The 144,179-nt window shown below is 36.5% G+C and overlaps 2 protein-coding genes across 3 annotated transcripts in view; one reads left to right on the top strand and one right to left on the bottom strand.

The window, feature by feature from the left end:
* Positions 1-5,915: 5,915 nt before the first annotated feature.
* LOC149785346 (collagen alpha-6(VI) chain-like) lies at positions 5,916-104,317 on the bottom strand. 2 transcript variants are annotated; one of them, XM_089979236.1, is made up of 13 exons: positions 104,214-104,317; positions 97,363-97,447; positions 88,806-89,342; positions 81,816-82,433; positions 68,402-69,019; positions 53,347-53,910; positions 50,054-50,254; positions 47,487-47,678; positions 46,977-47,132; positions 42,260-42,603; positions 16,140-16,230; positions 8,790-8,869; positions 5,916-6,272 (listed from the first exon to the last, which is right to left on the bottom strand). In XM_089979236.1, the coding sequence occupies exons 2-13, from the start codon at positions 97,427-97,429 to the stop codon at positions 6,237-6,239; spliced, it is 3,504 nt and encodes a 1,167-aa protein (XP_089835362.1). In that variant the 5' UTR covers positions 97,430-97,447; positions 104,214-104,317; the 3' UTR covers positions 5,916-6,236. The 2 variants fall into 2 exon arrangements, with proteins under 2 accessions (XP_089835362.1, XP_089835363.1); XM_089979237.1 differs by lacking the exon at positions 68,402-69,019.
* Positions 104,318-134,294: 29,977 nt separating this feature from the next.
* LOC149785347 (uncharacterized) overlaps positions 134,295-144,179 on the top strand; it is a 22,818-nt gene continuing 12,933 nt past the window's right edge. The window contains exons 1-3 of the mRNA XM_089979239.1: positions 134,295-134,775; positions 137,303-137,912; positions 143,086-143,198. Of these exons, the coding sequence (XP_089835365.1) occupies positions 134,332-134,775; positions 137,303-137,912; positions 143,086-143,198 (1,167 nt within the window). The 5' untranslated portion in view covers positions 134,295-134,331. The remainder of the gene's footprint in view (positions 134,776-137,302; positions 137,913-143,085; positions 143,199-144,179) is intronic.

Genomic DNA, 144,179 nt, shown 5'->3' on the forward strand with positions numbered 1-144,179 from the left:
GACATACCTTTTTTATAAGATGAGCTAAATATGATTCACATTTGATACATTGCTTGACACTGATTGTTGACATACCTTTTTTCTAAGATGAGCTAAATATGATTCACATTTGATACATTGCTTGACACTGATTGTTGACATACCTTTTTATAAGATGAGCTAAATATGATTCACATTTGATACATTGCTTGACACTGATTGTTGACATACCTTTTTATAAGATGAGCTAAATATGATTCACATTTGATACATTGCTTGACACTGATTGTTGACATACCTTTTTTATAAGATGAGCTAAATATGATTCACATTTGATACATTGCTTGACACTGATTGTTGACATACCTTTTTATAAGATGAGCTAAATATGATTCACATTTGATACATTGCTTGACACTGATTGTTGACATACCTTTTTCTTAGATGAGCTAAATATGATTCACATTTAATACATTGCTTGACACTGATTGTTGACATACCCTTTTTATAAGATGAGCTAAATATGATTCACATTTGATACATTGCTTGACACTGATTGTTGACATACCTTTTTTATAAGATGAGCTAAATATGATTCACATTTGATACATTGCTTGACACTGATTGTTGACATACCTTTTTATAAGATGAGCTAAATATGATTCACATTTGATCAGCATTTACTTTTCCTGATGAAAATGCATGAAGGGGATAAGGTAAAATCAGAAATTTCAGTTTACCTGAAAAACAGCACTCGAACGGCTTCTAGACATTCTATAATTTCGGAAAATATATTTCTTCCGATGTCAATTTAAAGAGGTCATATCATTACAAAATATAGGAAATGCTTTTCTTTAGTAAAGAAATCTTCATTTTTAGCCAGCCACTGAACGTCGGTTGCTTTTTTTCTGTATAAAGCCTGTATCCCCTCCCCCATCACTCCCAACCCCGAAGTCAACTCTTTCCTAATTAAACAGTAGTATTAAACCGTTACAACTCTGTGGTCTTAAACTAAGTAGCAGAAAAAGTCAAATCAAGTCTTAAACTAAGCAGCAGAAAAAGTCAAATCAAGTCTTAAACTAAGCAGCAGAAAAAGTCAAATCAAGTCTTAAACAAAGCAGCAGAAAAATTCAAATCAAGTCTTAAACTAAGCAGCAGAAAAAGTCAAATCAAGTCTTAGACTAAGCAGCAGAAAAAGTCAAATCAAGTCTTAAACTAAGCAGCAGAAAAAGTCAAATCAAGTCTTAACTAAGCAGCAGAAAAAGTCAAATCAAGTCTTAAACTAAGCAGCAGAAAAAGTCAAATCAAGTCTTAAACTAAGCAGCAGAAAAAGTCAAATCAAGTCTTAAACTAAGCAACAGAAAAAGCCAAATCAAGTCTTAAACTAAGCAACAGAAAAAGTCAGATCAAGTCTTAAACAAAGCAGCAGAAAAAGTCAAAACAAGTCTTAAACTAAGCAAAAGAAAAAGTTAAATCAAGTCTTAAACTAAGGAACAGAAAAAGTCAGATCAAGTCTTAAACTAAGTAACATAAAAGAAAAACCAAGTTTAGTCAAATTCAACAAATAATTAATTTCTCTAGAATACAAAATGAAAATTTTAAAGGAACCTACATTATTGTGAATTAAATCCCAAATGATCCTAAAAGATCTATCACAAATCAAAACGAGTGTTCCGAATAAGTTCAAGTATTGAATGAGCTATGTGCCAACAATCTTGGATGATGTACCAACTGTCTTGATGTAATCCATAATGTTCTTGAATGAATTTAGAATAATCCCGAAATAGAGATTTAGTCCAAAATGACAGTGAGCACTTTGTAATTCCAATAAATAATTTTTAAAAATGGCTCTTCTCAAATTATATCTAAACACAACTGAACTTAGAGTGAGCACGAAATAACTTTGTTTACTTCAAACTTAAATAAAGACATAAGACCCAGTAAGATCACCAGGATGTGGGTCATTTTCACATCAAATTTGTAAACAAGTTCTTTTCTAAATCTAGAACTCAGATAACAGTAAACAGCCTATTTATAAGTTACGAACAAGACCAGAAAGCAGACACTCCTCTAGAACCTTCTATGGTGAAAAGGCCATGTCAACATGTTTGCATCTTAAAATCCATTCCACAATGATGAACAAAAGTAAAGAACACAATACTGATATAGACAAAAGTTAAGCACACAGTATAGCTATACATAACATAAACCTACATAGGTGCATCGGAAGGATTTTGCATTTTGGATTAGATTAGCGCTTGTGTGTCCATTTTAGTCTCTTTCCCAGGCTGTGGCGCAGAGAGTGGGCTAGAGCCTGGGGAGGAGACAAGTCCATTTTGCACCCTTCGTCACAACTAGATTTTTGTTTCCTGATAATATTTAAAATACCAGCGTGAGTAACTTATCTCTCTCTCTCTCTCTCTCTCTCTCTCTCTCTCTCTCACACACACACACACACACACACACACACACACATCCCCACACACAGGCTAGCGGATGTAGAATAGGCCCGATGTCTTCACGAACCTTCCTGCATGTCGCACAACACGAATAATTGAAGAAACTTCCTTGCTGTGATGATGGCTTCTGTGACGATGTTCTGACCGTGTAAGTGTTGGACGTTTTAAAAGTATACGGTTTAGATAAATACATTCTGAGTCTTCACTCTTACGGTTTTGTAATTTATTGGACTGTATCTTTATTTCTTTATTTTTTTCGCAACATCTTTACATTTAAACTGTAGTACAATACAGAATACATGTAACAATTTCCATAAATTCTGCTATATTACAATGAATATTTATTTATCTTGTGTCTAATTTAGACCGCTCCGGAGGCCTAGTGGTTGGAGCGTCCGCCTCGGAAGCGGGAGGTCGTGGGTTCGATTCCCGGCCGAGTCATACCAAAGACTTAGAAAAATGATACTAACAGCTTCCTCGCTTGGCGCTCAGCATTAAAAGGTTAGTGTTAGGACTGGTCGGCCTGGTGTCAGGATAATGTGACTGGGTGGGACATCATGCTACATGTCTGCGGCATGATGCCCCAGTGCTAGACATCACTATAAACTGGCACACTGCAGACATCGTAGCAATATGACTGAAAAATTGTTAAAGCTACGTTAAAAATCCTAATCACATACACAGATCTAATTTTGATAGGGACGTTTTTATTTTGCAGTATGTCAAATACAATTCATGCCACTCACTGTATGAAAGGATATGCCAGTTTTTTTTTAAATGACCGCTTCTGTTGAGTTTGTGTCAATATGTTTTTCTTAAAATGTCCGTTTCCGTTGAGTTTCGCTAAGTCAATTTGTTTTCTTTAAATGTCTCTTTCCGAAGAGTTTCACTATGTCAGTGCTTTCTTTAAATGCCCCATTCCGTTGAGTTTCGCTATGTCAATAAGTTTTCTTTAAAAGTCTCTTTCCGAAGAGTCTCACTATGTCAGTGCTTTCTTTAAATGCCCCATTCCGTTGAGTTTCGATATGTAAACATGTTTACCACAGCATCATCTGGATCTTGATTAGTTTGGTGCTGCATCATGACGACGTTGTTGCACCGCGCAGCGTCAACATTTGCAAAAGAATTATAATGGAACAAATGTGTGACCGCATTAATTTTGTAAAGGTATCAATGTAGTTTTCTGAAGATCCCGCAGTTGTCGTTTATTTTTGGAGTAAAGAATTTAAATCTTTGATTGCTCTTGGGGTAAGACAAAGCGTAAATATTAGTCCTTGCGTACGTTATTAGGTTGGTATATTCATGTTGATTTCCGCTGGGTTTGGTTAAATTTTAGCAAAGTTAATTTTGCTTTTTTAAAAGTAAAACAACGCGCTGTAAAAGAAATATTACTCTCTTTTGCAATTTACATTGGTTTAATGGTTTCCAGTACGACTTATTCGATGAGATGAGACTAACTTGGGTATATTCATAATTGTATATAACAAACCTGGGTGCTCGAGTTTGGATTTGTACAAATTAATCTTCTAAAACCTGGAAATGGGGGCCCCAAACTGTACATGTATATTCTACAAGTCTTCCCAAACAGTACAGGTACATTCTGCAAGGGGTTCCGAACTGTACAGGTATATTTTACGAGAGGTACCGAACTGTACATGTATATTCTACAAGTGGTCCCAAACAGTACAGGTGTATTCTGCAAGGGGTCCAGAGCTGTATTTATATTTTACGATGGGTCCAGAACTGTACATTTATATTCTACAAGTGGTCCCAAACAGTACAGGTATATTCTGCAAGGGGTCCAGAATTGTATGTATATTTTACGAGGGGCCCCGAACTGTACAGGTATATTTTACGAGGGGTGTACAGGTATATTCTACGAAATACTTGCATTTCGTGGACAGGATGATCTTAATAGGCTTCACATACCATTTGTTTTTGGTGCATTGTTCGTGAATGTGCAGGTTCCATTTCGGATCACCAGCAATCCTGACTCCTAAATACTTTATCTGATTGTGATTTCTTAAGGAACTATCTTCCAATGAATACCACGTTACTGATTTTTATGGGATTTCTTTCTTGTCGGTTGCGCTATATTAGATTATTTTTATGTTGAAATCGCATGCCAGATGTTCGTGCCCACTCTTCTAGTTTATTTATGTTTTTCAGTGATATCTTTGTATCCCGCTGGGTTTGGGATATATGCAAAAAGGATAATGTCTGTATCGGTTGCAATCAAAAACACTGGCGCAGGTTCTGTGCCTTGATGTACTCCGTAAGCTACTTTGGGCCGACCAGATTTGTTATCATTTATCACCACGCGTTATTTTCGAAAACATTAAATGATCTATCCAGGACAGAGCTTGCGAAATAATTTACTCCTTAGCAATTCGTGGGAGAGGATCATTGTCGAGAAATAGCCAAGTCCTTTATGATGTTAACAAAGATAATAGGCACAAGCATTTTACCGAGGCAACTACTGAATGAGACCGGATGGTAATTAATTATAATTAATAGTAATTAACGATAATTAATGGTAATTAATAGCTTTTGTGCAATCACCAACGGTGAGCATATATTTTGCCAGCCACCAATCCTTTGGGATTTTGCAAATGTCCAAAGATTGTTGAAAAATGTGTGTAAGCACTGGTACCAGCCCCGAGGACAGTTCCTTGAAAGTTTTGGGGGTATATCATCGTGACCACAAGGTTCTGAACACAAAGCAACGTTTGAACTTCCAAACATGTTGCTACTATATAATTCGTTTCTAAAACAAAATACGGAAATGTACGTGTTGAAGCAACGCCACATTTGAGAAGGCAAAACTACTGCAGAATTTGATGTTCTATATTATTGATATTACTGATCGTTACGTTAATAAACACGACATGCTCCGTTGTCACTATTATATGGTATGCATCGTCAAAAATTGGATAAAGTACTATTTCGGTGGTACCATTCATGCATGATAATATATGTGTGTGACTTGGATTTTTAACGTAGCATTAACAATTTTTCAGTCATATCGCTACGATGTCTGCAGTGTGGCAGTTTATAATGATGTCTAGCACTGAGGCATCATGCCGCAGACATGTAGCATGATGTCCCACCCAGTCACATTATCCTGACACCAGGCTGACCAGTCCTAACACTAACCTCTTAATGCTGAGAGCCAAGCGAGGCAACTGTTAGTACCATTTTTGCAAGTCTTTGATATGACTCGGCCAAGGTTCGAACCCGTGACCTCCCGCATCCGAGGCGGACGTTCTAACCACTAGGCCACCGGAGCGGTTCTTCAAAATATAATTTATTTGTTTATTGGATCTGGGTGAAGAAACAGAGAGTAGTTGGTTAATAAATAATGAAAGAAAAGACAAAAAATATCAAAAGAAAGGTTTGAACATAAATGTTAAAGTGCAATATGTAAAAACAAGCACTAATTAGTTTTTTTTACGTGATTAAGCAGATAATTGATAATAATGTATACATGATATCAATTCTTTTTATTTGCTGTAAACGCACGACGAACGCCATGAATCGTACTGTTCAACTGTTAGAATCGAAGGCACATCCACGCAAAGCATTGGAACTAGCACTGGTTGATCTGGTACGAGATACACGTGCCATAATTACAATGCATTGAATAATAAATTAACCGACGTCGTAATGGAACAGTCTATTTCTGTGCAAAATGTATAGTACTTTTCTTTTTCAACTCTCGATAACACTACCTGGTGTAATTGTGTACTTGAATGTTACGGATTTCATCAAGTTTCTTTGTGTCAATGGGTTGCTTTTCTAAATTCCATCCGGCCTGCATAAGTAGATAGACATCTGAAAAGAATTCCAAATTCATTCACAAATAATAAAATGACACAAAAGATGTAGATGAAGGTTACATAAAATTATAATTAAATTGTGGTCCAGGTCTGGATTTACAACAGTTTTGTAAAATTCAAAGCAGAAACTTAAGAATACGACTGGTTAATGTCTAACAAAGATTTCATTCGTTCATAATACTTGATTTGGAACCTGAGTTTGCTCTCTGACATTTGTTTTGCTGTCAGTTAAAAAATGTCAGCCATCACCTACTTGTACGCGGCTATCAGTTACTCCAAAAGCCCCATAGGTGCGACCCGTTATAGATACACAACATTCCAGCGAACCCATTTCAATCCGCGCTCTGTGATACACTACTTTACATAATATAGCTTGGTGTGCGACGATTTTCTGACAGTGAAACCGTATAGTTCACCGGTATTCTGATACCTCGGTGAATTTCATTGTGTAATATATACATATTGAAACTGATTTAACCGCATAATATTTAAATCCGGCGTTCGTGAAGTTGTTGTAAGGTACAATGGAAATTCATTATGAGCCAACAATTACATAGATGAAACTAAACGTTTCAATACAAAATCTTTAAACGTTTGGAAAATAAAGGCTACTGCGTGGGCCTAGTTTATTTTGGTACAATGACCTTTATTCCAGTCTTTGGCGACTCCCCAATTACAGAGAGGAAAATTCAGCCCAGAATCAAGTACAGATCCTTCCAAGATCAAATTTGACTTTTTAAGCTCACAGTCTTAACAGCTCATTGGTTAAGCGTTGACTTTGTGACCAGTAGGGTAAGGTTCGATTCCCACCATCTGATCAGCCTAGATCGGCTACTTAAGGCACTTAACTCTACTTGCATCGATACGATATAACCTTAGAAAGAGTTTCTGAGCCATAAATAAACACAAACCAAAACCAAACTTGAAAACATAACCAAATCGTACTAACACTTCAGTAAGTCTTGATGAGGTCAGTCTTCATTACAAAAATTAGGATGTAGTGACTGTAATGCGACATTTAATTCCATTTCAAGTTTATCACATGCCCACTGTGTTACAGAGACTAAAAAAGTCATTTTCTTTTTCCATATTACAAACCAGTATTGCGCGATCTCTGAAATAGTATCTTGCCGTAAAGAAAGCAACTGCGTAATGTCCATGGCATTTGCTTTAGTTTATAGTCTTTTCCTGCATTTTTTATGCGTCTTTATCGAATAAGTCAATATTTTTGGTCTTGTGATAGTAGAATCTTACATTTCTAATCACATTAATTGAAATTCATGAAAATCGTATATTTTCAGTCCTTTGATCGCAAGGGTTCGCAAACAATAAACAAATTCAACTAATTTAATCAATTTCGATTGAACTTAGCAGTCACTTAATTCTCTGTTTCTAGGGTAACTGAGAGACTTCACAGCTACATATTAACGAGAAGATAACCTTTTTTTACAGTAAAGAGAAATAATAATACTGATCCGACAATATTATTTTTAAAGTGAGAGCTGTTTCTTTTCAAAGATTAAAAAATGTAAAACAAATTAATAACCTACGGCTATTTTCCCTTCTAATAAACGAATTGATTATCTTCGCGTTTTAGAAATAAATATTGTCCCGCCACTCACCCAAGAAAAGAAAGACTATACAAGTTTTCGCTTCACAACATACGATTACAAAGTATGTCACAAAACCGAAACCTGGGCAATGATGTCATTTTTGTTGTAATCGGTACGCATACCTACAATCTGTACGTACACATTACACCTCAGTGTGTTTTATTTCGGTACAGTGTGCGCCTGATTTGTCCTAATTCCGTTAGTTTGTACGACTCTTGGTAGTTTCTTTTGTAACTGATCGTACTGACATTAATAACAATCTGTAGGAATTGTGATTCTTCTCATGAAGAATTAAAAAAATATATATATATATTTTAATTTTTTTATGGCACAGTCAGAAAAAGAGGATTCCGACCAAGACCTTCCCGAATTCAGTGCAGTTTAACAATATGGGGAATAAAGTCTCGCTTTGTCACTTCCCGCAACAGAATGTAATCAATACTACTTTCGGTCCGCAACAATGGGTTTCATAAAAACCAAGCAAACTGAAATGGGCGTAACGGCATGGGTTGATTTTTTTTTAGAGATAAGACGGTCTGGGTGGATAGCAAAAGTAAGACACTCATTTTTGTTTTGAGAGGGAACTAAACTTTAAAGCTCCAAGGAAAATCACCATAACGATGAAGATCTTTAAGTACTTTGCGGTTCTGTGCAAAGGAATCCTCGGTGTGAAAAATATATTTGCCAGCAGTTGTAAATCTCGAATCGTTGGCTTCGTTCAGGCTCTCGCGTGAGTCCGTCAGATCTATTTTAGTTTCGTGAGAGTCTGATTAAACGATATTATCCAATCGGCAGCATGGTTGCTGCGCGTACTTAAAGAAGAAATACATATATGGAATTTTATATAATCCAATCTAGAGGGATACATACAAACATTACCAAAACTTAAATAGGATTACCTCATCTATTTCCCCAATGAACATATCTAGTCCTTGGCTGTGCCCAATTTGTATTGCGCATTGGTGATTTTCGATTGCACCTAAAATATGAAGAAAAAAACTAATTAAACAATTCCAAGTATCAGAGAAATTATTATTATAGTAGAAAGTGTATGAAAAAAGGTGCCATAGTTACACGTGTATAGCGTACCCAGCTGCGAACATCATTGACCATCTTCACTAGCCAAGGTTTCGATTTGATAACCCTATTTACACATTGGCGGATCGAGCAGATATTTTAGTGCTTTGTCCCAGCTTTGTCCCAGCGACACCTATTGGATTTCATGAGTTGCCTCCCTTAGTATACAATGACAACTAACCAATAGCGTGTAACAGAGGTGCATTGTACACCGAAAGAAAATGGTGGAGGCAATCTACTTCAAAAGGTTACTTTGTAAGTTTAACATCGAAAGTATGACTACGTACCAGGGGGAAGCCATTACAGGTGTATTTGAGTGAAATTTATTCGTACAAACATGGACCGGCAGTGGAAAACTGCTTATTTATCAGTCCATTTAAGTTGTGTGTTCCGCATCCAATGAAATTCACAAACCCGAAGCATAAAAATGTCTGCTCGATACATCAGGGTGTAGAGAGGGTTATCATATCGGCACCTTGGTTAGCGAAGATGAGCATTGGCAAGTCCAGAAAAATTCGCCACTCAAGCATTGACCGGATCACCGCCATTAAGCTTGAAGTCATACATAGAACGACCAGTTTAACCCTGATCTGCTGGCGCATTATCCGACGGCAGATCTAGGTCAATGGCACATATGGATTTGCGTTATACACGCGTATATATAGTGCATTATAATAGAAGGAATCATACAAAAAGTCACCGTAATGACGGTGATGCAATTATAAATGGCAACATTTTAGTTTGTTGGAAACAAGATTGTTGCAGGTAGCCACATAGGTATAAAATGAATGGATAAATGTAACTGATAGTTACTTAATACTCCAGAGCAAGCAGAGAACACATTTCATTAAAATTTAATTAATATAGCAATAAAGGAATAACTAGGATAAGATAATAATAATAATAATAATAATAATAATAATAATAACAATAATAATTGGAACCATCAACAAGAAGACAACTACCAGCATCATCATCGTCTGAACCAGTGGACTTGTACAGGTTAAATAATAATAATAATAATAATAATAATAATAATAATAATAAAAATGAGGACTTTGTATAGCGTCTAATCTTTAGAAGCTCTAAGCGCTTTATAACATTAGACAACACCTATAAGATAAAAAACATATAATGATATGATTACATAAACAAACACCATGAAACTAGAAAACATTAAAAAAAAAAACATGCTGAGAATATTTAAGGTAGGAAACAGTATTAGGTCTTTAAGTTTGTTCTTGCATAAATAATATTTTCCGATATGGTCTTTCCTTTTATGGTCAATACTGTGCTGTAGAACTTATTCCTCACACGTGTTACTTTAACAAGCATTTTAAGTAGATTCCATACTACTGGTTCGTGACCAATTAGCAAATTATTTAATTAATAGTGTTAATTGCAACCATAATAGGAGCTTCGCCGCATTTTGTCGTAATTAAATATTAATGGCACGCTATAAAACCACACTAAATGAACCAACAATATACGCACCACTATAAAATAACGACCAGTTACAACTGAGTATCTCACAAATAATTTCTTGTTTACAAGACCACTATGTCCTAAGGAAGACAAAATCTTGATAATATCTGATTAAAATAAAGACAATTTGGTAATTTTCAGATGAATTTATTTATTCGTAAATGTGTATGAAAATACTGGAAGGGAGAGGCATCAGAGACATGTTAAGGATAATGGACACTTAACATGTAACTCAGGGCAAATACATCAAATACGTCAGAATAACTTAAAACAAGATAGAAAGTCCTGTTGACATGTTATTCATGTTTCCGTGTGGTGGTCCTCTTTACAATGACAGAAGGTACGACAAGGTTGGTATTATTTTTGTTCTCTCAATATTTGTATCACCACATGTAAAAGAGGCGTTGAATACAATTGGAAAACTCGTACATGAAGAATTAAGACTGAAAAGTAAACTGCAAGACATAGTGTTAAGAGACGAATATGAAACACATTTTAACTCAAAAAATACATGACACGTCTTTGAAATGGATACATTTAAATAAAAAGTTTGCTCGAAATCACTAACAGCCATATATCGAGGTCCTGTACGTAACGAACGCAGTTTGAATTACAGATATATAAAACACATGTCATTGTTCATTCTGAATTATAAATATTCAAAATACCACTGTTTATTCATAATTTGTCCGGTAATGACAGAATACACAAATTTGAGAACAAAAGCAACAAATTATTTTGAGAAAGACTTCTTCACTTTTATGAAAAACGCTGTTTCGAGAGTCAGACTTACACGAAAACATTTGCATATAAAACTATTTTTTTACACCGAAAAGATCCATTTGTGCAAGGATGGCGGTTATTAACGACTAATTGGGGTTAAAAAGAAAGTCAAATAAAAATTTCGAGTAGAACGTCAGTCGTAGAATTTTATAAATATACGCTTAAAGCAAATACTGCAAAAAACGAAACTATTAATAACTGATACTGATTCATTATGCATCCATGATGAGACAGAAAACTTGTACAATGACATCAAGTATATCATCACATTTAGTGATACTGTTGACTATAAAAAGAATACCATATTTGGTATCTCCAGAAGACTAAGAACGTTCCTGCCCTTTTAAGGATGAACTATCGTCTATTTCTATGCAAAAGTTGACCTCAGTAGGTTCATCGTGTTAATCGTGGTAAGTAGATATCAGTGGAAGCATCGGGATGCTTATGACGCTATGAATAGATGCATATACATTAAAATCATAATCCATGTTTAGTAGGTAATGCTCTTTGAGTTCCATAATCCGCTAATTTATGTTTTCACTGAACTCATGAATTTCTATCTGCAAATCTCCCATGACCATGTAATGTTTAATATTTCTTTATCAGCTCCATATGGGTCAAATAAATTGAACAGGTAGTTTCTTCAAGCTAAACCGTTAGCTATTGTTCCTCCAATACTATCTTATGCCGCCGCCATTTATTGTGCCTTGGAAAAGGCTATGATTTTACATAAGCCATTCTATTTAAAAGTGACACAGTTTGATGCTCTTCCTTGTTTTATTTTACATCTTATATGTTCAGCTCCTCTTTCGTCTTTACATCCAATTATAAAGGCAATGTTCTCTTCTTGATGTCACGTACGTGAGCCTTTCACACTGTAAAGATCGGTTTCGGAATTTGAACGTGGAAGCAACACCTCTGATCGAAGAAGGAACCAACGGGTTAACTAATACTAGAATAAGTACATTACATGAGGTATATTACAGACGACACTCTCCCTGATACAGAAATATATTTTAGCATTCCAATTGATAATATGCATGGCAAATATGCATTTAATTGCAATGAAAATATTGAACAAATTATTTATTCAAATTATAATGTGGCTGAGGACAACAAAATTAGGCATGATAAAGTTTGGAAGACTGGCAGAGGAAGACAAAAGGATTGAAGTATACCAGAGAAAACACTTGAATACTCGAATGATTGAGAGAAAGAGGATTTGTTAGGCACAACTTGAGTAAGTTGGCTGATACTTATGCTTTGAATTCTACTCATCCTGACACAACGTTACATCTACACAGGCTGAATTTCGTAATTTTGCCAGCTTGTAATGAGCCGGTAGAGCATGAGAATATGCACTTATTGTCCTTGTAATTGGTGTTAATGTTTATATTTGTTACAATTCTCTTTAAAGCTTCGCTAGGTTTTCTTGGCCAGGATGGCAACTTATCGTAAATACATAACTTATCGCAAATAAGAGTAGATATCATGGTAAACATACCAGACTGACACAACATTTCATTACACAGACTTCTAGTAGCATTAATCCTATAATAAAAGATCGTCAGTACCTGAGATGGTATCTAATGTCATTACTGTACCTGGATCATGTTTAATATAATTCGCTGTAGAGTTTCTTCTTTGTGTGATTCTCTTTATATCCAGTGATGTCTCAGTGTGTATATCTAGATCTGCATTACTTATTAAGCTCGTATCATGGGCTTTTTCCCGTGCACTGCATGCATGTGTTAGGTGTAGGTTTTAATTCTCTATACGGATATTCCAATCTTTTAATAAATATCGCACCAAATTAAAGTATCTTCATTCAGGCAGTGGTTTTGTTAGTCACCAAGAGATTTCAATTTTAAATCCTTATTCACACTTAAACGCTTAAAAAACTCGATCATCCAATAAATGTTAAAATACAAGTTGTAAGAAGCTATCATCTTTTTCTGTTATTATCAGCACATCCAATGTATGATATAGGCATGTATTCTAAGTCATATAAAAATCAAGCAAGATATATAGCTTCCAGAGTGGTAGCCAATAAGACAGCTTGTTTTTGTTGCTATGTTTGGCTTAACCCATTTTACAGCGCGTGGCGGCCAGTATATATGATGGAGGGAAAACCTGGAAAAGCCTGGGAAGAACCAACGACCCACGGGAAGCTCACTAAACCACGATGGTTGAGCCCGAGACTCGAACCCACGCGAATAGTGGTGAAATGTCAGTGATCTGAAAAGGTCGAAGCCACAGAAGATCGCGTAATTAATACGCATGGGTCTCGCTCATTATCGAATTTATCTGAGATCTTTATAGTATGAAATTAGAGTTTAAGTTTGATTACTGTCGGACCAGAAATGTAGTTTCCAGAATGGTAAAAAAAGACAGTTCATTCATTATCGAACTAGTCGAAGATTGGAAAGACGCTCAGCCAGTTAGTTTACCATATTATATCTGATCCCGCTCATTATCGAACTTGAGCAAGACCGTTATAGTAACATAAGTTCATATTCTAACTTGAATCAAAATCGGATCAGAAACATGGGTTCCATGCTGGTAACACTAAATTGTTGCCGGACGCATGAAGGACGACGGGTGACACTATGGTATACGACGCACGAGCGACAAAATGCAGGGCCATACCGTAGGATTTCTTTCCTTATGGGCTGGTGAGTAAGACTCAAATGTTAATTTAATCATTGTTATGTATATTTGATTTAATTTAGATTTGATTTAATTTAATTGTTTGTTTGTTAGTTTTAACTTATTTTAAAAAATTCCATTACATGCTATTGTAATGTAATTTTATTTACTGGGTTTAACATTTTCCAGAAATTCAGTTTAGTTTGACCTGACTGTTATTCGTAAACACTAATAATAGAAACTTTATATCTAAGGCTGACCAAGTTCCTGACCTTGATTCAGAATCAGTAAATGTTGATGTAAACAATATATTTTTTTTTATTTTTTAAAAATTCTTTCTCAAAGTAAGATTCATAAAGAGAAATCGAGGCCATACTTGGAATACGTGACAAATAGCATGTATCAATTAGGTTTTCCCAGTGGACTGGCCCACATCCGGGCATCTATTTTGTGTCTTACTAAGACTTAATATTGATATATTGAGAAATAATAGTTATTCTTGTCATAACACTTGAGAAGTTAAAGTGTTTATTTTGTGACCAGCATTTTTGGCTAATTTGTTTTCGCTTTCTTCAGATTATTTGGATTCCAAGAGATTACGTTTCCACGGAATTACTTGTGCTCAGATTTGTTCATGGACAAGGACAGTTATCGAAACTTACAAAGAATTCAAACACTGGTATATTATTTTCTAAGATTCAACAAAGAACTGTTGACACATCAATACGACCTAACCACATCACACGTCATCGCCTTCCATTTTGGATTTCATCGGGATTCGAACTCAGTTTCATTAAGACTTTTTATTACTAGGACTTCTATTTTTTTATTCTTGGATTATTCTTGGATAATTTTTGGATTTGATTCGTAAAACCGCAAGTTCTTTTCTTCATTTTGACCTTTTTTTTTCTAGGGAAATAAATTATTTGTTTAATTTTACAAAGCTTGGTGTCTTCACTCTTTTCTTTTTGCGTTTTGTAAAAGCCTAAACGTAACATCATCAATCGCGAAAAGGTACACGTGACAAAAGAATAGCACTTGAAAGGTCAGGTACGCATAATTCCTGCTTGTCGTCGTACCATCTCAAGTAGGAGTGAAGTTGATTGGTTATATATGTAACTATTGATTATTTGTTATGCCTCATATTCTGATCGAAAGCTTATCTATGCCGAATTTCTGAATTTCAAACATCATGATCCAATTGCCATCAGTCGTGTCTTTTCGACAGCAAAGATGCACATTTTATCTCGTATAAAAGCTATCTACTATCATGTGACAAAACACGAAGGGGTCCATGCAGTGCAAAGACGGAGAGCTTAATTCACAATTATTAGTCTTTCCAGCGAATCTACAGAATGCATATATTTAAATCCGCCATATACATAGGTATTCTAATTTTTTTAATAAATTGTAGAAAGTTGCAAGTTTGTATAATTAAAGTAGTAAAATTAATCCTCCATTATTACGTTCCTCTTGTGGGGGGGGGGTCATGTTGAATATGTTCGTCGATCTTATCTGCAGTCGCAAAATACTGGTTGTTTCGTTCCAAGTTCACGAATGAAATTATGTTTTAGTAGCTAATTAATGACTTCATGAAATCACGAAAAAGAACTTGTACGGCTCAGTATTAGGATCATCTAGGTCAAGTTAGATTTCACAACTAATTTGTTTCCTTTGGAAATATAAGTTAAGGCTTTTCTCTGACTAAGAAGCTGATCGTCACATTATTAATCTTCTTTGTGTTAGACAAGTTTTGAAAGACTGTACTGAATGGAATCCAACTAGACAGTGGTCTCACGGGGTGGGGTGGGGGTGATGCTGACCGAATCAGAGGGAGTTTCATCAAAATGACATTACATAGGATTCTGTATGGTCTGTTACGGAAAGAATGTCCATGGGGGTGACACCATGAGTTACAGCACTGGGTAACACTGACCCTAGTGACGCCACTGCAACCATATTCGGAATGGGTATCATCAGCATCAAGAAGATCCAAGGTAGGTAAATATTCACATTTGATTGAGTTATATTCCCTCTTTCAATTATATCATTGTACAGGTATTTTGAACCAAGATTCTTCAATAGTATAATATTGGCGCGAGAGCACCCATTTCTCGTTTCTAGTTTAAGATGCATTGCAAATCGTTCTCATGCAATTCATATTAGATTTCAAATATTTTTACACATGCTCTGTAATAATAATAATAATAATAATAATAATAGTAATAATAATAATAATAATAATGGAAACTTACCTTTAACGATTATCTCTCCCTTTTGGTCAGGTGAGCGCCCCTCGAGCTTGCCATTGTGGAAGATGTATGTGATATTTCTCCACTCTCTAACCTAAACAGAAAATATTAAAAACCATAAGGTGGGAGATTCAAACGTAAACAGGAATCTTTTTTTTATTACGTATGTATCAGTTTATATAGATAGTTAGTTTTGTGCATGAACCTAGCGAGAACTTAGACAAAATTCGGCTGAGAAAAAAAATGTCACCAGCTTTGCAAAAGTTACTAGAAGAGTGAATCAGACAGAAGGAAAGAAATCATATCGCAACAGTGATGAGATGGATGATGAGTATGAACCAACTTTTTTTCTATTAAGGAACTACTTTATTATAATAGTTTTGCCATTGACAATGTACAAGTATGCCAGAAAAAAAGCCGATAAATCAGTCCCACACCAATGATGATATTGACCAGTAGCTTAGGGGCTGATATCCCATATTTATTATAATTTGCAAAAATCTGCCGCGAATTTTGTCCGCACACATCGGTGTAAATATAATACACTTACTGGTATTTCTCGCAGCTGTTGAGCTACCGTCGGCTGAATGTTCTTATAGAGAGATGTACGTTATATTTCCAGAGCACGTCAAATCTTTCGCAGCTTGTAAATCCATGTAGAATAACCCTTTGTCCTAAGGCCATTTTGAATTTCGCGCTAGATATGGCAGTTAACAAATAACAGTGTCTCAAGCGTCTGCAGATGTGTTCCGGAAAGATTTGCAATAATTGCACATTTTAATGATCAGGTGACATCATACCCATATCTTCTATCAGAATCAACACATATTTGTGTGATTGATTTACCGGACAAGTATGCAATTAGAGAGGAAGTACAAGTATTCATCAGTTATTTTGATAATGTTTGTTCTACTTGGGTTCTTTTAAATTTAGTCTGGCTTGTAAATGAAAATATTAAATGTGTCTTATGCAAATGAGTGAAGAAAAACCCCACAAAACAAATGGAAAGTTTTTGAAGAAAAATACAGTCAATATCAGCACTGTGCCTACAAGCATACGATAAACTGAAATATCCAAGTTACTGACATATATAGTTATTCCAGCTGTAACTAAACTGATCAGCTTAAATAGCCACGGACACAATTGAATGATTACACATCATCAAAAGGTATGATATACTTTACTGGATTGTACCATCCACATTGAGATAACCTTCATCAGCACTGAATGCATGTTATGTATATTTGATTTAATTATAACTGATTTAATATATATTTATTTCAATTTAATTGTTTGTCAGTTGTAAAAAAAATGTATTACATGCTATTGTAATGTAAATGTATTCTCTAAAGATGATACTTTTTCAGAAAATAGTTTGACCTTGACCGTTTGTTTTATAAACACCAGTTGTTGATCTAAATCCTGTCCTTGTTTCAAAATTTGTGGTAACCGCGTAAACAAGTTATATCATTATTTTAAAATGATTGATTGTTGTCGAAGTCATTTCAGAGAGTAAAATGATTGGCTTTCGTCAGGGTCACACTGGGTGTACGTGACCTTTAACAAGTACTTATTTTCTATATGCTTCCAGAACATGATCACGTGACCCATTGCTTACGTTTAGAAGACATATAACCTATGTTTTAGAGAATTATTCTCAGTAGAAGCTGGGCTGTTAAACTGGAACTGATACGTTGAACTGTTTGGAGTTATTTCAGATTACTTGTTTTGGAGTTATTTCAAATTACTTGGATTCAGAAGGATTAATCCTGTTATTTTTCTGGAACATACGTGTGCTTATGAAAAATTGTTGAACAAGGACAGTTTTTTAATTATAAACGTTTATTCAGCTATCAGAAACCGGAGTGATAATTCTTGTTTCTACAAGGAACTGCAGAATTCAACACTACATATTTCACCATACGTCATCTTCTTCCATCTTGGATTCTTTGTCGGGATTCGAACTTGAAATCAGTAGAACATTTTTTTATAAGACTACAAAAATGTTATTCATGGATTATTCTTAGATTATTTTTGGATTTGATTCTATAAAAACCGTAAGTTCATATTTGTTCACTTTTACAGAATTTTTCCAAGGAAATAAATTATTGTATTTTTTCATTCAAAGCTTGTTGTTTTCACTCTTTCTTGTGTTAGTGTTTATTCGAGTCTAAACACGTGACATAAGCGCTGACTTCTTAATTATGATACCAAGAGAGAGAGAGAGACACAAAGTATAGAAAATAATTGTGCATTGGATAGAGAGACACAAAGTATAGAAAATAATTGTGCATTGGATACAATGTTCTCTTTGGCTAAAACTGCAAATGCTGTTTTTTACACGAACGCTTATCTATTACGTAACTAAGTCTTTTGGAGAAAGAAAAGAAGATACACCACAGACTTAAACACGTGATGCAGAATCTCATCAATGAAAACATTGGTCGATTTGAAAGCTTCAGCTTTTCTTTTGAGGTCTAATCTTTTCTCCAGTAGACATTGTATCATTTCTTGATATGTTTCTAATAGCTATCATATATCTTGCGTTTCACCGGTGAAAACATTTATATGCTTTGCAGGATCAATAACGTCAAATGAAAAACATGAAATACATGACCAGTATCTAAATATTCATCGCCTTTTTGCTTTAGAAATCTAGTCATCTTCGGTCGATGTCCATATACCGAAGATCAAATATTTTTAACGTTGTACCTGACGTCATATCCTGTTAAAATATATTGACACTTCTAACTCTTGTCATACCAGTAATTCTGATCTTTTTATCATTGTTGCATCTTTGTTACAAATATCAATTCATGGATTCATTCCAGTGTTCTGTCGCTTTTTTCTCCATTTTTAAAGTAATTCTTATTTTGTAATCTCCCATTTTTTGTGTAATCCTTCGTGAAAATTTTTGTAGTAACCATTACCTTTATTAAACTCAGGTTTCAGTTGGTCTGATTTTGACGCATCTTTGAAGACCTTGTACTACTCATGTATAATTTTGCTATTTCATTCGCAATTAACTCTGAACTGTTCAAACTGTACTACTGTAACAACAACATAATTGTAATCTGAAATTAAATGTAAAGAGAAGCTAAAATATGCTATACATTAGTTTGGAGGAAATAAAATCATATATGCGTTCAGGGGAAAATATAAAATAATATGGAAGGTGACAAAAATAAGAATCCAACATGTCTATTGTTAACATATTCCTACAGAAGGCAACTTCAGAAAGGAAGAAAGATTAGTAGTGAAGGGGGACACTTTACGTACAATGGGAATTAGCATTAAAAACACCCTTGGGACACTTTACGTACAATGGAAATTTAACATGGAGAAAAATCGTGGGACACTTTACGTACAAGGGGAATTAACATGGAGAAAAATCGTGGGACACTTTACGTACAAGGGAATTTAACATGGGAATAAATCGTGGGATACTATACGTACAAGGGGAATTTAACATGGGATTTTTTTTTTTTAAAAAAGTTTTTTTAAAATTTAAATTTAAATTTAAATTTAAAAAAGGGGTAGGCAATTCAAAGACTATCTCTTTTCGAGAAATATGGGGGCCCTGAAAAGGGCCTTTGGGTTTTCTTCTTCTTCTTCTGCTTCTAATTTCTTCTTTTCCTCCACCAACTTCTTATTTTATCTCCAACACTCTTTCTCTTCTTTTTTTTCTCCTTCTCTTCTTTCTTCTCTTCCTCCTCTTCTTCTTTCTTCCTCTTCTCATTTTCCTCTTCTTTTTCAATTTTTTCGTTCCATGTTCTTATTCTTATCTTTTCCTCTTCATCCTCCTTCTCCTCCTTGATCTCTTTCATTACACCACTAATCTTGTCCTTTGCTTTCCTTAAATTGTTAATTTCCATCTTTACACGATGGGGACTATAGGAATAATGGTCTTCAACCAGTCTTAATAGCATCTGTTCCATTATTCCTAAGTTGTCTAAAACGTCTTGCAAGGTTTGTAATTTGTCCATTTGGTTTGACGCCATCTTCTTTGTATTCTTTGCAGAATGGTTTGAACGACGAATACTGTGGGTTCTTATACGAAAAGCGCGAACGTGAAGGAAAACATCCCCTAAAACATAAAATGGATCTTACCTAGATGATGACCGAACATCGCGCGTACGTGAAGGAAAACATCCCACTTTTCTCATTTCATATAATATAACCCTAACTATACTCTCCACATTTGCTAAGAAACCCATAAACTACTATTCACACCAACATACCTGAGCTCTTACAAACACACAAACACATACACTTCCACTATTAATAAAGAGTTAGTGTTTATTTTCACACTACTCTACCTACATACATTGGCAAATTAATAGTTATTTCTTTTCTAGAGTATTGGGTAGCCCTGAAAAGGGCTGTTTTGTTTGGAACTTCATGGGCACCTGGTTAATGGTGGCACCTTCCAGGCCTGGCGCCACATACACATCTTATCCCCCAGTTACTTTTTACCTTTTGAGGGGAGAGAGCAGAGGCAGGATATGTTGCTTCAGAATCCCAATTTTCACTCTCTGGGATTTTGAAATTTCTTCTCTCCTTTTCCTCCTCCTCTTCTTTGTTTCTTCTTTCCTCTTTATATCTTCTTTCTTCTTCTTTGTTTCTTCTTTCCTCCTCTCTTATCCTTCCCTCCTCGACAATGGCTTCCGCGGCCAGTTCATTTAATATGCGCCTGGCATATTCCAGATGCACATGAAGCTCCAACAGTTTCTCAAGTCTCGTGTTCATTTTTGGCGTTGATCAATCAACAAGGGTAGCTCGACTGCCGAACGAGTTTCAATTTATAGTGAAAGCGCGTACGTGAAGGAAAACATCCCCCTAAAAACATAAAATTCATCTTACCTAGATCATGACCAAAAAAACAACAACGCGCGGACCTAAAAGAAACACTCGCTCACTTTTTTATGCTACCCATCACTTCAATAGACTATCCACATACGCAAAGCAATCCAATCTAACCCCAAATATACACCTCAAACAGCCCAAAAAACAAACATCATTTTAATCTACTATCCACACCAACCTACTTTATCACTTACAAACACAATCACACTAACACATACCCTCAAAAATTTTAAGTAAGAGTTAGTGTTTATTTTCACACTACTCACATTGGCAAATTAATAGTTATTTCTTTTCTAGAGTATTGGGTAGCCCTGAAAAGGGCTGTTTTTTTGTTTTGCTATGGCATTCTTTTTTAGTTTCTAAGAATGCGATGTCCTCTGAGGATAGACTTTCTGGCAATAGGTCTGCTTCTTCGGAAAGAGAAGAAGAATTCTTTGGTGTCGATACGACAATCGACAAAGCCTCTGTCAGCTTCAGGTTGCTGCTGTTGCTGCTGCTGTTGCTGTTGTTGCTGCTGTTGCTGCTGTCTCTGAAGTCTGTACTTCTCTGTCCATTCTTCTTTCTCCTTGTTCATTTCTTCTCTGAAGAGCTCTTCTATCAGGTCTTCAGTGATTTTTAACATTCTCACATTCTCTATTTCTTCTGGTTTCGGTATCAGACTGTGTCTGACCCTATGCAAATTCACGTAGGCTTCGTTGAGCTTAGCTAGTTTGGAGCACATCTTCTTAGGAGGATGAGTCGACAATGGATGGCTAGACTGGGAACAACCCGGTTCTTAAAGTGAAAGCGCGGACGTGAAGGAAAACATCCCCCACACGGTTTTCGAGCCGCAACGTTCATGAGAGGGATAGTAAGAAATGAAAGAGCATCAATCCAACATTCTTATAGCTAAACAAAAGACAAAGGCATTTTTTCTAAACACAACATTTTTTATTCAAAAATCACTTAACACTAACTAACAACAACTCTAACAATAATCCAACATTATAACATCAAACAATTTTTTTTTCAAATTACAAACATTTTTTTCTTCAAATACAATCTACTTTAAACAAGGCTGACAACGTTGTGAATGAAATTGTGATTTCCACTGTTGGAAATCATTAGGCCATTGATGGACACTACGTTTCCTAGCTTGAGACAAAAGATAAGCATAATGGTCACAAAACCATCGATCTACTTTCACATCGTTTCTAGCAGAAGAACGAGGATCGAAATGAGTCACTAAATGTTCTAAGGAATAGCCCAGGCTGCGATGATGCAGAAAATACACACAATATTGTCCACACACCAAGGAATCTGTGCCTTGTAATTTCACGTTATTGAATCGGGTGGTTTGAGCATTTCTTCTCATAAAGTCGATGATATCGTCTTCCAAAGGGGGCAATCCGTACGAATCGAAATATTCCACACAGCCTTCTTGAGGAAAGTAGACGGCTACCCAGTGGGTTCCTGGGAGATGACTATCGTCCGTGTTGATCACGTAAGCTTGATGGTCTTTAGGTTTGCGATGAGGGAGTTCATCTTTAGCACAGACGACGGGATTCCAAGAAGACGTATACGAACTGTGGTTCAAAAGGTAATAAAGTTCCCAGGTATCCATTGTTTTGTGTTTGTTTTCTTCTTCTTCACAGGTAATAATACGTCGTCAATTCGATCCTGACTTTTTGCTTGAAAATGTCTGACGAATAAACGGTTATTCGTTCTGTTTCCTCACTCTGATTCAGGAGAGCTTCGATACGATGGATCTCTTGAGTGGTTAATGCTGGACAAGAATGTTCACGCAAGTCTTTATACCACTGGTGCAACACGTCTTTGTTCGAGATGAGGCTCCAAGCTTCGTCCAGATACTCGTCCAATTTTTCTTCTTGACTCAACATCAGGCATTTATCGTGTTGAATTTGACTGGGATGATCGTTTTGACATCCATAGCAATTTTTCTTGATCAATTCCGTCATTTTGTCGACCAAGTGTTTGGCAAAACAGCAGACTAAATGGGCTTCTTGTTCTGGCCATCTCGACTTCATCATGATATCTTCTTCGTCTTTGTCTTGAGATTCTTCTCCTTCCACGGTCTCCTTACATTCCATCTCCAAAGTTTCTCCACTAGGTAAAGAGGGACAACAGTCTTCCATGGCTTTCTAATAATCTAGAATGACTTCTCTCAAACTGTTGATTTCTATGGTATTATCGAATTCTGCATACAGGATGACGTTCACTGTCTTGTCCAGTGGCTTTGCAAACTGAAGTTCCACACGAATCTGGCCGGATTTTATAGGGTGGAAATGTCCCTCGTCGCTGCCTTGGTCTGGAGTAAAATCGAAAGCCCACAAAGCATAGCCTCCTGCATAATCGTCATACGTAATGCCGTGAGTGGTGTTGGTTCCTAACTGGCCGGTGGCTTCGTACAAGGACAAGTACGATCTCAAGTAATTCTTCTTGGCAAAGTCAGGTTCAAAAGGTCGGGTACACAAGGTCTTGCCATCACGACTGACTTCGATTTTCTTCACTAAAAAGTGTTGAAAGTTGAAAGGATTTTTTTCGGCATCTCCGTTGAAGGCTGTATTCTCGACGATACCAACGATCAAACGTTTGGGTAACTGTCCTTGAAACAGATGATCTTCGGTTATGGATTGCAGTCCAGCAGAAATGGTGAACGTTTTCACTTCCACGCGTCGGATGGGATACTTGGCGGTCGTTCTGCTCAACGTCTGACTGATGTCGTTACCTACTTTAGGTAGCACTTCCACACGTCGCACGTAGAGTCTGGCTTCTTGGATTTTGGTTTTGTAACCGTCACTATCAGCCATCAAATGGAAAGCGGTACTGCTCCGATTCAGTCTCAGGCGAACATTCACTCCGTTCAGCAAATATTTCTCTTGCAGCCACATGTCCAAATGCAAACGATCCATCAGTTCTAAACTTTTGTTGACTCCTTTGATTCTGTCTCTTCGTTCTACAAATCCCCCATTGTGTTCTTTGGTTGTATCAATTTCAAGTAATTCAAACTGATCTTCATCGTCAGCTTCCCATACCACACAGGCATTGAGATGAGTGTTCTTGGCATCTATTCCGTACGTCAAGAGATTTTCCAGGTAGGCCCGATAAGGGTAAGTATCCATGCTGCTGCTGACCAGTTTGTTGTTCAAGTACAAGTCCACTCCACTGAACAAGGAATGCATGAAATTGTTGACGGGAGCTACTGCTTCAGTGTCTATATCACCTCCTGTCTTATCTTCAACTTTGACTTTCAGGTACAAGTAACTGCTATTCAGATCGATGTAATCTTCGGGCTGTCCTTTGATTTCAAACTCGATGGGAGTGGAATCGGTCAATGAGGAGACGGGATGAAATTCCACCCACTGGGATTCTTGCATCGTCATCATGGTGGGGGGCATGGCAAACAGATCCAGTTCCGTCTTGGAACAAGCGCAAGACTCTCGGTGCATCATTTTTTTGTTGTTGCTGTGTTTCAATAATCGAAAACGTCTAAGTCTCGAACGGTTCTTCTTTTCTTGGCCTTTCTCGCTTGAAGTCTGGTGAAAGGGTGTTTTCTTCTTCGTCGTCTCTTTCTGCCTTGTCCTTGCTGAATGCTTGACTCGGTAGCGTGCAGGGCATTTATAGGTGTGTCTCGTCGGCCCAAAATGTCTTTGCCCGTTTGCAGCAAGACATTTTTGCCAGCCCTCATGAAGGCTTCTTTAGGGTTTTGTTTGTCGATGATGACATTTTGGAGAAATTCTTTGCCTTGTGTCAGTGCTGCATCTTTCAAGGCGTGCAATCCGCGTGTCACCATCGGTTTCAACACTGGGGCCACCGAACGAAAGGCCGATTTTAACATGTCTCCTAAACCGTGTCCTCGCTGTCGAGCCACCCCTTGGTACACTGGATACATGACTTACTTACTTACGAGTCGTGAGAGAACCGTTTTCGAAAATGGAGTTTCACCGTGACTTTTCCTTTGGTGAATGGAATATTTTGTCCCAAATCTCCTTTTATAGTAATGTTGACCGTGTCCAAATACGACTTGCTGACAGGCAAATAGTGAGGATGGACAAATTCGCGGTGGACGTGGTAAGTGTTTCCACCTTCCTCGTCAGCGTTCGTGGCAGAATCCACTTTGAAAGGAATGACACGCAGTAACGGCACGGAGGTGTGTCCCACCACGTTGTATTCCACCACATCGGAATACACAAAGATCAAATTCAGTCCTTGGTTCAGTTCTACCGGGCTATTAAAATACTGGCCAAAAGTCACGTTGTCGTAAATGATGGGTAATTCGGGTGGTGTTTTTTGTTCTAATTTCTTCCTCAGCTCCATGTTACCGCCCAACATGTCAAACAATTCAGGACAAAATTCAATGGACACGATTTTACTTCGCTCAAATTTCATCAAGAAGCGACGAGCTACTTTGTGGTACTCCAGGGTGACACTTTTGTTCTTGACAATGTCAAAAGCTTTCCCAAACACGCCATTAAACCTGGAGGCTATGGCGCTGACCAAATGATGACCACTGAAATAATAGCCTGGGAGAATCACAAAGTGGTAGGTCCACGTTTTAGTTTTCTCATTATAGGTTTTATTGTCATATTTGACATTCTTATCCAAGTACTCTTGCAATGGCTCGTCATGAACTTCCACATCGAATTTATTTTGATTGGGAATGACATTGTGAACTTGGGTCGGGTGAATCATTTCCACTAAAGCCACTTCCCAATGGGCTTCGTGATCTAAGGGGATGGCTTGAGGTAATTTGGCCGTGTAACAGCACAACGTGTTGTTGGGAAACACCTCCATGGAACTGTCACTGGGTAAGGTTAAGTAAAATTGGTTTTGGTGACTCATAATTCCAGAGTTCTGTGACTGTCCGAGGGGTTAGTGGATGTCAGAGGCGTGTCTCCGCCCAAAATGGGGTTCTGGTTGTGGTTGTTATTGGAGTGGTGACTGACACTGGCACTGGACACAACGTTCCCGTTCGAGGAGAATTTCAGGGAGGGATTGGGAAGCAGGTAACCGATGCAACTGCTCAATAAAATGGTCCACAATTGTTTGTCTCCTTGTTGCAAACTCAAATTGGCGATGGCTGCCCCGATGACACAATACACCACGAAGATTTGGCAGAAAAAGACGATTTGCGTTTTAGGCACACGTTCTCCACACCACACCCACAAGGGTTGTTTTTGTAAATCTTGCACAGAAGAACTAGGGGAAGAAGGACTGGTCGACGTAGCTGCGTCTGATGTGTGAAAGGGCATGATGGTCACTTTTTCTTTTTATAGTCGATGACTTGCGAAGCGTCGATCCAAGAATCGAAACTGGGTGGATATCCTTTCCAACGTACTTTGACTTCTTTGACACGTCGTTTGCCCACTTTACGGGTTCTGCGTTCGAGAATGCTTTCGATGTCGTACACGTCGTCTTCTTTTTTGGTGACACGTTGTAACTCGGGCAAATAAAACGTTCCTTTGAGTACTTCTCCGTTCATGTCTTCCAATTTATAGACGGCAGGATGACGGCCATGCACTCGTCCAGTGACGCGAAACAATTCGGTCGTCCAGTTAGGTAAGTAACCTTTGTCGAAAGTGCGTTTGGTTTTGCCAATGCGCACCCAATCTCCTACGGCCAACTCTCCACTTTTCTTAGGGACAGCCCTCGTCGGGGACGTACCGAACAGGCGCTCGAACACCAGCACTTCGTTGTCGGGAGTCACGTCTTGCGGGGCACGTCCGATGCTTCGATGGTAAGATTGGTTGTACGCTTGCACCAGGTGCGGTAAGATGTCGATGTACTTCAGAGTGTGGTGATGCGTAAAATATTTCCACATGCGTTCTTTCAAAGTGCGTTGAAAACGCTCCACGATGCTGGCTTTGGTTTCGGGATTCTCGGTGGTAAAAAAATGAATGTCACGTTTCTTTAATTCTTTTTGGAAAGCTTGGTTCAGAAATTCGGTGCCTTTGTCCGTTTGCCATCGAAGAGGGTGACGACCGCTTTGTTTCAACACCCGTTGCAGGGCTCGCACTAACTCGCTGCTCGATTTGGAAGTCAAAGGCACGACCCAGGCAAATTTGGAAAAGACGTCGATGACACAAAACAAATATTTGTAACCACGATTGTAGCTGGCCAAATGAGAGACATCGGCTAAATCGGCTTGCCATTGATGATCGATACCTTCCACTCGGGTGCGACTTCTGGCAAACTTGCGTCGAATGGGTTTGTGTAAAGTGTAGGTAGTTTGTTCTTGTAACCATCGTTGCACTTGAGGTAAACGGAGACTTTTCAGTCGGGTTTTGGCAGCACGATACAATTTTTGAACTCCTGCGTAACCTGCAGGATGGGAGGGATCGTAGTAAATGCTAGCTAAGACTTTTTCCATTTTTTGTGTGGATTGGTGTCTTAATAAGGCACCCACTCTTGGAAGAGGCTACTCTTTTTCTCTTGGGGTATTTTCTTGGATTGCAAGGCTTTGCGTGTGCGGCCAGCAATAGGTGTCGAAGAGGAGGAGGATGTCTGAGCGGGGGATATCGGTTCTTGTTTCACTTCTGTTTTCACTTCTGTCTTCACTTTCTTTTTCTCTTGTGAGGAAGAAGGGGTGGCCATCATCTTTTTAATCCATCCAATTCTGGAGGTAGGTGGTGTTGTTAACTTGCGTACTTTTTCGGGTGGAGTTTGAAATCCTTCTTCTTCTTCTTCTTTTCCTTTTTCTGTCTTGACCACTGGTACTGGTACTGGTACTGGTACTGGTACTGGTGATGGTGCTGGACTTTTCATCAAGGTCTTAAAATCTTTCAAAGTGGGTAGAGCTGTTTCGTCTAAAGCTTTCTGGTGAAAGAGTTGCAGTCGTTGCAAGAGTTGACCGTACTTTTGCGATTTTTCTGTTTCGGACAAATCTTGGCGATCCATCAAGGACTGCAATTCGTGTTGTAACTGGGACATCTCGCTCAAATTGGGATTGGGAGGTAAATGCGGGGTGCGTTGTTCTTGCCACCGATGGTATTCCATCCATCGTTTGTAAGGCACTAAAGCTAGTTTTCGTCCTTCCATGGGGTTGTCAGGGGTGAATTCTGAGATCTTGGGACTTCCGAAGGCCTTTTTATCTTGCTCCCATCAGTCCTCCCAACATGGTTCCCAAGACTCCTTTCAGTATGGGGCCTAACAAGAGAGGTAAAATGCCTCCACGTTGGACCAACATCTTCTTTTTTTGACGAATGGGAATTTTCTTTTGAACCATTTTCCGAAGAACGTGACGATGTTTGCCTAAGCATTGTTTCTGGTGTTTGGACAAAGGGATCGTGCCTTTCAAAACGTTCAAACAACATTCGCACACGGTATCGATGACCTCTTTGGAGGCCGTTTGAATGAGTTTTTTTCGTAGGGGTGGAGAAGCTTTGGACAGGACAGATAACAGGTCCCCATGTTTGGCTAAACGTGGTGGTAGTCCTTTCCTTTTCTTTCCTTGGGGTTTTCTGGAGGGTGACATCTTTGAGTCTTTAGGAGCACCTAAAAACACTGATACCCTACTCGGTCACAGGCCTTTTTTATACTGGAACGCGTCGCCACTGATTGTCTTTACGTTTTATCAGTTTGAGGACAGGCATGACACGTCGTGCAGGGGTACGTAACGGACTAAATCGAGCCAGTTCTTGCTTGGACAAATCCAGTAAACTTTGTAACATGCCCGATCTTTCTTGAACTTTGATTTTGGGAGAAGGTACTTTGTGAGCAGCAGCCACTGCTGCTAAATTGGAAGGTCCTGCCACTGGGGAAGCTCTTTTGGGGGTCATCAACGGAGAAGTTCTTGGTGTGATCAACGTCTCCAAGTACTCTTCAGTTCCTGGTGACATCAACGGAGAAGTGGACAAACGTGAGGCTGCCGGAGACGTTGTGGCAGGTCGTGGTTTGCGAGTGTAAGGTTGCGTCCTGGCCGAAGTGCCTCTCTTGCGACTAGTTTTCTTCTGTGGACTTTTCTTTTTTTGAGGACTTTTTCTCTGTTTCTTTTTCTTGGGGCTTCTTTTCTTTTTCCGGGGTGATGGTGGTGGTGTCTGGTAAGAGGAGGGTCCTGCCACTGGAGAAGTTATTCTTCTTGGGGACTTGGTCTTTTTCTTTTTCTTCTTGGGGCTTCGTTGGACTTTTGTCTTGGGGATAACTTTGGGGGCATTAGGATCCCATCTTAAGAGTGAGCGAATGATGACCCCTCCTAGAGTACCGCTCCCTCCAGGTTTCAAAATGATTTGTTTTTTGGTTTGAGTGTCGATGCGGGGATCGGCCAGTTGGACCAAAGCGACTTTGTTTCGATCGAAAAAGCGTTGGGTTTGATGAGGAATCTGAATGATTCCTTGGAGTAATTGACGTGCCGTCACCGTGAACCATCGTAAGACTTCTTTGAGACTAGCTTCTAAGACACGGGCTCGTGTTTGTGGATCTTTTTCTCGACTGATGCCATACAAGGCACGAATCAATTTGACGGGAAGATGAGACTGAAGGGACGTCATGTTCACACTGTGTGAGACAGACGAAAAAGGGTCTGAGGTTTTTATAGATTTTTTTCATGGGGAGTGAAATGAAGTCGAGGACGGAGACGTGTACAGGACAGGCCCTCCGTCTTGGCACCAGTGGTGAAACAAGTGGGTACGAAATCTCAAATCCTCGGGGGTCGTAGGTTTCAAATCGACGAGTAAATAGGCGTGTGGAGTTTGAGTGGCATCGTCGTACGCCTGAGTCAGCCAAGGCGTTCCTAACTGTTTGGCTAAGACTTGCACTTGCGATTTATCTCGAGGGCTTTTAAACAAGACCACGTAATGCGCATTGAGACTGATGGTGCGATGGGCTTTACTTTGTTGAAACAAATTTTGGGTGATGTAAACGACACTGGCATTACGGTGATGCCCTTTGCGCGTGAACCACAATTTAATTTCTTCTTCGTCTTCTCCTAACATGTCGTCGAAAATGACCAAATGGGTTAGACGGGAGTCAGAGACGATGCCATCGTCTTCTTTAGGAATGCCTTCCACAAACACGATGGAATCGCCTTGACTTTCACGCAAGAGGCTGTACGCCGATTGCCACTCTTTGTAACACCACACGATCCGTTGAGGTGGCCGATCGATCAAATGATGTTTATGTTCGATCAAACGTTTGACGAATTCGGTTTTGCCTGAACCGCTAGGTCCAGCAATGAGCATGTTAAAGGGATGGCGAAGATACAAAGCCTCCCAACTGGCACGATCTAAGTGTTCGTCGATGACTTTGACAGTAGAGGAAGAGGGAGTAGAGACAGCAGAGGTAGCCATGGTATGAGAAATGTCACTTGTGACACGAAAAAACAAACAAGACAAGAGTTTATATACTTTTTCAGAACACGTTTATTGAATGTTTTTTTCAAATATGAACACGAAAGACAAAAATACATACAACCCAAATAGTGATGTACAGGAATATAAAACACAGCAAAGCGATCAAAGTGAAATATAAACAAGTGTCTGTACAACATGTTTTGGTTAACCAAGATGTCCTAGGGACAGTGTGTAATGTTCTTACAGTCTCTACATGAGGTATTGTCACACAAGTGTCCTCCCGGAATGACCTTTCAGGCATGTCCATGACAGTCCTGTCCTGAAGCGAGTGGTTGTTCTCGGTGACGGGTTCTTCTGGCACCGTCACTAACACGGGTTGAAAAGTAACTTTTTTCCTTGAACAACTCTTGTGCATACTGGGCCACTTCTTGGGTCCAAACCTCAAAACCCCCCTTTTTCCAATCACGAACATCTGTCCAATGAGGGTGTAAGTCACAAGCTACACACACATCGTCATACACGTCTTGGGTCGCTAAAAGTTGACGAATCTTTTTTTCCTGTTGAGGTCGAGAAGTATCCAGATGAAAACGCAAGGCTTTGAACAAAAGGAGTTTTTCGTGACCATTTAAGGCCATGGAGGTGGTAAGTACTGATCGTAAAGAGTCCACAAGGAATCGGCTGGTAAACGAAATCCCAGAAAACAAGTCACTAAGACACACACCACTTGTCGTCCAAAATTGAATGGATACAGTTCTTGTAATAATCGATGGTAATGATCCACGGTTTGAATATGGTCATTGAGTTCCTTCCACGGAATCTGTTGGATGACATGTGACATAAACCGTGGCATGGCAGCCTGTTTTTATATTCTCTTTTTTTCGGATGCAATAGACGTACTTTCTAGCCAGAGATCTTCGTTCTCCAGTAGGGAATCTAAATCTTGCATACTGTAACCGAAACGTCAGAGTTCGTTTAGGTGTTTCCTCTTCCTCTAAGTAGATTCCACGTAAAATATGTTGGTAATCCTTTAACTTGTCTTCCTCAATGCATTGCACTAGGTGAATCTCGAAGTAACCATAATCATGAACATGTCGATCATTAGCGACCTCAAAGTGTTGAACAATGTCTGACCATTGAAAGAATTTCTGACGAATCAGTTCTCTTATACCATTCAGGTACCAGTGGTTAAAGATCTGGTGACGTATCGGATGCAATTGTTCTTTACGTTTCACTTGTATTTTGACCAGCTCTCGGTAAATGCGTTCTCTCAACTCCACAGGCAAAGCACGAATGTTCTCTTGTAAAGTATCCATGAATAGGTCATACTAAATCCTCTTTGGTCTGACACAAGAAATGTACTCTTTGCACAAACATGGTTTCACTTCAGTGTCGAATTTAAATCGTTGAGTCACTAATCTACACATTACAATTCGTTCAGAAGTTTCCTCTTTCACCAAGTTGACATTGTGTTCAAGATGTTGGTAATTCGTTAACTCTTCCTCTGGAATTCGATGCAGTACGTTTACAATGTAGTAACTACAATCGTCCATACCAAACCATTCCTTTTTATAACCAGAAGGTCGTTGATCAATGTCTGTCCAATGGAACACTTTCAATTGAATCAGTCCTTGTATAGCCTTCAGGTACCAGTGGTTCAAACACCGGTGACGTATCGGATGCAATTGTTCTTTACGTTTCACTTGTATTTTGACCAGCTGTCGGTAAATGCGTTCTCTCAACTCCACAGGCAAAGCACGAATGTTCTCTTGTAAAGTATCCATGAACAGATGATTATGGTAAAAAGTTACTTCAATGTCTCGGTCCCACTAAGGGTAAGTAATGACAATTCGGTGACCATCGAGCATGTTCAACGAAGGCCGAATCTTGCGGTTCCCAGTGGTGAAGTGACACACCGCAACTGAAGCACTTGACTTTATCTCCTTCGCCCAAGTAGAAAAATCCGGCTCTGGCTAATTCTTCGGGGGTCGGTCCTCCCAGATACTTTGGCCATTTTCCTTTGAACGATTGAAGACGATTTTCAAAGTCGCAGTATTCCGACAAACGCACAGGAAACGAATATTCGTTTTTCACAGGTTCGTTTCGATGAGGGTTGAGTGAAATGGGTAGGAGTTTGCTCAGGGCTGGATGACATCCGTAGGGAGGTAAACGTGAAGGTCGACATTCCCCTTTAAAACGAAACCCAGTAAAATGTCCAAGAGGACGAGCAGCATCGCTTTCGCATCCCACAGGTTTGACACGCACAGCATCACTTTCCATGACAGGGGTAGGGGTACTAAAGTTCCCATGATGCTTTACGGCATCGCTCAGGTCACAAGGTACAGCATCGGTCCCATCGCAAGGCTCACAATCGCACTCGTCTGCAAACTCCGTTACGCAATTACAATGGTAACCACATGGACAATCGCAGTTTCCTTCCGGACATTTTCCGTCGCAATGCATGGGTCTTATCCATCCAATATTAGTCACACTAGAGGAAGATACAACTTTTTTACAATCCCCAAACTGGAACGATGTCTTTTTCAAAGTATTCATCTTGTTCGCTCGGTCTTGGTAGTCACAATGAACTATCGATCTTGACCATAGCCCCCTTTTTATACTAGTCGCAATGCAGTCTCCAGCTTGTACATCTTTCCTTTTTTACGTTTTTTATGTCTTGTTTCGGAAGGTACCGTCTCTAAGGTACCGTCAACATTGTACCGTAGTGTAATGGGTGGAAAGGCCATAGAAAGGTAAGGGCAGTGCGGAGACCATCGAGTATGTTCCAGAATAGCTGAATCTTTATAGATACATAGATCCATTCGTAACTTCAGTCCGCAAGCGAAACACTGTACCTCGTATCCCAATCCTGACTCAGGTCCCAAGTAGACAAATCCTGTTCTAGCTAAAACATGCGAAGAAGGTAATCCTTCCCTATCCGTAGGCCATTTCTGAAACGTGTCCAATCGACGGGCACAATCACAATAGTCAGGTAAGAAGACTGGAAAATGGTAGGGTTTGAACTTGGAGTTCTCATCGGGTTTCTCACTCGATTCTTGCTGTGGCGAAGTCATCTTTCTCGTAACTATCCTCTTACAACCAATGTTTTATACCAACGTGTCCATACGGTAAGGTGAAATGATTGGGAAGTCGCACTCGCTTCTGGTATACAATTTGATAGACTTTTTCCAAGGGTCGACTGACGATGTGGTGAGTAGGTAAACGTGCAATCTTGTTCGGTTGATAGGTGGTCACTTTAAAGTTTCCATCCTCTCCCGATTGCAAGGCTTCTTTCAATACCCCAAAGTTGACCACTCGACTGGTACGATAATTCAGAGTCAGTCCTTTCACTTTGCACGTCGTGTGCACTTCTCCTTGTTTGTCCCGGTATTCGTAGCCGTAATTTTTGGGACCGCCACTGACGAAACTTAGAATCTTGTCGTCGGGATGCTCGTCTGTCCAGGCTCCTAAACGGTCTCCTTCGATGTTAGGGTGATGTTGAATCGGGTGATGGATGTAAATGCAACTGTCCGTGTCAAAGTACAGGACGCGTTCTTCTAACAGTTCTAAAGCTTCGTACAATTTTAAGCGAGCATGGGCTGTCACGTAAGCCGCAATGATGACATTTCCAAAAGGGTCGTCTTGTACAAAGTCCAGATCTTCTTCGTAATTGACCAAGATCAAATTCTCTCGAACGACGTCCACGTGTTTCATGTATTTGGTTTTGTCGTGAATCATCTGGAAGTAGCGGGAAGGTTCTGTCAAATATTCCGTCTTGGGTAAACACGGTCGTTGTGCCATTTTACCCCACAAGCAATTTAACATCACTTTGGCAAACGATCTCCTGCCTTCGTTTTTCTCGATGTGGTCTAAAGAGATGCCTTCTTGTTCGTAGTATTTCTCTTTGAATTGTATTTGGTCTTCGGGAGTGTGACACCAGGAAGGATAGCCGCTGGCTTCTTGCTTCAGTTTCAAAAAGGCATCCACGTAGTCGGCGAAAATGCCTTTCTGAGTAGGGTCACCCTTGTGGTATTGTTGTGTCTTGGGAAAGTGGCAAATTTCGTACACTTCTAACAGTTGGTATCCCATGTCCATAGCTTTGAACAATTCTACGCTGACCCAGGTTCCCGTCAAGGCCCGTTCTTCCTGGCTGTGCTGACAAGGTTGGTCTTGGTTGCACGTTTCGGCACAAGTACGGCACAAGGGAAACATCAATTTGCCTTGACAATGGTGAGGTAAGACGGGATGGTAGAGGTTCGTGGGAGGCAAAACTTTGCACTTGATCAAGCCTTCGTATTGTCGAATGTTTTTCAGGTCGATGTGTTCCGTCAGCAATTGTGGGTGCCCTACGGGAAAACGACAATATTTGCACACGTAGGGATACAGCGAACACACGTCCAAGTATTTGATTTCTTCTCCTTTCTCTTCGTCGGCTTGGTACAGCAAACAGGTGGCATTGGTCCTTCCTCCGTACAAACTATCCCTCGGGTTCAGCGGGTCCACGAACTGGTAACTTTCCACGAGGCGTTTAAACTCGGGATCGGTTTTCATACGGTGATCGTACTCGTGTTCCCACATTTCCACCACTTGGTATCCTTGCTGTTCCAACTTTAGGCGCCGCTGACAAGTGTCCTGGTACAAGTCTTCCATGGTTCGTTGCAAAAACTGATTTTTAGTGCCACGGTCAGGGTAACAGACGGGACATCCGTGAAATAAGCAACCGTTAAACTCGTACACGATCTTGGAGTTTTCTAAGTCCCAGCCATCGACCGAATACGTTCCGATGGTCTTTTCGCCCCCTCCGTTGCGGGCATGCTGAATCCATTTGTCTTCCTTGTCGCACAAGTAATGTAACCAACGTAGGGCTTTGACCGAGTATTGACGTTTGACAAAGTGGGTCGTTTGAGGACTGATGACAGCCACGGTCTTTTCAGGCATGAATCGTTGTCGATACACTAAGGAACACGCTTTGGCAATGGTGCAAGCTTCTTTCAAAGGATCGACCCCTCCGTGTTCCATGAACAGTTCTCGAAATTTTCCACAGCAACGCCGTAAAATGTCCACGTCGGAACGACAATACTTTAGCATTTCTTCCTGAAAGTCGAAAGGGTCCGAGGCGTGAGCCTGGTACCAAGCGTAGAAAGCTTCTCGTTGTTCGGTACGCATGTTGTCGGGGTCGTAATAGTGAGCCTCGGGCAAATGGGGTAGAACGGAGTGTTGATTGGCTTCCGTATTGAAAAAGTGTGGAAAGTACCCTTTAGCCATTTCTGTCATTCCAAACGTTTTAGGCATTCGACTCAAAGGCATGGCCAAGTAACTCATCGAATCTTTAAACTGCACTTGTCCCACTTGCATGAAAATGATTTTGGCTCCGTTCAAAGTCACTTTAGGACGTTCGGTGCCTTGTTCCGTATAATATCTGAGAAGAAACTGTCCATCGTATCCGGAGAAATTGTGAGCCATCACCGTGGCATGACGATGACAATCTCCGTAACGTTCGATGTCCTCTTGGCTCCACGTCTTGTCGACGGGGTCTAAGGCCCATTGGGCAAAATCGGCTAACGTGTTCGGTCCCCGAAAGATTTTTTCACGCCCTCCGGGTATCTTGCTGCAGTGAGGGCAATGACTGAAGATAGGTTCTTGAATGCACTTCTCGCACGCTCGATGAGCCACGCAGAAATTAGGAATGTGAATGCCAGTTTCTTGCATGCATTCGAAATCGAAAAAGATGAAATTGCCTTTCTTCTTGTGACCGTCCTCTTTCTCTGGTGGGGGTTGGTATTTTTGCACGTAACATTGGTGTTCCAAGTCCACGATGTGGTGACAAATGTGACATTTTTTCTTTCCTCGACATACGTGTGCCTTGGTATTATTGGTACGTATGACTTGTTCACACGTAGAGCACAATCTCAGCAGTTGACAAGCGCATTTCTTCTGTGAACCTTGCGTTTTCAGATGTTGTTGGTAACAGGTAGGGCTGACAAACGTGCGCAGACAAGTGGAACAAGGCACTGGTTCTTCGCTCAGACAGGGTGAAGAGGCCAAACATCCTGTGCATTTCGATCCACAATGCTTGTGTTGCTCTCGATTGTTATAACCATGGTCACATTTCTCACAGTAATAACCGTATTTCAGGAATCCGGTGATACTGGTAATGGTATCGAAATGTTCATCGTGATAATAGACATGAATGTATTTTCCGTCCTTAAAGTCTTGGCCTCGAAACAACAGAGATCCGCGCACTTCTTGAGGGTGCACTTTCAAGGTGTAGCGTGGAGCTAGGGCATCTTGCAATTTTTGCATCTCAGGAATGCCACAGGGTGTGTCTTTGGACAGGCCAGCTTGTTGCAACAGGAGTTCTGCTTCGTTTAGTTGCTTGGCTCGATGGGAACGTTGAATAGTGTTCCAGGTTCTTTTCCATTCTACCGTGTCGTTCTTGTCGGCATAGGTTCGTCCCACCACGATGGCACGGGCTAAACACATCTGGTCATGAGAGTTGTTAATTCGGACGAGACTCTTTTTGGTGTTGCGAAGGTCGTCCACCAATAACATCTTTTTGCGTCCTGTCCCTTGAGGAGGAGAGACGTGGGTCATGTCCAGTGTGGCTTTACCATCGGTGATGTCAAACTGATCATTAGATTGTTGTACGTGTTGAATCTTGTCCATGACTTTGGAAGCAGTTAATTCTGCAGGGGTGCTAAACTCGATCCAAACAGGGGATTTCAAACCGTCGTGTTGTATGGAAAGTCTCAAACGATCGTCTTCTTTGGGTTGACATTGTCGCTTGAGTGCAGTGAGCAAAGAATCCCACACCTCAGTGATGAACACTTCTGCTTTCTCTAACGGTACTTCGGACTTGAAATCTTTAAACTTCACCGTGTATTTGTAAGCCGTGGTTCTAAATTTTCTAGAGGAGCGCTTTTCCGTCTCTCGAATGGAATAGTACTTTTCAGGGTTGACAAAGGGTGGTGAACTTGGTTTAGAGGGTTTGGATTCTGGTTCACTCATGTCCTCTTCAAAATCACTGGCATGAATTTGTGCCAAGATTTCAGCCCTGGTACGAGGCGATAGATCACGTTTCTGCCTCTTACTTTCTTCTTTCTTCTCGAATGAATGGGATCGTTTCATCTTGAAAGCAAAAAGTCAAATGACTCAAGTTCAAACACCATAAACTACTTTATAGTCCTGGCAGACCAGCGTATATAAAAGGGTGTGTGTCTTGTCCTTTCACTATTCATTTCACTCTCAAGCCGAGCACAACGATGGAAGAGACTGACCAGATGGAACGTTTCGTCAGAGCTTTGCGAGGGGTCATTAGAAAATTCTCTTCAGACCAGCCTACGGACTACTCTCCTTCCTTTAGAGATAAAAGTCAAGATACTTGCTATATCTGTCAGAAGAAAGGGCATTGGTCTTCAGAGTGTCCAGACCGTCAAAAAAGAAAAAAAACAGGGACTAAAGAGACAAAAGTGAAGATACCTGTTATTATTGTCAAGAAAAAGGACATTGGTCTCCAGATTGCCCAAAAAAGAAACAAGAGGAGTCAGAAGAAAAGAGGAATTCTTCAGAAGAAGAGAGGGATTCTTCAGAGGAAGAGAGGGATTCTTCTGAGGAAGAAAGAAGACAGGTGAAGAAAAAGAAACAGGAGAAAAAAAGAAGAAGGGAAGAGAGCGAGGAGGAAGAAGAGGAAAAGAGTGTGACGGTGAAGAAATTCAAAAAACAGAGAGACTAAACAAGGAGAAAAGAAGAAATCAATGAACTTATTATTAAAGTGTTGTGTTATAAATTGTGAATTGGATTGTAAAAAAATGGAGAAAAGAATAAATGAATGATATAAGGTAAGTGTCTTTGAGTTGTGATTTTAAAATAAGAAGCTACACTCACGCACTCATACACAGACACGTACTATAAGGGTAACATGGGTGAGTTTTTTTGAGTTATTGGCAAATTGAAATTGTATTTCTTTTCGAGAAATGTGGGTGGCCCTGAAAAGGGCCTTTTTTCTTCATGGTGTAGGGGTGAGTTTAAGCAATCAATTTTAACTGCCTTAAGCCTTTGCCACGGCCAAGGCCTACTTCTGGACTGCGTAATGTTGATGATGATGATGATGATTGGGTTGAAATCACTAAGGGTGGTACGGTAGGCTTAGTCACAGGGTTGACATGTTTGGCTCGGGAAGGTCGTATTCTCTTCGGTCGTGATAAAGAAGTCTGATACATTTGTTTCAGACTTCTTAACTCCGCTAAAATGTCCAACAGTACCGTGACCGTTTGATTTTCACCCTCTTGTTTCTTTGCTGCTACTTCTTCTTGCTGTTGTTTTTTTCTTACCTCTTCTTCTTCTTGTTGCTGTTGCTGTAGGAGAAAAGCCTGTTCCGCTTCCTTTTGTCGTTGTATAAATTTCTCCAATTCTTCTTTCTGTCTCTGTCTAAAATTCTCCACTTGCGGTAATGAAGAAAGTAACGAAGGTTCCGGAACAAATTCTTGCGAGGAGAGAAAATCCACAAAATCCCAATTCACCTCTTCTGAAAGTAAGTCCGAGTTCCCTTGGGCAGTCTCCCCTGCTGGTGCACCCCAATGGACCGTTTTCTGAGTTTCCGTCATGTTGAATCACTGTCGCATAGACTGACTGCACACAAGCGCTAGCGAATCTATATTGACTACGTGACGTCACAGACTGCTCTCTTCGGATTGGATGCGAGCTGACTGAATTCTGTAACGCGTGTTCGGATTGGTAAATGAACTCAATCCGTTTCAATCCTTCCTCCGCCTATAAATAAGCGCCGTTCAATGCATTGATTCACCTGTTCTCGTCGCTTCAAGATGTGGACTACAGTTGAGTCATCCACCCTTGTGTCTTCCATGATGTTTCGGACAGACTTGCTCATGTATGTCCGATCCAAGTGGACCGTTGTCCACAGGACAAACACCAGCCTGTGGATACGTAGGATCTACGTCGAAAGACAAGGATGCCTGAAAAGAGTGCTGATGTACGGACCAACAGTAAGACGCAGCCTAAGGACAAGAAGAAGACCAATGCGGTGCCATTTATGTTAATGAATACATTAACATAAAACCCAAAGGCCCTTTTCAGGGCCAGCCATATTTCTCGAAAAGAGATAGTCTTTGAATTGCCTACCCCTTTTTTAAATTTAAATTTAAATTTAAATTTTAAAAAAACTTTTTAAAAAAAAAAAAATCCCATGTTAAATTCCCCTTGTACGTATAGTATCCCACGATTTATTCCCATGTTAAATTCCCTTGTACGTAAAGTGTCCCACGATTTTTCTCCATGTTAATTCCCCTTGTACGTAAAGTGTCCCACGATTTTTCTCCATGTTAAATTTCCATTGTACGTAAAGTGTCCCAAGGGTGTTTTTAATGCTAATTCCCATTGTACGTAAAGTGTCCCCCTTCACTACTAAGATTCGTGTCGATCTAAATTCAATTGAGAACTTAGGAAATGTTACAAGAAATAAAAGATTAAAACAAGAAGGTTTCAAAAGAGGCAAGAATAAACTGTAGCACAGCATCACAAGATAAATGAACAATTTAAAATTCGCTGTGTCAAAAAGATTTTATTATTTGTTAGGTGGTGGTGTCGTTGTCTGAGTTCTGGTGATGATTTATTGAAAGAGCTACGTTGCTTATATTTTAAAACTTGCTAAACAACATGAAACGTCTCAAGAACAACAAGTTGAATTAGTTACTGTACCAAAATGGATACCTAAATCCAGTACCAGAAATGTTTTGAAATTTCCGCAATAATAATTGGCAATTAAGGCTAATAACATAATTAACACTAATTACCATTAACCTATTAATCTCCTCTCTTACATTTGTTGCATCAATCGTTTGGAACAGATATACAAGAACTGATGGAACATGGACTTCCATGAAGTCATATGGTTTGATTATTCCAATTTCATTTAGCCAGACTACAACTGACCTCTTTAAAGCACGCGTGATCCTACATGATAATCTGATTAGGTGATGAAATATTATACCGATTCATAATGATTACCAGTATACCAAAGGATAATTATATTAAATGTCGATAAACAAACATTCGAAAACTGCTAAATTCTAGAATATGGATAAATCGATAAAATACTCGTTAAATTTGTTTAAAAATATATTAGACATTCAGACGCTGGTGCTTTTCTAAGCTTTCTATTCCATGCATATAAAATATAAATGGGAGAGACAATTCCGGCTTCATCACACTCTTGACGGACATTTATATTGACTTCGCGTTACCAAATACTAACGAAATTAAGAATGATTTGGTTAACGAGATTGAACATGACAGAAGTGTCATAAAGACATGCAAGGCAGAAAATAATTTTTTAACAGCGCAGAAGCTAATTTAGGAATCGCAGGAATATATGCTTTTGGCGGGTTTGGTACAACTGCACTGAAGTTTTGCTGTCAAATCTTTCAAAGGAATAGTTTATATACAGCAGAAAGAGATAGTAACCTCTAGCCTTAGAAAGATGATATTGATGACACAATAAAAACGGCAATAAATAATAATAAAAATGATTGTTCTACGTCATTTTTTCAATCGTTATTTATCATTTTAATTGAAATGCGGAAAGTGAATGGTTTAGCAACACATATAGGTTATTTAGTGCTGAGGCAATTCGAGTGATGTCCCTTGGCTAGGGACATGCCATGGTAACCGAACTGGGCTGATACGATGGTAGGATTCGAATCTTTTATGGTCACGAGTCTGGCACGTTAACCACTAAGCCACACCGGTATCATTTTGTAAAGTTAAGGGTCTTGTTTCCATTTGGGGTAAAAAGGAAATGCACACATATCTAAGGGAACGTTTTGGGGCAGTTTGACATCTAAGTCTGACTTCTTGATGACTTGCCGTTGTTGAAGAAACAGTTCGATTACTTATCCGCCGAAGGAAAACTGCCAAACAATCTAACCAAAATTTACCTGTTTCTTCTTCTTCTTCTCGAGCGATGATTATTTTCGTCTTTAGCCATTTTATGTTTCCTTTCTTTGTTCAAACACAGGAAGGTAGGACAATAATTTGCTCAATCAATATCTTCACATTTTCCTCGTTAAGCTAATTTATTTCGAACATTTATTGTACACACCGTCCCCACCCACATTTAATATATATATATATATATATATATATATATATATATATATATATATATATATATATATATATATATATATTCGACGGCGTCTGACGTCATTAACAATGTGGTACTTAATAACATCCCTCCACTGAATACAAATGAGACAGCCGCCGTCATGCAATATGTCCACGATATTAATAAAGGGCGACAACACAGAAATAAATTTAGTCTTTATCGATATCATCAGAGCCCGAACGAGAGTTTGATATCTTGAAACTTTAACATAGGATTAGTAGAAATGAAAAGAAATTCAACATTTTTCACTAACTATGCTTACACAGACAAGCCTGATAAATCAACCCACCCAAATCTGTGCTGTTACTGATGGACGATATATGGATATGACGTCATCAGTTCATTCAAATGTGCAATTATTCAGCATGCAAATCTTTCCGGAACAAACCTGCGTACACTTTAGACACATATATAGAGCGAAATTCAAAATGGCAACAGGACAGATTGTTGTGCTATTCCACGTGGATTTATAAGTCACCAAACATAGGATTTGCTCCAGAAACATTATGCATATGTCACCATAAGAACCCTTCAGCCAACGGTAGCTTCACAGTCCCGAGAAATACCAGTAAGTGTATAAAACGTACACAGATGTGTGCAGCCAACACTGACTGCACATTTTTGCAGCTTTTAATTAATATGTGATATCATCCCCTAAACCGAAAATCAATATCGTCACGGGTGAGTGGCTGATTTATCGGCCTAACACAGGCACACACCAGACAACCCAATAGTTCTCTGCTCCAGGGATAAAAGGACAAATAAAAAATAACATCAGAGGGAGGTCTTACCGTATTAGGAAGTGTGACATATTTAAACGATTCAGTATCCGTGTCCACACCGAAATTTAACTCCTCTTTGTTTTCCGAGATTAGGATGGCTGGCGTTATACCACAGTCAGCATTGGATATAAGGGACCTCATTTTGTTATCCGGATCCGACCTGTAACGGATTTTTATGATCAATGTAGTGCCGTAATCCAGGTTTGTGAACCTTGGGATAACTAAACGAGCGGTGCCATCAAAATAAGCGACGCCTCCACGTACCACGACTTTGGAATTCTGAACGTGTGAGTTGAGACCAGACTTGTCATTGGAGTCGACGTCAAAGGGAAGGTAAATTTCAGGCTTGCACTCTGAAAAAAATATGGATAGACTGCCAGACAGAAATACAGTTTATGTATACAGCGATATTTATTTCAGGAACCCACATTTGTAGTCTATAGTGCTTCGTCCGTTGCGCTTAGTCGATTCCGCATGCGAAATTTTGAAGTAGGTAAGGTGAGAGAACTCGACTGTTGGATAATTTGAAGTAGTACAATCGAAAAATTTCCAGAAAATAATACCACTCTAAAATTACTGTACCGCTCACACAAGGGTATTATACGACTTATTTTAACCGTTAAACTAGTCTGAATTTTTATACACTTAAGTGATGATATTAAGAGTTACTTCCCTTGATAAAAGTTAGTTCTAACCCCAGATTTACATACACTGTGAAAATCATATGCGGTACCATCGTAACTGATTTAATCACGTGTATCAGCAGTACTATTGGCATGTGCATACATATCAAAAACATAATGCTGTTCGTTCAAGCACTGAATCAACCAAACATGTTGGTATTCATTATGCAAACATCAATGGAAGTCCAATAATGAGCTTTGAATCTTCAATATTAATATGGATTTTTTTAGGTAAAAGCCTAAATTTTAAAAACAAATTTTGAATACCATATTGCTGTTAGGATCTACTTGTACTCAGCAAAACGTCCCGGATCAAAATCACAGCAATATCTTTTGAATAATGCCTGAGGAGTAGTATCAGACATAAATATTTCCAAACACCTGTATATTTGCAAACACCTGTATATTTTTTTCACTGGTGTTGGTTTATCATTAATGATTGAAGTCTCTTTTCTTTTCGTGTCAAAGTAAATTTAATTCCATCCGGATGGGGATAGCCTAACTGGGTGATATGCAAACATTTCAAAGCTATATACGTCGTGGCTCTTTTAATATTTCTTCGAACTCATTGTGACTAGTGTCTATTTCCTTTTCACTTATCCATTATAATTTCTTATTACCCTGACGGGATATTGTCTGTATTGGATTTGTATTCTCGGATGTTTCATATTTGCCAGTTTGCAATTTACTGGTGCGATTTTCGGATTCGGTTTTGTAGTCAAAAGAAATTCGATTGTTATGCAAGTTCCAAGGCCTTCATAGTCATATTTTTCCTCAGCTAGAAACCCATTATCCCAAAAACAGTGTGTTCCTTAATGGATGTTGTTTATGTATTCTTTTCAGTAGTCTTCGATATAGGTGTCACAGACCTCATATCCTCTATATTTCATTAATACACACACTTTAGATGCCACTGTTTGGACCTCAATCTTGTTCAACTTTCTGTATGTGATCTTATTTGTTGTATAGAGGTAACTCTTGTTCGCAAAACATGACCTCTATTTCATCTCCATTGCGATCTTCAAGTTTGTAAACGACTCCTTCATCTAAAATTACTTGCTTAATTGTAAACATTCACTCGCTTTGATTAGGAAGGTCTCATTTTTTCGAAAATTTCTTTCTGCTTTAAAAAAATATGTTTAGCGGATTTTAAATTCACACGTTCAAAATATATCTGATGCCAGGTAGCCAAATAGATTAGCACGCACATTTGAGCTATTTTCTTCCTTGCTTTATCTAGAAACATGTTAAGAGTGCTATATTAGACATTGCTTAGATCTGAGAAAACGTCAACTTACTTTCTGCTTTCATTTTATGTAAAATACTCACACGTGAAACATCGCGAAAAAGATCGTACTCCTTTAAATTTCACTCTTTCACTCTGGTCCAGTGTTGTGTTTTTTCTTCATATTATTTGCATTCCACTTATTTGTTTATCGAACAGCCGTAGTCTCGTCTCTTCACGGATTTGTGGTGGAGGTAACTTTTTTTTAAGATTTATCCTTATTTTGAAAATCGTTAACAAAATGTATTTTCTCTTTTCCTTAACAACCATCATACTATATTATTCATATATATATATATATATATATATATATATATATATATATATATATATATATATATATATATATATATATATATATATATATATATATATATATATATATAGGTTATTGAATTTATATGAGAAAATATGCACGAGCTTTTCTGAGCAATACTGCACGACTAAAGGAGTGGAGTATTACTTTTGTTTTAAAACCTAGTTAATATTTTCCCAAAGAAATGTAGTAACCTTAATGTTATATACTCATTTTACTTTTCTACCTAAGGCTGAATAATAATAAAAAATCTACAAGAAACAAAGTAATTGAATTTATGTTGATTCCAGAAGTAAATGCACAACTGTTTATTCAACAATACATAGTAATAGTATTTATGCACACATAGCACCGCCACACGACCTTTGAACATGATCGCGCGCTCAATCATTCGTTGTGAAGTTTACTTTCGTTTTGGTCTACTTAAAATTGAAATTCAGAGTCATTGTGAGTGAAAATGCCTTGAAACAACTTTTCCGTTCGTCGGGAATGGAGAAATTTTGTTTTCTGTCGACCCAGCTAAATTCTGCTTTTATATTTGTGATGCACTGGATTTATTAGCTTGGTCAATTTCGAACTGTGTACATGTGACTGGATGGATTGATTGTTTGGATTCATAATGAATGAAAAGATATAAATTCTTTAAACTGAAATTCTCAGAAGGACGAAAGATTAAATATTGTTTGTTAAGGAATATCACATTCATTTAGTTTATGAGTGCAGTAAGGACAATTTGATTTCTGTCGGAAATATAGTCGAAATTACAGTACAATTTCTTGGTGTCAATCAAGTTTTGGAACCCGTGTTATTCTGATCAGCAGAAATAAGTAAGAAAGTACATTTTGAGTAAATTGTTATTACCTGCTAACGACGGCACCTGTCTATGCCCTGTCACTTTTATGCTTTTTGTTGGATGGGCCCTACCTATTTACGTTGCCTGTATGACTTTTATCGCTACTACAAATCCAAATATTGTATCAAAAAAGTACAACAGGGAAAATTGCAGAGCAGCTACGGCGTGACAGTCCATTTCGCCAAGGGAAATATGACCTCTTCGTCGTCTTGGCTCTGAGGCCGTTGCCGTTTTTTAAACAAAACCCGCCTAGTTCAGTTGCATTTTTAAAAAAAATTAGTGGTGATGTGAATGACTTGTAAAATGGTTTCTGAGGGAGACGGGATAGCACTTGACCTTAATATGCCTTTCTGTGCCATTGTCATAGACCCATGAGAGCACAACTCATAGTCTCAACCATGTCTCACGTTTATTGTGGACATTGTGGATATAATGTACATTCGTTTACTTGGTTGAAAGTTTCTTTTGTGATTCGCTGAGCTCATCCACATCGTCTACTTTATCATCGTACTTTTATCAGGACCAAACAGCTTGTTTAGTTCATCGATTCACAATTCTAATAAATCAAAAGCTCCTACGTCCGCTATATGAACGTACATTGTTTACAATCAAAAGTAGTTCCTAACACACGATATTATTTTTAGACACACATGTCCTTGTATGAAGCAGTACAGCATGGAAAAATACTGCACAATTCTGACAATGAACGGAGCAAAATTGATCATAAAATAATATCGCATCTTACAATACATTGGTTTAACAAAAATGGACATACACAGGATAATTTAAAACATGTCAACGCAACGTCTCGAAAATTCTTCAACTCTCGTGATATTGTAATTATGTGCTACCTAAATTACAAATTGCAATTTTTATTCTGAATTGTAGTGCGTGAATCCTGTCGAGCGAATAGCCTTTTGCCATACTAAGAGCTACTTTCCTTTTCAGATTCAATAATGAATATCAATTTTGACCTTATATTGACATCAATTCTAACATATGATTGGCTGAACCTGCTTCTTTCTTGAAATTACATCGTCGGCCATGAAATAATGATGAAACTCCCCATTTGACCTGACGTGTCAGACCACAACCACTACAGTAATTTCCAAATTTTTTCACATTTGCTGACATGTCTCACATTCGGTGTGCAAATGTTGTTTGCAACTACAATAATTTTATCGCTAAACTCATCCTATATTTTCTACTTTATCTATAAACGTAATTAATGTAGTTGAATTTGTGAAAAATGTGATAAATATTATAATATATTGGTCGAACATTTGCCTGTATATTTTAAATACAACAATATTGTATACAGCTTTGTTGCCCTTGAAATATGGCCCATAAGGCGCAGTTTCCTTAATAGGCCGTTCAAGAGCGATAAAAATTATATATATATATATATATATATATATATATATATATATATATATATATATATATATATATATCTTTAAAAAAGCACATAATGTAATGGCGCTGCGAATATAAAAGATAGTTTGAAGATACTCTTGTACATAATAATTAGACATTAATTTATTAAGCATTTCGCTTGCGTCCTGAGCACTAGAACTTTAATATCAAACCTGCTTTCTCCCTCCAGCTGTCATTGAAGAAGGCACATGTACACGCGGGTTCAAAAAAGGAAGTCCCTGGTGCGCAAGCCATCTTTATCCAGCCCCACCCCTCTATGTGCTGCTCAAACATATTTGGCTGATCAGCGATGGCACGCATATCGCACGCTAAAAGAGAAAGAGGTCGTTTTCAAAAAGTAAACATATGGAGTATATACGGTTTTTGTTGTCTGCAATTGTTTATCTGAGCACGAGGCATAAGTTTCAGCTGGAGACTTGAGAGCTTTTCAGAGTTTGTACACAGTAAACCGTGCATGGTCGCCATCTTACATGGCCGGTTTCATGGAATATAAGTCACATAAAAAACAGCTTCATATTTGTTTTTCTAAACGTTCTTAAGCAGGTGGTGCAATTCTGATGTTCTACATAGTCATTTATAAGGCAATAAAAAGTCTGAAAAATGCGTGTTCCTCTCTTTTTTATACACTTTTGTTTCCAATCATCATTTATGCATAAACTTACAGTATGTGCTGTTGACGTTAACCTCGCATGGAGCAACACAGGATGGATCGGCGACGCAACCCTTTCCGTCCGAATACCTTTGCCCTGATGAACAACACTTGGGGACCGATTTTCCACCGGATGCGCACTCATAGTAAGCCTGACAGATTTTGTCGTGTCCGTATGCCATGATGGAAGAATGGTTACATTTATCTGAAATTAAATGCTTACTTTTAAACATAAAAAGTCCGCACCACTTGTTATTAATACTTGTAGATACTCGTTCATTGCAGTTATTAGTTGAACCTTGCCAATAAACATGAACAGGAGGGTAAGAAGTATTTACAATAATCAACGAATCATTGAAATTATCGACTGTAATAAAGTAACTTTTGAAGCATTTGAAGGAGCTATCGGTTGGAAAGATTTACTAGTTCAGTGCCGGCTCTGACGGAAATAAATAAAATGTATTATACATTAAAATATATAAAAGAAACACATTTGTTATCAATCGTCATTAAAGGAGACGACTTCCTATATATAAGTTTTATTCAATGTCTCATCGGAAGTGAAAGTGAAGACTATATCTCTGAAGTTTTCGAAAATCAAAACTTACTTGATTTAAATAAATTATTTTCGCGGTTGTGCAAATAGGAAATTTTCGACGTTTTATTAATCGCTGGATCCTTTAGCTAATAAAACTGCTATCACGCAATATCACAGTAACATACTAACATACCGGACGAAATCCCTATGCCGCAACATGAACGAAATGGAAATAGCAGCTGAAGATAAAAGGTATATACGTTGGAGACAAATTTCGCGAGTAATCTCATTTTTTTTAAAAACGACAACAATTTAAATCTTTTACGCATTTTACTACTACTACTACTACTACTAATAATAATAATAATAATAATAGATAAATGTTTAAAATGTCTTTAATTTGTTAGAAGAAAAATTGGTTCAAGTCATAAACACACACACACACACACACACACACACACACACACACACGTCATTTTGAGTTTCTGTCGTCAAGGATAAAAAAAATATCACAAAACACATGCTTTGATCCTTTGCGGTATCTAAAGAGAAAGTTACCGATGCTTGGGGCATCTGTGCAAATCATTATTTGCACGTTAATTAAAGGTAAATTGCACTTGAATGAAATTTCCGCTTGTTTTTCTTCTTCAAGCAGCTGTGTCACTAGTACAGTTTCATCACAATCTGCTGAGGAAATTTCCAATATAAATAAAACAATATTAAAAAATAAACATTGTAGTTACAATATGATGACGGACAGGTGATAGACGATAAAGCTGCAGAGTGACGCACCTTTTCAGAATTTTTCACATGTCAAAAAAGTAGCATAGCTGTCGATCTATCATTTTGAAAATCCAGCTGAGTCATGAACTGACAAAATGTATTTGATCAGTTTGCATTAAGGAAACACTTTACCTCTTTAAATTTACGAAGACAAATTAACAAGTAATTGTATCGATCGATATCGCGTGTTTTATAACAGTTTTAATTTTTTTTGGGATTAAACTGGACGACTTTACTTTTATTGGATGTCTGTGTTTACAGGTTTCATGGTGAACTATATATGGAGTTAAGGGGACTGCATTAGATGTAGATTGTAGATAGAGTTACGGTGACTGCATCAGGTGCAGGCTATAATTCGAGTTATGGGGACTGCATCGGGTGTAGATTATACTCGGAGTTAAGAGGACTGCATCAGATGTAGATTATATATGGAGCTAAGAGGACTGCATTAGATGTAGACTGTATATAGAGTTAAGGGGACTGCATCAGGTGTAGATTATAATTGGAGTTAAGGGGGCTGCATCAGATACAGATTATATATAGAGTTAAGAGGACTGCATTAGATGAAGACATAAAATAGATATAGTTAAGTGGACTGCTTCAGATGTAGGATATACATCGAGTTATGGGGACTGCATCAGATGTAGATTATAACTGGCGTTAAGGAGACTGCATCAGATATAGATTATATATGGAGTTAAGAGGACTGCATTAGATGAAGACATAAAATAGATATAGTTAAGTGGACTGCTTCAGATGTAGGATATACATCGAGTTATGGGGACTGCATCAGATGTAGATTATAACTGGAGTTAAGGGGACTGCATCAGATGTAGATTATACTTGGAGTTAACGGGACTACACTTGGAATTAATCGGACTGCATCAGATCCACTATTTGTATTTAGAGATAAAATCACAACTCTAATTTAACAATGTAGGCAATGGACTCTCTCTCTCTCTGTAACATTTCTAACAGAAAAAGAAATCAGGAATCTAGGAGTGCATTACACAGCAAAAGAAAATATTATGTGACAAATAGCAAATCAAATGCAGCTCGATTTACAGTTCTATTAATATTGAAATTCCCGGTTCTGTAAATTCGAAGTTTTAATTTTGACAGTTAACATTCTTTGAAAGTTTATCCTGACACATTTGTAGATGAAACGTTGATTAAATTAAAAAAATATGGCAATGCTATTGTTATAAAAACACATAAGCACGAATAATACAGAGCAAGGAGAAGAAACCAAAGCCTACCGTTAGCACAGTACACATCAGCAATAGGGAGGCAAGTAAATAGGTCCAGAAACCAGTACGTTCCGAAAGGACATTGCTGAATCTCCGCACGTAAAGTACCGTTTACACCTGGAAAACATTGCACGAACTTGTCGCAGTCGGTGGGATGGTTATTAAACCCGGCACCATTATTCATTCGACAACCCTCGCAAAGATAGGCCCCTGAAAAATGAAATAATTATGTCAAAGCAAGGTGCATTTCTTATAATATTACAGGTGAAAAGGTTCTAATACATGTACAAATTCAAGGGCATATTTAGCTAAATAATGAGTTCAAGCATTTTAAGACGTGTGTGTGTGTGTGTGTGTGTGTGTAACAGTATACCAGAATGGTCTCGAACTAGCAAGGTTGTAAGTTCATCTGAGCATAAAATCACAATGACTCCTATGACACTTTTTTTTTATAAGAAAAATAGTATTGGCAGTCAAAGTATTGAGTCTGATTTGTTCGAACTAAGCCTCAAATATAAACAACATCTATGCAAGTTTACAATATGAGCTTTAACTTGTTTAATACTTGAAGCTTATGTGCAAAATATCTACAGCCTCCAGGCTATAAGGTAATGTAGTGCAGAAATATATTTAATTTTACATAAAGATAGAGCGGCAAGATTAAGCATAATGCCTTCAAGCTAATGATTTATTGTAAAAATGGAATTATGTAAAAGAAAAACGTGAGACATAGTTATTCTACAAATTTGGGTCAGGCTAACTGAACGTTAGTTAAAGTAAAATAATCTCTAAGCTTATTTTGACACTCATTATTTTCGCTGGTAACATGACATCACATTTCCAGATTTTGTGAGAGTTATTGACGATAACTACTTGCTAAGTTAGGCCGCGTAACAGTCAGCCACATCCCTACGATTTTTTAAATGCCCCCATTTACAGATTTTAAAAACTAATTTAATTTTAGATGATTTCTTTAATCATAGAAATGGATTTATACAGTTTTATCAATGTATATTCACAGGCATGGATTTATCATGATTTATATTAATATAACAAGTTTTTAAGTTCTAAGGTGGATGCAGTAACAAAACTATACGTTATATTTTAAATATAACTTAACAAACATTTTAAGGAACTACCAACAAAAAAGTTAATTGTATTCTATTTCGAGAACCTCTAAGAGTGGTTTGTATATCCGGTTCTAGACCACTTATATATTTTTAAAATTTCGTAAAGGTCTATGAGAACATAGAAAATCAAAATGAAGCATTAAACAAGATGAGCACCAGTATGGTGTGTTTTGATAATCAAAACAAATTACTAGACCAGTCAGACTGCAGCGCAAGTAATAAAGTATTGTCTGTATTGATTTTATATGCAAACCTTGTTAACAAGTGAGCAAGGCAGAACGCTGGTCGAGTACCAGATACGGCATATTTGTTTTGTTCGTTCATTTGTTGTTGGGGTTTGGGCTGGAGATTAACCCTTGGATAATTTCTAATGTTATCAAAGGCAAATAGCATCTACGTAGAAGTATCAACTATAGCATTCGCGAAAATATCTTAACTCTTCAATTTCTGATTTAATTATAGAGAAAATATTTTAGTCTTTTTAAATTATTCAGAAATGTTATTACAATTGGTAGCCACGAATGGAACAAGATCCTATCATCGTACTATATGATTGTTAACGGCTAGTATGATAGCGTTATTAACTGAGGTCGTTGGTCAAGACGTATAGTGCTATATTAGAAAATGAAAGTTATGTGGTTCGGTTCTTAATTAATTAAAATCTAAGTTATGTGAGTAAACCTCAATGTAAAAATGTTATAGATTTGCATTATGTGACTTATACACAAGAGTGCGTAGCACAGTCTCTCAGTGTTCACAATACCTCCACCTAGCAGCTGTAATGCAAATAAAAAGGCATCTCACCCCATCCCCAAAAAACAACAACGAAGAACAAGTAATAAACTTGAAATGTGTGGCTTGCCTCAAACTGTGCTCACGACTTGAAACAACTGAGCACGCAATACGCTCACTTGAAAGTCACACGTGAAAGCTGTCTGAGAGAATTCGTAATTTACAGAGGACAATGTCAAATCGCAATATCCGTATTACGATTTTAGTGCAGTTCCCATATAACCACCCCAAGGGGAGGACTCAACAGACAGAGGAGGTAATCATTTTGCAAACATTTCTGATTAAGGTCAAATATAAATTAGTTAAGACACGTACAATATAATGAAATATATACCAAAATATTGTTATTAAAATAATCCAAATTAATACTTCTATACTTGACTCGAAGACTTTATGTCACAAATGATAAAATTGACTGCACCTACTGACTCGAGATTTAACAGTTTGGTTTTATTACGGGCAAGACTAGCTTATTCGCCTGTAACTTAAATAGCGTAGCAACTACACAGTCAAACTGATTTCCTGGATAGGTTGAAATACGTAAAATACATCATCTATTCAAAATGTGAAAAAAATTAGATTAGCTCAGTTTGTACCATAGCAGCAGCCTACTCAGTTATGTAACGAAATACATAAATTCCTACATCGGTAGAATGAAGGATATTACGGACTTTATACAACACATGCAACGCTGCACATATTGTGAAACGTCACGTGTCTTGCTAACTGCACGTATTTACCCGATTTATTCATCGCAGAAGATAAAAATATGTTTTCTGATGCGAATTTTCTATATTTGGTTTATGTTAATCGTTTTTTTGTGGGAATGAAACGAATTTGTATTAACATAAAATAGAAAACGTGCACACAAACTCTTACCCGTTTTTAAATTTATTTTTCAAACCCGAAGCCACTCCCTACCTTTCCCACAACTTTCAAGAGCCACGCACATATCTTTTTTCAAACACCAACGATCAACCCACTACACAATATAATAAAACCACCTTTTCTCACAAAAAAACACCTAAGCCACCCATTCTCCTATTCGCTAAAGTGTGCTCTAAAACACTATCGACACCCAAACGGTTAATAAAAGCATTCCGCTACTCACGCTCTTTTATGTTACATTTAAAAATAAAAACATTACGCCACCAACACCCGCAATGTTCATAAAACCCTAGACCACCAACATTGACAATTTTCACAAAAATACTTGGACACCATTTACCTAAATTACCCCCCCCCCCCACAAAAAAAAAAAAAAAAATTAAAAAAAATGCGACGAACAATCAGGGTCGGTTGTGTGTCTGAAGGTAAGTCCATGTTGTACGTGAAGAAATGTGGCAAACGACTGCTCTGATATTTATATTGTGTACTTACCTCCTGGAATGTATCCAGTAGCACAAAATGTTGATAACAGTATGAACATATTGTTCTTCAACTGATCGAAGCTATCAACGGACAAAACCTGGGCAGGCGAGGACGCTATAGACTCTAGCTCAGTATTGTCCACAAAATTCGTCAGACCAATAGCGAACAAGTTAATTCCATTTCTTTTGGCCCTGTTAGCTTGAAGAGTGGTCTCGGTTCGATTCATGGAGATCCCATCAGTGATGACGATTCCAAACCTTTGTGCCGAGGCCCTACCTTGGGAGATAAACATCTCTGTCATCATCGCAATACCCAGGTCGGTTCTGGTTCCATCCCGAGGGTGGGTCAAGGCCAATATCTTTTCTTTAAGATCCACCTTATTTGCGCTGAGCGGAACCGTACTGGAGACATTGGAGCTGTAGAGAACCAGTCCTAATTTGACTTCTTCATCACTTAAAGTCATTCCTTCCGTAAGGTTTTTAATGGCAAACTTAAGCGTGTCGAACTCCTCAGTGCTGATGCTGTCCGAACCATCTACAACTACTATGAGGTCCATTAGGTGTCTGCATTCCCCTGGAAAGTAAATAATATATCAAGGAAATAAACAAATTACGATAAATTATGCTTAAGTTGAACAACAACTGTATGTCTGAAATGTACATGCTCCTGGGGAAACTTTATAAATAATAATGTTTGCTCTCTAATTTGAGGTATCGATACCCCAGGGATTTAAAAGACAGGAACAGCAGGTGTTGACTTTATATTTTCCACCTACTTCTTAACCGCTCCCGTGGCCTAGTGGTTAGAGCATCCGGCTCGGATGCGAGAGGTCTTGGGTTCGATCCCCGGCCGAGCCAGACCAAAGACTTACAAAACTGGTACTAACAAGTGCCTCGCTTGGCGCTCAGCATTAAGAGGTTAGCGTTAGGGCTGGTCGGCCTGGTGTCAGGATAATGTGACTGGGTGTTACATCATGCTACATGTCTGCGGCATGATGTCCAAGTGCTAGACATCAATATAAAGTATCACACTGCAGACATCTTAGCGAGATGACTGAAACATTGTTAAAGCTACGTTAAAAATCCAAATCACACACACACACACACACCTACTTCTTTCTCCATGTTTAGTTCATGCAACTTTTGAATTTTTTTCTTTCCTACTTTTCTAATTTTCATTGTTTTTCTCCTTTATTGTGATGTTCCATTGTTGAATGTGTAGCGGTATTTCATTTTGAATGACATGGATAATTCATAGCATGTTCATATTTACTTTCATTCTGAGGTCACAAAGACATATCACCATTCAAATTCATTGAATATTGTCAGTTATTAAGAATTTAGCAAATTTAATCTAAACAATTAAAAAAATAGTTATGGGTATGGTCTAACTGCATACGTGAAATTGTCCTCAGACGTCTCTGAGAGCTGGAAAGGCTACGGTTGAACATGCCTTTAAGGCCGTACACACTTGCGAATTGGTCACCAATGAACAAGCATTAGCAGGGTTAGTGCCTAGTCTGAGGCTGAACATTTGCATAAATGTTTTTTGTATAAAAAGATAAAACCACAAGATCCACGTAGAGTTTAGCATGGGAAGCGGCTTGAAGAACGTTTACAAGTGGAAGACAGACAAGTTTTTTTTTAAAGAGCAAAGCTTTATGACAAAGAACTGGAGACACAGTAGGATTACAAGTTGACAAAATATCAAAATACACGTACTGACTGATAGCTGGTTTTGTTATTGCTTTAGGAATGAAGGTATTATATATTTTAAGCGATATATTTAAAAAGAATATAACACCAAAAAAAAGTAGGAACGGTAGAGACTTCTGCAAGCCGATTATAAATAAACTAAATATATTTCCAGAAATCATCTAGCCCAGTAAGCGCACCAAAGACTAAGAATAAAACATCATAACATTTTTACTAATAAATAGCAAGCTAAACTAACAACATAATTAACACTATTTACTATGCAAAGTTAAATTCAGCTCTTACAATAAGTAACAATATGCTTTCGAATAGGATATTTAGTCTTTAAAATAGATAAATCAACTAACATGTGTATAGAAGAAGTAATAATACTGGTTACATTTTAATTCATTGAGTCAATTTACTATTGAATATTAAACAGCACAATGGATAGCATAATAAACAAAATAATTCTGTGAAACGATTAACTGTATATTTAATCACTTTAAATGTTTCATAAACTGCATAAATATAATGGAATTAGGTTGATGAAAAATAATAAAATTAGGAATAATTTAATTAAAGCGGAAGAACAGTCCATAGATGTTTGATGAATGTGTAAAAAAGTCATATAAATTTTAGTTGTGTATTTGTTGGTATTGCAAGTGTGTCCGGTGGAATCGATTTTGTATCTGCAAGTTTAGGTATTGCACAAACAGCTACATTATTTATTATACATCTAGCTTATACAGAACTTGATACAAAATGTACTGGAGTTTGTTGCATAAGCTTTAAAAGCCAAGATATTATAAAATAAAGCATAAAAGTACAATGAGATTATAACTCCGGCTCTAAGTAAGTTAAATAGCATCGATGAAATGGTGAGTAAATCAATAACCAATAAGAATTAAGTCACGATAGATTTACTATGATAGTTACAGAATACAACAAATGATTGCAGGGACGTAACGACAAGCCGACTGCAAAGGATTCTCGTTACTAAAATGGAGGAAATATATTTCCTATAGGAGAGATCTGTTTACTAACATCGAAACTTAGTTACAATGACGTGGAAGGATAATCTGAGAGAGATATCCATGTCTTAAATGCAATGGATACCAAAGATGTAAATACACACTTCATTTCTGAAAATAGATCTTGTACTTGGTTATTACAATATTCCAAATAATAAAACCCTTAATATATTCTACTATACAAACGATGAGAATGAAACAAATACTATATCAATCCATGAAGGTTCCTATAATCTTGAAATGCACAAGGAAAAATTAAAGAAGGAATAACTGATAATGATGACAATGAAGAAATCATACTTAATAATTGTCAGAAACATAACTTTTAAAGTTTAATGACTCCGAAAAATAGTAAACCGTGCATTTAGCAAACTAAAACTGTAACTTAATAGGGTTTAATAGTCAGACATCGAACGATTCAAGTACAGTTTGTGGATTTTTGAAGCCTAACAAATTGTGTAGTTTCCTTGATTAACTGAAAAAAATATTAACAACTACTGTAACGTATCCTGTTCTACTTTACTATCGACGCTACCTATTAAAAATTTATAATACGGTAATATCATTTCAGACAATATTAACAGTCCATTTGAATAATTGCAAATGGTACTATAAACAAATTAAATATAACAATTAATGATGAAGATGGAACAGAAGTAGATTTAAGTCGTATAACAATTACAGATATCTATAAAACAGCTGACCTATAATTAATATAGCTCGCGCACTGTATGTATGCCCAAGCAATAAGACAACAATACCATTTCACGTAGCTCGCGAAAATCGCGCACAGTACTAATGACTGAATTTCAGGCAAAACAAGTTGCTGTTTCATGTTAAACAAACGCCAGATTTATCTTTTAGAGCCATTTGATTTTAATTTTAAACCCGTAAAGCAAGATAAAATACACGATACATCAATTACTAAATCAACCTTTAACTGATGCCTTAAACTTGTACAACATCAGCTTTACAACTGCAGTAGAACCAATGCATTTAATAAAGGCTTGGTGCAAAAAAGTTACTGAAGCACCAACACGTAGGACGCTTGGGAATAATACTTTCAAAGATATCAAACACTGAGGGAACAAGTTAATAAGTTAAAAGTTATGGGTCACAGATAAACTTTCAGAACTACAAAATTACATAAATGAGAACAAGAAGAGGATTTCACATAATCAATATTTATTTTTCAAGAGATTAATTACTCTATCAAGTGCTTTACAAGTGTTATAGACTGTTAGAGCGGAAACAAACATAAGACTTTTAGAAAACATACAGAATTTATTATAACCGTTTGAACAAAATCCACATGTTGAAATAAAGAAGCATTTACAGACTTATGATACATTACGGAGAAAAGCTGATGAACAAAACTGAGAAGCAGAATGTAAGATATTAAAATGTTACTTAAAGAATATAAAGCCTGTGTGAAAGAATTGCAAGATAGAGCGAAAGCTGCCAGTAACAGTCTTTTGAAGTTACAGAGGAAGGATGACTATAAAGAAGTCAATAGTCAGATAGTTGACTTATAGAGCAAGGCATATTTGGGTGAAAGTATTATAAGATTAATAAGATCGACCTGCTAGTTATCACTATAATTAATACAATATGTTTAAAAAGAAGGGGATTTAAAAACTCTAAAAATGAACCATATTATGGAATAGAAAATGTTCTAGCATTCGCAGATAAAGAAGTTGGCATGACTAAAGGAACTAGTAATGAATTAAACACAAAAGAGAAAATATTACAAAGATTTTAATCATAAAGAACAAATGATAGCAGACGAATTTAAAAAGAAAGACTTCAAATTATCAATGACCTAAACCAAAGATAACGTTATGCAATAATTTAATCAGTTTACCCAGAAACAGATGAAAACATAAAAGAAATAGATGAAATTAAGAATGACTTAAGTAAAAAGACTTTAGCATTAATTAAATTTATTGGTACAGTTAAATCAGAAATAGAGGAACGCACAAATACAATATTAACTAAATTGGCACCCAACTAAAGTCATGTATAAGATATAATCTACCTCTCTTGGGAATATTACCGCGGCATTGTGTTTGATCTCTAAAGACTGCCACGCGGTTAGTGTGAACTCTTACGCAAGGTTACCATGACCAGCCAAAGACCGGGAACTTGTGTCGGCAAAGGTTACCCGTCGCGTCACTTAACAAAGGCTTGTCGTTATCACATCCATATGTTAAATGTTATCTAAGGATCAAAAAGAAAGTCCACGGGGTAAACGGGGCGTGTTTTTATCCGTCCGCACGTTGACAGACAGCGAGAGTGACATTGTCCGCTAAGTTTGATTGTATCGGTCCACAGCTATATACCATCAACATTGAGGTAGAGGGCTTGATTACAATTTAGACCCGAATAATACCCTTCGAAATCCTAAGAGTAATCTAGTATTCGTCTTCAGATCAAAAGCGTTTACTCCGAGAAAGAAGCCACTCGTAATCTGGCGGCTGAACGTAGAGGTATATTCTAAGGAAACACAAAGCTTCGAAAAGTAAGCTTTTTAGGGTACATATAACTTCCGGTTCAATTGGGTCCCAAGTGTTCAAGAGTTGGATACGGACTTGAGACTATAGCCGAGTCAGTCGAAGTCGTCAGAAGTATAGTCATAGGGGAGAAGTGGAGGAAGAGTCTAGAGAAAGATTGACGAGGAGGAGGAGAAGGAATTTGGAGAAAGGTCGGGGAGGAAGAGGAGAAGGAATTGGGAGAAATAAGAGAGGGAAAGGATACAACAACTGAGTAGAAATACAACGACTGGTGGAAATCAATCTGACACTGCTAATCAAGTGATAGAATAGGCTTATTAAAGGGTCGAGCGGAAGGAGTACAACTGGAAATATGAGTCATTTGATTATTGAATTGTTATTAAATTGTTATTCATTGAATTTAAACCTTTTTGTATATTTGACCATCTAACCGTCTGCATTGCTGACTGGGGGCACGGAGCTTTATATCTATCCTTCACTAAATTTAACTTCCAACAAAATATAACCTAGGTGGGGCTTCTATCATAGTTTAAATAAAATATTGGGAGCACCCCATCCCAACCATACATATCGTCACAGATACAAACCTTTATTTTATACTCTGAAAAACCTAAAGATGAAACATTTACGACTTTCTGGATTTTATTAAGGTTATGATTAAACTGCAAACAGCAACTGCTTATGAATGGGACTATACTACATTACATATGGCTGAATTTACAACCTACATGGTATACAGTTAGACCAGTATCGTGTTATCTAAATCAAAACTGAGCTTTATATTCAAATTTTATAAACTTACACATGCACGCGACAGATGAAGTTAGCTTTTTAATGCCATTAATGGTAACAAAACAAACAGTTTTTGCTTACGTTTTAAGTAATAGCAAGCAAGAGCCACCACATAAAGTCGAAAGGCTAATAGATCTTTCAGTAAAATAATCACGATCAAATTTTCAAAATAAACCCCAAACAATTTTGCTTTAATTTTCTTCTAGAATACATGGGCATAGTAGTCTTACAGTTGAAGACACGATATAAATTTATTATCATCAAACATCAGCAGGAATATTCGGAGGATTAATTACTAATGGTTCAGCATTTACATGAGGTAATTATTTGTTTCAGTTACTTGATCCTCATCAAACTGATAAAGATAGAGTGAAACAAGACAAGGCACTTGAGCAAATGCAGATAAGAACAGAGTTCAATGAAACAAAACTAACTCGTTAGATTACTTTAGTAAAAGACTAAGACATCAAGATTGAGATTCTCAGTACCTAAATAATTTGGATGAACTCTTTTCATCTATATTGTTTCCGCTCATCCTGAACCTAATGAACCAAAACTTTGTAACAGATAGCTTATGATCATACAGTTGTTGCAGGTATAATGGTCACTCGTGCTTTTGTGGGCTACACATTTCTTTGGAACTAAAACAAAATCAACTTAATTAGGTAAAATATTGGAAGGATGGCAAACGTAATGCAAAATATATTAACTCCCCACAAACAGTATAAAACACTGCAGTGTGTTAAGCATCTCAGTCCAACACATCGTCGTATTTAACACACTCGAATTAGAATGAAACCTGAACACCATTTACAAGCAGGTTCGGACCAAAGTATTTTAATGGTATCTGGTAGTTTCTTCATATCGTTCTATGTAAAGATAAATGAAGGTTGGTAAACAACTTTAGAAGAATGTTCATTATAGACATAGCTTGGTCTTACTATAGTGGGAATATTTTTAAGTTGAATGATTACAACATTTTGAGGACGTCCAGAGATTTATAGCTATAAACATCAAATAAATTAGAACATGTTATAATGTGCGATAAACTGCTAAGTTAACACCAGGAGCTGTTAATGCACAGCACACAGGTACATTAACTATTAAGTTTAATGTATAATGAATGAAATTCAGAAATATTCTCGATTTCTAAATTTTAATTGATCATTATCAATTGTTTACTTTTGTTCTTTTTCGTGATTTGTAACTGCGCTGAAATAATTTTAACAAATCTTAAGTGATAGAAGTTTCAAACTAAGATTATTCATTGGAGGATCTTCGCATGATACGATTATATCTAATCTGATGGATAATTCTGTAGGTGATAAGTGCCAAAAATGGAGCAGCGTTATGTTATGATTCCATCCTAAGAGAGAATTATTGACTTTGCTGCTAATACGACCTTAACAGAAGGCATCATGGGCTAGTTTATGTGCAGTAAGATAATATGAGATGGATAGTTTATAATTATTTATACACATAGATCGAACTTATTAAAAAAGTGTCACATAACGTTAAAGAATCTTTCTTTATATAGTAGTCATGAGGATTACCAATAAAATTGAATTTTAAATGTTTCAGAACAACCTTTAATATTTTTAATCATCTTCACTAATTTGTGATCTGGAGAGGTTTGAATAAAATGTTTTTACTGGTGGATTAAAATAATAATTAACAAGAAATCTTTTTGTTCTTTTTAGACAAGAAAAAAATCTTTGTGCCTTTTTTTAACTAAGAATTTATGATATTGCAGGAATTCCGGTGCTAATTTTTTTTAAATATCTTTATAGTAGTGTTTGTTTGTTTTATTTCTTCATGCACAGGTTCGAAAACTGATTGTATATATTCATAACAATGTTATTACACAGCTTTATCCTCTTTAAACCATTAGCTAATTTTGTATATACATATATTTCCTGTCCAGTGGTTGTATGTAATTCATCGTAATTCGACTTTACTTTCTGTTTCGCGTTTTATTATTATATGTGATACCAATCTATATAACATGCACGAATTGATAAGTCGGCATCATCTACTATTCCGAGACTAAGAGATGAATTTAACTTTTTAATTTTGTAAAAAAAAAAAAAGAGCAGTCAAATCAATAAAAGGATGCTACTGGCTTGACCTGTTTCGGGTACAAATATGTATTCATTTAAGTGTTTATTAAATTATTCTTGCATCATTTTTAACTGGATTTGTATCTATATTTTCTTTTAACTCTTGGCACATGATTTTACATAATTTTTGTAATTTGTATTCATGGTTGTAAACTGTATAGAATATGTTTTGTAATAAATCTGTGTACGTGACCTGGCTCTGTTTAGAACGCAAATTGCGTAGGATATATAAATATATGTTTACGTATGTGATGACAATTATTAATAATAATCTTAATAATAAGACTTAAAATGGAGCCTATAACGTAATTTCTCAGTGACTAATGGGAGTTCGATGTTTCGAGAATAATTTTATTAATTCACATTGGTTGCGCTAGATCACGTGAATAAGCCCAATTCGACGTAAAATAGTAGTGTATGCCGTCGCGTGGGATCTATTGAAAGATACAGTCGCAATATACGGTGTATATAAGGATATTACTAATCATTTTTATTCAATCTGAAATTTGGAGTCATTCATACTTATTTTAAGTCTGCAGACGTGTTTTATGTTGTATTTAGATATTATTTGAGAGGAAAAACATTTGTTTGAATTGTCCATTGGAAAGGGAAAGTGTTTATTATTTGGACAATACTATTATTCTGGAACTGTTATAAAGTATTCGATGGAATTCTGGACAGCGCCATCTTGACAACGTCACGTTTTGGTTTTGAAGAACAGTATATTTCCTGTATGGAAATTTTTAAGGGACTTTTCATTTCTTTAGGACTTTTATAGACCTTTCAAAGGACTAGTTTAGATTAACTTCATAATACTGTAAGTTCCTCTCACATTTGTCATTTATAACTTTGATAAATAAGTTGTCTGTTAGGTTTTATAAAACTTGTCGGTTTTGCTTCTTTACTTTTAACTTACGTTTGTGACCACTGAGTAGTAACAGAAAGAAAAACAAAAACAAATCTTTCTTTAATAATCACTCACAATTCGTTTTATTGTTCTTCTTGATTGAACCGGTATTAAAGGAATTTATAATCTCATTCTTCAAAGTTTTTTGTTTTTGCCTCAGGAAAACTTTGTTCAACTGACATAGTAGGGTTTTTGTTAATTAAATATTTTGAAGTAAACTTTGACATCAGTATATTTCCCCTTTTAATAGTACTATTTTCTATCTATAAAACTATTGAGAAATCTATGAAAGAACATCAAGCCTCTTGGAGACGTTTATCCTCCTCATTTACAAGTTCAGTGCTTATCTTATCTCTTCCAGTATAACATCATTAAGATCTAACTTTAATTGTACGTTTTTTACATTATCTAGTTTGTACTTCGATCTTCCATCTCATTAAGATCCTTCATTTCACCACAAATACATATTCCATGCAATTTGTTTTATTTTTCCACATTTACATTTACCTATATACATTTACATTATATAAAATGTAGTAATATAAATACCCCAATGTTTTTAGAACTAACGTTTAGTGCAATTAATCAAAGTCTTCTTTTGTGATGTCACATATTATTTCGGCTTTTATTATAGAAAGTGTCGTTATATTCATCCCAGCTTACCACCATATTTATCTGTTTCTTTTAATTTTTAACATTTTCTTAACTTTGAAGACATCATCTCGTTTGTTATAGAGATAACTCATCCTCTTAACATATTGACTAGTATGTTTTCTCCTTATGTCATTCCAATTATATACTACAGTGGTGTCCTAAAATGAACTGTATGATTTTAAAACATATTCCATGAAATTGGCAAAATTGCCTTTAACATAAATAGATTTTAATTGAGAGTGCCTAACTTTCTCACCTATATTACATTTGCTTGCTACATACGCATCTGCTGAAAGATAACCAAGTAAGTTAATCCACGATTTTAACCTGTTTGCTAGGGATAATGTCTTCAATCGGCGATAAATCTATATATCAATGATATCACTTACTATATCAATCAGAAAAGATTTGTAACTTACCTACCCATTCTCTGTTATCATTATTTGTAAAATACTTTTAATTTTAATCCTAAGAGTTTGACTAAACCTTTCCACTGCTGAAGCTTTCTTTACTAAGTGGGAAAAATTGCATATTTTCCTCATCTGATAATTTATTCACCCTCAGGTTATAAAATGCCTTTCATGCATCGAACTGTATTTGTGTTTGCTGATTTTCTGTCATTAAATATTTACATAAAAACGTATTGTATATCGTATCCCTTTTCTTTCACTTTCTTGGCCCAGGCGTATTGCGAGAAAAACAAAACATGTTTAAAGCCACAATATTACACGTTTGCAAATCAATACTTGCCTAGAGCTAGTTATCTGCCTAACAAACAGAAACCAGTTTAATCGGTTTTTAGCCGGCTTGCAGAATGGACAAGTAGATAGTTTTATCAGCCAATATTTTAAGTTAGAATATTTTATTTTCCTAACTTTCCTCGTCGTATTCACTTTAACAATTTCCTCGATTGATTAATATTCGTTAAGGCAACTGGACGTTTATGATCGCGGCACAGATAAAATATAAAAATATGAAACACATGGTGAGTGATACATTCGAATAGCACGCAACATAACCGTATAGGGGATATGTGTAATACTCTACCTTGTTTGACGTATGAAGTATTAAAAGAAGTTGAACATTAGAAACAAATTGAGTAGGTTGGTGCAATAAGTCATGCAATATTTCTAGTTTACTGCAGTTGTATGGGAAAATATGAACGAGTTTTTTTTCGGATTAGTACTTCACGACATTTGGGAATGAGGTATTCATCCGAGAAAACGAATTCATATTTTCCCATATAAATGCAGTAAGCTTTATATTATATTCTCAGTTTCGTATTCCACCTACGCCTTAATTGTAAAAATACACTACAAGAAACAAAGTAATTGAATTTATGAATGAATAGTCACCGTCATCTTTTCTTTGCTTTCAACTCTGTTTACCAGGCCATTCTTCCAGATTGATATCGCTATTTCATTTTACGTTTACCACAATTCCACAAAAATGCATGAAAATGAAGCATCACCTAATGTATGGTTCACTATAAACTGCTTTTAAAAAGCTGATATTAACTCAAAAAAGTATTCGTTCTACAGAGAATTCAAAACATCGCCACTCATCGATCAGGTGACCCCCATATATACTAGTGCATGTGATTTAATTAAACAATTTATGTAGCAATTATCTTGACTGTCTAGTTTAACTTTCCGATTATTTTTCTGATTTACACTAATTTATGGTAAAATGAATATATTTTAAAAGTTGTCAATCAAGCATCTAATGTTCAAATTGGTAAAAACAACTTAAAGATAATTACCCAGTAAATTATACAATACCGTTAAGAAGTCTTTTCTTGATTCTTTATGTAATCACTTGGAAAAAATGTATTCCTCAAAGACGATATTCCTAGCATTATTAATTTTGACAATGACTTTACATTTTAGTAATCTAGAGTTTAAAATATTTCACATGTCTTTTCGATTCAAGTTCAATTCACTGTCTACAACTCTCTTTCAGCGTAATTTTTGACAGTTATTTCCTTTTATGTTCCATTTGCTACACTAATTTTTAGTTTATCTTTGCATTAATCTCTGAAAGGCCTTCATTTAAATAAGATTTGCCTTCCTGTATTCAATTTTCTGAGAAATCTAAATTGTTTTTCCTGCTAATTTTGATCCATAGAAAAAGAGTATAAAATGATTTTAAAAAAATTCATCCGGTTTATATCGAAACAAGAACTTAATGAGCAAGCTGAAAATGTAAGTAAGTGTCAAGAAAATGTTGCGGATGAAATGTTTTGCCAGATAATGGGTGTTTAATTCCTCATCAGGAAGTTCGACAATCAAATACACGAGTAACTGATGAATACAAAGAATTTCACCAATATAAATTACAGATAGGCGAACAACAGTATAACTGAATTAAACACGATTTAATTATGACGGAACGAACAGTATTTTACAAAGAAAAAGGTTTGGAAAAGATATTTATTCCAACAACGAGAAGCCAGATGTAATTTTAGCAACTAACGCATTTGTTAACCACAGAGTCAGAAGTGATGTATTGTATTATATATTCTGGAGAAAAGAACAAATATGCGACAGGCACCAAATTATAATTTAACTTATTAAATCAGCCTCTAGAATTAAGTGGTTATGTAAATGCAGTGGAAGTTGTTAAATCAAACACTGAATCAATTAAATCAAACACTGAATCAATTAAATCAAACACTGAATCAATTAAATCAAACACTCAATCAATTAAATCAAACATTCAATCAAGTAAATCAGTCGTTGAAATGTAGACGATATTGCTGATACAATAATCATATTACAAAAGAAAAAGATCCTTCTGAAAAGGTTGAAGGTTAAAGAACGGGCGAGAACTTTTGCAAAACAATGAAAACGAAAGAGCTCAAATGGATGGTAGTTTAAGAGATTACAAGATAACTTTAGAGAAAATATCAACAAAATACATTTCAAAGTTCAAAAGCGGTTCCATTAGCCTAAAACAAATGTTCAGAGCAAAAGGTGTTTTTAAGGCAAAAAATACGATACAAATAATACTTGCTCTATTCATGGTAAATTCTGTATAAAGCTGTAACTCTTGGTATATTAATGGTACATTTTGTATAAAGCAGTAACTCTGGTATATTTATGGTAAATTCCTTTGGTAATGAAAAAGCGGCTTAGCAGAAAAGTCCTTTAGTTGATAATGCCACTCGGCTTATTCCTGCATTAATTAGTTTCGATTCTGCATTTCTACTAAGGTTTATCTTTAGTAACATAACGAAGTAAGAACTAAGTAGCAAGCTATTTCGAAAGCAAATTAAACGATATACTGAACCCTGTATGGTCTCTACCTTTAATACCATGAGGTGTATTAGTTGTAGCTGTACGTGTCAAAAGTGTATCTACGTCGTTCATATTGTAAGTACTGTTGTTGGCAATGTGGGTTTGTCCTTGTGTTTGTAGGTACTAACATCGAGGATATATAATTCACATTAACGTTTCTTCCATGTCTACAAATTAGCAAAGTGTTGAAAACTTTTCATCAAGTTTTTTGACAGACCTTTTGTCACGTCAGTATTAACAGCAGTGTCTATTCCAATTTCAAATAAATCTGATGAATTTGTGTAAATCGGTTTTATAACCGACTATGCAACGCATTTTAATGAACCTATAACTAGGTAACTGAATTTGCAAAGTACAAAAATGGAATAAGAAACCCCACCTTTGGGGAGTCAGTTATTACTCGGCTTTGAGGGATGATATAATTTCAACAGATCACCGGTGACAATTTGGTCTGTGATTGTCTAAGAATGATTTACTGACTTAGACTGTATTCTGAACAGGAAACATTTTGATGGCTTTTTGATTTGCCTTTTTTGGCGGGTTTTTTTCTCAACCAGATTTATAAGCGTGTTGACTGTATTCACTGTGTAGTGAATTTGAAAAGAATAAAATTGAAAATATGCAAAACACTTATTCGCTCAACGTGAGAGTGGGTATGCGTTCTATAATATTCGTTTGATTAATTTAATAAATCAGGACATTTATGTAATGGTATTGTTTTAATTTGTGACTGATATCTGAAAGTAGAAGTCATAAAAATTAGAGCACAGAGTGTTTTTGTTTTATATTCCTTGATGTGTGATGACCAGTGGTCTATGTATTTTAATACAATAAATTATGAACAGTGACCTACAATGTTTACCAAAGTGTTGCTGCCCAGTGACTTGTGATCTTTACTACAATTTTGATGACCAGTGGTCTAGGGTTTTCGCTACAATTTTGATGATCAGTGTTCAATGGTTTTTGATACAATATTGATGATCTGTAGTCTATAACTTTTACCAAATTTTTATGACGAGTGGCTAAAGGTTTTTATTACAATTTTGATGCAAAGTGGCCTATGGTTTTTACTACAGTTTTTAATGCTGGGGGTCAAGGCTTTCTGTTGATAATTTGCCAATCAATGGCTAAGAGTTTTTACTACCTTATCATGACAAGTAGTTTTAATTACAATTGGATAATTGGACTTGACTCACATTATCACGACCAGTGGCTTTAAGTACAATTGGATAATTGGACTTGACTAACATTTTCATGACCAGTGGTTTTGGGATTTTACAGACTTTATAATTAAAACTCAAGGCCACTAATGTTCATGAGTACTATATTTTGAAATATCTGAGATCGTTCAAAGCGTTAAAATAATTCATAAAAACCTCAGGCCACACGTAACCAAAACATCGTAAAATAGCTAAATTGTAAACTCTAAAAGTTATAAATTTGGTTTAAAACAGATTTGATTTCTTAGGGTTTCTACAAATATCAGTTAAAACTTTTGAAATTAAGGAAAATAACTAACATCTTGAGATCAAAATTAGAAATTTTATCGATAAGAGTTTTAAAGCCATGTTTTTGACAAAATGTTTCACAAACTGTTCGTACAAAAAAAACGAAAAGTATAAATGGGCCAAAAGTGAGGTAAGTGCAATTAACAACATTACTATATAGATATTTTACAAAAATAATTACGATTGTTAATACAAACGGCTTGTGCTGATCGTCAGTTAAATACATATCCAAATTTCAAAGCATTCTAATAAATACACCTACGCAATTCAGGCCAACACTTTTATCATGACAGTCTATAAATTAATAAAGTCCTTTCTTGTTTGAAGCTGTTTTTGGTAATATAACTAAATGAAAGATCCATCAAAGCATACTAATTTAGACATCCTAATAAGAACTGTTTCCAAAGTTAATGTTATACAGTTTATGTTGATAATTGCCCAATAACGTATCGTATTTTTACCCGTGGAAGTACAAAAATAATACAGAACAGCGTAGAACCAGATGTAGTCTCGCATAATACGGATGTTAAATTGTGTACTTACCTCCTGAAATGCGTTCATCTTTCGGTACGGACACGCCTGCTTCAGAAGAATCCGTAATGTGCGTAAGATCAGTTTTGCAAAATGTGGACAACAGTGAGAAAATATTGTTCTTCAACTGATCGAAACTATCAACGGATAAAACTTGGGCAGGCGAGGAAGCTATAGCATCTAACTCAGCATGGTCAACTAAATTCGTCACACCCACTGCAAACATGTTAACTCCCTCGAATTTGGCTCGGTTGGCCCGATTGGTGGTCTCGGTTCGATTCATTGAGATTCCATCAGTGATAACGATACCAATTCTTGCTGCCGACGTTCGACCTTGGAAGCCAAACATCTCTGTCATCATCGCAATACCCAGGTCGGTTCTGGTCCCATCCCGAGGGTGGGGCAAAGCAAGTATCTTTCCTTTAAGATTGGCCTTATCTCCGCTGAGAGGAATCGTATTAGTGACATTGGAGCTGTAGAGAACCAGTCCTAATTTGACATCGTCATCGCTTAAGACCATTCCTTCCATCAGTTTGACAATCGCAAACTTCAGCGTATTGAAGTCCTCAGAGCTGATGCTATCGGAGCCATCTACAACTACCATAAGGTCCATAAGCTGTCTGCATTCCCCTGGAATGTAAATAATATCTCAAGGAAACAAAACAAGTTGCGAAAATCTAAGGTTTACTCTGAACAATGAGGGCATGTATAAAATAAGCAGGGTTTCTATCGCTTCTAAAACAACTTAGAGACAACGTACATTTCGCCCTCCACGGTGTGGTGTTGATAGACAGTGGTTTATAAGATGTATCGAGAAGGAATATATCTGAATCAGCCAGTTGGCAATTCTAACTCATACGAGTGGTAAGGGTGTGTGTGTGTGTGTGTGTGTGTGTGTGTGTGTGTTTAAATGATATTGTGTTCCGAGTTCTAACTCAAGAACTCTTTTTCTTATAGTTATGCGTGGCCGAGGTAGAATGTAAACAACTAAAGTGTAATGTTCCCGAGAATTAGATTACATATAATTGGTCTTAACTTTACATTTTTACTTAAGTACTTTTTACTCATTTTTGCTTCACAAATCTTTAGCCTTTATCTTCTTTCTTTCATTCATTAATTTCCTTGTTTTACTCCTTTCTTGTTATCTTCCATAGGTTAAACGGTAAAGATACTTCATATTGAATGATATAGGTAAAGTGTAAAATGTTTATACTTATATGAACGGTTTTTTGTGTTTACATTCACATGAGATCAAAACATAAATGCATCTCCATTCAAATAGATTTTAAAAAATTCTGAAGAAATTCTGTCTTTTAGTAATACAAAACATCCTAACAGAGTATAATTCCCTATTTTGTAAATTTTGAAAATATAAAAGAAATACATGAAATTAAGAATGACTTAAGTAAAAAGAATTTAGCATTAAGAAAATTTATTGGTACAGTTAAATCAGAAATAGATGAACGCACAAATACAATATTAACTAAATTGGCACCCAGATAAAGTCATGTATAAGCTATAATCTACCTCACTTATGAATATTAACGCGGCATTGTGTTTGATCTCTAAAGATTGCCACGCGGTTAGTGTGAACTCTTACGCAAGGATACCATGACCACCCAACGACCGGAAACTTGTGTCGGCAAAGGCGACCCATCGCGTCACTTAACAAACGCTTGTCGTTATCACATCCATATGTGAAATGTTATCTAAGGATCAAAAAGAAAGTCCACGGGGTAAACGGGGCGTGTTTTTATCCGTCCGCACGTTGGCAGACAGCGAGAGTGACATTGTCCGCTAAGTTTGATTGTATCGGTCCACAGCTATATACCATCAACATTGAGGTAGAGGGCTTGATTACAATTTAGACCCGAATGATACCCTTCGAAATCGTAAGCTTAATTTAGTATTCGTCTTCAGATCAAAAGCCTTTACTCCGAGAAAGAAGCCACTCGTAATCTGGCACCTGAACGTAGAGGTATATTCTAAGGAAACACAAAGCTTCGAAAAGCAAGCTTTTTAGGGTATATATAACTTCCGGTTCAATTGGGTCCCAAGTGTTCAAGAGCTGGATACGGACTTGAGACTATAGCCGAGACAGTCGAAGTCGTCAGAAGTATAGTCATAGGGGAGAAGTGGAGGAAGAGTCTAGAGAAAGTCGACGAGGAGGAGGAGAAGGAATTTGGAGAAAGGTCGGGGAGGAAGAGGAGAAGGAATTGGGAGAAATAAGAGAGGGAAAGGATACAACAACTGAGTAGAAATACAACGACAGGCGGAAATCAATCTGACACTGCTAATCAAGTGATAGAATAGGCTTAGTAAAGGGTCGAGCGGAAGGAGTACAACTGGAAATATGAGTCATTTGATTATGGAATTGTTATTAAATTGTTGTTCGTTGAATTTAAACCTTTTTGTATATTTGACCATCTAACCGTCTGCATTGCTGACTGGGGACACGGAGCTTTATATCTATATTTCACTAAATTTAACTTCCAACAAAATATAACCTAGGTGGGGCTTCTATCATACTTTAAATAAAATATTGGGAGAACCCCATCCCAACCATACATATCGTCACAGATACAAACCTTTATTTTAAACTCTGAAAAACCTAAAGATAAAAGGTTATGATTAAACTGCAAACAGCAACTGCTTATGACTGGGACTATACAACATTATATATGGTTGAATTTACAACCTACATGGTATACAGTTAGACCAGTATCGTGTTATCTAAATCAAAATTGAGCTTTATATTCAAATTTTATAAACTTACACATGCACGCGACAGATGAAGTTAGCTTTTTAATGCCATTAATGGTAACTAAACAGTTTTTGCTTACGTTTTAAGTAATAGCAAGCAAGAGCCACCACATAAAGTCGAAAGGCTAATAGATATTTCAGTAAAATAATCACGATCAAATTTTCAAAACAAACCCCAAACAATTTTGCTTTAATTTTCCTCTAGTATACATGGGCATAGTAGTCTTACAGTTGAAGACACGATATAAATGTATTATCATCAAACACCAGCAGGAATATTCGGAGGATTAATTACTAATGGTTCAGCATTTACATGAGGTAATTATTTGTTTCAGTTACTTGATCCTCATCAAACTGATAAAGATAGAGTAAAACAAGACAAGCCATTTGAGCAAATGCAGATAAGAGCAGAGTTCAGTGAAACAAAACTAACTCATCAGATTACTTTAGTAAAAGACAAAGAGATCAAGATTTAGATTCTCAGTACCTAAATTATTTGGATGAACCCTTTTCATCTATATTGTTTCCGCTCATCCTGAACCTAAAGAACCAAACCTTTGTAACAGATAGCTTATGATCAAACAGTTGTTGCAGGTATAATGGTCACTCGTGCTTTTGTGGGCTACACATTTCTTTGGAACTAAAACAAAATCAACTTAATTAGGTAAAATATTGGAAGGATGGCAAACGTAATGCAAAATATATTAACTCCCCACAAACAGTATAAAACACTGCAGTGTGTTAAGCATCTCAGTCCAACACATCGTCGTATTAAACACACTCGAATGAGTATGAAACCTGAACACCATTTACAAGCAGGTTCGGACCAAAGTATTTTAATGGTATCTGGTAGTTTCTTCATATCGTTCTATGTAAAGATAAATGAAGATTGGTAAACAACTTTAGAAGAATGTTCATTATAGACATAGCTTGGTCTTACTATAGTGGGAATATTTTTAAGTTGAATGATTACAACATTTTGAGGACGTCCAGAGATTTATAGCTATAAACATGAAATAAATTAGAACATGTTATAATGTGTGACAAACTGCTAAGTTAACATGAGGAGCTGTTAATGCACAGCACACAGGTACAGTAACTATTAAGTTTAATGTATAATGAATGAAATTCAGAAATATACTCGATTTTTAAATTTTAATTGATCATTATCAATTGTTTAGTTTTGTTCTTTTTCGTGATTTGTAACTGCGCTGAAATAATTTTAAAAAATCTTAAGTGATAGAAGTTTCAAACTAAGATTATTCATTGGAGGATCTTCGCATGATACGATTATATCTAATCTGATGGATAATTCTGTAGGTGATAAGTGCCAAAAATGGAACATCTTTATGTTATGATTCTATCCTAAGAGAGAATTATTGACTTTGCCGCTAATGCGACCTTAACAGAAGGCATCATCAGCTAGTTCATGTGCAGTAAGATAATATGAGATGGATAGTTTATAATTATGTATACACATAGATCGAACTTATTAAAAAAGTGTCACATAACGTTAAAGAATCTTTCTTTATATAGTAGTCATGAGGATTACCAATAAAATTGAATTTTAAATGTTTCAGAACAACCTTTAATATTTTTATTCATCTTCACTAATTCGTGATCTGGAGAGGTTTGAATAAAATGTTTTTACTGGTGGATTAAAATAATAATTAACAAGAAATCTTTTTGTTCTTTTTAGACAAGAAAAAAATCATTGTGCCTTTTTTTAACTAAGAATTTATGATATTGCAGGAATTCCGGTGCTAATTGTTTGTAAATATCTTTATAGTAGTGTTTGTTTGTTTTATTTCTTCATGCACATGTTCGAAAATTGATTGTATATATTCATAACAATGTTATTACACAGCTTTATCCTCTTTAAACTATTAGCTAATTTTGTATATACATATATTTCCTGTCCAGTGGTTGTATGTAATTCATCGTAATTCGATTTTACTTTCTGTTTCGCGTTTTATATGTGATACCAATCTATATAACATGCACGAATTGATAAGTCGGCATCATCTACTATTCCGAGACTAAGAGATGAATTTAACTTTTTAATTTTGTAAAAAAGTGCAGTCAAATCAATAAAAGGATGCTACTGGTTTAACCTGTTTCGGGTACAAATATGTATTCATTTAAGTGTTTATTAAATTATTCTTGCATCATTTTTAATGGTATTTGTATCTATATTTTCTTTTAACTCTTGGCACATGATTTTACATAATTTTTGCAATTTGTATTCATGGTTGTAAACTGTATAGAATATGTTTTGTAATAAATCTGTGTACGTGACCTGGCTCTGTTTAGAACGCAAATTGCATAGGATATATAAATATATGTTTACGTATGTGATGACAATTATTAATAATAATCTTAATAATAAGACTTAAAATGGAGCCTATAACGTAATTTCTCAGTGACTAATGGGATTTCGATGTTTCGAGAATAATTTTATAAATTCACATTGGTTGCGCTAGATCACGTGAATAAGCCCAATTCGACGTAAAATAGTAGTGTATGCCGTCGCGTGGGGTCTATTGAAAGATACAGTCGCAATATACAGTGTATATAAGGATATTACTAATCATTTTTATTCAATCTGAAATTTGGAGTCATTCATACTTATTTTAAGTCTGCAGACGTGTTTTATGTTGTATTTAGATATTATTTGAGAGGAAAAAAATTTGTTTGAATTGTCCATTGGAAAGGGAAAGTGCTTATTATTTGGACAATACTATTATTCTGGAACTGTTATAAAGTATTCGATGGAATTCTGGACAGCGCCATCTTGACAACGTCACGTTTTGGTTTTGAAGAACAGTATATTTCCTGTATGGAAATTTTTAAGGGACTTTTCATTTCTTTAGGACTTTTATAGACCTTTCAAAGGACTAGTTTAGATTAACTTCATAATACTGTAAGTTCCTCTCACATTTGTCATTTATAACTTTGATAAATAAGTTGTCTGTTAGGTTTTATAAAACTTGACGGTTTTGCTTCTTTACTTTTAACTTACGTTTGTGACCATTGAGTCGTAACAGAAAGAAAAACAAAAACAAATCTTTCTTTAATAATCACTCACAATTCGTTTTATTGTTCTTCTTGATTGAACCGGTATTAAAGGAACTTATAATCTCATTCTTCAAATTTTTTTGTTTTTGCCTCAGGAAAACTTTGTTCAACTGACATAGTAGGGTTTTTGTTAATTAAATATTTTGGAGCAAACTTTGACATCAATATATTTCCCCTTTTAATAGTACTATTTTCTATCTATAAAACTATTGAGAAATCTATGAAAGAACATCAAGCCTCTTGGAGACGTTGATTCTCCTCATTTACAAGTTCACTGCTTATTTTACCTCTTCCAGTATAACGTCATTAAGATCTAACTTTAATTGTACATTTTTTACATTATCTAGTTTGTACTTCGATATTCCATCTCATTAAGATCCTTCATTTCACCACAATTACATATCCCATGCAATTTGTTTTATTTTTCCACATTTACATTTACATATATACATTTACATTATATAAAATGTATGCATATCAATACTACAATGTTTTTAGAACTAACATTTAGTGCAATTAATCAAAGTCTTCTTTTGCGATGTCACATATCATTTCGGCTTTTACTATAGAAAGTGTCGTTATATTCATTCCAGTTTACCATCATATTTGTCTGTTTCTTTTAATTTTTAACATTTTCTTAACTTTGAAGACGTCGTCTCGTTTGTTATAGAGATAACTCATCCTCTTAACATATTGACTAGTATGTTTTCTCCTTATGTCATTCCATTTATATACTACAGTGGTGTCCTGAAATGAACTGTATGATTTTAAAACATATTCCATGAAATTGGCAAAATTGCCTTTAACATAAATAGCTTTTAATTGAGAGTGCCTAACTCTCTCACCTATATTACATTTGCTTGCTACATACGCATCTGCTGAAAGATAACCAAGTAAGTTAGTCCACGATTTTGACCTGTTTGCTAGGGATAATGTCTTCAATCGGCGATAAATCTATATATCAATGATATCACTTCGTATATCCATCAGAAAAGCTTTGTAACTTATCTACCCATTCTCTGTTATCGTTATTTGTAAAATACTTTTAATTTTAATCCTAAGAGTTTGACTAAACCTTTCCACTGCTGAGGTTTTCTTACTAAGTTAAAAAAAATGCATATTTTCCTCATCTGATAATTTATTCACCCTCAGGTTATAAAATGCCTTTCATGCATCGAACTGTATTTGTGTTTGCTGATTTTCTGTCATTAAATATTTACATAAAAACGTCTTGTATATCGTATCCCTTTTCTTTCACTTTCTTGGCCCAGGCGTATTACGAGAAAAAACAAAACATATTTAGAGCCGCAATATTACATGTTTGCAAATCAATACCTGCCTAGAGCTAGTTATCTGCGTAACAAAGAGAAACCAGTTTAATCGGCTTTTAGCCGGCTTGTATAATGGGCAAGTAGATAGTTTTATCAGCCAATATTTTAAGTTCAGAACATTTTATTCTCCTAACTTTCCTCGTCTTATTCAGTTTAATTATTTCCACGATTGATTAATATTCGTTAAGGCAACTGGACGTTTATGATCGCAGCACAGATAAAATATAAAAATATGAAACACGTGATGAGTGATACATTCGAATAGCACGCAACATAACCGTATATGGGATATGTGTAATACTCTACCTTGTTTGACGTATGAAGTATTAAAAGAAGTTGAACATTAGAAACAAATGGAGCAGGTTCGTGCAATAAGTCATGCAATATTTCTAGTTTACTGCAGTTGTATGGGAAAATATGAACGAGTTTTTTTTTCGGATTAGTACTTCACGACATTTGGGAATGAGGTATTCATCCGAGAAAACGAATTCATATTTTCCCATAAAAATGCAGTAAGCTTTATATTATATTCTCAGTTTCGTATTCCACCTACGCCTTAATTGTAAAAATACACTACAAGAAACAAAGTAATTGAATTTATGAATGCATAGTCACCGTCATGTTTTCTTTTCTTTCAACTCTATTTACCAGGCCAATCGTCCAGATTGATATCGCTATTTCATTTAAGGTTTATTACAATTATACAAGAATGCATGAACATGAATACATGGTTCGCTATAAATTTCTTTTAAAAAGCTGATATTAACTCCAAAAAGTATTCGTTCTACAGAGAACTCAAAACATCGCCACTCATCGATCAGGTGACCCCCATATATACTAGTGTACGTGATTTAATTAAACATTTTATGTTGCAATTATCTTGACTGTCTGGTTTAACGTTCCGACTATTTATTCTGATTTACACTAATTTATGGTAAAATTAATATATTTTAAAAGTTATCAATCAAGCATCTAATGTTCAAATTGGTAAAAACAACTTAAAGATAATTACCCAGTAAATTATCCAATACCGTTAAGTAGTCTTTTCTTGATTCTTTATGTAATCACTTGGAAAAAAATGTATTCCTCAAAGACGATATTCCTAGCATTATTAATTTTGACAATGACTTTAACATTTTAGCTAATCTAGAGTTTATAAATCTTTCACATGTCTTTTCGATTCAAGTTGAATTCACTGTCTACAATTCTTTTTAGCGTAATTTTTGCCAATTATTTCCTTTTATGTTCCATTTGCTACACTAATTTTTAGTTCTGTTTGTATTAATCTCTGAAAGGCCTTCATTTAAATAAGATTTGCCTTCCTGTATTCAATTTTCTGAGAAATCTAAATTGTTTTTCCTGCTAATTTTGATCCATACAAAAATAGTATAAAATGATATATAAAAACATCATCCGGTTTATATCCAAACAAGACCTTAATTAGCAAGTTAAAAATGTAAGTAAGTGTCAAGAAAATGTTGCTGATGAAATGTTTTGGCAGATAATGAATGTTTAATTCCTCAACAGGACGTTCGACAATCAAATGTACGAGTAACTGATGAATACAAAGAATTTGACCAATATAAACTGCAGATAGACGAACAACAATATAACTGAATTAAATATGATTTAATTATGACGGAACGAACAGTATTTTACAAAGAAAAAGGTTTGGAAAAGATATATATCCCAGCAACGAGAAACCAGATGTAATTTTAGCAACTAACGCATTTGTTAACCACAGAGTCAGAAGTGATGTATTGTATTAAATACTCTGGACAAAAGAACAAATATGCGACCGGCACCAAATTATAATTTAACATATTAAATCAGCCTCTAGAATTAAGTGGTTATGTAAATGCAGTGGAAGTTGTTAAATCAAACACTGAATCAGTTAAATCAAACACTGAATCAATTAAATCAAACACTGAATCAATTAAATCAAACACTGAATCAATTAAATCAAACACTGAATCAGTTAAATCAAACACTGAGTCAATTAAATCAAACACTGAATCAGTTAAATCAAACACTGAATCAGTTAAATCAAACACTGAATCAGTTAAACCAAACACTGAATCAATTAAATCAAACACTGAATCAATTAAATCAAACACTGAATCAGTTAAATCAAACACTGAATCAATTAAATCAAACACTGAATCAGTTAAATCAAACACTGAATCAATTAAATCAAACACTGAATCAGTTAAATCAAACACTGAATCAATTAAATCAAACACTCAATCAATTAAATCAAACACTGAATCAAGTAAATCAGTCGTTGAAATGTAGACGATATAGCTGATACAATAATCATATTACAAAAGAAAAAGATCCTTCTGAAAAGGTTGAAGCTTAAAGAACGGGCGAGGATTTTTGCAAAACAATGAAAACGAAAGAGCTCAAATGGTTGGTAGTTTAAGAGATTACAAGATAACTTTAGAGAAAATATCAACAAAATAAATTTCAAAGTTCAAAAGCGGTTCCATTAGCCTAAAACAACTGTTCAGAACAAAAGGTGTAACGATTGTCGCTGTTTTTATAGCAATATATACGATAACAATAATATTTGCTCTATTCATGGTAAATTCTGTATAAAGCAGTACCTCTTGGTATATTAATGGTACATTTTGTATAAAGCATGGTAAATTCCTTTGGTAATGAAAAAGCGGCTTAGCAGAAAAGTCCTTTAGTTGATAATGCCACTTGGCTTATTCCTGCATTAATTAGTTTGGATTCTGCATTTCTACTAAGCTTTATCTTTAGCAACATAACGAAGTAAGAACTAAGTAGCAAGCTATTTCGAAAGTAAATTAAACGATACACTGAACCCTGTATGGTCTTTACCTTTAATACCATGAGGTGTATTAGTTGTAGCTGTACGTGTCAAAAGTGTATCTACGTCGTTCATATTGTAAGTACTGTTGTTGGCAATGTGGGTTTGTCCTTGTGTTTGTAGATACTAACATCGAGGATATATAATTCACATAAGCGTTTCTTCCATGTCTACAAATTAGCAAAGTGTTGAAAACTTTTCATCACGTTTTTTGACAGACCTTTTGTCACGTCAGTATTAACAGCAGTGTCTATTCCAGTTTCAAATAAATCTGATGAATTTGTGTAAATCGGTTTTTTAACCGACTATGCAACGCATTTTAATGAACCTATAACTAGGTAACTGAATTTGCAAAGTACAAAAATGGAATAAGAAACCCCACCTTTGGGGAGTCAGTTATAACTCGGCTTTGTGGGATGAGATAATTTCAACAGATCACCGGTGACAATTTGGTCTGTGATTGTCTAAAAATGATTTACTGACTTAGACTGTATTCTGAACAGGACACATTTTGATGGCTTTTTGGTTTGCCTTCTATGGCGGTTCTTTTTTCTAAACCAGATTTATAAGTGTGTTGACTGTATTCACTGTATTGTGAATTTGAAAAGAATAAAATTGAAAACATGCAAAACACTTATTCGCTCAACGTGAGAGTGGGTATGCGTTCTATAATGTTCGTTTGATTAATTTAATAAATCGGGACATTTTATGTAATGATATTGTTTTAATTTGTGACTGATATCTGAAAGTAGAAGTCATAAAAATTAGAGCATATAGTGTTTTTGTTTTATATTCCTTGACATTTGATGACCAGTGGTCTATGTATTCTAATACAATAAATTATGAACAGTGACCTACATTGTTTACCAAAGTGTTGCTGCCCAATGACTTGTGATTTTTACTACAATTTTGACGACTAGTGGTCTAGGGTTTTCACTACAATTTTGATGATCAGTGTTCAATGGTTTTTGATACAATTTTGATGATCTGTAGTCTATAACTTTTACCAAATTTTTATGACGAGTGGCTAAAGGTTTTTATTACAATTTTGGTGCAAAGTGGCCTAGGGTTTTTACTACAGTTTTTAATGCTGGGGGTCAAGGCTTTGTGTTGATAATTTGCCAATCAATGGTTAAGAGTTTTTACTACCTTATCATGACCAGTAGTTTTAATTACAATTGGATAATTGGACTTGACTAACATTATCACGACCAGTGGCTTTAATTACAATTAGATAATGGGACTTGACTAACATTATCATGACCAGTGGCTTTAATTACAATTAGATAAAGGGACTTGACTAACATTATCATGACCAGTGGCTTTAATTACAATTGGATAATGGGACTTGACTAACATTATCATGACCAGTGGCTTTGGAATTTTACAGACTTTATAATTAAAACTCAAGGCCACTAATGTTCATGAGTACTATATTTTGAAATATTTGAGATCGTTCAAAACGTTAAAATAATTCAGGTAGTTGATGTCTTTTTCTTGTGGCCTAGAGTTTGCATAAACTTTTCATAAAAACCTCAGGCCACACGTAACCAAAACATCGTAAAATAGCTAAATTGTAAACTCTAAAAGTTATAAATTTGGTTTAAAACAGATTTGGTTTCTTAGGGTTTCTACAAATATCAGTGAAAAGTTTTGAAATAAAGGAAAATAACTACCATCTTAAGGTCAAAATTAGAAATTTTGTCGATAAGAGTTTTAAAGCCATGTTTTTGACAAAATGTTTCACAAACTGTCCGCACAAAAAAAAAAACGAAAAGTATAAATGGGCCAAAAGTGAGGTAAGTGCATATATTTACATTAATTTTAATGACAGTGTGAATGTAGAGAGTTATAAATGGAGCAAGATTCTATGAATGAGTGATGTATAAATAAATGATAGTGACTGTCATAATTAGTGTCTGGTACATATATTTCAAAATACGTCATTGCGATTAAAAATCTAAGGTTGGTAAAGAAACTTATGCGATCATTACAGCAAATATTATTATTGATGTTTGAGGTAAATTATGACAAAGCGACCAGTAAATGACCAAGAAGCTTTTAATAATAATAGTTTTAATAATAATAATAATAATAATAATAATAATAATAATAATAATAATAGCAATAATAATAATAAGAATAATAATATACAATCACATTTGACTTTGTAATGTTTCGAGCTCAAGCGTCAAGCTCTTAAATTCGATTAACTGCCAAAGATCATGGAATAAATTTGTAAGAAAATAATCCAATGATATCATAAAGAGTTCCTGTCAACGATATTAACTTACGTATGATTTATCCAGTCAAAGATATTAAAGTATTGGTGATTTATCCGGTCAAGGATATTAAATTACTTGTTATTTATCCAGTCAAAGATACCTTCCAGGTATATTTCATAGCAGTAACAACCAAAAATATCAAGAATTCGTCTTGGAAAGTTTTAAAGCACAAGAACATGTCAATAGCTTAAATATAAAAAGATGAAGATAACACTTAAACGGAACAAAATAAAAACCCAGCTGTAAAGTACCACTGTCCAAGAAATTGGGATTTGAAAGCATGCATTTATTTTGTAATTTAGCGATTAAGATAACACAGAGATTCATTTAGTGTATTAACTGCAATCAATATGAAAACTCTAATCAAATTTTAGCACAAATGATACAGATTACGTGGATTGGACCGATCACCAATTTTTAGCAAAGGATCAAAATTAAAATATCACCGATACAAACTGGCAACTTCAGGATTAAAACATTACACCCAATCGATTGTGCTTATATATTTTAAATTTTAAACATCGTTGACTCATGCGGATTAGAAATATGCGTAAATATGCAAGTAGTTTATGCAACAAAATACAAACAATGGAGGAGAAATTAACAACATTACTATATAGATATTTTACAAAAATAATTACGATTGTTAATACAAACCGCTTGTGCTGATCGTCAGTTAAATACATATCCAAATTTCAAAGCATTCTAATAAATACACCTACGGAATTCAGGCCAACACTTTTATCATGACAGTCTATAAATTAATAAAGTCCTTTCTTGTTTGAAGCTGTTTTTGGTAATATAACTAAATGAAAGATCTATCAAAGCATACTAATTTAGACATCCTAATAAGAACTGTTTCCAAAGTTAATGTTATACAGTTTATGTTGATAATTGCCCAATAACTTATCGTATTTTTACCCGTGGAGGTACAAAAATAATGCAGAACAGCGTAGAACCAGATGTAGTCTCGCATAATACGCCAGCGGAATTGGATCTGCACTGTTTATTTAAAATCATAGGAAGAGCGAACAGGGTGGACTCTGATTTGCGGGCACAATGTGAGTAGAAGAACAGCATGTGGAAGCAAACAAGATGAATATCTGCACGATGTTAAATTGTGTACTTACCTCCTGAAATGTGTTCATCTTTCGGTAGGGACACGCCTGCTTCAGAAGAATCCGTAATTTGCGTAAGATCAGTTTTGCAAAAGGTGGACAACAGTGAGAAAATATTGTTCTTCAACTGATCGAAACTATCAACGGATAAAACTTGGGCAGGCGAGGAAGCTATAGCATCTAACTCAGCATGGTCAACTAAATTCGTCACACCCACTGCAAACATGTTAACTCCCTCGAATTTGGCTCGGTTGGCCAGATTGGTGGTCTCGGTTCGATTCATTGAGATTCCATCAGTGATAATGATACCAATTCTTGCTGCCGACTTTCGACCTTGGAAGCCAAACATCTCTGTCATCATCGCAATACCCAGGTCGGTTCTGGTCCCATCCCGAGGGTGGGGCAAAGCAAGTATCTTTCCTTTAAGATTGGCCTTATCTCCGCTGAGAGGAATCGTATTAGTGACATTAGAGCTGTAGAGAACCAGTCCTAATTTGACATCGTCATCGCTTAAGACCATTCCTTCCATCAGTTTGACAATCGCAAACTTCAGCGTATTGAAGTCCTCAGAGCTGATGCTATCGGAGCCATCTACAACTACTATGAGGTCCATAAGCTGTCTGCATTCCCCTGGAATGTAAATAATATCTCAAGGAAACAAAACAAGTTGCGAAAATCTAAGGTTTACTCTGAACAACGAGTGCATGTATAAAATAAACAGGGTTTCTATCGCTTCTAAAACAACTTAGAGACAACGTACATTTCGCCCTCCACGGTGTGGTGTTGATAGACCAGTGGTTTATAAGATGTATCGAGAAGGAATATATCTGAATCAGCCAGTTGGCAATTCTAACTCATACGAGTGGTAGAGGTGTGTGTGTGTGTGTGTGTGTGTGTGTGTGTGTGTGTGTGTTTAAAGTTTAAATGATATTGTGTTCCAAGTTCTACCTCAAGAACTCTTGTTCTTATAGTCATGCGTGGCCGAGGTAGAATGTAAACAGCTAAAGTGTAATGTTCACGAGAATTAGATTACATATAATTGGTCTTAACTTTACATTTTTACTTAAGTACTTTTTACTCATTTTTACTTCACAAATCTTTAGCCTTTATCTTCTTTCTTTCATTCATTAATTTCCTTGTTTTACTCTTTTCTTGTTATATTCCATAGGTTAAACGGTAAAGATAGTTCATATTGAATGATATAGGTAAAGCGTAAAATGTTTATACTTATATCTACGTTCCTTTTGTGTTTACATTCACATGAGATCAAATCATAAATGCATCCCCCATTCAAAATAGATTTTAAAAAATTCTGAAGAAATTCTGTCTTTTAGTAATACAAAGCATCCTAACAGAGTATACATTCCCTATTTTGTACTATTAATCTTGACATAGGTAAGCCACCATGTAACGCAAATAAAGTTTACCAGATACAGCAAACTATTGATTTCTACTTAGAGCAGAATCTGGACTGTGTCGACCTGAAAACTATCAACTATCTTATTATTTTTTTATGTTTTCACTTCTTGATGTACTTATGTGTGTAACCTCAAGGTGAAATAACTCACGCAGAAGCCATTCCGATGTTAATAACTGATTTTGTCGCTCATTTTAATGGCATACTAATTAGACATTTTTCAGTTTTAAATATATTACATAAAACTGAATTCAGTGTATTTGGATATGTGCTGAAATTGCGTTTCTATGATTATTAGAAAATGTACACGATTAGCACGATTCACTGAGTTGCTTTTCTTTGCACACATCAGATTCTTTTTCGCCACCAATACATTCTTTATGTTACATCAGGTAAAAATGTCTGTTGAAAGTTCATTTGAACCAAAGCTGAGATACAATGGTCTCAAACAGTTTGATCACGTCTCGATCATCCATTGAATTTCGGATTAGTTGACATTATCGAGCATGAATATCGCACTGTTTTTTTTTTTCATCTACTTCACGATGAAGTCCGGGGCAGGCTTTTTATCTGGGTGTGTTCAGGTAATCTCTCATTCGTCCTAATTAAAATCTTCATCTCATCTCAGTGATGAAGTACATTGACCAACATTTGCTACAGTGACTGTGTTAGGCAGTATATATGATTCAAAGGTATTAATAACAATTTCAGGATCGATCTATTAAAACGATATGAACGACCTGCTTTTTTCACACAAAAAATAATCGAGCGCATTTTTATGTGAAGAAAACAACAAAATGGCTGACTATTGCTGACCTTATCTAAGATTATATTCGTCCTATTCGCATTGCAAGAATTTTGTTTTTGTTATAAGTATTGTGATTGAAATTACTGTACTATTGGGAATTGCATCTCGAACAAAAATTTCAAAAATAAAACATTCGTTGATTTTTGTGCTATTGTTAACGCTTTTCGTTTAAATGCTATTTAATGATTATTTTTCTTCTTGATAGTGAACGTGCATATACATTAAAAAATGATAAAATTTAAAACAAAACATGTAGAGGTTAAACAAATAATTAACCAAACCATATCCTCTCTGTACACGCAATCCGCAACAGCACCATTGCGAGAAGAGATTTCAACCTACGCTTTGCCATGCAGATGAATCAACCATTGCGACAAATATTAACATTTTAATAGGCAAATTATGCAATCTTTACGGGTCTAAACCAAGCAAATAGGGAATTTTCCATATTACTCTTTTTATTGTCAATCCACACATAGTTGTGGTTTACATAAATGTAAAAAAAGAACAGGTTATGAATCAGATGTCATACAAAACATTTAAATGATTGATCTCTCATAATTTATCATTTGTGGGTTCCTGCTTGATAGATGAAAAAAAAAAACAACATGTACTTTTAGAAGGAAATACATAAAAGAAATGAATTTACAAATATAAAATTTAATCTCGTAGGTATCCGTGCGAAAGTCGCAACGTATTAATAGACTGGACGCGCCCTCAAGCATGTTGTGTTGGGATGCTTGCTATGACGATGCGTATTCACGTTTAAAACATGCGCGGTATCTTAGAAAAACAAAGAGTACATGAAATGTACTTTTCCAAAGTAGATGGATTTTATTAAAACTGAATCTCTTGGATTCCAAATTAATTAGAAACTCTTTAGAATACTTCGCCAATTGTGGTTTTAAAGTTGTTAGACTACGGAACAAAATAAGGACCATCGTTTCTTCAGGACACAAAAGTTTCTTAAAAACTCACTTTATTCTATAAACGTTTGCTTTTCATGCTATGCACTTAAGATTTTAATAGCTAATTATGCTTATGTTTAAACATAAACGTGCAATATATATATATATATATATATATATATATATATATATATATATATATATATATATATATATATATATATATATATATATATAGAGAGAGAGAGAGAGAGAGAGAGAGAGAGAGAGAGAGAGAGAGAGAGAGAGAGAAACAGATATAAAAGTTACAGAGCAAAGTGAATAATTTTTTAAATATATTATACAAGTTAAAAATGACTGGATTAAGCTAAAGGTTTGTGCCATGATGTCCAATCACAAAATTGACCCATAATTTAAGTAACTGAAATAATTAATTTCACTTTAAAAATCAAATTCAGATTGTTAAACAATTTTAGAAACGTTATTGACTTCAGATTTAAAAAAATACTAACACGATAACCTTCTTATTTTCATTCAACTCACTTAAATGCTAGCTGATAAAGAAAGATGCACAAAATAAATATAAACATTTTTAAGCTGTTCTGATATAATTACACTTATAAATTGATTATGTAAAAGTGTGATATGAAATTTTACAAAATCAATTAAATTGGGTCATATGGATGATATTTATCCTATTTATCTTTTATATGTATACCAGAATTAGAAAATCAACTTATAGGTTTCACGTCTGGATTCTAATGCAAACGTTATTGTCTGGATTTAAAATACCATTACTTGATGATCCAATTTTTTTGTTATCTAAATCTAAAGCAATCTTATATAATTTATAATAATTTAATATTTTTCCTTGTCGTGACTCGAGATGTATTGATGGCAGAAACTTAAATAGTTACTTGGTAATGTACCTGAAGAACATTAGACTGTGCACCAAGGATTTTGAGAACCAATACCAACTTGTGCGACATTATAATTATAGCTGGAGCAGTTGAATATTGGAGAACAACGTCTGCTGAAGACATTAACTATGTATTATAAGTTGATTCAAAAATGGGATGGGGTTATTTTTTCTTCAGTATAGCAGTAGCTTAACAGATGAAAGAATATGTAAACTTAATTAAATTATTATGCCTTGGGTGCTATCTAATGATATATATTATATGTGGCCAAGTAAAAATTATAGCATCTATTGCACGATATGTATCAACAGTGCAATATACCACATACATGTTTCCTGATAATTTAAAATGTGACCATCAGGGATATGACTTAGCGGAACATCATTTGATTTCAACAGTATGTTTCAGATTCAAAGCTTAAAACTAAACTTTGTGGTGATGGAACATTTTTTAATTCTAAGTGATATGTAGACGGAACTTTGAAGAAAAGTAACGTTAAAGGACAATTTATCAACAAACAAACAAAAACACCTGACGCATGTATTCTTAGAATGAATACTAACCTGTCAGTCACATTAGAATAAACATAGAAGAAGATATTACAGTGAGTTATGTGAATGACGCAGCTGATATTCATTAACTTGAGGATTTAAGATATATAAAGTAATACATTTAAACAAAATTTGCAAGGTTTTCTCGTGGAACAAGTCAGCAAGCGTTCATAATTATTTTCACGGTTGTAGGGGCTGGTATGATTTACTTTTAAGTTAGATAACTTGCTCTACGACATCTATATTGTTTTAATAATTATATTCTGGATTCTAAACCTTTGATTAAAATTACAAATAACATGCAAATTAATGCAGCCACAAGATAAACAGCATATTTATATACGATAAATAATTAGTCCATCCCATTTCAGAAGTCACTTTATTGCAATGTCAATTAAACCAACAATACTGCTTTATCGCTAACTTAAACAAATAGCTCGCAATATACATCAAACTATTTTCAACGCTTAAAGATAATTAAATATAATACATCCATCTCTTCCGCGTACAAAACTAGATTGTTAAACTTCTTATATAATTCACCCTGGATAAAGCAAATGTTGTCGTAATCATAGAATTGTTGCGAAAATAGCTACAACTTTTAAACATGTTTCTTTTTGAAAATCGTTTCAACATTTCTCTTAATGGTGACTTTTTATAACTTTTGATTCAATATTAATATTATTTTCTCTTAAGCCTTGTTTCTTTTTACTCTCAGTATTTTGTAGTATTTTAGTATTGCTTTTTATTTGTTCTTTCTTGTAAGATGTTAATTTTTTCTCTTTTGAAAAATGAAAGTAAAGATTCAAATTATCTAAGTTTGATTTTACTATTTCAGCAATACTAACATAAACTCCCTTTTATCTTCAAGGGCATATATATTGAATAATCTTAAAGCAAAATCTCGACAGCTCTTGATTTGTGATCAGCTGGTTTCATTTCTATTTCATGGTATTGTAATGTAACTTTATTTACTGGATTTGATATTCCAGAACAGAGTTAAGTTCTCACATAATTTTTTTTAACGTGAACAACTTTATAGAGACAATGTATCTAATGCTGATCTAGTTCCTGACCTTGATTCAGAACCAATGAGAGTTTTAGTAAACAACTTTTATTATATTCTTTCGCAGAGTAAGATTCATAAAATGGAATCGAGGCCATACTTGGAGTACGTGACAAATAAAGTGTGTTTATTGTTATAAACTTTTGGTTTTCCCAGAAGGATGAACTCCTGACCTCCATCCTTGAATCTGTTTTGCGTTGTAGTTAAATTCATCACTAATGTTTTGAGAAAAAAATTATCTTTAGTGTCTTAACACTTGAGAGGTCCAGGTGTTTTATGTTGTGTCCAGTTTGGGCTAATTATTTTATTTTCTTCAAATTATACTTAAGAAAAGTGATTCTTTTCCCTGGAAATACTAAATGCTCTAAATTAATTCTTGGACAAGGACATTTATCAAAATTTATACAGAATTCAAAAATTGGAATAATAATTTCTGTGATTCAGCAAGAGACTGTTCATACTGCAACACTTTACATGTTACAACAGACATCATCTTATTCCATTTTGGATTTCATCGGGATTCGAACTCAATTTCTTTTAGGACTTTTTATTACTAGGACTTCTATTTTTTATTTTAGGAATTATTTTGGATTCGTTTCGTAAAGACCGAAGTTCTTTGTCTCATTTTTATCTTGCCTTCTAGGGAAGAAATTAGTTGTTATATTTTACATAGCTTGTTGTCTTCACTTTTTGGTTACGTTTTATAAGATCCTAAACATGTAACACGTTATTTGTTAGTTTATTTCCTACCCTCACAAATCCTAGTGAGTTTAAATTGCAGCATACGAAAAAATAGATTTAGAGATAACATAATTTTTAGTTTACCTCTTTGCCATCCAAATCTTTGTAAATTATTTCATTTAATGTAAAGTTTATTAGAGATTTAAATAGGCAATACTAATCTTCATATATGCCTAAACAATGTTTAATATTTATTTTGTATCAAACAACTTTGTATATATTGAAGATTTGTAATATTTCGAAATCCCTCACAAATTAAATTATCATGATAAGGCTCACTACTGCCTCTTGATCATCTGATTAAGAAATAGTAATCATCGCAAGTTTTATTTTTCGTCCTGCCAGATCTGTCTTTATTCACTATTACAATGGACCAAAAAAAGAAAGAATTTATATGGAATAAAAAAGACAAATATACGAACTGCTAGATCAAGCAAATTCTCTGATTATTTGATTTAATCCAATTAATAATTTAAATTATCTACTTATAGTGTTGAAAAAGATTACATGTCTACAAATGAATTAAGATATTTCACTGGTATTTCATCATATATGCTAGGACTAACTCTATCTGCATTAAAGGATACATACTTGGACAAATTTCAATGGCTGCGCTGACAGCATCTAATGACAGCTGGGAGAAATTGCTGAAGGCGAAAACATTTTGTGGCGCAGACGCAATGCTATTTAACTCCGCAGTATCTACAAGGGTTCCTACTCCCACCGAGTAGACCCGAACGCCTTCTGACTGTGCCGCACGGGCCTCTAATGATGTTTCCGTAGAATTCTTTGAAATGCCGTCTGTAACAACGATTCCAATTTTAGGAACACCACTTCGGCCATGGGCTAAAAGTTGTCTCATTGTTCGTATTCCCAGAGCGGTGTTAGTACTATCTCTGTCGTGGATGAGGTTTAACGTGATATTGCGCAACTCTTCTTTGTCCCAAGATAGCGGGTACATGTAGACGCCTGCACTGTAAATGACAATGCCGAACCAGACTTCTTCATGGCCTATATTTAGATGGTTAATTAGGTCAATAACATTGTTTTGTAACCTCTTGAAGTCGCCAGCACGGATACTGTCGGATCCATCAAGAACAACAACAACATCCATTAACCGTCGGCAGTCTGAAATGGAGAAATAGTTTTATTGATTCAAAACAATAGTTGAAGTTCTTAAGGTCCATAGCTTATGTTAAAGTCTAGATGGCTATAGCTTCACCAAAGATGGGCAAGAAAATTTAAATTTAAATTTTTGTAAGAAGATTGGGAATAAACTTTATAAAATGTGAGATGGTAGATGTACATGAAAACAAAGAAGCTCGAGTGTAAGCATGCAAATACGTCATTGTTTGCATAGGATGCAAGGTTATGACCTGAAGCCAAATGGCAGTTAAGTGTCTAATGTGAAATGTAATACACGGTATTCTGAGTGTACCGCAGTGTGGAATGTGTGCTCAGTTCAGAATGTAAGGGATGAACAAAGAATTATGCCACATTTATTTTATATTATCAGGAAAATAGCTTCCACGTCTAAGGAAAAAAGACATTGACGACAGAGGGAGACCAATAAAGGAGGTGTGACCCATAAGAAGGCCAGATTGTTCCAGTTCAAGCCGACCCCAACCGACAAGGTATGTTGATTCTGGAGAGTGAGCAGCATCGAGTCATCAGGTTATGAAAGGTATACCGGACAGTTAAGGTTCGAAACACTCATTCGATTTAATGATGAATTTCGCAGTATCAATATAAAACGGATCTGATAATTGTATTTTACAACTCTGAGTTAATTAATTTTTCTGGAGAAGGTGCATCCTGTACAGTTTCATTTTGTTGTACCTAATTAATTGAATAGTTATATTCTATATGCAAGGGGCCAGTGTTCTATTTATATCTCTGCTCATAGTTCAATTGATTCGCTGGATCCGAGCTATAACAATGTGGTTGGTCATTCTCTAGGCATCTGTGAAGTGGCAAATTTTATGTCGATCTAACAAGAATACATTAGTTGAGACCAGACAAACATTAATTAGATTTATGGAGACAAGCGCGTATCATATCGCCATACTACCGTGTACGATAATGTCCTTTAGAGGGAGAATTTCGTTCCTAATTAAACATTTGTTTATACAGCAGCCAGGCGGACAATTTAGGACAAAGAAAACTTCATTTTCATGGTAAAGTTGTCACAAATTGAGAGATCGCAGAAACTCTGTTACTCAAACTACCAGGGTCAAGTTGACCCTGACTTTGGCGCCTCTGGAAAAAGGCGGCAGAGATATTTGATTCTGATTGGTACGTTAAATGAGAGGGCGTGTTCCAACACAAAATTTCATAGGTTTTAATATCGCCCGCATCGAATTTTAATCAGTCTAAGCTTTTCCTACAAGAGGGGACCCAAAGGTTACGGCTCCGGGAATTTTCAAGAAATTTCCGTAAAACTGTTGTCCAAAAAGGGGACGATTGTTGAAAGGAACCGACGAACTAATTTACCGATTAGAGGGAGGAACGCTGAAAGCAAAGGTAGTCTGACAATTCTATGTAATTTGTTGATGCCATATATAATGCTTTGCTGAAGTTATTTACTTGTACCTGCATGAATCTTTTTTCTACATTCGTGTAATAATTTGCTTTATGAAGTATAACTGTGTTGAGTTTATGCATAGGAAGTTGTACATTAATCTTCTTTAGATAAGTTTGACGAATTGTTTGAATTTGTCGTCTTGTTTGCATAAGGATTATGTTCTAAGAATTTAATACATTACATTAGTTAATTTGATTACAAGAATCCGTGTGAATTCGCTGAATTTAGAAGATTTCAGGTATGATTAAGAATAAGTGTGTGTTGACGGAAATGATCTAGTAATTGATTGACGTGATGTATCCTATTTATTCGCTGTGTAAAAATTGAGGCTGGCTCAGAACCCCAGGCCTCGCGTATGTGTTAATGTGTAAGGTCAAGGCGTAACGAATTAGCCATTTGACTAACTAGGGTCATTATAGGACATGTGGAGTCGATTGATAGCCTTAGCGTCTGTTTAACACTGATAGTGAAATCTGATAACGAGGGAGAATAATGAAGAATTAACCGTTTCATAAATAACGGGAAATTTAGGTTGTCTCTATTTATATTTATTTAAAAGGGAGAAAATAGCTCCAGACACGTATGGAACGAATGAGGTGATGTTATTCTGAGACCTATACGGAGAAGCATAGAGATGAGTGCAGTGAGACGTATAATCCTGTGACGCAATCCTGCGACGTATTAATTTCTGAAGACTTATTCTGAGAGTGTCCTGAGACGGATGGTAGAAAGTTTCATCCTGAGATCCAAGGGTCTGAACAGCGACAGATGAACTAAATCTATCAGTAAACAGATCGGCTATTTTATTTAAATCTATTTGCGTTTTCTTTGTATTTCGGTGAAAGTTAAATTTCTAAAAGCAGAGTACATTCCCGATGTAATGAATTTTCACAGTGTTTGTATGTAATTGATTAAATTGTTTGTTTACATGTACGGGGGCTCGTGTTGGTTTGTTCTATATACCTGCTCAGATCTCTATCTATTCCACCTATAAGTTTCACCACTTATGTTTATATTTACTCGAACCGGGCAATAACATCGAGGGCGGTCAACCCCTAGATAACGAAAACCAAATACGGAGGGACAATCACTCCCCCCGTGTAACAAAAACCACTCAAAAGACACAACAATTAGTAAATAAAGTGTGTGTGTATTTGTGATTTAGATATTTAACGTAGCTTTAACAATTTTTCAGTCATATCGCTACGATGTCTGCAGTGTGGCCGTTTATAGTATGTCTAGCACTGGGGCACCATCCCGCAGACATGTAACATGATGTCTCATCCAGTCACATTATCCTGACACCAGGCCGACCAGTCCTAACACTATCCTCTTAATGCTGAGCACCAAGCGAGACAACTGTATGTACCATTTTTGTAAGTCTTTGCTATGACTCGGCCGGGGATCGAACCCACGACCTCCCTCATCCAAGGCGGACAGTAAATAAAGAAATCATCTGCTTATTCACTGTAAAACCCAGAAATGATAGATAAAGGTTATATATATATATATATATATATATATATATATATATATATATATATATATATATATATATATATATAGAGAGAGAGAGAGAGAGAGAGAGAGAGAGAGAGAGAGAGAGAGAGAGAGAGAGATGTATGTTTGACAAACGAGTTGGTTGTAGTAAGTACACCATGCAATATACGTGTTTCTGTGAAAGCATGTCTTTGCCTCTCACTATAAAGTACAAACATTGCGTAGGTTTTTTTTGCGTTATTTTATAACCTAGTACATTTCATCTACAGTGTATGCCGCTATTACTTTTGATACATGTCTTTAACATATTACTTTCTGCGAATCTGATCAGTCCAAATAAACCGCATGAAATCCTTGTGCAGTATTCTCTCTACTGACTGGCTGGAACCTTTCCTCGGCACGCCATCCATTTAATTTTACTTTTGCTATTAACAATATGGAGACCGTCCAAACTGAATAGGCCTGGGTAAAAACGGGCGAATACTAGTAGTTACATCTGTCTGAATATGGCCTCATTTACCCTATATAGAAGTCTCCGATTCTAAACAAACTTAAACTAGAACACGAGTCAATTTGCTTAATGTTCTCCTATGTTAGTTAAACCAAAAACGTGGGAGTACAGAAAATGTACATCACGTTCTTCGATACGATCATACTGAATCCATGCATATAAGCGCCACGCGGCATGAATTTTGCCTCCAGGACAAGAAGGATTTAAATGTCAATCTTTTGGAGTATATAAACTCATCTGTCTAATCAACATTAGTTACTGAATCCCGTAAGCATCTGTTCTAAGAAATATTCAACAACTGGAATGATATTGGGTTTACCATATTCGATATTGCATCTGTCTCATCAAAATCCATTTACATGGTGCCTCCAGCAAACCTGAACAAAGTTGTTGTTCGTCCTTCGACATCGAAGATGACCATGACATCACTAACTGGCTTAGATTCTGTGATTACGTCAATTACTGATTACGCCACTTTGTGATCTGAACTGTCTGTGGCAAACTTGACAAGAGATGCTGACTGGATTTGTTCGATCAACAGAGGACATGCTGAAGTTCTGAGATCTACGCTTTTCGCGCTTCTATACTGCCTGTTCAGTTATCATGAGTTAAAAGTCTGTAGCTCCAGAATTAATGTTGAAGTGATTGAAGGATGACTTTAGGGAATCTTTGAAGCGTTCTTTTTGACCACCCTTAGATAGCTTTTTCTCCTCAGCTCACTGCAGAAGATCTTCTTTGGTTGTCGCTCTTCTGGCATCCTAATAACGTGACCTATCCATTTCATCTGTGATTTCATCAACAGAGTTGGATGCTTGGAATGCCTGCCCGTTTGAGAACCTTAGTTTATGAGACTTTGTCCTGGCATTTTATCCTCAGCAGTTGCCACAGGCAGTCGATGTGAAAATGGTACAGCTTCGTAGCATTTCGTCTGTACCCCGGCCAGGTTTCCCAAGCATACAGCAGTGTCAGCAAGGCAGTAGCATTACTTGAGTCAGATGGTGCTCACCAGTTTCGTATTTTGCATGGGTTATAATTTTAAAGAAAAAGAATTTCATCGGGTGACCTCACTGGTTATACTAACTATTTAAAAAAGACCTTGTCTATCTTAGGTATAGTTCAAAATACCTTTAATTCCCTTTATTTTGGTATATGATGATGGTTGCAATATGGGTTATAGAGTATATAGCTTGGCCTTAATTCAGATGTGCACCTTTCAAAACACTGCTAGCTCCGCTTGGTAATTTTCACTTGCTGGACTTAGAGGTAAATTGTAAATAAAGGAGCCGATAACGTTTTGTTATATATATATATATATATATATATATATATATATATATATATATATATATATATATATATATATATATATATATATATATATATATATATATATATATATTTGGTAATTCATTAATTGCACTTTCATAAGCTGTTTTGTCTGGTCTGGAAAAATTTAATTTCCCTATTTTAATAACTGATAAAGATTGTGTACTTTAGACTAATTCAGGCTGATTTTTTAGCACAAGAGAACAGTCATATTAGTTAGCTGTGTGCTTAGATCATTTACAATCTCTTCAAGTACAATATCCAACGACATTTCAGCCACAGTACATGAAAGTAACATAGAGGTATGCCAACATTCTCTCCACTGTGCATGTTGCAAATGTAAATAACTTCACCTTATACCCACCATTTTCTCAGAACTTCATAATATCTGTAAAGCGTCCCCTCAATTGGTGACTAATCGTTCTAACGACTCTCCGTAGTCTGCGACACGAGCCAACATGCCACGATCTTCTAAAAGCCTATACGGCTGATGGTGTCATTCTCTTGCCAGGTCAACGAATGTCGTGTACAGGTTGGAGTTCTGTTCCTATCATTTCTCCAGAGTTAAGGAACTGCAAACACAATGTCGGCGGTCTCTCATCCTCTTCTGAGTCAAAATGAGCCCTTGATAGAGGTGTTGCACAAGCAGACTCAGTATAACTCTGACGAGGATTTCGTCGGCTATTGACAGTAAGAAGATGGTTGTTGCAGGATGGTCTGTTAACTTTCCGCTTGTATAAGTAGACGATGTATGTTTCTTTTACTCCTGGGGTATAGTTCCTGTGTCCGCATTGACTGGAAGAGTTCTGTTATTTTCTGTACCATGTGCTGCTGGTATAGCATCTGTTCCATTTGCTATGCCGTTGAACAGCAGGTCAAGTGCTTTTTCAGTTGCAGCGAGCGTTGAAGTGATATGTTGATCTGCACCGGGGGAATCGATCCATTACTTATCCACTGATCGATGACTGTTGAATAAGGATGTTGCTGAAGTGTTCTGACCATCTTTGAAGTGTCTTTTCTTTGCCAATGAGCAGTGTGGTTCTTTCAGTACTCAGTATTTAATATGTTACTGGTGATAGTGGCCGTCGATTGACATCAAATTATCTTATAAATTATTCATGTCATCCCGTTCTAAATAGGGCTGACTCTCATCTGCCCTATTTCTTCGCCTTGCAACTCTCTTAGTTTGCATTGGAAAGTCACCTTGATGTTGTAGAAGGCTGCCTTCTTGAACGGTTAAGTGCCGTCTTCTAAACATGCCTTTTGAAGCCGATGTTTCTCATTCAGAAATTCAGTATGGTAGCATCGTTCTCGTCAAGCCATTCTGGATAGTTACGTGTGGTGGGACCTAGGGTTTTGGATGCTGTTGAGTACACAGAGTGTATGGAGGACGCCCATTGTTCCTCGACATTCTCAGAATTCATATCATTTGTATCTAGTTGGCTGTAAATTTCTTCGACAAATGCATGTTTCATATTCTCCTATTTCAATTTGTAGTCACTGAGATGTGACTGCATGGATAATAAGTTCATCCAAGCCGTATTGTTGCGGTTTGGCAGGAGGATGATTATGTCGGTGATTATGATCTTATCTTCAGCGGATTAACTCACTAAGAAGATTACTGCATTTGACAAAGCAGTTTCTGTGTCAATGACACTTGTCCATGTCTGGTAATTTGTGCCAACTCTAATATTGAAATCATCAAGGATGACAAGCTTGTCTGTCTTCGGTATTTCCGCGATAAGAGGCTCGAAGTCTTCCTTAAAGGTGTTCCTGATCTCATCTGGGTTTGTTATGGTTTGTGCATAGGAGATGATAGTTGCATTTCTTTTTTCCAGGGCAGCGCAAATCTCAGTGCATTGGTCTGTGATTTGCAAGGTTGCTGATTAGGTGTGATGTGATGGTCAATCCAAAACCTGCTTCACGTCGCCCTTCTTTACTTAGACCACTAAAGAAGACTCCGACTTCACTGAGTTCTTCTTTTCAGCTAGGGGACATTCTTTCAGTGCTTCTATGTGGATCTTGAATCTAGCAGGTTCCTCATCAACTATAAATGTTCTTCTCTCTAGTCTATCTGCTGCCGTTAATGTGCGCACCGGTGGTGAGTTGTGTCACCGTTGTCTTCTTGTTAGATTTTTGACCGCTTCGGTGGGATCCCCGTCTACCGCGGTATGCTGACAAAGGTTAAGGTGAGGCAGGCAAAGTTTAGGGCACCTTTTTTAGCCCCTTCATCATGCTACTGACGTGAAAAGTGTGATGCAAAATAAGGGCTGCTCAGTCACCCAGGAGGCTGCCGAGTTCCACTGTTGCTTCTGTACAGTTAAAAGCGACCCTGAGTTACAGCTTTCAATTTATCCATACCTGCTGCTTTACCGCTCGCTCATCGCCACAGGATACTAAGATACCTGGTGAGGAAGGGGAATAATGTCAATTTGCGCAGAGTCCCCGTCACTCTCTCGTTCAAGCATATCTGAATCTAGTGACTCGTCCTAGGTGAACATTGTGTCATCGCACAATCAAAGATTCACTGTTGAAACATGAAGTCCGTGACAAATATTCTTAATTATTTGAAATAACAATTGCTCTATGAAGTATACTGTGTACATCAAAATAATTTTATATTTCATTGTACAATTCGCGTCTGGAACTATTTTCCACGCGCAAGAACTGAAAGGTACAGTGCCTGAGCCAGAATTAGATTAAATACAGAACTCATTTGTTTTTTCTTTATATTTAAACTATCTCGACTAAATAAAATAGGTGATAAACATACTTTTAAATAAGTAGTGATTTAATATCAAGGAAACGAATTGAATAATTGCAAGCTTTTGCTATCCTTGGCTCGCAAAAGCTTGAAATTATTCAACGAGTTTCATAAGTTCAATATTACTCATAAAGTGTGTTTGAAGTTTAATATTTGTACATGTCAAATATGTTAACATATCACATTCTGTCAATTTGATTGATCCAAATAAGCCTATGAAATACTTAACCAATATTCTCATTATTGATTGGCTGCGACCTTGGGAATTTCCCTTGCCCCGCCTTCGAAATTCTTTCTTCTTTTTTTAACTATTAATATCAATAAAATTGCGACCGTCTTATCAATAGATGGTTTAATGGACATTGAGAGAAAAACGGATAGTAGCGGTTACGTATGTCTGAATATGACCATTTTATACTATATTGAATTTTCTAAATCCCAAATAAAACCCATTAATACATACCTTGTATCATTTGGGAGTTAACGAAGCTCACCAGCACCAAGATGAAAACAAGATGCCCACTCCTCATGTTTGTCTGTAACGTGTCCTATAATGAAAAATTAATAATCTGTAAGGAGTATTTATCTTATTCAGAAAAGATACTTAAAAAATACACGGGAAAAATTATAATAAGAAAAGGTCTGTGGTTCGCATTTGTTGATAATACTATATTCTGAGCAACGATCATCATTAGTCGGGAGTACCTGAAAAGTCTGTCAGAACTACGGATGGCAAAATGTAAAATAAAAGGAAGAGATCTGGTTAAATATTTATGTTGTTGGGGTTTTAAGTGTTTATCATGGATTAAACTGTAAGTTGCCGAAGCAGACAATAAATAACGCCCGAAGCCCCCAGAAGAACGTTACCTTCGAAATCGACCTGCAAAGATCAATTCCAAACCCAAACCCAAGCAAATCTGCCACAGTCACCAAAGCTGCTAAGGCACCAATAAGAAAATATTCGGTACACATTTTAACCACGTTACTATAATACTGCTAGATAAATAAAACCACAGTTTAGAGCCAAGCTTGAGGGGACCTCTGTTGTCCTAACAAGACCATGTTTTTTTTTCTCGATGACCATGACACCCGACTGGTTGGCTTGCCAAGGCCCCAATAATGGTACCATTGAAAAAGGGAGAATTTAGTTATTACAATGATGGGCATCTATGGGGATATGTGAAATTTAGCATTATGGATATTATGATTGACCCAAACATATTTTTGTGACCATTGCCTGTTCTGACTGAATAATACCTTTACTGACCAGCTATCATTTATTCTAACTGACAACCTAATTACTCACAATGTCTTATTTTCACAATCTAACGCTCGTATTTTTAACGTCATCACATCTTTTAGAATCCATCACCAATACCAGAAGCCATTCACATCAACAAATAACTGAGGGAAAGGAAGGTTATGTGGTGGTCACTAACACACAATCCAACACCTACAGTTACCAACTGTCACCTACTCTTACCATCCAATATCCACCCTCACAAAGTATAGACCTCCATGGAAAGAAGAATTCTGTAATGATTACTACTACACGTAATTAACGTCAAACACCTGCTTTTACCATCCAGCACACAACCTTACAAACAAAACGGCCAAGTGAAATTGGAGTTATGCTATTATCATTAACAAACGTCTTTACTATCCAAATCACACACTTACAAGCAAAGAGTGAGGTTAGGAGTAGGACAGTTGTGGATATTTAAGATTTGTTTTGAATACAAGCATAGATATACATACAAAATTTAAAACTAAAAAGTTGCAAATTATGATTAGTATTATGCTTATGGAATAATTGGTGGAAGTTAAAAGACGTTTTGGTAAGGCTCTTCTCAGTTATACACCTTCATATCCGAGCTGCAAAGCTAGGCATAGTCCATCGATATTTCCTTCATACGTAGACCCCGACCTACAGTGGAAAGTAAAGCTTATCATTGTCATTTTCACTGTTCTCCACCTTAGGCACACGTATTTATTGATACTGCAGCTGTTGTGTTGCTATTCTTGTTGATTTTGGTACTTCTGTTGATCGCATTTCTGGTGTTCCTGCTACAACTGTTCTTATGCTGGCTAATTTTCATCAACCATAAGATTCATTAGCATCCCATGTATATAAAACCATGCCTCGCTAATATTCTTCTCTTTGACAACAAGTTTTGAACACAGTGCAGGAGGTCTTCCGCATTTCTATATGGATCATCCTAAGCTCATGTCTGTTGGTTGATAACGAAAGGGATTTAAATTAATTTTGGTACTTTGTCAACCGTACCGCTTTATTCTTTTGGGACTCTGCCAATCCGAGCACGTGATACTTATTGCGCCCATCGCATATTTCATATTCATTAGCTAGAAACACCGACGTAGTGGAAAAAATTCATAGGTACATGCATACATACATACATACATACATACATACATACATACATACATACATACAATATTACATACATCTTTCCCGGGTTTTCTCGGGTTCTTCCTCCACCATTAATACTGGCCGCCAAGTATAGCCTATCGTGTGCTGAAAAATGGTGTTAAACCCAACAACACTAACAACAACTAATTTATTCTATTATAAACGCTTAGAGTTACAGGTTAATAAATCTACATTTCTTAGAATTGTTTTTACAGCAGGAGGTCCATCACACGAGCTCGACCAACATAAAGCACACGAGCTTGAAAAGCATTATTTACAATGGATGAATAGATATAGATATACGAGTTTTGGAAATGTTCCTCCAAAAGCAAAATGTTAAGTGATTGAAATATTAAATTCACCAATTCTTAAAAATGGATCAGAGGTATGGGAATTCATTGAAGTAAATGCCTTTGATCGGTTGCACGTAAATATCTTCACAAATCGTTGGGTTACAAAAATCTGCTTAAAATGATTTTATATGTGGTGAATTGGGGAGGACACTCCCACAGATCAATAAATATTACCGCATTCTGAAATACTAGACTAAGCTTATCTCCTCAGAAAATAGAAAACGTATTGTTACGTGTTTAAGCTGTCATAAACTGTAACAAGAAAAACGTGAAGACAACAAGCTTTGTAAAATTTTACAACTAATTTATTTCCCTTGAGAAACAAGGGAAATATAAGGATAAAACCTTACGGTTTTAAGAATCAAATCCAAAAATAATCCAAGAATAATCCAAGAATTAAAAATTAGAAGTCCTAGTAATAAAATGTTCCCATGAATTTGAGTTCTGGTCACGACGACAATCCAAAATGGAAGGCGATGACGTATACTGATGCTAGTATAGCATTGACGACGCGTCAACATTTCTTTGTTGATCCACAAAAAATAATATTCCGGTGTTTGAATTCCGAACACAATTTCAATAAATGTATTTGTCCAAAAATTCTTAAATATTCCCAGGGAAAAGAATAAATCTCTTAGATTCCAAATAATTTGAAGAATAATTAAAATTTAACTTCAACTGGTAACAACAGAAAAAAACACCATCTTGACGTCGAAGTGTCTTTTAAAACCCAACTAAACTTATTTCTCAATACATCACTATTATATCTGACTTGTGCGCAATTCCGGTAAAACCAGAATTTTGAAACAGATGCTATTCACATGTATAATCTCACGTACAGCCTCGATTCCACCCTATAGATCCACACCAAGAACCAATTTTTAAAAAATCAAGAAAATGAAGTTGTTTACTTCAACTCTTACTAATTCTGTATCAAGGCCAGGAACTATGTCAGCTTTAAGATACAAAGTTCTATTATTAGGTGTTTACGAGAAGAAAAAAAATCAGTCAGGTCAAACTAATTTCTGGTAAATTTCAACTTCCAGTAAACAAAATTACATTACTATAACATGTAATTGAATAATAAAAAAAAATTAAAACTGACAATCAAACAATTAAATCCAATCAAATATAAATTAAAGCAAATATACATAACATTATACATGTCACATCTAACCTATTGCTTACTGACATAGAAAGACAAATTGGACATTGTTTGTCCAGTAATTATTCAATAGTTTTGGTCTATGTAAAGACCAGATAAATCAAGCTGTTGCGAACATAAAGATTTTAATTATCTATGTTCATACAACGGCTAGCTAGTCAGTTTATCCAGAAATGGTAATATGGAATCAGAGAATCCTTGATGATCAAGATTAAATAGAAATTTGTCATCTCATTTTAGCCAAAAGGAGTATTTGGTTATAGTAACAGAGACAATAATTATAAAAGCCCTTTCAAGAATCAGGATGTCTGCTCATGCTTTGCGTATTTAATCAAGGAGATGGAACACTTGAACAAAGAATTTGTAGGTGTATTTTTTGTAAAGTGCTGGAATGTTAATGACACTTTGTACTAGAACGCCAGTGGTATTTACCGCTAAGAAAGAAGTAAATGAACTGTTATTTTTTGAAAGACCCGAGTATGCTGAAATTTATTACACTTATAAATTTAAAGAAATCTTCCGAGGTTAGAAATCTGGGAAAGTATTTTCATAGAGCACTAAATGAACGTAACAACTTGATGAATACTACCAAAAAATTACAAGATTTAATTATATTGTTATCAGTCATTATTTTTTCTTCTTCTTAAGTTCACTATTACTCTCATCTCATCTCGCATTTCGTTGTTTAATACTTGCCTTACTCCAATATTACATTATAATATTTTTATGATACGACTATGCAATGCATTAGAAGATCGACAAAAATCTGTACCATGATGTTTAATCCAGATTAACCTATCTATGCAGAGACGAAGTGGGTGGTCAAAGCAAAAGAAAGAACGAAGCAGTCGTATCTGATAAGAATCTATATCGAATGACAGGAATGTCTAAAAAGAGAAATGGAATATGAACCCTAATTACGAAAAGGTTTGAGACGGAAAATAGTCAGAAGATGTCATCTGTGTTGAACAACTTTAGATAACACACTGCAAAAATTAGTGGCCCTTTTTATATCCAACTAGTATTTCAGAAATACAATACTAATCATTATTGCCACTTCTTTGTTTTGTATTTTTGTATGTTTGTGTGTGTGCATATATATATATATATATATATATATATATATATATATATATATATATATATATATATATATATATATATATATATATATATATATATATATATATATATATATATATGTGTGTGTGTGTGTGTGTGTGTGTGTGTGTGTGTGTGTCTACTTCTATGTTTTTATTCATAACAAAAATTAAATACCTCGTCTTGTCCCCTTCCTAACTCCTATTGGTGTTCAAGGTCTGTAAGTATTTGATGGGAATGATGTGCTAGTAAAAATAACATAACTCGCCCTTTCACTCGTCCGTTTTGTTGGTAACCTTGGTTACTGAATTGCGAGGCTGGTGTTGGATTGTACAGGTGAATTGTAATCAGAATGTAACCATTCTTGTTAGTGACGATTGCATAACTCATCTTTCCCTGATCAGTTTTGTTTTCAAGACTGGGTGTTGGATGGTAAAGGTGAGTATTGGATTGTAACTATGTTAATGATCATCAGATAACTCCATTTTCCCATAATCGTTTTGTTTCTAAAGGTGGGTTTTGACTGGTAATAGTAGATGCTGGTTTATTAACATGGGTGGTGGATTGTGATTATTACCAAACCCATCCTTTCTTCATAGGTGTGTTAAGATGCAACAGTGCTTGTTGTTAAGAACGTGTGTTACTGACAATTATTCATCCCAGACCTTCACTCAATCCATTTAGTTACATTTGTTGGTGTCTGTCTTTAAGAACACGTGTTAATGACCACTAGTTTTCCTAATCCACTTGTTCGTATGTGAGTGATACGGATTATAAAAAAATAAGTCATTGTCTGTAACTTAATGTTGTGTCTATGTTTGTCTCCATCTTATTTGTCCAGCGCTATTAACATTTGCGTAAATGACTATATCGATTACTAATTTTAACGTTCCATAGAGAATTATTCACCCACCCACCCCCATTTTAAAGTCCAACAGATGGCTATACGTAGCTCCAGCATGTTAAACTGCCGTAATTTCCATAGTGGATCAATGTTAAATTCCCACAGGACCTCATAGTACCAGTAAAAATGTCAAATTTCCATATGGAGCCATAGTGGCCAATCATTTTAATTTCCAGAGGACCCATAACGTACCATTTATGTTAAATTCTCATATGACTCCATACTGTCCCAATCTATGTTAAATCCCCATAGGGTCTCATAGTGATCCAAATGCTAATATTAAATTTCCACACATCCCCATAGCGACTTAAACGCTAGTGTGTAACTTCCCAGAGGGGCAAGAAACTGTTAATGTTAAATTCCCGTTGTGTCCTCTTGTGTAATGTTGTTTCCACGGGATAATATACCGGCGCAAAACCACTAATGTTCAAATCACGTTGAACCTCGTACAGCCCCATACATGTTAATTTCGCTCTGATGCTACCTCCCATACTAGATCATAGTGAAGTGTCCGTGATGTTAATTCCCAATGAGCCCCAAGTGGCCCAGTAATGTTAATTCTAATAGGACCCCATGCCAATCTCAAACCGTTAATGTCAAACTCTCATAGATGGCCATACCATCCAACGTTTGCCTTAATATTACCGTGTAATTCCCCCAGACCCCCTAAACTGCTAACGTCAACTTCACATAGAAGGCCATTCCATCCCAAATGTTCCCTAATGCAAATTCTCAGAGGGCTCCATCGTGACCAGTAATCTTATTTTTTCTAGTACTCCATACCAGCCCAACATTGCTGATGTTAAATTCCACTACATAATCATAGCGTACCAAATACCCTAAAGTTTTACTGAATATGATTTATTGTATTAATTGAAAACCAATATTTACAATCTAATCAGAAGAGCTAAAATCTCTTGTCATGTAAGTAAAAACATAAGTATAGAGAAGCCAATGAGGAAAAATAAACATGTTTTAAAGCAAGCATGGCATTATTTGAATTATTTCTTTATGTAGATACCTCAATTCATAGAGACTGCACTCATTATGTCTTGATTATTTGTTGTAATTATATATTTTTAAAAAAAACATTGATTAATTTTATTCCTCACCTGACGAACTCTTCAGTAAAGGACTTCCCCAACCCATTTACATTAGGTAGCGTACAGTTTTATTAAGTAATATAATAATTATTAGTTTAGTCTTCCAAATAGAAATAGAAATACAGTATTTAAATATTTGCCTTCTCAAAGTTCTTGTATTAATTGTTTTGTTCTCCAAGGGGGTATATATTTGTTGATTATGGATGTAAATACAGAAAAAACGGCGTGAGGACAAAATAATAATTGATGCAACCTACCTTTCAGCACTAATATCTTTTCCTTCCCGGAGAACTATCTGTGCTATCTGCTTGTATATTTGTCTTATCACTGCTTAAACGACCTAAGCATTGTATGTGTGGTGACATAATCGATCACTCCACGCATGCGTCCGTCAGCTTCAGTTATGTGACGCGGTGTCACCATTTATCCCCAGCCCATTTTACCTGTCAAAATCTACTAAATTGTTTGTAAGAATGTCTGATTCTGAGAAGAAAATATTAAGTGCATCATACCATGCAAATCGATTTCGTATAGAGACAAAGTAGCAGTGAATAATTCGCTTGCAATGCATGAAACACCAGTTACCAATAAAAACGTTTATTGTGCGGTCAAGGAACAAAATAAAGTTACCTATTTTCGTTTACCTTAAGAACTCCAGTCGCGGAAAATTATGAATTACACAGTTAAGTAAGACAGAAATCCATTTACTCTAGACCTAACATGACATTATGGGATGCAATTTTGGGGCTGTTAGGGCTCGCAATAACAGCATAAGGGCATATACATGGACGGATATCGCAAAAACCATAAGAATTTGGTTATGCATCAAAGTATGTGAAGTCAGGTATCCAGTTTTAACGAAAAATAACGTGAGTGTTATTATTGTTCACTATTTCTTCATCGATAAGGTTATAAAACAAACTTAGAATACGTGAAGCAACCGATCAAGGATTTCTCATCATAACTGGGCCATAATTTGTGATAGAGCGCTGACGTACATTCAGATTGTATTGGAACATTCCAATACTAAGATATTTAACGTTGACCATGCTGACCTTCGCTGTTAACATATTGCCTAGTTACACAAGTGACATTACACAAGTTTGGCGCCACGAAATTAAACAAAAACTCCTAATTCAGCCGTGTGAAAAGAACTTTGTAAAAAAAAAGGCTTTTATCGGCTTTGATGACTCACAATACATCATAGAGAAAAGGAATTTTTACAGTTCAATGAACTCATAATAGTACAGATTGTATACTGAATTTCAGCTGAAAGATTGGGGTTGGGGTTGGGAATAAAACAGTTACAAACTTAGAGCCGATTACTTGTATCTCTTTAGGTGCTCCTAAAGACAATGATCTCTTTAATCATAACCGATCCCGGAAGTCATAGCAATTCGTGTTTTTAACTATTGTATCGTAACCAGTCAGCATAAACTTGATATAGACACATATAGCCCTATATACATTTTAATGGAAGCACTATTTGTATGAAATAAACCACCATATATCATCGCAATTCGTTCAAACCCCATGACGAATTTCAAATCAAGACCCTTGACATATAGCTTCGACTCTCGGGAAAAGTGAATATCTGAATATTTATCAACACTCAGGAGCAGACCTTTTCACGATTGGAATCAGCTGTATCACATTCTCTAATATTCGATGTATAATCTTACAAATTTTTAATATTGTTACTATTTGAAACCCAAACTCCAAACAGGAAATTCCCTAAAAATTTGGTTTGCATCATCAACTCTTATGATTATTTATATTCCCTGCCGTGATACAGTTTTACTCTCTCAGTCCTGACGTCCATATATCTGCCCGTACGTCACATATTGATCAATTTTTTTGCACTGTATTAGGTCTTCTTTAGTTTTTCACTTCAGCGTTACGAATTGCAATAGTTCCTTCTTCGGCCTCTTTCAGTGTTTCCATTTGTAATTTTTTTAATGAGATTTTCACGCTTGTTAACATCGGAATATCTCCCAGAAATGTATATACTTTGTAGAACTTGCTGAACAATATCAAGAAAAGATTTAGACTTCCGTCTTAAATCCAATAGGTATCGTGGCAATAGACCTTTCCGATAGAAAGTTCTTATATACTTACCTGTTGTCACTAAGTGCCACTGCTTGCTCTCATTATAGTACTGATTACGATTACTCATTACATACCTGCAGGACGGAAGATAGACTAAATTCAAAATGGCGACCTCCTCACACACACACACACACACACACCAAGTAGTTTAATGCGAATTGTGTTGCCAGCCCACCCCCACCCACGGGAGTAGTTGGTTTGACGGTTCATACGCCACTGAATAAACTTTATTTCCGCGCAAGTTCCGAATTTGCAGTCTCAAAAATTGGAGTAAATTTTGTTGTTGTTGAGTTTAATTATAGTGGCGTGCGCACAATTGTGCATGTGCCACTTTTTTCTGACTGCACCGCAGTCTGCTAGTTGTTCCTGGAGAAGGGGATGGTGCCACCTCCCCCAGGCTTTTATGGATTCAAGGAACCCTGATAGTTTGGCCTCAATCTGTGGGTCCATAAAGGTCCCTACAGTTGAATGGTTGGCTGTCATTAGTGGGAAGGAGAGTTCGTGAACGGTCCTGCTTGCTTTATATCGTTGGTTTCTTGTTGCATTTGCCTGGTGTTTCTTGCGATTTTTTTTTTCTTTGATTTTTTTTTTCTTTTTCAAAATGTTCTAAAAGGAGGGGGGATGTTCTATGCTGTTTATAGAGGTTCTTAGTAGAAATCATGTATGAAGAGAGATTTTCAAGGTTATTATGGTATTACTAGTCGAGGTGTTTAGGGTGTGCTTCCTACGTTATGTTATTTATAAGTTTTTAGTTATTTATGTTTAAGTTATTTATTAATTAATGTTTTTAGAGATTGAATGTTATTTATACTTTATTTAGCAAGAGACCGGAGTCCTAGCCGATTACACGGTTCGTTAAGGACATCTAGGACCGGAATCCTAGCTGATTACTCGGTTCGTTAATTGGAGTAAATAATTACACAAGAAAAGACGTAAACAATTAATGACACTTCAATCCTGGCGCTTTACTGAATTTCATTATCCGCATTCTAAATGGTCATGGTGCAGAAAAATTTAACAATGATAATTACCCCGTAATTTAAATCAAACTTTAAAAAAAGTTATTTAAAAGAAGCTTTAAATTTTTAACTTACAGAGGAATTCTGAAATTTGACCAAATATCTCTCCAATAGCGAGACTGCTATGTCCATAATATAGGAAAATCACCAAAGTGACACACGGAACGGTTTTGTTTTATACCTCTTGAGGAATCATCAGAAAAACAAATACAACTGGATTATATCCAGTATGAGTTGGTAGCTTCTTTCCTTGAAACCTCTTCGTTACACTACTCAAACAGAGTATTTTTTAAAAACTTGTTTAAAAAATATCGGCTTATTTCTTTTTTTAAGATTTTATCTTTCAAGTAATTTTTGGGAAGAAGTAACGTTTTCTTTTCCTGTATGTTGTTTATGATATGAAAATCACGATTTCAGTGAGTGGTCAAAATGAATGATGATCACAAGTGTTGTCATCGTCTGTATTTTCTTTTCTGCTACTTTTAATTTCGTGTTGATAAACACGTCACTATGTAGAGCTGGGCATAGTCTTGATGTGAACATGGCAAAAATACTGAAATTTAAAACAGCATAATTTTGAATTAACAAATCAAACCATATTGAAAATCATTACTGATAAATGTGAGATCGTTATTTTATAATTTAGCTCCTATTTGCAGAGAAAGCATTCTTTTGATATTACGAAAATATTGTGAATAAACTAAGTTTTGCGGTTTATCTCTGTTACATATTCAGGTTTTTGAAATATTTGACATTCACTGTTATACTGAAAAGAATTTTATTTATTGATCCTGGGGCGACGGTAGAATTATTTGGGGGTGGGGGTAAACATGTAGTGGTCAGCTATTAAGTACGGATTTAGGTCTAAACATGTTTATAGTAAAATCGGAGGGGGGGGGTACTTGCCCACCTCCACTCCGACCCTATTTGCAGGCGCCCATACATTGATCATTGACCAATAAATAGAATGAATTATTTCTTTTATTTGTCTATTTTTCTAGATAAATTCACTTACGTGCCAACTTACTTGATATTTTCACAAGAACAAAACGATTCGTAAACGAAAGTGAAAGTATACAAATTGTGACTTATTCTGGCTGACGTGGTTGAAAATGCGAAAATCTTTAATGAAAACTTTAATTTACAAATGATTTAATGAAATTAGTCAAATAATTTTAAAATTTGGAACAATCACATGAACGATTTAGATGAACAATCGTCCATAAATTGCTGCATCGGGTTCAAAAACGAAAATCTATTGAAAAACATTTACCATTCGGCAATGTATCTTATCAATATTATTTCATATCGATGCACCCTTAACTTAAATACGCCTGCAAATAAATGTCATTCACGGCAAATCTGTACAAATACAGTTTGTGCAATACCGAACACAACAGCAGGCCCTTTAAGAGGGAATATATCGACTTACCAATATGGCCTCGAACATTAAACCCGTAACGGATATGATCGTCCGTAAAAAGACAAATATCGATACATGTCATAAACGTAGATACGTATTTTTTATAGTGTCCTTTCAATAGATAAATTATGTGCCTTGTACATTTTGTTACCAATTTCTCACGACAGTCAGCGTTTCATGTATCTTTAATTTCGTGCCAGGTACTTATTTTATGGCCATATGTGTACAAAGCAAGAGGGATTGGACTTGTTCAACTTAAGTTTAGTCCATCCCCTAAAGGAAATATAACCATGCTTTAACATGCATCATCATAAATCAATGAAAGCCATGTAAGATTTCAAAAATAATTACATGAAGTAAGCATACATATATAACTATATATTTCACATACGTATTCATCATTCTGGTATCTGCAGAAAGAATCGAACGACTATTTATGATTTATTTTTCATCCATTTTTTTTTCAGTCATTGTCAGTTTGGAGCATTGTTGCTAGTCTGGAAATTATAGTTAAATTTACCATTTGAATATTCAACCTTCGGAGTAGTATATTGGCACTTAAGTCCCTTGAGCTTCCTTAGCTTCCATTTATATTTATTCCAGAACAGAGTACAGAGTTGTACAATATGTTATGTCTATGTATGTATGTATATATATATATATATATATATATATATATATATATATATATATATATATATATATATATATATATATATATATATATATATATATATATATATGAGAGAGAGAGAGAGAGAGAGAGAGAGAGAGAGAGACGCATACACATACTATAAAATACTATAAATAACTTCCACCACCATTTCTCAGTTATTTCAGGATCGTTGATTATGATTGAACACTATAGATCATATCCTTGTCATGTGGTTTTCTTCTGTTCGTGACAGTAATTACAAGTACTAAAAATATGTATTCGCTATTATGCGTATATGCCACCTACTCAATAATAGTACAAGTACATGTATTTTGAACAATGAATTACATCAAATAACGGTGCTTAACGCAATTTTGGCTGACAACTGATATAGCAGAGAAGAAATATCCCCCACTCCATCTTAGTTAAAATGCTGAAACGCCTTACTTTTTTTTTTTTAATGATGCACTGCACCAGTTAGACTGTCCATTCTTCGCATGCTCTCTGCTAATCAGTCCGCTACACTACTAATCAGGAGAGATATTTTACTAGTTACCGGCGTATGGATATAGAACACAATTAATTTTACTATATGTTCTTTACATTTGTTTCTCAGTACTGACCTTTCAACTGTGTGACAATCAATGCAAATCATATGTTAATCTAAAATACCTTCAAAGATGACTTCACGGTGAAGTTCTTGTCAAAGGTTGACCTGCTCTCTTTTGAGATGCTGGACTGTCAACATAGCAGCATGTAAACAGAACACAGATTTCACTTCCGGATCATCACCAAGGCCTTATTACTCACTGTGCACTGTCGCCAAAATACACACAGACAACAACATACTGAGCTCGTATTATCAAAAATAAACAGTTACCTTTAAATCCCTACCAAAAATGCATAAATAAAACTCTTCTATCACCACCAAAATGAGAGAGGAAAAAATGTTCTAAAAATAGACTAGAACTACATTCGTGGGTACTGAACTGGAAGTATTAATTGTGACGCAATTCCGTATGACAGTGGTTGCCTGTCTAGACCGAGTACCAGACAAATACAAGCGGAATTACATCACAATTAATACTTCCAGTTCAGTACCCACGAATGTAGTTCTAGTCTATTTTTAGAACATTTTTTCCTCTCTCATTTTGATGGTGATAGAAGAGTTTTATTTATGCAGTTTTGGTAGGGATTTAAAGGTAACTGTTTATTCTTGATAATATGAGCTCAGGGTGTTGTTGTCTGTATGTATTTTGGCGACAGTGCACAGTGAGTAATAAGGCCTTGGTGATGATCCGGAAGTGAAATACGTGTTCTGGTTACATGCTGTTATGTTGAGAGTCAATGATCTAAAAAAAGAGCAGGTCAACCTTTGACAAGAACTTCACCGTGAAGTCATCTTTGAAGGTATTTTAGATTAACATATGATTTGCATTGATTGTCACACAGTGGAAAGGTCAGTACTGAGAAACAAATGTAGAGAACATATAGTAAAATTAATTGTGTACTATGTCCAAGCGTCAACGTTAGGTGCAATGCTGTTACTGGTATTACATCGTTACTAGCCTAATTCACTGACTCCTTAAAGAGTATCTTTACTTATTTTTCATGAATTTTGACACAATAGTCTTATTAAAAATGTGTTAGACTTACATTGGTCTAATAATGTTAGGAACTTTGGTTTAATTAATCAGTTTGTAAAGGCTATCGTAATGAACTGAGAAGGTTTAAAACTTTACCCTTTCTAATCAGAAAAAGTCTGGACTTTAGACGAATCTAAATATTGATGTATGCTTGTTCCATAGGCATCAGAAGAGTAATAAACTGGTCCGATGTGCATGCAGTCTTGAGAACACCATGTTGAGCATTTAATGGTCGACTGTACGAGTTCTATATTGTCGTTACTAGCGTGACGTGAATATAAATAAGGTTATTGTGGTTTGTACACCTGTTGTTTAAATATACAGCAAAATCAAGATTCTCCCTGGTCTTAAAATCCCTCCTTTGTGCTTTTGGTTACAAGTAAATACCATTTTTTTAATCATTTGTTTTTAAGGATATATTTCAAGTTTATTTTCTTTCTTTTTTCTTTCCAAGTGTATAAGGAGTAACCCACGTATTCACCAACATTTACATTAGGCCTAAGAAGAACAAAAGTTGGCAATTATTTCTTATCTCCTATAAGCGTGACTTTTGTTGCTTCACAGTTGTTTAATTAACAAGTTCATAATATGTTCATAGTGTGCTTGAAATGTATTTCGTTTTCTCTCGGTCTATTCGTAATTCCCCAAACAAATTCGCAATTCCCAAAACAAAACGCAGAGAGTTCTTTAAATGATCAATCGCTTTTAGTAACTTTTGATTTTTTTAAAAAAACGAAATCTTCGCAACGCGTTGCCATTGATAACAGGTGTATAATTTGTACACTCTATGTATGGAGGGGTATTACCGCCATAATTATATGCGTGTATTTCCTAATCTTCTTTGATGCATTTTTGTATATGGCTGCTTGCAAGTGCTACTTTCATAATTCTATCAATGTATATTGTATTTTCATTGATGCAAACTGGACGTGGCAGTTTGCAAGTGCTACTTTCCTTCTGCATTATTGTAAATGACAGCTTGCAAGTGCTATATTCATAATTCTAGTCCTGATTTTTTTTAGTTTTCATTGATCCAAGCTGTAAATGGTTGCTTGCAAGTTTTCGATCTACTTTCCTTCTGCGTCACTGTATCTTGCGATTTGCCAACTTCTGAATTCATTCTGTAGTTTGTCGTATGACAAACGCTCTGTCATTTATTACAAGTTTTGTATATTCTGTTTATAAACTTTACAATTACATCATTCCAGCTGCTGTTTTCATACAGATTTGCCTTGCTGTAATGTAAATACTAAGTTTTATCAGTATCGTCTTTGATGTCCAACTCGTGTCGCCATCTGTTGTCATAATGGTATACTAGCGATTAATTAGCATGGCAGTATGACAACAGATGGCGCTCTAAATTTCTAAAGGTTTTCCTTTACCAACAACAATGAACGGTCCCCACAGAGCTTTACGACATTCATTTTGTGTCGATAACTCTTTCAGTCCATTTTTCAAGGTGTACGTTAGCAACAAAGTTTTAATCGTTTCTAAAACCATATGCTTTCTCAAAGATCTAAGTGATTTATAGCACCTTACGAAAACGGAAACGCGTATAGTATAGCAGGGTGGTCCATCTTTGTCAGCACCAGTTTTGACGCACTTAAGTATTTACCTTCACCGTTTAATAAATCTACTTCTTAGTGATATCTCTCATTACTGTGGAAACATTAGTTATTTTAGTAAGGATAAGAAATGACAATGATATATTCCCTCGTACTCTTCTTAACGAGCTTTCGTCAGACGAACCCGGGTTGTAAGGATTGTATTGTACGTCACCCATTTTGACCCACCTCACAGACGTCTGTCTTTTCCTGTGATACTCTTGTACATAAGCTCCCGCTAAAATAAATTAATTCAGAGCAATATCAATAGCACATAAAAAAAAGTTTACAAGTAAAATGACATTAAAAAAATTAAGCATTCCTTAAAGGTGTTTTTATTCTTATCACGATCTTCATTTTGGAACATATTTTGCCGCAAAAACCGAAAAAATCAAACTGTGGAAAATCATGATCGTATCATGATAAAAATGTTTACTTGCGATTAGAAAGATTAGATTTAGTGCACAATTATTTTCCAATACTTAATTTGCATTGTTAATGTACAGAACCTCAACCTTTGAATGTATTTATTATATAAAAAAAACAGCAAAAAAAAAAAACCAGCTTTAAAACTGGTTAACATATTTTAAAACTTTGGTCTCTAAAAGTGGAAATAATCAGAAACAAAAGATGTTACAGGAGATTTTACTTGTATCTATTGTAATTCTTACCAGTATCAAACCAATTAAAATTAATAATTTAGTTCAAGAATTTTAAAAATATAAATATAGCACCCTTGGGTTCTAATTATTCAGTTGCTCTTTGTCACATTAAAGATTTAAAACAAGCTTTTAAGAATTTTTGAAATTTGAATGTAGTGACGCAAGATTCTGACTTATTAACTGTGCTGCTCTTTGCAATATGAAAGTAGTTTAATGAACTATCTATGATCAAAGAAAGAGAGAGAACGAGAGAGAGAGAGAGAGAGAGAGAGAATGCTCCAAAACTGCATATTTCATTAAAACATCGTAAACGCCTACATGTATCCTGGATAGTTGAGGGTGTTTTGGAACAGTCTTTTGTTGTTTTGGGGTAGTCATGGGGTCTTTCATTTGGTGATAAATACCAATATTGGGACCGATTTGGGGAGGCAAACAAGTGTTAAAAACATTGCCTAAACATTTAGAACAGTCTTTGCTTTAATGTTCTTCAAAGGAATAGACTATGGAAATCTTGAGGATGCACACATTATGACCAACAAGTATTGGCTGCTTGACTTGGTATTAGGTAAAAAACTGACAGTCTACCATTTTTCTGCTAAATGGCTTGTCAAATGGTCAAATGCAGGAATAGGTTGCAGATGTGCCTTAGATATCTTCTGATTGGGATTTTCTACCATTTGACAAGTGTAACAAGATCTATGGTACTTATAAACATCAGTTTTAATTTTCGGCAAATAAAAATGATTCAGGATCTTGTGATAGGTCTTATTGACACCAAAATGACCAGCTTAAGTTTTAATGGGCTAGACTATGCATTTCCTTTCTATACGACTTAGGAACAACAATTTGATTGCTCACTGACAACTCATGACCAGCAGGTACATCAGGTGTCTCCATTTTTTCATAATGACCCCATTTTTCACAAAGTAACATACTGGTACTTGTGTGGCTTTAATTTCTAAAACCCAGTATTGTGTCTTCTCTGAGGAATAGTACCTGGGGGCCTATAACTCCCATTAAAATGATTTGCATGTTTATAAAGTAGCTGTTACTTTCTGCTCAGATATCTTACACCTGCAGTCAGACATTGGCTAGTGGTTTCTATTATTTTCTGAAGAAACCAACTTACTTACTTATCTCTCTCTCTCTCTCTCTCTCTGCTGAGTGATTAAGACATTTAAATTATGGAATTTACCTTATCCATTATTTCAAGGCACGCACATTAAGGATAAGAGGCCAAATTTATAATTTCATCTCAGGTTCATAAATATAATAGTTTTGTGAAGGTCAAAGTATCAGAAATAAAAAATCAGCAAATAAAATATAATCCTTGTCATGGTATTTTGTTCATAGCAAGTGCAAACAACTTGTTGTTATTACCCACAAAATAAATTCATCAAAAGTGAGCAGTTTTGTACAGTATATTGAATACAGATTCAGTAATGGAATGTTTTTGGGGATTAATTCTTGAAACAGACACTAGGGAATGTAATCTGACTGCTCTGGAGTCATAATTTACAAATGTCTGTGGTACACAAAAGGTAATGTGTCTTGGCCAATCCAGAATTTACAATTTTAATTCCTCAGAATTTGCAATGATGAGTGTATGTCCAATCAAAAAGCCAGATTGTGTGAAAAGCTTGTCTTCATTCATATTTTATTAATGTGAAAGTGAAAAACAAAGGATTGGCAAATAAATCTATCAGAACAATGTAACAAGAGAATCCGGGTATTCGTTCCTTATAATTGTCTACCCGTATGATAAGTTTTGTTTCAGACTAATTCATCTAACAATATTGTTTTTATGAATGCCGGTTGAAATCGGTGTAGGATGGCTGCTGTGGTGTGTCGCTGGGGAGGGGACAGATCAGCCCAGGTCGGCCAAATGAAATTGGAGATATGACATACTTGTCACAAACAACTGGTGACAATACTTGCTGGTTATTGCATAATCATCCATGCCATACATATATAATAATTCTGTATAATTTGACTATTTACCTTACTTCTTGCTATATATATATATATATATATATATATATATATATATATATATATATATATATATATATAATTAAACTGCCACTGTATACTGCATATTACATATTAACAGTAAAATTTAATTACATATGTTGAGAGAATAAACAGAATCCTCATCTCTGTAATGTACTCTCTCTCTCTCTCTCTTGAATAAAGAAATGAAAGAAATGAAAGTATGGCCTCGAGGTGCAATTATCTGCGCTTTGCTTAAACATTATGAGGTCTTTGCTGCTACGAAAAGCAGAATTTGCACTGCACTCTAAAATAGTATATATGCTCTAAACTGATAACATTGTGAATGAGAATATATAAACAAATTAGGGCCTTAAATCCTGCTTGTAAGCGGCTACACTATTCTGCCACCGTGCGGCAGCGGTAAATTAAACAGACAAAATGTTTAAATAAAATGGGGTGGGAAGGGTTAGCGGAAATATAACGTTGTGTAAATGCATCTAATTGTATACAATTTGATACATTTAATTTTTTGCGCTACTTGCAGGTTACCTCTCTTCCGAATGTTAATACTCTGAGACATCAGCTGCTGTAATTTAATTCGAATGATATTTTAAATATGACGCCCAAACATGCCGTAAAGTGGTATAACTTCTTGTTGCAATTGTCAGGGGAGTAGTCGTATTGTAAGAAATGGACATGTCACAGCGCCATCTGTTGTCATAATGATGCATCATTTTATGCTAACTTCCTTGATTCAAACTTGCAACATGATTGATGCTACATTATAGTAATGATTTTGGAAGGTGCAATTTGTGTAACTTGTGATATAGCAAGTTTATAAATGGAATGTTAAAATTTTTGTAATAACTGACATAGCATTTGCCATCCGACAAACTACAGAATCATTTCAGTAGTTGGCAAATTGCAAGATACAGTGACGCAGAAGGAAAGTAGATCTAAGTGCTTGCAAGTAGCCATTTACAGTTGTATCAATGAAGAATAGAAAATTCATGAATGTAGCACTTGCAAACTACGACGTACAATCTGTATCAATGAAAAATACAATATACATTGATATAATTATGAAAGTAGCACTGGCAAGCAGCCATTTACAATGGATCATCAAGGAAGATTAGAGAATACATGCATAGAATTATGGCGGTAATCTCCCTCAATATCTATGAACATGAAATTTCCATATTTTGAGTGTGTGACTGTATGAGTGTGCGTGATTTGGATTTTTAAAGTAGCTTTAACAATTTTTCAGTCATATCGCTAAAATGTCTGCAGTGTGGCAGTTTATAGTGATCTATCACTGGGACATCATGCTGCAGACATGTAGCATGATGTCCCAACAGTCACATTATCCTGACACCAGGCCGACGAGTCCTAACACTAACCTCTTAATGCTAAGTGCCAAGCGAAGCAGTGTTTATTAGTCTTTGATATGACTTGGCCAGGGTTGGAACCCACGACCTCTCGCATCCGAGACGGACCCTATAACCACTATAGCACCAGAGAGGTCTCCAAAAGTTCAATTACGCGGTAAAAGAAAAGGAATCAACAAAGGATTCTCGCATCCAAATAAATAAATTTGTATGCGTTTATTTTCAGCAAATATGATTATAGTAATGCAAATCGACTAGAATGTAAATTTGGGTATTATGTGGTTTGCGGTTTAATCAGTCTTATACGTATCAGTATGCTCACGATATCTTCCCCCACCAATACGTCAAAGAACAAGAAATTCTTCTAAAAACGATTACATGATTTAATATCTTGTTTACCTTTCTGATTCCAAACACATTTTTTTCTGATTCAGAATTAAATTACAAACAGCATATCATCATCACTCTTCACCAAAATTATAAACTTTACTTGACCCCAAATCTTACTCAAAAATATTCCGACCAATTCAAAGGCTGTATTTGTCAATTTCCAGTAAGATTTCATTCAAAGTCTGGGGAAACATTTATTACTCGAAATGTTGAGTAAAGTTTTGTGATGGAGGAGACAGATCAGTCCAGATCGTATGTTGTGGTGATCTCTGTGGAGGGAACATATCGGTGTAGGATGGCTGCTGTGGTGTGTCTCTGGGGAGGGGACAGATCAGCCCAGGTCGGCCACTGTAGCTTGTCTCTAAGTAAGGTACTTTACTCCCATTGACTCAGTAAGGTACAGCCTTTCGCGCGTTGTTGTGCCACTAAACACCAAACAAACAAGTAAACAAATCTTGAAATAATAATGGCGTTTTTCATCGGGGGTGGCGTCCTTTACAGAGACAACCCTACAGATGCTATACTATTGAAAGGGAAAGAATATGGTATTTCATTTTGAAAATGCTGTGATACGTTGAAACACCTCAAAGAATGGAAACTTAAAACACCTTTGAAATTTCATAAGGGAAACAGAAACTGTTAGCTTCTCCATTTTGTCTTTTAGGCAAATTCTAAACAGCCGACATTTAGATGATTTTTACAAGCGGTAAATATAAGAAGCAAGAGTTTTGTTCTCAAGTATTCCTGCATCTTACTCTTAATAGTAAATCTTAAACACAAACGCCAAAGGCGATTTGGTACCCCATCCGCATAGATCTTGATTCCTTGAAAAATGAATTTCCTTCCCGACTATTAATGATGCGGATACTGTAAATGCAAAAAATTGTGGTAGCAAATAACAATGCAGGTGATCATTTATTAATATCACTATTGAATCCCACCTGCAATTATTTCCAGTTAGGATAAATAAGTATGATCAGGACTCGCGCACTTTTAAGATATGACGTTTAGGTCCATCAAAGCCATTGTCAAAAGAATGGGAAACAAGTCAGCCATTTGCTGATGTCAATGAGTTATTTTGTGTTTCGCTGATGAATATTGCATTAAATCTGCTCCATTAAGTTTCTAACAGTGGTGGGAGGAGAAGCTTGGCGTTCTTTGCACCCACGTATCGTTTCATCTATGTATCGGTGTAGTCTTTGATTAACTCAATCGACAGAACAGAGTCTCTGATTCTCCCGATTTCGTTGATTTCTGCCACATTCTTTGCAGCTTCAAAACAGCATTTTGAATGTCCATGTATTACTGTCATTATATTTAAATATCAGGTAGATGTCTAATTTACTGTTTAATTTTTATGATCTCTCCTCATGGATCTACAACATGCCCATCTTGAGGGTACAACGAATATGTGTCAACCAACGATTATGACATGAAAGATACATGGACGCTGTCGGAGTAATCGATATCAAATAACTGTCCCACAGTCAGAGAAAAAGAAATCATACTGAACGCAAAATTGAGCAGCTACGCTTGTGGAGGCCCCACTTTCTCAACTGCATCTAATGGCACCACAGGTTAAACTGATCTGAATCGTTGAGGAAATTCTGACAATGTCTGGTGCTGTATCTGGACCCTCCAAGACCTGCACATAAAATTCCTTTATTTTCGGAAATATCTCTGGGTCAATCAAATACTATTCTCAACGATGATTGTCTAATGTCAACTATATACGGCGGAGATTCAGTCGAAGTGACAGGACTAGGTGTGGGCTAGAGTTCACGTATAAACATATTAGGTTCTTTCCCGTTCAAAGAAATCCTTCGTTGGACCTCATGATTGGCTGATGCAATACAGTACGCGTCTGTGGGAGTTTTTGTACCATACCCCAACAGTTGAGCCTCCATATGGCGAGAACGCCTTCAGGTTATTCATGTCAAGACACTCGATATTCCGTGATCAGATATTAGGCCAAGTGTAATACACGATCAGCGATCCAAGTACGATCTCCTGCGTGCGACCTTCCCTGGCTTTGACTGGTGTAGAGAGAGAAAAAAACATCACACAAGTTTCTGGTTTCGTTGATGAGATTGCAGTCACAAAGATGACTCTCTGGGCTGAATGTACAACGATATGCAGCATTGCTGCAATGATTTCACGATCAATTGCCTCAGAATTCATAATCGGTGTTTGATACATTATCGATGTTTTCAATATGTTCATGGATCAACGTGAGAAATGTCAATGTTGTTGCTAGTAAGCAAACGCTAACAAATCTATGCGGGCTCATTAATGACTTATGATGCGTTATTACTGCGAGAGCTGACACACTAACCTTTCCAGTCTGTCAGGAAGTTCACATGCGGTCGCGCAATCACCTATACCCTCACCAGCGTATTCTTCTCGAAGAATTCTTTTTTCGGTCACTTTTCCTCAATGGATTATACCAAATACGGGCTCTTGGCGAGTATTTGACATCGGCTTTGACGTTCTTTATATTTTCAACATTAGCAAAAAATCCTTCCACTCTTAGTCTGTTGCCATGTTCCTTCTAAATTATTCTTATATTCACACCAAGCCTACACTGACAGTGATACCTTGAGTCATACCAAAGACTTTTAAAAGTAGTACTAACAGCTGCCTCGCTTGGCGCTCAGCAGTTAAGAAGGTAGCATGATGTCCCACCTAGTCACATTATCCTGACACCAGGCCGACCAGTCATAACACTAACCTCTTAATGCCGATAGCTTAGCGAGGCAGCTGCTAATACAAGTTTTACAAGTCTTTGGTATGACTCGGCCGGAGTTCGAACCCGAGAGAGCCTGCATCCGAGGCCGACGCTCTGATCACTAGGACACCAGAGTGGTCACGGTTAATGATACCATATCGACTGATGATTTGAATCGATCCTTGGTTACTGACAACCTTGACCAGGCTGGAATTCAGAAACCGCGACGATCCAATGCACTACAGCTGACCCAGCCCCTAAACGTCATGTATTCTGCCATGTTGTTGTGGATTACGCTAATAGACGCCGTTGATTTTTTGTTGTTGTTGAGTTTAATTATAGTGGCGTGCGCACAATTGTGAATATGCCACTTTTTTTCTGACTGCACCGCAGTCTGCTAGTTGTTCCTGGGGAAGGGGATGGTGCCACCTCCCCTAGGCTTTTATGGATTCAAGGAACCCTGATAGTTTGGCCTCAATCTGTGGGTCCATAAAGGTCCCTACAGTCGAATGGTTGGCTGTCATTAGTGGGAAGGAGAGCTCGGGAACGATCCTGCTTGCTTTACATCGCTGGTTTCTTGTTGCATTTGCCTGCTGTTTCTTGCGATTTTTTTTTATTTTTTTTTTTCGATTTTTTTTTCTTCTTCAAAATATTTTAAAAGGAGGGGGGATGTTCTATGCTGTTTATAGAGGTTCTTAGTAGAAATCATGTATGAAGAGAGATTTTCAAGGTTATTATAGTATTACTAGTCGAGGTGTTTAGGGTGTATTATAGTATTACTAGTCGAGGTGTTTAGGGTGTGTTTCCTACGTTATGTTATTTATAAGTTTTTAGATATTACCTCTTTAAGTTATTTGTTAATTAATGTTTTTAGAGATTGAATGTTATTTATACTTTATTTAGCAAGAGACCGGAGTCCTAGCCGATTACACGGTTCGTTAAGGACATCTAGGACCGGAATCCTAGCTGATTACTCGGTTCGTTAAGGACATCCGATTTTGCGGTTTCCTTAGTTTTGTATAGGTGCTTCGTTAAGTAAATTATTTATTAATACTTTTATAAAATTGAATGATATGTTATGGCTTTTTATGTGGTGGCTTCTAAATTTATTTGGCTAGTTACTGGGTCTTTTGGTTTTGTGAGGATAGTAATTATATTTTGTTCCTAAGTCCTGCTGAGTATATAAATTGATTTATATTTTTATATGCTGATTGTTTGTTTTTATTAAAGTCCATAAGTAGCTCTGGGTATGTGTGTGGTGATCCAATCTCTTTTTGGTTTTTGATAAATATTTTCCGAGCGGGTTGATATTTTGGGCATATATTGAATACGTGGTGTAGATCTTCGGTGGTGTGTCAGTTAAAGCAGTTAATGGTTGCTGGTTTGGGTCCTATAAACCTTCCAAAACTGCTTGCTAGTTTCGTTTTTCCAGTTATTATCCTGTTTATGGTTTTCTGTTCTAAATAGGTACCCTTAGGTAGCTGTATGTTCCTATCTACGTTTTGGGAGGTTTCATGGTGCTTTTTACCTTTTGTGGAGGAGTTCCAAAAATCTTGCCATGTTTGGTCTATATATGTTTGTGCGAAGCTTATTGCTTCTGTAGAGTTATAGTTAAGCTTGATAGAGTTTTGATCTCCTAGTTTGGTTTTTGCAACTTTGTCTGCTGTTTCGTTGCCAGAGATTCCAATGTGCGACGGTATCCATATGAGCTCGACTAATTGATGTGCTGTGGTGATATCGTCGATTAATTGGCATGCTCTGTCGAGGAATTGTTCCCTAGAGTGTGTATTGCGATTTTGGATCGATTTGATAACGCTTAGGGAATCGCTTATAATGACTGCTTTAGGTATTTGGTTGTCTTTGATCCATTGTAGTGATTCAAGTATAGCCCAGAATTCAGTGGTGTAAATGGAGCAATATTCAGGTAATCTGGATCCCGTTTGTATATTGAATTCAGGGATGACTATTTCTGCTGCTGTTCTTGGTGGGGGGGGGGGGTGCCTGGCCTGGGCCTGACGTCCCGCTTGCCAAAGGAAAGTGAAGCGTCTCTCATAGCCTCTCCTTCCCAGGTGTAGTGATCGCCGCAGGACCACTGTCTCGCTCTGCGGGGCAATGGTTACTTGCATATGGCCTCTCCTACACTATTGTGTCCACAGCAGCACCTTCACGCGGTGCCCCCTGTTTTAACAGAGCCTGCTGTGTGGCGCGACCGAGTACCCGGCGGTATAGCTGGGTGGGAGGACTGGGCTCATTAGCCTTGGCAGGCAACCAGTCTAAGAGAAGGGAAACTCTGACCCCAAACCCGGGCAGATGAAGCTCGTTAGCCTTGTCAGGCAGTTCATCTAGGAGAAGGAAACTCTGATTCAAAACCAACCAAGTCCCATCCATTGGATTATGGCTCCACTGCCTTGTGGATATCTTCGGGAGAAGGAAAGGCTACGGGAGTAAACCCAGACAGAAAATCAGGAGTGGAGCCCCTAAGGCGGCTGGGGGTCGACTACGGCCTCCTTCCGGCAGCTCCTGCATCCAAACTGGTGCAAAATGTCATGCTCAGCATTCCTTTGGACCCCACCAGCAAGGACGAGAAGGGGATCCTGACGTCTGGGCAGCCCAGGATCTCCATACTCCACGCCCAGGCTTGCGCCCTGGAGAGGACACTCCAGTCTCGCTACTGAGTGAGGAAACAACACGGAAGCTGACAGTTTATGGGTTATAAGTCCCACCCGATTGGCGTAGGGAAGGGGCGCCACGGGTCAGCTTTGACGGTGGGAGGGATCTCATGTCCCACTGGCCAACTATCGCCCGCCTCAAGCCAGGCAGCCCCCGGTCAATAACGTGTTGACCCGCCATTGTCTGCCTGCTCCAGTGGGTGTCTGGAGCTCAGTGTGTTGTTCAGCATGACAAGCAGACGGAAATTCCACACCAGACAAAAGAAACAAGAAACCAATAAAGAAGACTCCAGCTCTTCGATTTGCAAGCTGGAATGTGCGCACCATGTGTACAGGCTTCTCCGACGACCTCAGAGAAGTAGACGACACCAGAAAGACGCCCATCATCGATAGAGAACTCACCACACTAAATATCAGCATAGCTGCCCTCCAGGAAACCAGGCTCGCCTCTATTGGCTCCCTCAGAGAGGAAAACTACACCTTCTTCTGGAAGGGTCGAGAACCTGAGGAGCCCCGTCAGCACAGAGTGGGCTTTGCCATCAAAAACAATCTCCTGGCCTCGGTTGAACCTCCCACAGGGGGCACTGAGCGTCTCTTGTCCATCCGCCTCACCACTGCTTCAGGTCCTGTCAACATCATCAGTGTCCACGCCCCAACCCTCACGTCATCAGAAGACGTGAAGGATCAGTTCTATGGGCAGCTGGACGAACAGATCAAAGGATGCCCCAAAAATGAACCACTATTCCTCCTCGGCGACTTTAATGCCAGAGTAGGTGCGGACCACGAGTCATGGCCTACCTGCCTCGGATATCATGGCACTGGAAAGACCAACGAAAACGGCCATAGACTGCTGGAGCTATGCACCTACCATGGCCTGTGCATCACAAACACCTTCTTCAAGTGTAAGCCACAACACAAAGTGTCATGGAAACACCCCAGATCTCATCACTGGCACCAACTCGACTTGGTCATCACCAGGCGCTCTGTCCTTAACAGCGTCCTCTCCACCAGAACCTACCACAGTGCAGACTGTGACTCCGACCATGCCCTTGTGAGCAGCAGAGTGCGACTACAGCCACACACGCTACACCGCTCAAAACCAAAAGGACGTCCTCGCATAAACACTGCGCAGATGTCAGTCCCTGCCAAGGTGGAGGAGTATGTGTCTGCCCTGAACAAGGCTCTCTAGGACCTGCCTGAGTACGACGCTACAGCCAAGTGGAACGCCATGAAGGGTGCCATCTACAGTACAGCTATGTCAACGTTTGGCAAGAAGGAACGACCCAGCCAGGACTGGTTCAATGCACACCTATCAAGGATGGAACCACAAATCGAGGAGAAACGAAAAGCCTTCATAGCTTACAAAAAATGCCCTAATGAACGGACGCTTGCTGCTCTCAGAAGTGCCCGAAGTAACACCCAACGCATTGCTAGACAGTGTGCGAACGAGTACTGGCAACAACTGTGTGAAGGGATCCAGCGCAGTGCCGAGTCCGGACACATCCAAGGTATGTACAGTGGCATCAAGAAGGCTCTAGGCCCTACAGTGAAAGGGGTCGCTCCCCTGAAATCCCTGACGGGAGAGAAGATCACAGACCGTGGGCAACAGATGGCCAGATGGGTGGAGCACTACTCAGAACTATACTCCCGAGAAATGTCAGTCACTGATGCAGCCCTCAGCAGCATAAAGAATCTGCCCACCATGGAAGAGCTCGACAAAGTGCCAACCTTAGAGGAGCTCAGCAAAGCAATCGACTGCCTTTCAAACGACAAAGCACCAGGTAGTGACAGCATCCCGCCCGAAGCTATCAAATGTGGAAAACCAGCATTGATTAAACCACTGCACGAGCTACTTTGCCGCTGCTGGGAGGAAGGAGTAGTCCCCCAAGACATGCGTGATGCCACAATTGTGACCCTTTACAAAAACAAGGGCGACCGCAGTGACTGTAATAATTACAGAGGGATCTCGCTCTTGAGTATTGTTGGTAAAGTGTATGCCCGCATCATACTCAACAGGCTGCAGTTGCTGGCAGACCGTGTGTACCCGGAATCACAGTGCGGCTTCAGAGCAGGCAGGTCGACGACAGACATGATCTTCTCCCTACGACAACTCCAAGAGAAGAGCAGAGAGCAAGGTCAACCACTCTACATGATGTTCATCGACCTCACCAAGGCCTTTGACTTGGTCAGCAGGAAGGGCCTTTTTGAACTTCTCAGTAAGATCGGTTGCCCCCCAAAACTCCTCAGCATGATAATCTCTTTCCATGCATATATGAAGGGAACAGTCCTGTATGATGGATCCTCCTCAACCTCCTTCCCAATTAACAGTGGTGTGAAGCAGGGCTGCGTGCTGGCACCAACACTTTTTGGGATCTTCTTCTCCCTGCTCCTGTCCTACGCCTTCGACACGTCCACGGATGGCATATATCTACACACCAGGTCCGACGGGAGGCTGTTCAACCTGGCACGACTGCGCTTAAAGACAAAAGTGAGAGCTGTGCTCATCAGGGAGATGCTTTTTGCAGATGACGCAGCTCTTGTGGCCCACACCGAGGAAGCCCTCCAGAGACTGGGAGACCGTTTTGCTGTTGCCTGCACGCAGTTGGTCTCACCATCAGCTTGGAAAAAACAAATGTCAGCGTGCAAGATACCACCATTGCCCCTTCAATCAAAATCAATGGTGTCACCCTGGAAGCAGTCAACAACTTTACCTACCTAGGGTCAACCATCAGCAACACTCTCTCGATTGATATGGAGCTGGACAGAAGGCTTGGAAAGGCAAATACCATCATGGCTCGATTAACGAAGAGGGTGTGGGAAAACAACGCGCTGACAGAGCACACCAAGGTCCGAGTCTACCAGGCCTGCGTTCTCAGCACCCTTCTATATGGAAGTGAGACCTGGAGTACCTACATGAGGCAAGAACGCCGGCTCAACTCATTCCATATACGGTGCCTAAAACGCATCCTGAAAATCAGCTGGCAAGACCGTGTTCCACACAGCGAGATCCTGCAGCGTGCAAGTACCCCCAGCATGTACTCCCTGCTAATTAAACGCCGCCTTCGATGGCTGGGTCACGTCCGACGCATGGAGGATGGAAGGCTGCCAAAGGACATCTTATATGGACAGCTGGCCACTGGCAAGAGAAGAGTCGGACGCACCTCACTCCGTTTCACAGATGTGTGCAAGAGGGACATGAAGGCATGCAACATTTCACCCGATGGCTGGGAAGAGCTGGCCGAGGACCGAGGCACCTGGAGACTGATGGTAAACAATGGCATATCAGTCGCTGATGCGAGGAGAGGCCAGTTGGCGGCAGAGAAACGTAAGAGAAAGAAGAACGCAGCAACAACCACAGTAACGCAGACTTCCCAGCATGTCTGCACCAACTGCAGTAGGGACTGTCACACACGTATAGGCCTGCACAGCCACAGCAGACGATGCCAACAGAGACAGACAACACCCCAAGGGCGCTATTCGCATGGTCTTTCGAGACCGAGTCGCCAATGATGATCTATGTGGGTTGTTTGTTTTTGATCCATCGGTATATATTTTAACATAGTCCGGGTATTTTTGGTTTATTTCGTTTACCAGTACAGGTTTTAGAAAGTTTTCTTGTCCTTCTTTATTGCCTAATTTGGTAGCTTCAATGTTAATCCTTGGTGGTTTTTGTAACCATGGCGATTTGTTCTGGTCTGTATTGTTTGTTACCTGTTTTTTAGTAGAGGTATCTTTTCTCTTAGTTCAAGGATTACTTTGCCACTTGGTGTGATGGGTATGATTTTGGGTTTTAAGACAACTTTACACTTATTTATAGCTATTTTGGTGGGATGGTTGTCTGGGTGGGTATCTAATCGAATGGAGTATCGGAGGAGCAGTTCTTGCCTACGTAATTTTAAGGGTAGTTCTCCTGTTAGTGTTTGTAGTTCTTCTAATGATGTTGAGGGGAGTGTTGCTGTGCATAATAGTAAGGCTTTTCTCTGGATAGTGTCAAGTTTTTGTAGTACAGGTTGCTTAGCCGAGTTATATGCTTGGCAACCGTAATCCAGTTTTGATCTAATTAGGCTTTTATATATCGTGAGGAGGGTTTCCTGGTTGGATCCCCAGTCAGTCCCTGTGATGTTCCTGAGTAAATTGAGAACCTTGTTACAATTCTGGATGAGTTGTTCAATGTGCTGTTTCCATGTGAGGTGGTTGTCAAAGAATATTCCTAGGAATTATACTACTGTTACGTATTTGATTAATTGATTTTGTATATAGAAGTTTGGATAGACTAGGTTGTTATTTCGTTTGGGGGTGAATATGATTGCCACGGCTTTTTCATGAGATATTTTGAAACCCCATTTGTCCGCCCACCTCCCTATGTTGTCTAGGCTCTGCTGGATTTCTTTAACTACTGTGTTATTGGCAGGATTTCCATTCCTCCATATGCCACTATCATCTGCAAATTGTGACAAGTTTATTTTTGTGGAGGCTACATTGAGGTCAAGGTCGTTTACCATTAGGTTAAATAGTACGGGACTTATTACACTGCCTTGCGGTGTTCCATTTTCAAGTGAAAATTCTTCCGAATGGGTGTTGCCTATTCTTGTGGTAATTTTCCGGCCTGTGAGGAAATCGCCAATCCAGTTGAACAAGCGTCCATTTATTCCAAATTAGTTTAATTTGGCCATTAGTCCATTGGTCCATACTAGGTCGAACGCTTTTTCTAGGTCTAAAAAAACCGCTATGAGGTTGCGATCGGTTTTCCTATGTGCGTTAAAAGCGAGTTTGATGTCTGTTTCCAATCTGAGAAGTTGGTCAGTGGTGGACCATTTGTTCCGAAAGCCACATTGATTTATGGAGAGTAGGTTATTGGTTTCTAGGTGGTGTTTTAACCTATTTGCGATTATTGTCTCCATTATTTTGCAAATATTGTTTGTAAGGGAGATGGGTCGGTACGAATTTATGTTGTTGGGATCTTTACCTAGCTTGGGGATTGGTATTACTATGGCCTGTTTCCATTTGGTGGGTAGTTGGCCTTTATCCCATATCCTATTAAAGAGTTTGATTATGGCTATTGTTATATTGATAGGTAGTTTTTTGTAGATAATGTAACCTAACTGATCCTTACCAGGGGATGTTTCGTTTTTAGATCGTAGGGCTATCTTCCATTCATGTACTGTGATGTCGCTATTTAGGTGAGATTCTTTTGTTCCTTGGTCTTGAAACATTTGAGGTTGTGTTCCCTCCATTAGTGTTTTGTGTTCTTGAAAGTTTCTGGTGTGATTATTGTTACTACTCATGTTCGAAAAATGCTTCGCTAGGAGGTCTGCCTTATCTTTATTTATTATAGCACTTTTAATTTTTGGGGCTGAGGTAGTTGCTTTCCCTTTGAAGGCTTTTATCTTGTCCCATATTTGTTTTGAGTTTGATTTTAGACTCAGTTTAGAGCAAAAGGTTTGCCATAGATTAATTTTAGCAGTTTTTATAGTTTGTTTTAGTGCTTTTTCTTTATCTTTATATTGCTGGAAGTAGATAGAATTTTTGGTGCGTTTATATTTATTTAAGGCCCTTTTTTTGTCTTTATGTGATATAGTGCACTGTTTAGTCCACCATGGTGCAGGGTTTTTATTTTGGATATTAGTTGTCTTTGGTATGCATCGGCTAGCTGCTTCTATAATTGTGTCTGTTATGTTATCATAATACATGTCAATACTTGGGCTTTCTAAGATATCTGGATTTACTCTAGCTAGTAATAATTGGAATTGGTCCCAGTCTGCCTGTTGGTACCTCCATTTAGGTGGGGTTTCGTTAGGAATGTGTTGAGTTTTTGTTTGAATATTGATTGTGATGGGAAAATGGTCACTTCCTAACGTATCTTCCTGATCCACCCACCAATTTGTGATTTGAGCCAATTTTGGGGTAGTGATGGTTAGGTCTATGGCTGAGAGAGCGCCATCCTCAGGGTTTAATCTAGTGTTCGACCCGTCATTTAAGATGACCAGATTGTTCTTAGTTATCCATTTTTCAACCATTTTCCCTCTTTGATCGTTCTTTTTACTTCCCCATAATTCATTGTGTGCGTTGAAGTCGCCACAGATAATTAGATTGTTGTTGTTGTTATTAGTGATTGCCTTTAGTGAGATTAGGTTGGTAGGGCAGTAGGTACCCCCTGGGTCGTATGCATTTATTATTTGAATGTTTGTGGTTCCTATATTTATCATTACTGACATTATTTCGATGCTATTATTGATGTTTAGGTTAGGGGGTACTTCTATTACTTCATAGTAGATTAGTGTATCTATTAAAAAATTGCTAGTCCACCCCCTTTCTACCCCATGGGTCTGTTTTTAAAGATTCCCTGGGTATAGCCTTGTAGTTTGGGCAGGCGTTTGTGTTCTTGTGTTATGAGGGTTTCCTGTAGGCAGATTACGTCTGGTTTTACGGCCGTATTATTCAGTTTGTTCTGCAGTTCTGATAGGTTTTAAAGATTCCTCTGCAGTTCCATTGCCAGATGGTGATTTTATTATTTTTTGTACTATTCATTTTTGACGTTGTCTTTATCTGTTAGTCTTGTGGTCCAATCAGCTAGTATTGTGAAAATGGTTTTGAGGGTTCTCATTATGCTACTGAGATCTTGAATTAGGGTTCCTGTTGTTAAGTTCATTACTTCCTGTATTAATTCTGTGTTGGGGTGTGTGTTAGGTCTGGGGATGTTTGTGGTGACAGTTTTGTTTGTATCTGGAGTGTTATCAGGGTGGTCATGGTTTGTTACAATGTGGGCTGTAGTTTTTGTTTCTTTTGTTTCCTGATTCGAGGGTATGTTTTGCGGTGCAATGTTTTCCCTTCTGATTCTGCGTGGAGAGTTTTGGTGCTCATTGATTGTTTCAGAGGTAGATTTTGGTGTGTTGGGGTTGTTTTACAAATAATGTTTTTGGCAGAATGGTAGGTGAGGTGTTTTTCGTTCATTAAGTCCGCTATTTGTTTCTCTTTTATTGCAAATCTGCATTCTGCCGATCTAGGATAATGGTTTTCTTTACAGTTAGCACATTTTTGTTTAATTGTGTGGCATTCTCCTTTGTGTTGACCTCCGCAGTACTTACATCTTGGTTTGAATCTACATCTGAGGGCACAGTGTCCCCAGTGCAGGCATTTGGTGCAAAATCTTGGCCTATTTATGTAGTTTTCCAGCTTATGGCACACTCCTGACTGTCCTAGTTTTATTATTGAGGGTATTGGCTCGGTAGCCTCTATAACTGCTTTGTTTGTTCCTTGTCCCTTGTGATTTTTAAGACGATATACTTTGGTGGTCTGTGTTCCATTTGCTGTGAGTTTATGAAGTAGGAGTTCATTGCTTATGTCCTTGTTGTATCCGTTTAGTGCGATTACTTTTTTAAAGATAGTGGTTTTAGTGGGTTCAGCCAGATTAGTTGTGGTTTCACTGTGTTTGGAGTTCGAAGTGACTCGTGTTTTCCTCTGAGTGCTATGGTGTCTCTCTACTTTGATCTTTATTGGGCCTATAGTTTCAATTTGGATGAATTTTTCCACCTGTTGAATTGTGCCGCATTGGACAATCAGGTAGTTTCGCCTTGGTCTTATCAGTTTGAATTGTCCAGTGTGAATTTTGGCCAGAGCTGTCATAATACTATTGGTACTTAGACTAGTAATTATGTTGCACCTGCTGCTTATGTAAATTGTGTGTTCGATAGAATGATAATTGTAAATTTTGTTTTGGGGGTTATGTTGTTGTTTTATTTCCTGTTTTGAGTTAACCTTACTTGTGGTTTTTTTTGTTGTTGTTTTGGGGTTTTAGCGGGCCCTTGCCTTTACCTAGGTATGTGTTTTGGGTGTTTTGGGTTGTTTGGGGTCTTTGGGTTGCCATGTTAGTAATGCTGCTGGGTAGTTTTTTAGTGTCTAATTCATTGGATTTGTTCCCATAGGTTTGTGGTTCCCTTGCTGTTATTATCCCAGATGGTCCAGGAGTTTGGCTTGAGTGTATAGTTTCTTTCCTAATGTTTTGATTTGTTGTTGTTTGCTTGATTTCCTGTTGTTGGTTTGTTTGCATGTTTCTAGAATTGGTTATTTCATTTTTGGTGAATTTTGGGGTGCTGGTTATGGTTATGTGGTCTAATTGTGGGGAGTTTGAGGTATGTCGGTAACTGTCAAATTCATTTGTTAGGTTTGGAATAGTGGTGTCTATATCTTCATTTGTGTTTGGTTTTTCCGCTTCCTTGAAGAGGATTGGCGATAGTATTGGCATTGTATTTATATTGTTCCCTGGAGTGTAGTTTTGTATTTCTAGTAGTTTCTGTTGGTGGGGTGGGGGTGTGTTAGTTATGTCTGCTGGTTTGTGGTTTGTTTGGTCTGTGTTTGTGACCAGAATTTGGGGTCCCAGTGTGATGTTGGTTGAATTCGAGTTTGCCGTGGTTGGTACGACTTGCGTTAATCTTGCTTGTTTTACATGCTTTATTGGTGCTGTTTGGAGTTGTGATACATCCAATATTTTTACTGATTTATTGAGAGGGTTGTTTGGTGGTTTGTGTGTTTGCGTGTTTGGATTGAATAGAGCCATTTGTTTGGACCTAGTTTGCATTCTTCTACTTAAATTGCGTATAGCATTGAATGATGACTTATATTTTGTTTTTGTCCTAACCCAGTCTGCTCCTCCGCTAGAAGTCTCTCCTTTGTTCCTTTTATTTCTGTTACGTGTTCCTATCGTTCCTTTGTTTGACAGTTCCTTTGTTCTGTGCAATTCCTTTGTTCACGGCTTGGCGGTTTGATAATCGTCTCCTCTTCTTGGTATTATTTCTTTGCTCTTGTTTTCCTGTTCCTTTCTTCTATTTTAATTGGTGATGGTGGTGGCCGCACTCAGTAGAACTTTTAAAATTATACACCAAGCCGGTTTTACACAGTAAACAAATCAAGCAAACTGAGAGATGACGCCGTTGATGCTGCGGAGAATCTTTGCATGATCAGCTGGCCATCATTCCCACGCAGTTTATGAAGCACCAGGAGAATTTCTGGTATGCTGCTCCAACATAACATACAACTGTGTTGTTGATTATTATAATACAGTGACCATTACTGACCATTTTAAATGTAATATTTGGTACATTCGTCCGTTTAGAAGAGCGGTCATTAATGTCCGTACTGGAATAGTTGTTTAAAGATGAAGTGTCACTTTGATCTGTGACACCTTTGTATTACTAGCTTTGAAATGACATCATGAGTACCATATTGAAGAAAAACATCCCTGAGAAACGCCATTTCGTATTAATTATTTTGTGTTATGAGTTAAATTGTTTGAGATCTTGATGTGAAGGCAAAAAGATGTAATATTGTGTAATTCTGTTTTCCTTTACATTCCTTTTTTCTTTCTTCTTTAATACTTTTCCAGCAATGTTTGATTAAAAATGTACAGAAATTTAGACAGTGATATATCTCATATTTTGAATTTGGGTTTATCTGCCCATAAGACCAAACGAACTCTGTGCGACTGCCGTTGCTTGTGACTTGTAAGCAATCGCTATTTTCAACTTGCTCTCGAAACAAACATCTCGATAAATAAAAATTAGTTGAACCAAATTTTCTCGAGAATATTTTGACACCACGATCTTTCAAGCATCATTGACAGATGTTATCCAAACATTAAATATAGCCAATGTCGCTAAAATTGTTTGTGTACGAACCCCCACCCCCCACCCCCGAGAAAGAGTAATGAACACAATTAACCCAAATTTGAAATATAGAATTCTTGCATCGTGACTTTATAATTTGTAGGATCAATGCGCTCTGGAATCAATTATGGCCACTGTTACTAAAAGTAGAAAAATCTTTAAAGCTAATTGTCTTCATAAAGCGCTCGACAAAATTAGACTAAACAATACAGAGAACATTAAGTCACCATTTCATGGCAACGTTTTCTCCATGACATTGATTTTAAGTTAAATATTGTCAACATTACTAACAAATTTAGAAATAATAAGTTACATTTTCTAACATTTTATAAAAGGAAGTCTTTTACCATGACCATTCAAGTTTGCACACATGAAGTTGATAGGCAATCAGATATGGCCGCCGTCACTTGAAATAGACAAATCATTTAGGCATTCGTTAGGCAATCTGATATGGCCGTCATCACTTAAAAGAAACCAAATATTTAGACATTCGTTCGGCAATCTGATATGGCCGCCATCACTTAAAAGAGACCAAAAATTTAGGCAGTCGTCTTCGTCTTAAATATTTCAATCCAGATTGACTGACACATTGCTATTATATTTGGCCTTCAGGTCAAATTAACCGGGTGAGCACTATCAGATCCACGTGAGTGTCTTGTTTTATTTTGAGCATTTTCATTAAAACAAATTGACGATGACTATCTAAAGCTTTTATTTAACTAAATGGATAAGAGCAAACCTCGACCCTAGAGTACCTGCTCTACGAATAATCGCATATGATTTTCGTGTCATCTTCGTCATCATACTAGTATTAGTAATAGCTATAGCAGGAGGAGAGAATGGAAAAGTTAAGATGACAAGAATTTAAAACGAACATCTTTCCAGTTTTCTCCAGGAAAGTTATTAAGTTTTTTTGAACAGTTTCATTTTTCAAAATTTACTCATTTAGCATCTCAGCATGCGTTTGTATAAAAGTAGTTACCAAGAGGTGAATATTTATTTAGACCCACTTGGAGAGCCTGTTACATATATGTGAAGCACAAAACGAAGTCTTCATTATAAGTTCTTCCGGGGGGCCCCGAGTGGCCGAGTGGTCTAAAGCGCTCTCCGTTACGGATCACTGCCATCTCACCTCTGTCTGCGTGGGTTCGAGTCTCGGATTCAGCCAATGTGGGTATGTGAGAAAGCTTGCCAGTAGCTTCTCGAGGGTCGGTGGTTCTTTCCGGGGATTTCCCGGGTTCTTCCTCCACCATTAATACTAGCCGTCATGTATAGCCTATCGTGTGCTGAAAATTGGCGTTTAACCCTACAACAACAACAACAACATAAGTTCTTCCGTCAAACTTTTCATATAAATTCAAAGGTTTGCATTTCAACCCTATCTTCATATTTACAGACGTTTACTGAGGGAAAAGCTGTTGGAAATGCTAATTATTTTAATATTAACGAGCAATATTGTAAAATCTAACAAAATTTTTCATATTAAAACATTGTGGGATTCGCGACATTCATGATAAAAGTTGACTTCATAAGTCATTTAGTGCCTTAACTTATCGAAGTACCGTCAACATACACTGATCAAAATGAAGGAAGAAGAGTATAAAGAGAGGGAGAACGAAATAGAATACTAGAATACGAGTTTAATGATTGAGAAGTCTGCTTTGGGCATGATATTTAGTTGTTTAGACAAATTTGAACACGATAGTTGTTGTATTTGTTTGTTTCTATTAAATCCAGTTTATAGACATCATCCGTACCTTTTTAATTCGCTGTTTTCTTTCTTTCTTACATCTCATAATAGAAAATATCGTCTATTGTGTTTGATCTTAGTAAAAATATACATGCTTTAATATACTGTTTACCTTTCATATTCCAAATACAAAATTTGTCTGATTTAAAATTAAATTAATGACAGGTTTGGTCAAAATTTATATATTTTAGTCACGTTCTAGGTATCCCGTCTTTGCATGCTGTGAAAAATGCCTATCCTCCCAAAAATGTTGTTAAAAAATTAGGTTATGAGCAAGGTCTATTAAAATGAATTTTAAAAAATGATTTAATTTGAAATAATCTTTCACCTGAAAGGAATTTCAGATAAGCAACAAAAAGAAAATCGTTAAAATATAGTGCATTTGAAAGTAAGAGTTATAGCCTATTTATAAACTTTTTATGCACATTTTTTCAAAAGTTTAAGCAAACAAAGACGTATCGTTCGAGTTTGCAATAGAAATTGTTTGTGGGAACTTCAGTTACATGTAAGGCAGTAATATTCGCTCTTTTGTGCTTTCAATAAATCTCTGGCTCACGTGACGTCATACTTTTTATTTGAAATACGTCTCTATTCGTGACGTCAGTAGAATGAAAATGACGTCATACTGAACGCTATACGATGGCCGTTAGTTGTTCCAACGACGAATTAGCATCGGCGATGGAAAATAGCGAAATGGAATGTGATTATGTCAGTTATGTTGTTAATGACGTGTTGAATGCCGAGATCAACAGATCTGAAAACGAGTATTACGACAGGATGACAAACAAATTGGATGAATCCAATACAAATTCGCTTTGCTCAGACAAAGAAATTGGTGGAGATGAAAGATCGAACAATGCCCTCTCCAAACACTTTGAGCAAACAAAACAGTGCAGTCCAATAACAGATTACCAGTCCTTAATGAAGAAGAATACTACTGGAGATTATCAGCCAACAGAGACAAAAACACTCACGGATAATCAATATTTGATGGATGAAAAACTTTTCACAAAAGTGGAACGCCCCGAAATTAATGAGAATCATAATGATACTGATGATGGAATTTGTGTTCTGAGAAAAGCAAGGAGCGACGAACTGCTTACGTTAAAGCATCACATCCAGGTAATAATAATAATAATAATAATAATAATAATAATAATAAAAATAATAATAATTATAATAATAATAATAATATAGTAACAACATGAACAACACATTGATATTTTAACTTGCTTTATTAAATACTCACTCCAATAACCTTCTTCAACCTGTAACCCAGAAAATCATATTTACTATGTATCTTTTAGAATCATGCAAATAAATATATTATATAAAATATGAAAATGTATGCCTTAAAAAATTATGCATCTTTATCCAATTTTCCAATTTTGCAAGTTATCCCACACGTGCAATATCGTCCGCTACCCAACGTGTCAACTTGCCGCTAGAACGGCATTCTCGAGAAATTCCCCGGCGTATAGTCTGTTTCTAAATTCTTTAATAATGCTTCTTCTTAAACAAGACGTTGTAAACACATTACAGCCTATTCACTGTTGTTTCCCTTCCACATAATAGCTGTTTTTAAATAAAATGTTGAATTTCACTAAATTTTTAACAAGATCGTTTTAGGTTGCTTAATATCTCTTGCCATTTATTGGCATTGTTACGTTGAATTTTGTAAAACTAGCTATAAACCTGACCTAATTACTCGACTGAAATGCTGACAGAAACATTCGAAAGTAATGTACTTCAGTTCTAAACTGTAGCCCGATTGATAAACATTACAACTTTTCAAAGCTGTGCGCAGAATAGGCCGACATATCGAGAGTCATGAAACCATGGGGGTGGTATCCCGTGTCCAAAATTAAGATTTTTTAAACAGAATATTCTGGTAACAATTGCCTTTTCAAATGGTACAGTAACAATTGCAGTATTTTATTTTCGTCAATCGGTCGAATTCGGTAAACGTTTTGCTTCAATATTGGAGACGGAAACCTTAGGTCCGACAGCATTGTACAGTTTTACACTATAATATGCAAAAGATGAACTTATATCGTGTTTTTAATATTTTACGGAAAAACATAATTTCAATTTGAAAAAGGCATATTTTATCCCTACAGTATGCATCAAATTTATATTTAATTTTAAAATAGCAAAGAATTACAATCAAGTACCATTATTTTGGGTCAAGGGTTTTCTTCAATGAGATAAATGTTAATTAGGAATAGTGTACTTGCTTGTCCAAACATCTGTCCCGCCTGAGAACTCGAAAATTTTCAAGTCAGTTTCTTGTAGATCGTTGAACGAGGAGTCAAGCATCTTTATATGTGGATGCGGGTCGGAGAAGGGGCACTCTGAGAAATTTCTAAGAACCCCCCACCCCCCACCCACTCCCCCAATTCGGTACATAAATGAGAAACACGCATACATACACACACACACTTCCTATTATTATCATTGTATGTTTTCTTCCGAATAATAAATTATGTTTAAATCAACGTAACAACACACATAATGTGCTGGCCACAAAACTCAAGCTCAAGAACCTAATCACGAAACATTAACATTCTGTGACTTTAATTAAAATCATATCTTTAATTAAAAATATATTTAACTTATCAAAATATCAGGATTTTCTTATCTTGAGCTCCTTTGCGAGTCTGCAAAATTTCATTGACTTATAAGTATTCATAGCATTATGTATATTTAGGTAGATTTGAGCTTGAACTGAGTTTCATCCTCAAAAAGTTTCCAGAATAGAGAATCACATTTTTTTATACAGAGAGATTTCGGACTCCACTGAATTATATGTTAATATGGTCAGACTAAATTAAATATTAATTGTTGTTCTACAATTTATTACTAAAATAGTTTAACCAAAGACATTTTAATCCTGATTGTTGAATGTTCTGCAAGTGAAATGTCACCAAAGATCTACGAGGCGAAAAATTTTGATTGTTATCAATTTTTACAGTGGTGGTCAGGTACTAAACTAGATCAAGAAAAGAGGTTGTCCACTATATCATAACAAATTTGTTTTCAACACGCGCTGCTTCCGTTGTGAAATCAGTTCTCTAGTTTGTACTGTATCACACTTTCAGGTTGACCTCGTCCAAAAGTGTTTAAGTAAATGAACTTTAGTATTACAATTTGTATTTCTCAGGACGCCTAAATAATGACCTTACAAAAAAAGATGAATGTAGAAGGATCTAAATAAAGAGAATAATTGTCATTTAAAGGATTTGTAATTAAATTCTAAAAAATGATACCAATTGCTGAAATAGTCGGTTCTGAACTGCTATGTGATTTGTGTAACTTTTCTATAACGATGATCTCTTTATTGTCCACAAAAGTCATAATTTTAGCCCAAACTTTTCTCTTCCCCAGTGTATTATGAATAAACATCAAGCTATTAAAAGACAAAGTGTCGCTACAACAGTGGAGCATAGCACCCTATCCTTGGATCACACCAGATTCTGAATATACTGTCCTTGATAATTTCAAGGACCTCTTAACATCGTCTTAATCGGTAGACCAGTCGTTCAACCATTTAATTGATTAGTAAGCCAGGAACATATTTTCTACCGATTCTTCGCATAAATTATGGAGCTAAAAAAATTCCTCTTTGCGTTTCATTTCTTTTTCTTAGGTAAGAAATTCTTTGGAGAACTTGGATGGATTCCCAACCTCAGTCAGCGAAACGGATGGCCAAGAATACCTTGATCTACAAGATGAGTACCATGACGAGTGTGGTACGTATGACCTACAATACCAGTATAACAACTGCGGCGAGAATCTCGAAGCCAATATGGCGGAATATAACGTGGAAACCAAAAGACGCGACAGCCAATCTACCGAAGAATCTTCAACCAAAGAACTTCCCAAATATGTGCCGGGAACCTCCGTAAAAGACAGCATTGAGGAAAACGACGAAAACACAGACGATGAAGACAATGAAGAGGAGGATAGAATGATTGGCATCGAGGAAGAGTATATACAAAGAATTGCATCGTTAGAGGAGCGTCAGTACGAGCTGGAGGATGTCATAGCAAGACTAACGTCAACTGTTGAGGCTTTGACCCTGCAGCCGACCGACGAAAACGAAAGTGGTGCTCTGGACGATTTCGAGGTCCAGATGAGTGGAAATGGCGCGACAGCCAGCAATGAACAACCAGTACTCGACAAAGCGAAAATTGGTACCTCCGAGCTATTGATGGAGTTCCAGGATAAGATTCGACACTTCGCTCTCGATCTGAACGGTAATGAGAGAGAGAGAGAGAGAGAGAGAGAGAGAGAGAGAGAGAGAGAGAGAGAGAGAGAGAAAGAAAGATTCTGTCATATATAAATCTACTAGATTAGAGCGTATGATTGTTATTTCCACAGGAACATTTACAGTTAAGGCGATGATGGAGTATTTAACATGGCCGTTAGAGGAACGCGGTATTACCATTATACCGGTTACCGCGGTATTTTGCTCCGGTGGTACGTACCACTGTACCTTTTCACTGTACCGGTACGTCGGTAGTTTTCGTAAGGAAGGAGTGTACGGAAATTCCTGAGGAATCTTGTTACGACTTAACGTCATGTTTTCATTATTCATGGCAAAATAGTTTCACAAATTTACTTTCTTTTTACAAAAATGGTTATATCTGTCACAAATTAATAGTTCAAGCTCGTCTGAAGTATCACGGCACATCTACAATGTTTGCCATGGCCATACTGTAACTTGGAACTCAGAACAAATTCTAGATCGAGAACAAGCCTGTTCTGAGCCAGGCTTGTTCTCGATCTAGGAGGAATCAATCTACATCCGTGCACACAAACCGACGCTGAACAACCCTTACAACCTGCCGTATATCTGGGACAATCTGTTATCATCGTTCACCATTCCATCGAGCGATGTTAGCAGTCTTTTGAGATTAAATCAGTCTGCTGGTGTTGTCTTTAGAGTATGCACGAAAGCTTAGGGTTAGCTTTCTCTATATTGTTTGTGTATGTGGTTGAAACGTTAAATGCATTGTCAAATATGAATAATATTAATACACAGTTAAGCTTTCACCAAAGTATAGACCTAAAGAGTTTGAAAGTGCTGTAAAATCTTCAACTTTCAGCATAAAATGTAATGTATATAAGTACTGATATTATGTAAAGTTTGCCCTGAAATTTGCTTGGAAGTAGAGTATGTCTATTCAGTAAGTATGGTCAATGAAGAGAAGGTCACTTACTGGTCTAAAACCTATGTTCCATTAGAGAAGTAAGGAAGCATCAACTTGCATATAAGTGCAGTTAAAATCAATTCATATATCCCGTGCAACATTTTTGCAACATTTCAAAGCTAAAGAGTAAATCACCACCTCAGCAATGCAGACAAACTGGTGACACAACTGCACAGCATAGCCTAAGCCTAGCCCCGATAACTTTGGTCACATGGGGAGTTTTCGAGGTTGTACAATGTTTCATAAAAAGCCAAATGTCTAATTCATAATTTTAAACGTATACATAAAAATTGAAAACAACGTGTGACTAAAAAGTGGAGATGCAATAAATACAAAACCACATAAACGTTTCGTTCCGAGAAGGAGAAAGAACTCGTTTGATACATCGCAGAAATATATCGATTGCTTCGACATATTCCTACACCGCATCAAACACGTTCTTTCCGCAGGTTTGTCTATATATGTATGCTCCTTTAATCACATGTTTGAAACTTGTCACGTATGACAACGCGGTGGCAAAATCGAAGTTTTGAAATATATTTTAGCCAGATCCAATTGTCTAAAAAATATCGGACTTAAAATTTAAAAAAACAACACGTGTCATGTTTTAGTTATCGACTATTGCATGCGAATGTGCTAAGTATATCTATTCCTTTTTAAGGCTGCGAATCATTCTATGATTTTTAGGAGCGTACTTGTTTCCTGTCTGAACTTTACGTAATTTTCTTTAGTCCACTAAATATTTTATCGTTTGTTGAGTGTGGTATATGTTTACTGTATTCTCCCTACTATACTAACACTATAGCTAGTAAATTGTTGGCTCAGAATCAGCACTTAACGAATTTTTTCAATAGGCTCTGGAATGTCGGCACGATGTCTTTGATTGTGTCAGCCATAGTTTAAACTTAATCATTCCACTTTAGCTACAGCTTTTAGATTGCAACTTATTCAACAGTTAACATAAAAATAGCAAACGCATCTTCCATAAGGTGTTGGCCATCTAATTTTCGGGGTTCTTTGTATGACCGTGGTTTTCTTGTGAGCTGATATATTCTCTTTTATCTCAAGATAATTAATATTTTTCCCCAAAAAATATCGTGAACATAACAAGGTGTCATTTTGCTATAAATCAGAGCAAAATATTATTCCAACTGTTGACAGACAGAAATTAAACATAAAAGTGTCAGGCCCCTTTCCGAGACCATTGAATTGTTGGTCCTTAATATAATTGCAGCATGCTTCGGTACGTATCGCGCGTTACATTCAGAAATACCGCGGTACCCAGCTGTAGTAGCCGCGCATTATGTTGTGATAGACTCGAGAAATTTATATTTATTGAAAGGGATCATTATAGTCATGCATTGGGAAAGATAATCTGTAACCAGTTCGCCCCGAATTATTTTTAGATATCTACACGATTTTCACTGTTTGAAGAGCACATGATTTTCGCAGACCGATATTTTGTTTTCTTTGAACATTATTATTGATTTTCGTAATGGTAATTAGGCTTCAAAAGATAAACAGAGTAATCAGAAAATAGAATTTACCTTCATATTTCATCAGGTGTTCTTTCCATCCTATTACTTGCTTTAGTCGTCTGGAGATCGATTTATACAGACTTCCAGTATAGTTCGAGAAATATCCATCTATATGCGCTGAATGCATTGGAATTTATCAAATTTTGTTGTTGAGTTTAATTATAGTGGCGTGCGCACAATTGTGCATGTGCCACATTTTTCTGACTGCACCGCAGCCTGCTAGTTGTTCCTGGGGAAGGGAATGGTGCCACCTCCCCCAGGCTTCTATGGATTCAAGGAACCCTGATAGTTTGGCCTCAATCTGTGGGTCCATAAAGGTCCCTTACAGTTGAATGGTTGGCTGTCATTAGTGGAAGGAGAGCTCAGGAACGGTCCTGCTTGCTTTAGATCGCTGGTTTCTTGTTCCATTTGCCTGGTGTTTCTTGCGATTTTTTTTTTCGATTTTTTTTATTATTCTTCAAAATGTTCTAAAAAAAAGGGGGGATGTTCTATGCTTTTTATAGAAGTTCTTAGTAGAAATCGTGTATGAAGAGAGATTTTCAAGGTTATTATGGTATTACTAGTCGAGGTGTTTAGGGTGTGCTTCCTACGTTATGTTATTTATAAGTTTTTAGATATTGCCTCTTTAAGTTATTTATTTATTAATGTTTTTAGAGATTGAATGTTATTTATACTTTATTTATCAAATGACATCTACAATAAAGTTTCTGTTTGATAAACAAGTGTACTAGCCAAACTGGTAAATATTATATGATTTTTTTTCTCTTATATTTGAATGAAGTGAGTGCGATGAACGGGTTCATTTTCGTCCTGAAATAAATACCATTTGTCTGGTAAATATCTAGCCAGAACTGGCCATAAATGGGTATCCAGAATCTCCGTATATTTCTGAGCATTTGTTTCCATTTACACTTGTTAATATGCCAACACCTTGCTTATAATGCACCTCCATGTCATAACTTGATATTTCCGATTGGAGGGAACTAAACCTCTCCTCCACCTTTCGTCGTTCTTTCTAAAAATATACTGCCGTAATTTCTAACGACTATCAAACTTCCGTCTGAAAATATCACTATGTTCCACTGTATATGAATATACTACTCTTCTCTTCCCGCGACACAATGACATATTACTAGTTATCTCCCTTATCAAACCTTAGATCAGTGCAGCGTTGAAACCCATGGCTTGACACTTCTTGGCCTTTTCTGCACAGAACAACACTGCAGAAATGTGTGAATCACACCGGAAATGGTACTAGAAGGGCATGTGCAGTATTCGGCTGATTTCATGTACACTCCTCCCATTTTTTGTGTCAAATCTTCGATGATATTTGTAACATTACCGTATTATTTTCTTGCCACCGCTAACACCTAAACTCAAACTCCTGCAGTTTGTACGATTATAAGCACAAACAGAATCAATGATATTTTGTTAATGCACAAAACTTATCCATGTCTTTACTTGATGCGTAATTTATAACATGATTGTCAACATCGTCAACATTTCCAAAGAAACTGAATTTTCGGTGAGAAAAATCAGTCTGCTCACTATCCTGTTCCTTTAAAACTACATTTTTATGGAAGGGGCAAGGTACCTCGGGCTACACATGCATACAAGGTATAAACTGTCGTCTGCATCCAATATTTGCAATGTCTAATTTTAATACTTCTCCAACAAATTAAACAAAATAAAAGGGCAGTCTATTTCACTCTAATGTGCATTGGCTCCAATTGATATATTTGGAGCTTTTCGAGGACAATGAACTACATCCCTCCTGTTGTCTGAAAAAGAGGGTTGTTGCCGGCGGTGCGGCGGGGGGGGGGGGGGCGACAGTTTTCAGCACATAATAAGCTACGCATGGCGGCCAGTATATTTGGTGGAGGAAAAATTCGGGAAAACCCCGGGAAGAACCATCTATCCACCGGAAGCTGCTGGCAAAGTTTCTCACCTACTCACGTGGGCCGAAACGAGACTCGAATCCACGCGGACATACCTGAGATTTCAGTGATCTGTAAAGGCGAACCCCGTCGGTCGCCTCGTGCCCCTTCTTAAAAGAGGGACTCGCCCACGTAAATATGAAGGACGTATTAGTAAAGAAACGTTTTTTTAACTATAGTTTTCGGGTCCATAAAAGATAATTAATATATGGGATTTAACTGTTATTCGATCCTGAACAAGTGTAAATAAAATGACCCGTTAAATTCAGCTATTGGACGTGGTCATATTAAACACGTGCAGCTAAAATGTCAGACAAGATTTCGTGTAATGATTTAATTGTATTTACTGGAGGTGATGATTGAATGGAAATACTTTCCTGATGGGCATCTTCGGCAGCATAGTCAATGGTCCATCCATTATTCTATCAATCCTCTTATCCGTCCAACTGTCCATCCATCAATTTATCTGTCTATTAAGCCATATATATGAATATCTATCCAGATGTCTATATGTCTTTCTATCTATCTATCTATCTATCTATCTGTATGTCTGTCTGTCTGTCGATCGATCGATCCTTGACGTGTACGATAAATAACTCAACAAATTTATTCTTGCCTCCCGCTTTGACTCGTTCTATATTTTTATATATTTGTAACAACGTGTAATGCATTAGATTACATATTCTCAAACTTTAATAAATACTGAAACAAAATCTGTAACAATTTTCTGCGTACTTTTAGGGGTTCTAAACTGCAGTGAAGCAGCGATCAGACATGCACGTGTTGTGCAGGAATGGGCAATCAGCGTTCAGAAAATGTTTGAACAGATGAAGACTGATCGTCAAAAAATGCAGGTTAGTGTATGACCCAACACAGTATCAATTAGTGCAGAGGAGTTTTCTGTTTAATATTAATTTGCAAAACAACAAATTATTTCGAACAAATTGTATATTCCTCTTACGAAGTCAAAATAAATTGCTAATTTTCTATTTCACTTTTTAGGTATGTAACACATATAGATTTTATCAATATGTTTTGCGATGTGGAAGGACAAAATTAATACAGTTTCTACGGATTGTATTTCCCCTTCTTTATACGAATTACAGAATTAAATCAAATGGAATTGAACCTTAAGAAAAATGTCACATATAGTTGTCTGGAAAACGTTGCACACTGTATAACTTGTTTAACTCCAGAAACAGAGAATTCAAAATACAGTGAAGATAGATACGCAGGGTTTGGCGGGTTGGGGGCGGATTTTTTTCTGTAAATCGGTTATTCAGTCCTAATTTGGTTACCGTTTGCATTTGGGACCGTCTTTCGCACACCATTCATCAACTTCCGCGTAACACGAGCGTTGCAAATTGATCAGAGGTCACATACATGATTACTAAGGCGGATACAGAAACATCGTTTAGTAATGTCTCAGAATGTGTGTAAACAAGTTGTCGAGGAGTCTGTAAGAATCAATCCCTGGTGGGACCCAGGTAGCGAAGCCACCGAAAACTGCTTCACTTTAAGTGTTTCCAGGGCATATTTTTTAACCACCTAGCTGTAAAGAAGTTAGTATACGAACTGATCCAGTTGTCTCGTGCTCATCTATTTATTTATTGTTGGGGGACGACAATCGGTCCCACCCCTTGGATCCACCCATGGTTGATACCACGACGGTCCAAACGATATAGTTGTAATTAAAAATGGCTGAAAGAAATGTAACAGTAAACTAATAAGAATAATGTAAGAGAAAACTGCAACACTGAACAAAAAGATGAATACGGTTTTGTATTTTATATACCCCGTCTAGTACATGCTCAAAATGTCACCTTTACATTGTT

The sequence above is a fragment of the Sinohyriopsis cumingii genome, chromosome 13 (assembly GCF_028554795.1).
Source record: "Sinohyriopsis cumingii isolate HCF-2022 chromosome 13, ASM2855479v2, whole genome shotgun sequence".
Classification (NCBI taxonomy): domain Eukaryota; kingdom Metazoa; phylum Mollusca; class Bivalvia; order Unionida; family Unionidae; genus Sinohyriopsis; species Sinohyriopsis cumingii.

Coding starts and splice junctions, on each gene's coding strand:
- LOC149785346 (XM_089979236.1), bottom strand. CDS start 97,429: ATGAGGAGTGGGCATCTTGTTTTCATCTTGGTGCTGGTGAGCTTCGTT. Junction 42,604..46,976: donor CAGCTGGAGGGAGAAAGCAG/GTTTGATATTAA, acceptor TATTTTTTTCAG/AGTGCAAGCCTGAAATTTAC. Junction 6,273..8,789: donor TCATTGGGGAAATAGATGAG/GTAATCCTATTT, acceptor AATTCTTTTCAG/ATGTCTATCTACTTATGCAG.